Source organism: Pinus tabuliformis, chromosome 7 (assembly GCF_031772625.1).
Source record: "Pinus tabuliformis cultivar Carrire ecotype Pingquan chromosome 7, CPIR1, whole genome shotgun sequence".
NCBI lineage: Eukaryota > Viridiplantae > Streptophyta > Pinopsida > Pinales > Pinaceae > Pinus > Pinus tabuliformis.
The window spans coordinates 1,149,490,921-1,149,635,099 of record NC_142293.1 but is presented as its reverse complement, the minus strand read 5'-3'; the positions used below and the strand labels follow the sequence as shown (position 1 = coordinate 1,149,635,099).

At 36.3% G+C, this 144,179-nt stretch overlaps 1 pseudogene; it reads left to right on the top strand.

Annotated features, from left to right (window-relative positions):
- The first annotated feature begins 29,739 nt into the window (after positions 1-29,739).
- LOC149251559 (villin-4-like) lies at positions 29,740-97,464 on the top strand (annotated as a pseudogene).
- The last annotated feature ends 46,715 nt before the right edge of the window (positions 97,465-144,179 follow it).

The following is a 144,179-nucleotide window of genomic DNA, read 5'->3' as shown; positions in this document are numbered from 1 at the left end:
GTGAGCATTAGTAAGAAATAAATTCGTTTAGGGTGTGTTCTTCCACATCCAAGAACTCTTCAGTGGCATCGCAGGTAAGTCGTTTCTCCCATGTTACATTTTTTTGTTCCACGTCCTACGTTACAAAAGAAAAAATGTTCAGGATTATATTTACGGTGAGCTATCATATCTTAAAATCTATATCAGAAGAAACATTAAAGCTCATTATCAAAATTTTAGTGGGTTTAAGTAGTTGCAAGGTGTCTGCATCGTAGCTTATAGATTTGCTTAACTAAAAAAAAATTGTGCACTCACCAATGGTAATCATTCTGCACACAGGGTTTTATTATTATACAGAATGGGAGCATTGTCAGCATTAGCTATCATGTTTAGCCAATTTGATCCTCTTCAGGTCACTTGTGTCTATGGTTACTATGTTTCTTTGTTTCTTATTATGTTCCAACATATTCTGTCATGTACGATAGATTTAATTTTAGAGCAGCAAACAAGCCCTCTCTTCCTTGCAAAAGCATAAAAATCATTAAAGAACAAATCCATGTGTTAAAAGAGTCTTCTTAAAGGAGAAACAAACCCCAAGGAGGTATTTTATTTTCTTTTAATTTTATTTATCTTCTTTCTTTTGGACTTTTCATTTTCATTCAACAAGGCATGGTTAGTCTCTAGAGTATTGTAAAAATTTCCCTTGTTGTTGGCTCTAATCCATCTGTTGCCAAATCACACATCATTTTTTCATAGTGCATAGATCCATCTCATAGAAAACTATGTAGAAATAAGTCCATATATTTCTTTGTCCCTTAACATTCAAATTTCTCAACTTCCATTAGGCTTCAATTAGAACCCAACACCCAATCCTATAATTATGTCACAATTATTATACTAAGCCTTTAAAATTAATTCATGCCAATAACATTCTAAGTGGTCATGAAAATTCCTTAATCATCATTCTAGTAACAATTTAGCTTTAAAATGTTTCCTTTCACCTCTTCTTTTGTCCAAATCAATGAACACTTAAATTTATATGATTAGGATATGAAGAGATAGGAGCCCTCCAAACGCCAGAGTGTAGGAAATTGGAGGAGTGGAGATGGTAAACATTTGTGGTGAACATTGGTAAGGAAGAAAGTTGTTTAGGGTGTGTTCTTCCACGTTCAAGTACTCTTCAACACCATCGAAGGTAAGTCATTTCTCCCATGTTACATTGCGTTGTTCCATGTCCCACGTTACAAAAGAAAATTGTTCGGGCTTATATTTACTATGAGTTAGCATTTCTTAAAAACTATATGAGAAGAAACGTTATATCTCATTATCAAAATTTTAGTGGGTTTAAGTAGTTGCAAGGTTTCTGCATTGTGGCTTATAGATTTGCTTAACTTAAAAAAAATTGTACACTCACGAATGGTAATAATTCTGCACACAGGGTTTTATCATTATACTGAATGGGAGCATCGTCGGCATTAGTTGTCATGCTCAACCGATTTAATCCAGTTCAGGTCAGTTGTGTTTGTGGTTACTCTGTTTCTTTGTTTCTTATTATGTTGCAACATATTCTACCATGTACAATAGATTTAATTTTAGAGTAGAAAACAAGCCCTCTCTTCTTTGGAAAAGCGTCAAAATCGTTTGGATAACAAATCCATGTGTTAAAGAGTCTTCTTAAAAAATAAACAAGCCCCAAGGAGGTGTTTTATTGTCTTTTAATTTTATTTATCTTCTTTCTTTTCGACTTTTCTTTTTCATTCAACAAGGCACGGTTATTCCCTAGAATATTGTAAAAAATTCCCTTGTTGTTGGCTCTAATATGCATGTTTCCAAATAACACATCATTTTTTGATAGTGCATAGATTCATCTCATAGAAAACTATGTAGAAACAATTCCATATATTTCGTTATCCCATAACATTCAAATTTCTCAAATTCCATTAGGCTTCAATTAGAACCCAACACCCAATCCTATAATTGTGTCACAATTATTATATTAAGCCCTTAAAATTAACTTATGACAATAACATTATAAGTGGTCATGACAATGCCTTAATCATCATTCTAGTAACAAAATAGCTTCAAAATTATGCATGTCATCTTTTCTTTTGTCCAAATCAGTGAACACTTAAATTTATATTATTAGGAGATGAAGAGACACGATCCCTCCAAATGTCGGAGCGTAGGAAATTGGAGGAGTGGACATGGTGAACATTTGTGGTTAACATTGGTAAGGAAGAAATTTGTTTAGGGTGTGTTCTTTCACGTCCAAGTACTCTTCAGTAGCATCACAGGTAATTCGTTTCTCCCACGTTACATTGTGTTGTTCCACGTCCTACGTTACAAAAGAAAAATATTCCAGATTATATTTATTGTGAGTTATCATTTCTTAAAAACTATATGAGAAGAAACTTTATAGATCATTATCAAAATTTTAGTGGGTTTATGTAGTTGCAAGGTGTCTGCATTGTCGCTTATAGATTTTCTTAACTTGAAAAAAATTGTGCACTCACGAATGGTAATCATTCTGCACATAGGGTTTTATCATTATATAGAATGGGAGCATCGTCAGCATTAGCTATCATGTTCAAGCAATTTAATCTTGTTCAGGTCAATTGTGTTTTTGGTTACTCTGTTTCATTGTTTCTTATTTTTTTGCAACATATTTTGTCATTTAGGATAGATTTAATTTTAGAGTGGAAAATAAGCCCTTTCTTCTTTTCAAAATTATCAAAATCGTTTGGATAACAAATCCATGTGTTAAAAGAGTCTTCTTAAAGGAGCAACAAGCTGCAAGGAGGTATTTTATTGTCTTTTAATTGTATTTATCTTATTTCTTTTGTACTTTTCATTTTCATTCAACAAGGCATGGTTAGTCTCTAGAGTATTATAAAAATTTCCCTTGTTGTTGGTTCTAATCCATATGTTGCCAAATCACACATCATTTTTTGGTAATGCATAGATCCATCTCATAGATAACTATGTAGAAACAAGTCCATATATTTCTTTGTCCTTTAACATTCAAATTTCTCAACTTCCATTAGGCTTCAATTAGAACCTAACACCCAATCCTATAATTTTGTCACAATTATTATACTAAGCCTTTAAAATTAATTTATGACAATAACATTCTAAGTTGTCATGACAATGCCTTAATCATCATTCCAGTAACAATTTAGCTTCAAAATGATGATTGACAACTTTTATTTTGTCCAAATCAGTGAACACTTAAATTTAGTTAATGATCATAAAATCCAAAGCAAGAATGGAAATGCCTCAATCATCATTCTAGTAAGAATCTAGCTTCTAAATGATGGATGCCAACTTTATTTGGTCCATTTTTTTGGAAACCTTTTTATGTGATTTTCATGACCATATAAATGAAATAATTTATGGTTTAGATATCCCTTTTATCCTCCAAAATCACATATCCCATGGTTTTAATTTTTTCACACTAATGAGAACTTGGAAGCAAGTATACTGATAGCTATGAACAGATACGAGGGTTTGATCGACTTTCTTCTAGTTTCTTTTTCTTCATATTTTCTTTCATTTCTTGGCACAATGTCATAAATATAATGGTACAATTAGGCACAGTTGAGTTTGCATATCCTCCTTATTTGATATGTTTGAATAGGAAAGCCTATTGTTATAAAATGCAAGAAGATGATAATGTTGAAACGGGTGCACCTACAGTGGGCAGTTGGATTATACTTCTGCCTCCTGAATTGACATATTGACATATTAGTAGACATATTACCATTATACAATGTTAAGTGGCATGTTTTACACCATGCATGCCATGTTATGGAGAAGGAGATGAGGCACGTGGTACTCATGGGAGGGCCCACATGGTCCATGGAGTTCTTTTTATTTTTATTTTTCTGAAGCACTTTAATGACTTTGTGGACCTTAACTTTTAGCTAATTCTTATTGCTGCAGAGTTGGATGGGTATCGCTCATGATCTAGAACATATTTATATCGATCTCCAAGGGCTTCGTGAAAGGAAGGAAATAAAGCCTGGTGTAGGTACAAAGTCAGCAGGTGCTCATGAAAGGAGAAAGGAAATCTTTTTATGGTATTGATTATGCTTTTTTATCCTGCCTTTGCGACTATTACTTATATACCTAAAGACGTGCTTGCTTTAATTGCTTATAACTAGTGATTACATAGAGAAAATACCATAAGTATCATTGATGTATGATGTTATAACTAGTAGATAAGGGTTACATCAGTTGTGAACAAGTAAGGATCATTGATCATATTGGATGTGTGCAGTGTGATTTTATTAATCCAGCCCTGGTGGAACCCTTTGGTTTGACTCCCATTCAGGTAGCTTGACCAGCTTTTTTTTTTATTATGATCTTTAAGATAAAGCTTTTTCAAGACTGCAACACTATTTAGATGCAAATATACCATTCATAGAAGAAGTCTTTCAAATATAACGCACTTAAATGAAAAAGAAATGATATTCTTTTAAATCCAGAGGATACATATGTATCAAGTTTTAATATTATGACCATTTTGTTTAGTTCTAGAGTATTTTAAGTAGAAGCGTTCAATATACATATTAGATCTCAATATATATATTATCTCTCAAGATACGTTACATAGTTTACATCCATAGGTGCCACTATTAACCAACCCTTGCCACTATAATGTAACTTTCAATTGTAAATAACAGTAATGGTAGAGTAAATCAACCACTGATCTAAAACTAAATTTGATTTTGTAGTAGGATACGAGTCTTGTATGGTGTATAGGTTGGTAGAAAAGTGGACAGCAAGCAATGGATAGCTCAAAAATGACAATATTTGGAGGTTAAATGGCATGCCCCTTTCTCCCCTTCCTCTAATTTGTTTCCTCGTTGCACTAGAAGGATTCCATGTTGAATTTCTCTTTTATTCCAATGCTCTTTATTTCGTAGATTTGGTTGTGTCATTTCTAGTGGATGTAATGTTATAACTTATAATCTAACCCCATCTTTATTTCCTTTTTTTTTTGAACAAGTGTTGTAATGGACAACCTTCTTTGATTCTATAAATTGACTCATTCGTTGTTTTTAGAGAATCCTTATTATGCTCCAGTCATCTGCTTTGAGATATATGTGATAATTTAGTACAGTTAGATTTATTTATTGTGCAAGAAGTTTTAGCGGAGTGATAACTGCTTTTCATGCTTTCTTGAAACGGATATATAATGACCTTTTCCCATTTTTTTCTATTCATTGGAAGTTCACTTAATTTGACCTTCATAATCTCTCTTGTAGAATCGCAGTTAGGATGTCACATCAAAAAATTGAATGTTTTAATTTGATAAAATGTAATTAGACAATCAACATATGTTTATCTAGTAAAAAGTCTGAAACTATGTTTCTTTTTTGGTTATTATTTTATTTTCAATGTTTTTGTTTTTGGTATAGAATAATTATATTATTGTAAATAATGTAAACTTTGAAATGGGAACTATAAACTCAAAATGGGAACTCTGGCCAAAAAATGCGAAAAAAACATCAAAAACAGTGCTAAAAATGAAAATTGTGTATGCTAGAACGATGGTTTTTTTTTAGGGACAATTTTGAACATATTTTTAAAATGGCAGTGAAAACGAAATTTTCGTGCAAAATACAGCTTGAAAGCGAAAAAGTGATGATACTAGAACGATAATTTTTTTTTAGGGTCAATCTTCAAAATTAAAAAAAAAATGCTAGTAAAACCAAATTTTTAGTGTGGATAACAAAGTTGTTTATGAGGAAAAAAACACACTAATGTTTTTGGTAGAATAACATTTTTCTTTCCTAAGAAAAAATTCAACATGTTCTCAACCATAACATGCTAGATACCAAAGAAATTGAAATGTTTTCAACCAAATAAAAAAGCCATGACATTATGAACAAATTACATCACTAAATGAATTCAAAAGTCATTATTTGTATATTGAATGAAACATACATTATATCTCTAATTTAATGTTTCATTCTAGATATTCTATACAATAAAAATTATCATAATTAAGACATATAATCCAACGACATAAAAATGACTCATAACTTCTCATTTAACACCATATGGAAATCAAAAAATGTATTTCAAGATACGATGCATATATCAGTTAGATAAACTATCTTAAACGATTATTCAAAATCACTCATATTTTCTTGCACACAATCAGAATTCACATCTTCAGATGATTGACTAGATGTTGACGAAGATGTTCCACATTCTTCTCTTTCATCAACTAGTGCCCCACTAAGTCCACATACATGCCCATCATTTCAGGTTTCAAAATTCTTCTAGATCTACGACTAGTTTCAGCAGACTCCCATCTCAAAACTGTTCCTTCTGGTAACAACCTTTTCAGAATCTCTATCATCTTGAAGCGAAGAGTTCCTGTCTTTGTTAAATTGAAGGCATAAACAAGTATGTCAACATCCTCCAATTTTAATATGTCTGTGCGGCGACGATTTATATTCGTACCCTTTCTTTTTCTCTTTCCGCCATTTTTTTGTCAACTACCATCTCTGGCTTATACACAACATTGAATGGGTGTGTATTTGTGGCATACCAATGTACTTCAACACTTGTAACATCCTCATTTTCTGTAAAGACCTTTATAACTTTAGCAACCCAGAATGGATAGCCATTGGGATCTCCATCTGCTAGCACTGCGATCATGCAACCCCCCTTAATATCCTGTACTGAACCTCTGTAAAGGTCTTCCATGGCTTCACGTTGTGCACGAGATCTTCTGGAACCAATATACATCTCTCTTTCCTCTACCTATGAAGAATTAATAATACCTTGAGATTGTTTCTATTCAACAATGTTTATTTCCTCATGTGCATTCGACACATTTTGTGGCCAAATAAATGGATTTTTCAAAGGTATATCTTCATTTGTTGTTGTTGAAATGATATCACTTTGATTATTGAAAAATGACTCCCACCAAACTGAACCAGCAATGTCAAAGTACTCATATGTATATCTAATACATTTTTTAATTTCTTCTAGGCAATCAGAATAATTTATATCTCTATTTTGTCTGTGTGCATTATGAACTTCACCAACTGATTGTAATAACAATATTTTTGATGTAAATATTGGATGATCTGGAATGGACTTCAAAAATTGCAAACCTGATGATGGTGCCAATTCTACAATAGTTGAATACTTCTTGCCCCATATTAGTGTTTTCCCATCAAATTTTTTTGATACGAAATTGGTGTTGGAAGCTAATGTCATTAACTTGTTCAATGCATTTCCCCTCACCATATGATCCCATAGTTAAACTTCGCATGTCAACAGTTTCTTCCGACACATCAAAAGTAGGCTCTGGCATGTGTGATTTCTTAATACATTCAATTAATGATGGAAAGCTCCCAACTTCCTTCCTCCTCAATTTGACTGAAAAACGACTGAACATTTGAGCAATATGGTCATGAGTGTGCCCAACAAGAATGAAACCAACCTTTACCTTTTGAAAAATTCTCAATTCAATGAGCATGTTTAGATATCCAAAAACAACTTGATTTTTGTTTTCACGGCAAGTGTTGTCCAATTGTAGATACAAAACTTCAAGAAGATTACCAAACCAATGAGAAATGACATCATGAATTATCGTTATGGTCAGATTTGCATCATTATGAATATTTGGAGTTGTGAAGTACACCCTTGGAAACATTTTCCCATTGAATACCATACAACCGACCAGGTGATACTGAATAAAATTTTCCTCCTGTAAATTTTTGGGTGTGCGAACAAAATGTGGTAAAAGTGTTTTCTTCTAGTCCATACCATCAATTATCAAACCCAAATATTTATTCGGATTATCATAACACTTCTTTCGATGCTTGTACAACTTTTTCGTTTCATTTGTTTATTGTTCGCGATGCTCCTGAAGTTCTTTGACAATTGAATCTACACAACATAAAAGAAAGCCATTAAGAAATATGTTTTCATACTTGATGAATATACAATTTTGAAAGTTAAAGTTATGAATGCTTACCTCTTTCTGACCCTTCACATATGTCCCATTTTTATTTAAGAGAAGCACATGTACTGCAAATCCTCATCCTTGTCTTCTTAGGAATACAGACATTCTTGAATTCTTTCTTCCATACCTTCACAAAATATTGATATGTAATAAACCGGCCATGTCCCTCAGCACCTTCTGCATATTCTTTGTATAAGTTGTAGATTTCTCGTCTTGAAAAAATATTTGGAATATGTTTTGTCTCTCTATTTGGAATACACTCTCAATGCTTTGAAAATAAATCTTTCATCCATGACATTGCAGTATTTGATAATGGCCCAAACTGTCTTTTATGAAGTACTTCTGAATAAAATGTGGGATCCTTTTCCAAATTTTCTTGAATTCTCGAGAGACGAAAATTCCCAATCGAATGAAACATTTTGAAAGTTTTTCTACAGATAAATAAAGTCCTAATATGATAATCATAACCTGACAATGTAGATTGCATGCACCCAACTAAATATGAATTTTGCATGCTTTTATTCATTGACAAATATCTCTTCCTGCTCTCTAATGCAAATTTGAAATCCATATGTTTCAAGCAATCTTTTTGGAAACATTCACTTGAAATGAATGCGCTGATAGAACTTCGTCTTGTCAAATATTCTGCTCTACCCCTTGTATAACTAGAAAATCTTGCATTGATACGAAAAGGTCTGCTCCTACTCCTCGATACAATATTTCTTGGCAACATCTCCATCATTGGATCATCATTTGTATAAGGATTTTCATCATCATTAAGAGGAATGTTATCCACACTATGATAAGTGGTGCTTTTCAAATACTAACTTGGAGGATATTCTTCATCTTCCCCTTCTTCAATGCTACTGTCATAGTCCTTAGAATTGGAAAATTTGATTCGATGTTTATTGGATATTCTTCCTCATGTGCATTTTCAGTGCTGCTCTCACAATCCATAGAATTAGGACTAAGTGCATCATCTTGTCCTTCATCATTGCTACCTTTATACTCATTAGAATTAGGACTAAGTGCATCATCTTGTCCTTCATCACAGTTGCTCTCATAGTCCTTAGAATTAGGACTAAAAGGACATTGTGACACTCCATTTTTTTGAAATTCATCATCACACTCTTCATCACTGTTTCTCTCATAGTGCTTAGAATTAGGACTAAGTGGACACTGTGACACTCCATTCTTTTGAAATGCATCATCCTGCTCCTCATCACTGTTGTTGTCATAGTCCTTAGAATTAGGACTAACTAGACATCATGACACTCCATATTTTTGAAAATCATCATCCCGCTCTTCATCACTGCTACTCTCATAGTCCTTAGAATTAGGACTAACTGGACACCATGACACTCTGTACTTTTGAAATTCATCATCATGCTCTTCATCACTGCTGCTCTCATAGTCCTTAGAATTAGGACTAAGTGGACACTTTGACACTCCATTCTTTTGAAATTTGTTATCATGCTCTTTATCATTGCTGCTCTCATAGTCCTTAGAATTAGGACTAAGTGGACACCGTGACACTCCATTCTTTTGAAATTCGCCATCATGCTCTTCAACACTGTTGATCTCCTAGTCCTTAGAATTAGGACTAAGTGGACACCGTGACACTCCATTCTTTTGAACTTCACCATCATGCTCTTCATCACTGTTGCTCTCATAGTCCTTATAATTAGGACTAAGTTGACACCGTGACACTCCATTCTTCTGAAATTTTTCATCACGCTCATCATCACTATTGCTTTCATAGTCCTTCGAATTTGGACTAAGTGGAATCTATGACTCTTTATTTATTTGAAATCCTCCATCCCCTCTTTCAATAATGCTACTCTCATAGTCCTTAGGATCAGGACTAAGTGGAAGAATTGACTTTCTATTCATAGTGGAATAATTCCTGTTATATTCATCCATATGAATAGAGTTGTTACGCAATGAAGATGTTGATGCTGTATAAATCGAAACTTCACTATCACAACAATCCATCCCTTTCAAATAGAAGATTTTGAATGATACAAATGGAGAGTCTCCTAAAGATATTATATAGCTTAGAGAATGAAATTTTCCCTCCAAAAATCCCCCCCCCCCAAAAAAAAAGTTTCGCAAAAATATTTCCCTCCTAAAAGTTTGTGAGATTTATTTCTCTTTATTATTTTATTCTACAATTTAATGAAAAATGTAAACTAATTTTTTTTTTATGAAATAAATCATTAAAGTTAAAATTGTAAACTACAACTTCTACCTAAATTATTTTAATAGTCAAAGTATATAATATTTACTAAACAACTGAATGTTTTTTTTAATTTTATAATAAATTTTGAAACAAATTAATCCCACATTCACCCCGCTATAAAAAAATTCCATAATATTCGCTTTATCATATTTTCCTTCATTGCCATAAAAAGGTTAACATGTTAAAATTTTTTAAAACTAATTAATTCCGCATTCACCGTATGATAAAACATCTCCGTAATTTCACCTATATACTAAATTCCATTATCATTATTACTCATATTACATCAAGGTTTTTTGACGTTCATTGAAAGACTTGGAGCGAATTTGTGGAGCAGCTACATTGCTATCAACAACATATTCAATGAAGAATTCTCGCAATTGAAAGGTCAGTTAAATTTTTTCCTTGAAAATTTTCATATTAAATTAGTTTAATAAAGTAGATTTTTTTTTTAAATTAATACTTTTTGTTAGCCAAATTAACCAATACTTCTGTCATGAGCATGATGGGCCCAATAAAGCTGGTCACCCCCACCCTACGCCATCCAGGCGGCTCAACTGCTTGCCCACCCCACCCCACCGCCTCACTCCCCACCCTCTCACCCCACCCGACCTCTCCCCCACTCCACGCGCTCCCTCCCCCAAACCCTCCACCCCACTGCCTCACTTCTCGCCCACTCACGACCTACCCTCCACCCCTCCCTCCATCGCATCCACCCCCCCTGCCCACCTGCCCCTTCACCCTACCCCGCACCCCACCCCCCCACACCCCTACCACTTGCCCCTTCCCCACCCCCTTACCCTACCCGCCCCCTCACCCGACCCGACCTCTCCCCCACCCCATGCACCCCCTCTCCCACGCCCTCCACCCAACTACCTCACTCCTCACCCCCTCACGCCCGACTGCCCACCCCTCCCCCCACCCACACCGCCTCACTCCCCGCTCCCTCACACCCGACTGCCCACCGCCCCCCCCCACCCCAACCACCTCACTCCCCGCTCCCTCACACCCGACTTCCCACCCCTCCCCCACCCCAACCGCCTCATCACCCTCCCCCCACACTCCCCTCCCCACCCCCTCATGCCCCTCCCGCCTGCCTGGCGACCCCACCCGGCGCCCCACCACCCCATCTCGCCCCGCCACCCCACCCGTCCCACCCGGCCACCCCCCACCCTACCCCACCCACCCGCCGGGCTACCCCACCCCACCTGGAAGCCTACCCACCCTCCCCGAATTGGCTAGCCACCTCGGGTAGGTGAGCAGGCCGCCGGGTTGGCACGGGGTGGGCGTCGGTGCCCCACCCCACGCCACCGCTGCCTCCATGCACCCCGACAGCCCACCTACCCGTCCGGGGTGGTCGTCCGACTCCCGAAATCGACTGACCACCACGGGCGGGTGGGCAGGCCGCTGAGGTGGCGGGGGATGGGGCGCCGCCACCCACCCTAGCGGCTCGCCCGCCCGCCTGCCCGGGGTGGCCAACCGATTCCGGGAATCGGTCGGCCACCTCGAGCGAGTAGGCGGGCCACCAGGGTGGCGTGGGGTGGGGCACCACCGCCCACCCGACACCACCCTGGGGTGGCAGGCTTACTCCCAAAATCGGCCGGCCACCCTGGGCGAGCAGGCGGGCCACTGAGGTAGCGCGGGGAGGGTGGGTTGGGCGTCGGGTGGGGTGGGGTGGGGTGGCCGGGCGAGTGGGAGGGCAATGAGGGGGTGGGGATGTGGGTGGGACGGGCGTGATGGGGTGGGGATGCGGGTGGGGAGGGCCGTGAGGGGGTGGGGAGGGGAGTGTGTGGGGAGGGGGCTAGGGTAGGGGAGTGTGGGGAGGGAGTGGGTGGTGTGGGAAGCGAGTGGGTGGGGTGGGGGCTGTGGGGAGGGAGGGACGGGCGTGAGGGGCAGGAGGGGGTGAGGGTAGGGGGCGCGTGGGGTGAGCGGCTGGGGGGAAGGGTTTAGGGGAAGGGGTGCGTTGGGTGAGGGGCGAGAGGGGAAGGGGAGTGAGGGAGGGGGCGTGTGGGGGCGAGTGAGTGCGGAAGGGTGGGGTGAAGGCGCTGTGTGAGGGTGGGGGGGCAACTAGGTGGGGAGGGATGGGGTGAAGGCGCTGTGTGAGGGTGGGGGGGCAACTAGGTGGGGAGGGATGGTGTGAAGGCGCTGTGTGAGGGTGGGGGCGCGGGTAGGCAGGGAGGGGTGGGGTGAGGGCGCTGTGTGAGGGTGGGGGGCTACGTAGGCCGGGAGTGGGTGTGGGGGCAGAAGGGGCGAACGAGTCGCTTGGGTGGTGCAGTGAGGAGATGTCGCAACCCCATCCTGCGCCACCATGGTGGCCCGTCCGCCCGTAGTGGTTGCGCGATTCTCCGAATCGCCCGCCACTCTATGGATGGATGGGGTGGTGATGGTGGGCTTCTACCATTTCTTAGTGTTAATATTTTTTAATTTCAATTATCTGATTATACAAATTAAAAATTTATGATATATTTTCGTTATGGATTTAAGTTAATATGTTTTCGTTATTTACTGATTTATGTATTTCTATTTTTAAGGAAAATGGCATCAAAGAAGATTTTGTGAATCTTTCTGGACGAAAGACTTTTAAAGGTGCATCTTCAAAAAAATTGGTGAATGAACTCCACCTAAGCTCATGGCTACAAATCTTTCAAGTGTCTCAAATGATAAGAAGATGATTTCATACTGGAAGAATTCAAAAGAGGTGAAATTTTCATCAGGAATCTGGTATGTGAAAGAAAGAGAAAGCCAAAATGTGAATATATATCTATATATTGATATACTGAATGGTAATGGAATTTATGAGGTGATGGTAAGAGTCATAGATATGTGTTCGGTACCGGACACTGAAGTTGTTTACATACTTACAAAAGCTCCAAATTCACATGAAAGGATTAAATATCGACTATCATATTCATTGTATGACACGAGAGAGGTATCTACAAAATTGTGTAAACAAATCATAAATGAGATGAAGCAAAAATCGTAAGTATTGTTATTTATATTTGTATTTTGCATTCTTGAAAGTGTCTCGCTATATTTTTTTAACTTTGTTTTTATTGACATATGATATTTTGTTTGGCATAATTTTGTTGAAAGTTGTTCAATTAGGTTGGGAGGCATTCATTTCATAGAGCATGATATCATGAAAGTTGTCAACAATTTTTACTCAGTGTTAGAAGAGGATATGGAAAACAAGCAAAATGTAGTAATTGATGATGCTACAAAACTACATCCAAAGGATCAGAAAAAAAGGCCTCTAGTGGATAAATCTAGCAAGGGTAGACAAGTTACTTTTGAGGACAATGAAGTTGAAACTTACAGTGAAGCATATGTTGTCATTACTGAAGAGGACATTGGAACTAAGAAGAGCCATAAAAGACCAAAAGTAACGATTCCCAGGAATAAACCTGTTGAGAATGTTATGATGAAGAATAGTAAAGTTGAAGATTTTGAAGTAGTCATTACCAGCAGTCAAGAACCTAGTGAAATTTCAAAATAAAGCAGAGAAATCGTTACACCAAGAGTTAATTTAGAGGATGGCATTATCAAAACAAAACAAAATGCCATTTGATAGAAGTTGACAAAGAGAAAATTAATTGATGGTGGTCGTACATTTCAGCTTAATGTCAGACAAACCTATAAGGCAAGTGAAGGACAATATCAATATCAAGTCAGAAAGCCACACCATCTGCATGTTCACAACTTGAAGACATTGATGAGGTACCATCCATATGCTCATGTGGTTAATTATGTGCTTCTTGTTGATCCAGTTCAAGTTCCCAACAAAGAAGCATTTGATAAGTCAAAATGTTTTGAATTCAATTATTATGTGCTTATGGGGAACCATTCTGTAGAAGCTCAAAGACAATTAATGGAGGAATATCCCAATAACCCACATTTTGAAATAATGAAATGTATCATTTATGTTGGTTTATTAGATACAGAAGCAAAGTTAGTGGCATGGGATCATAATTCAGATAATGAATATAGCATTTCTATTACTTTCATCCAAAGGATTAGATATATTCGTAGTTAATTTCAAGAAAAATGTGGTGGGGATAGGATAAATGTTATTGTAGATTTTCGAAGGGAATGTTGTATGGAAATAGGCTATCAAATTCAAGAGAAAAGCAATTCAAAAGGTGTAAAAAGCAAAATTGTTAGTGATTTATTCAGAGGTGTTGATAACATTTTCCGAGTAGCATTTAGAACTGAAGTGTTTGGAAGTTGATTGATGAGATTTTTGGCATATGGGAAAACATTGGCATTAAAAACCAGAAGGTCAAAAAGTTTAAGCCATTGATATGTAACAACAGTAAATCAGCTCCTAAAATGAAGCAGCTTCCAGAAGATATGACTATCACACCTTGGAGAGAAATGCAAGGAGTGAAAGATGAAAAAAATGTCAAAACAATATTATCTCGTGTGAGGTCAGGGGAATTATCATTGGAGGAAATGTCTGACGAATTTCAAAGTAAATTTGTTGAATTATTTTTATTTATTTCTAAATTATAATTTTCTTTTAAATAAAACATGTTGTTTTTGGTAGTATTTGTTAGACATATCATTATATTAACCTTTTGTTACTTTATCTATGTAGTCACAAAATTTACATGAAAATTCAAGAACAAATGGTTAAATTGTTGAATGAAGATAGTTGGGATAATGTTGTACGCAACTATCCAGATTCAAGTTCTACATCAACAATAAAAGATTTTTATCTTGCATTTAAAAAGGTATCTTGATTTACACATTCATTTTTATTCATCTGTGTACTATTTTTAATTTATAAGTTACACATATATTTTTTTATTTCATAAAAGATTAAGAAGGATGATAATGGAGCGCCAGATAGCTTTAGAACCTTTATTGAAAAAATAAAGATCGAAAGACTGAGGAAGCAACGTATTAGGAATGTTGAACTTGATCCAACTCTTACTCATTTCATTTGGAATGGGCTAGACACTATTCAATATCAAGTAATACAAGGCGACTGTGAAGACATTGCTAAACTCATACCTAAAAGGGATTATGCCCTATTTATTGCAGATATTCCCCATGGTTTCAATATTCCAAACATTGACTATGATAGTGACCCTTATACTTATCAAGCTCTTAGTAAAGTGATTGCGGGATTTGCAGAAGTCACGTCATCACCATTAGGGATATTTGTGACATTTCATTCAAAAACAAAATTGGCAATGATATTGTCAAGCTTCAAGGGGAAAACAAATTCAAGGATGCAACTTATATGGTAAGATGTTTAACTGTATATTTGATTAATGTTGAAAAATTCATTTATGTACAAGTTGATTGAACTTTTACTATTTCATGTTATAGGCAAAAGTCAAATCTTCTTAACCGTGAAGATCAAAAGTCAAAAGGAAAAATATAATAGCTATATGTTTATGATTTTTAATCGGGTAGATAGAAAGAGTCATAGCCAAATACTCACTTATGATGTTGTTGTGAGAAAACTAACATATGAAGACAAAGAAGCAAAATGAGAGATAGTTAACATTTATCAAAAACCACACTTATTGATTAACTATCTTATAAACATATGTTCAAATGAAGGAGATTGGGTTCTGGATTTATTTTCTGGCTCAGGTAAGTTTAATTATATGGAATTGAATATCAATATGTTATTTTTTAATTAATATGTCATTGTACTAATTTAATTCATTATTTATTTTGTGCTTCATAATTAGGTACAACACTAGCATGATGCCTTCAAAAAGGAAGAAATTGCATTGCAATTGAAAAAGATCCATTACAGTGAAATTTCATTCAGCAAAGAATTAATGCTCATCAATTTCTTTCAGATGCAATGCAAGAAATTGGGTTGAAGAAAGGGGACTTTAGTGAATCACGTGTGGCAAAAAAGGCAAAGGAACCCCAACCACCATTATATGGGATGTTTGGAAAGACATACATTGGGAGATTTGCAGACATCAAGATCCATTAGAAGACGAAAATGAGCAAAAGGAAGCAAAAAATATTGTGGAAGAACACAATGATGAAACTCTAGAGGACGAAGAGTTTGGATTACGTGATATTGTTGATTAAATTTAAGTTATGCTTGGAAATCAAGCTCATTTTTTGTAACTATTAAGTAGTTATACTTGTAATGTTTTGACTTTGACATTTTATGGGAAGAATATACACTCAATTAAGGTTGTTATGCATTCAATATTTGTAATACGTTATTTTCGCATTAATTTTTAAGTTAATCATTATTTTTTGAAAAAAAGTGATTATTATTAATTTTGACATGAAATTCATTAAAAAAAAACTATTATTTAACTATTTTTAGTTAAAATTTTCGTATAAAAATTGTGATTTTCGCCTGTCAATTGTAGCGAAAAATTATCAAAACGTGTAGTTTTTAGTTATATTTATGTTAAAAATGGCTATTTTTATGTGCATTGTTATAAAATATTGTTTTTTAGAAACAATTATTTCTTGTGGATTGAAAAATTAATTAACGATGTATAAATATGTAGAATATCGAAAATTCAAAATATCGACCTTCTTCTTTAAATATGCAAAACAATAAAAACCTCAGTACAAAAAAAATAAAATTAAAATAAAAACAACAAAATATGAAGAAAAAAACCACATCAAAAATTATTAAATTTACAAAATAATTATTTACATTTCATACATTAAAAAAAAAGCCTTTTAAAAGAAGGGCCTGGTGTAGAATTACCACGTTTTTAAATCAGCATAAAAAACACTACCATTCTAAAACGCAATGTACATAAAAAAAAAATGTGCCAAAAACTATGCTCTAAAAAACACGTGTGTTCTGCATCACCCCTTTTCAGAATCGGGTCACTTTTTTGAGATCACTACAAAACGGGTAACAGTATGAGTTCTCGTTTCAAATTTTACATTGTTTGTAACCTGTATAGCTAAAAATATTTACATTACACAGGTTCTGAGGCTTTAGAGGGTCACCTCATTCTTATATTTCAACATCCTTATTTCTAAAGGTTTGACTTTGAAGCCCATAATATCTGGAGTACTTTTGATATGCCAAAGGTTTGAATGTTCAAAACAAAATGCTATTGTTGTAGGGCTACAACTTTGAAAACCATGTCTGACCTCTCGACTAATTTAACATTAAGCCCAAGTGAAAATAAATCATTTGACTTTTAGGCTGAAATGAGTGACTCTGACTTTGACATGGTTGATCTCCAAAATTAACACTCCTCTCAACTTCCTAGGCTAGGCCCAATTTAAAATACACACACTCACACACTTTGTTTGTAGTCTTACCTTTACATTGTTGGCACCACTTTTTCCATGGCTAACCAAACACCCAAGAATAATATGGAATCAAGCACTCATGGGGTTAGAATGAGAAATATTTGGGTTCTGTTTCAGGTGGTGGATTGGGACCCTGCCATTAAGGATAATTCATTTGTGGTTGCAGGCACTATTGAATCCCTAGGAACAAGCTCCAACTCGATCTTTGTATGAGATCTCCAGCCAAGTTGGGCTAGCCAAACCACCTCCTAGTTAACTTTGCTGGCTTCAGTTGCTTTCTTCTTTTACTTGTTAGTATTGTTGTTTCTAAAATATAGGGATGCTTTGCAAAAGGTCTTAGGTTATACTAGATACACTTGGACTTTCCCAGACCTCATAGTGATGATCTTTAAAAAATTGTCTCAGGCCTGGTTTCCACTTTGACAAGCCCCTGACAGCCATGAATGTAACCATTTTTCTAAGATATTAATATAGGTGTATACTAGATTACAAAAGAAACCCTATAAAACTGGAACCCTCATCTCAACTCTGTTAGATACATTTTTGAGATTTGGGTTTAGAAAGAATCTCTAGCAGGCACTTGATCCATTAATAGTGTAGCCAAAAGTGGGACATTTGTTGTGTAGTAATGATAAGGAATGATTGCCACACAAGGCTTCATCAAAACAATTTAGAACTTGAACATTTAGTTTTGAAGCATGCAGAGATCAGAGATTATATAGTTTTGTTAATGATATGGGGATGATAGAGTCTATTTTTATGTGATAGATTTGTTCTTCCTCCATAGGTTAGGTTCTTCAGGGAAACTACTTCTCAGGAGAAGAAAGCATCTATTTGTGATTGCAGTGGATGCCCTTGTTAGTAGAAAAGCTATTATCATGCAAGAGATTATGAATGCAGTTTGTTCTGCTGGCAACTTTTCATCTCCTAGATTCATTTTATCTACTGCATTAACACTTCCAGAAACAATTTCTATGCTTCAGTCTAGTGGAATCAAAATGTCTTAGGGTTTACTATGTACAGACTAGTGCTTGTCTCTTAAGGCTATTTTCCGAAGAGCCCTTCCTCTCCGCAGTGGAAGTAGGGAAAATTGATTATCGTTGGGTGCAGAAGGTCTCAGAAAAAGCATGAAAAAATTGAGAGGTCCAGAGAAATCTCAGTTCCTAGTGGAAGATGCTAAAGCATCTAACTTCTAATGGTTGCCATATCAAGTCAAGAACATGTCCACTGTAAGTGTCAACTCTAAATATCATTTTCAGTGACTGATATATGTTCTATGAGTGGGATTCAGCATCTTGAAAATCTAGAAAAACATTGGTTTTTTATTTAGGAACTTATTTACTAGTTCCAATTGCATGACATTAAGATCCCATTACAAATAATTAGAATGGAGTACAAGAACCAACGTTATTTATGCTAGCTATTAGTGAGCCATGACAACTCTTAGTAGGATAAAAACATCGTTCAGGACTATCACTGAATGTTAGCTACTCTTGTTAGTTTTTTAACATTTTACCTGGGCACTATTTTGCCAGAATCCCAAAGGAGATGAGTTTATGAAATGTATCCGTAAAAACTGCAACATATAATGTTAAAAAATATAGTCTGTTAGCATTTTAACATTTTGCTTGGGTATTGTTTTTTCAGGCTCACAAAGCAGATGAGTTTATGAAATGTATCCATAAAAGCTGCAACATATAATGTTCAAAAATCTAAGATAGATTTGATTTTTTTTTTAACATTTTTAAATTGGGGACATGTGCATCTCATTATTTTACATGTTTTTTATTTTTATTTTTTATTTTAATGAGGTCAAGGAGGCATTATAAAAATTGAATGCAGTACCAAACGAATCATTGAAAACATGGTTGTTCACATATTGTTGTCCATTTTGTCCTGCATGTGGAATGTTTTGTTCATTTTGAACTTCGCGATATTTTTGGCAATTAGGTGTCCAAATATTTAGTTCGATACAAAGAGGGTTACGAAAATCCCTTTCATGACATCTACCATATGGGTCTCCATTACTCCCCATTTTCCAAATATCTCCATTACACGCCCCTGTAGACCCAATCCATTCCTCTGCCCTATTTCAACAGAGTGGCTACACTTTCAAGCTCGATGGACCAAGAAAAAAGAAAACACCTGCTAAGTGCTTAGAGTAAGCCTAGGTAAGACATGAATTTATTTAATCTAAAACCAGTGAAAAGACATGAATTTCTTTAATCTAAAACCAATGAAAAGACATGGATTTATTTAATCTAACACCATCGAAATCCTTGTGAGGACATTATTAGCCTAAGTCTTGGTGGATTTCATCCAAGTTTATTGATCACTTCAAAACAAATTTTGGTTTGCATAATAATTGTCTCAATATATTGATATACACACAATTATGAAATTAGAACTATAGTGGAAGAAATATTGTTTTTAATTCTTACCAACTACGGACTAAGCTTCGTCTCTTTAGGTACACAAAAGTATGAATTTCTGCCATTGGATGTGGCCTTTTTGATTGACAGAAACTCACTGCATTGAAATTGTAAGAAACTAACTATAATTGCATCTTTAGGAACACAAAAGTATGAATTTATAGATTTCTACCATTGGATGTAGCCTCTTTGATTGACAGAAACAAAAATTAACTACATTGAAATTGTAAGAAACTAACTGCATTGAAACTGGAAGAAGCTAACTACATTGAAACTGTAAAAAACTAACTATAAATGTAACTTACCAACCCAGACAACCAGCCTCGCTCCCCACTTAAGGCAGGGACTAGCTATTATGCAGTGCATCATGTTATATTAGTTTTTAGCGTAAAATGATTATGTATTAAAAAATAGTGAAAAGTTCTCTTCCTCTGGTTCTCTTCTTAATATTCACATAAATACACAGCTAATTGTTTATTTATCAGATTCATATCTACCTAGAATTTGCTATGTTGGTATGCTAATTTCAATTTTTGAACATGGATTGTATATAAGATTAAATAGGATTTATTTTGAATAGATATCACACTTACCCAACATATATCTAAAATCTAATATTGCCATGGTAGCCTGGAAATGACTCTACTCTTGCATTTGCAGGTGTTCCGGGGAATCAGGCAAGGCAAGGCAAGTAATAATGAAGAAATACTAAAAGTGCACACATTTCTATTTCAGGTATGCACTACATTTATTTAAGTAGCTCTCTTGGAAATGGTTGAGCAATGGTATAAAACTTTCCTTACAGGGATTTATTATTTTATTCTTAATAGGAAGAAGGATGGGTGGTTTGTGTGCCTCCAAGAAACGATTAACTGCCAAGAGAAAATCTAGTGATAGGGACTCCAATGCAACTTCAACTTGCTTGAAGTTGATGAGAATAGTTCAATACCTGAATTAGATTCATTGGATATGAAGCTTCCTTAGGAACTATATCACCACCAATTTGGATATCAATTGCAGCAATTCTCGAGCTACAAATAGGAGATGGAGCCAACTCGAATTGTGAAATCTAGTAGTGGAGAAGATAACTTTGTAGGTCACCAATAGATTGAAAATTGGCCTATATCATGTTGCCAAGAGCTGTGTCAATTTTCCATCTTTTGTAAAACCTTCATGAAGACTGGATTGCCAATAAATTGTAGATTCAAATTCATATACATTATTACAATTCTTTGTTATCAAGGAAGCCAATTCCAATTATACAAGGGTCTTCAAATTGTCGATTTAACCACTGGATATGAATATAATTTCCACCATTTAATGTGATGAAGATTTAGAAGAGAGTAAAACCTCTTGTAGGATGGAGAAATATAGAACATTTTTCTTTTGCCTTATAATATGTCTTAAAATGAAGTTCCAATTGGGATTCCTTCATGTTCAAATGACCTGAATGTATTTTTAGCGAATGTAAGTGTGTTGCCTTATTATTTTCAAGGTTGCTTTCCAGAATTGTTTTTTCATTTAGATTTAAAATGACTTTGTCCCTAGCTTTAAAAATAATGGAATTCTTTTTTTTTTTTTTTTTGTATCCATAAACAACAGAGATTTAAGGTAATTAAAATCACTATTTGGGAACTTTGAATGTTCAAAAACACCTTCAAAGAACATTTAAAATGTTTTTATTTTTTTATTTTTTTGTAAATATTTTTTTATAGTCTCTATAGACTAGAGACAATAGTTTGAATTATAGACATATAGACTCTATAGGGACAATATGTTTTTAATCTCAGTTATTGTCTCTGAAAAGGCAAAAATGTAATTGTCACTGAAGAGACAAAAATGAAAGTGTCTCTACAAAGACAAATGAAATTGCCTCTAGAGAGACAAATGAAATTCTCTCTTAAGGGATAATAATTCATGTCTTTATAGAGACAATAATAATATGTGTTCTATATTGTCTTTATAGAGACAAATTTTTAAGAAATTAATTTTGAGACACCCACTTAAAGACAATATACAAGTTTCTTTTTGTCTTAGGTTAAGACAATTGACTCAAATATTGTCTTAAAACCCCCTACATATAGTAGTGTGTTACTTATGTATTACCATGTGTACTGTGTGATAAAGTAGAGACCTCAAATGAATGTAAGTCGTGTGTATCGTACTCATGCCATGACTAAACTCATACCATGACTAAACTCATACCATGACTAATTCTTACAGTTAATTTGGATGAAAACAAATAAAACGAAGTTTGGTTTTGGTGGAGCATATATTATAAAAAGCTAGAGCTAGTTGAAAGTTGGATTGTACTTCAATTTTTGGAATTGAATAAGAAATAGATGCATGCTTAAGTATCTAGTTAGATTGTACTTCAGTTATTGAAATTGAATAACAAATAGATGGCTTATTAAGATTCATATATATATATATATATATATATATATATATATATATATATATATATATATATATATATATATATATATATAAGGTTATTAAATAGTTAGAAATGTGTGTTTTTATTAAAATGATAGTTGAATTACATTACTAAACAAGTGTTGCAATGTAGCTTAGTTTTTATTATTCAAGTTAGAAATTATTTTAGAGAAATTTGAGAAAACTTACATAAAAAATTATAATCTATATTGTTCAATGCTAAATTATCTGCATCTTATTCTTATCCATTTTTTATGCAAAAATTTACTTAAAATATGATGTAATCCTAACTATTAATAAATATATTACATTTATCTTATTCATAGATTATAGTATAAATATGTGAAGTACTTATATGGCATTGTGAGTGAGCATCATCTGTTGCAACACTTAAATAGTCAATATTCAAGAACACCATTTGTTGCAACACTTAAATAGTCAATATTGAAGAACAGACAAAAAAAGGAAAAGGTAAAAAGATAAAAAAAAAAAAACAACATAAGCATTAACCAGTTTTAATAACCAGTCCCGTTTCAACCTTTTTCCTTGCAACTGTGATGGGTCCAGCCCCCTCTTTACCCTTAACAAATTATACAAAATGGATAGTGATTAATGTGATGATTTCGATGGTGATTAATTGTGTGATTAGTTTAATCGACTAGCAATTATAATGGTTCGCATAGATATTTTGGTTCTCGTCTTTATTGTTTGTTCCTACACCGTTGGATAGTGGAAATGTGTTCCTGCCTTGTAAAACACCCTCCCGCCTTGGTTAATGCTCTCAAACCCTATTCACCTGGTCATTTGCTCGTCGCTTTGTGGTGGCTTAAGGGTTTCTACTGTTTGTTCTCTGGTGTTGGTTTCTCTGTATGAATGTGTTGTTGTCGATGTTATGGTTCAGCCTTGGTCTAGTTACATTCTCTGTTCTGCTGGTCGGTAAGTATGCTCATCGTTCTGTGTTTATTTTGTTCCTCTGTCTCCGCACTTGATGAGTTTGTCACTCTGTGGAAAGTGTGCTTGTCATGGAGGCTTTCAGCTCCTCTGTATACATTCTCTGCTGGTTGTTCTTTCTAATTGCTAATGATTTCCTTTTCCTCGGTTTCTTCCACTTAGTTGCTCTCAAAATTCATCAGTTTATGTTGCTTTGTTGCGTTTGTAGGTTGTGGTCTCAGGGGTTTGTGGCTTTAGCTTTGTCCACAGCAACAAGGTAAGTCGTTGCTCCAAGCTATCATTAAATTCTACTTTTCCCTTCGTTAACTGACACGACTGCTCCTTGTGAGCAGAGAATCCTCTGGTGGCCACGACCTTGAAGCTCTATCTTCTCTCTGGTAAGTTTCGAACGTGGAACTATTCTGCCTTTTCGTTCCTACAGCTTGCTTTACAGTGATCCTCACTCCCTGTCTTTGGTGAATGTTTGTAGGTGGTAACAGTTTTGGCGACCCTGGCTTCCAGCCTTATGTGCGTTGGTAAGACCTGGTAGGGTCGCTCCTTGATACTCTTTCTATTTGATTGTTTCTATGGTCGTTCACTTAAGTGATGGCCCGGTTAGGTTTTAGGCATAGGGTTCTCTGCCTTTACTTCTGTATAGTCTTGATGTAAACCTCGGGTTGTGTTCTGTCTTAGTTTATGTTTGCAATTGTGGGGTTTACATGTTAGGATTTTTCAACCCGTTTTCCCATTGCGAACTTGTTGAACTTGGACAACATTAAAATTAAGTATGGAATGTAATTTATATTGACAGAGATTGTATTGTTTCTTTTTGTGAATGAAAGAAAAGATTTCGTTGCTCAGGAAATAAATGTGTTGTTCATTCTATACCGTTTCCTAGAACTGTATAATATTAAGGCTTCCTTTCACTCATTTTGCTTTAATTTGTCTAGGACTCCAATATCCGTCCGGGCTTCTGTAGGTTCTCCAGCTTTGACATTTAAGAAGTCTAGCTGTCTATAGGCCTGTTAAATTTATGCAAATAGAAAAGCATACGTTCTCTGTAAAATAAAAGACTCTCTTTCACTGTATTAAGTAATTCATATTGAAGGACTGTAAATGGACTGCTATGGGATGTCAAATGTAAACTTCTATGTATTCGGAGATTTCTATTACTGTTCTTCTTCTCCAATCGAACCCGTTACAATACATGCTATTGTCTTTTGAATGATTTTGAAAAACAGATTTCTCTTAACTGTTTTTAGTTACATTTGATGGTTTTCTCAGTTTCTAAAATTATTTGTTTTTCCTATGTTGTCATTTGTAAAAGATAACATAATAATAAAAAAAAACAATTAACTACTACAGTTCTTTTAACTCGTCCTTTACCTTCCTAAATGCTATATCACTAAGAAATAAAAATAAAAATGAAATTGAAATGTTCACTTGAAATTTTCTCCTCGGTCCTCACAGAGACCAAATGACCCTCTGTCATGATGATCCCATTTAGCTAGATGCTCTTGCATTAGGCTCCCAGGGTAATAGTAAGTCATGGCTCTGTTCCATGAGCTCCTCCACAGAATAACCTTCTTCCTGTATCTGTGCCGTGTCGAGCCACAAACTATCATCAATGGGATGGTTCTTCCAATTGACAAGGTACCGTAGATACTCCTTTCTACGAGTTCGCTTGGCCACCTATGTGTTGAGAATCTTCTTGATATGATGGGGTTGAGCCGAAGGAATTTGCCTCATCCAAGAACTGCCTTTAACCTGGGTGTCCCATTCTGGCCGTACCACACTGTCATCTTCAGGGTTGGCAGTATATGGGAACAAATCTGCCACGTTGAAAATAGGCGATATGCCTATATCTGGTGGTAGCTATATTTCATAAGCATTGGCTGAGAATTTACGTAGAATTTTATAGGGGCCAATCTTCTTAAATTTCAGCTTATTATATGCGCCCTTAGGAAACTATTCTTTGCGTAAGTGTGCAAGGACTTCATCCCCCACATTAAACTGTACTTCCCGCCACTTTAAATCTTCCTACTGTTTATATCTCTGACTGTTGTCCTGCAACTTTGATTTTACCTGCTCATGTAAATCATTCATTGCTTTGGCAAAATCTTCCCCATCAGCACTTCTTTTTTCCAATTTTCTTAGATCCCGCAATTCATGTATTCGGCGAGGGTGCATGCCATACAAGATCTGAAATGGACTATGCCCTGTGCTGTGGTTCGATGAATCATTATAAGTGAATTCCACCTAAGCAAGCACACGATCCCACAACTGTGAATTTTCTCCAGTCAGGCTTCGTAGCAGGTTCCCCAAACCCCTGTTCATCACTTTCGTTTTCCCGTCAGTCTATGGGTGATATGCGGAGCTGAAATTCAACTATGTATCCAACTTTTTCTATAGGGTGCGCCAAAAGTGTCCTATAAATTTCACGTCCATGTCAGAAACAACAGATCTGGGTAGGCCATGCAAAGTGACAATCTCAGTGAAAAACAAGTGAGCTACGTGAGTGTCATCACTGGGATTCCTACAAGGGATGAAATGTGCCATTTTCGAAAACTGGTCTACCACCACCATCACTGAGTCGAAACCTCGTTGCGTTCTTGGCAGACCCAAGACAAAGTCAATGCTGACTGAGTCCCATGGTATACTTGGAACAAGCAGTGGTGTGTAAAGTCCTGTGTTTTGATTGTGTCCTTTCGCCAATTGGTAGACTTTACACCTATTCACATACCGCTGCACATCCCTTCACATTCTTAGCCAGTAATAAAAGTGTCCAAGTTGATCTAAAGTTTTGTCTATGCCAAAATGTCTGGCTAGACATCCACTGTGCTTCTCCCGAATGATATTCTCTCTCATCAAACAATCGGGAATGCATAACTGTCCCTCTTTAAACAATAGCTTCTCCTGTAAATTATAGTCCAACCATGGACTATTGTTTCTCAGCAAGGGATTTTGATAGGCTTCATAAGCCTCTTTGAAATCCTTGTGAGTTTGATACAAGTCTTCCGAATGCTCAAAGCCCAATACTTGTATCGTACTTTCTTGCAAGAGCAAGGCTCTTCTGCTCAATCCATCTGCCACCTTGTTGGCCTGCCCGCTAATGTGTTTCAACACAAAGGTGAAACTCTGTGAATATTTGACCCACTTAGCATGCTCGTGATTCAGCTTATGCTATTGCATTACATATTGCAACACAAAATTATTAGAATATAAAACAAACTCACTCCCTAGCAGATAGTGTCTCCAATGCTTCAGTGCTTGGACGACAACATAGAATTCTTTGTCATAAGATGAATACTTTTGTCTTCTCTCATTCAACTTCTCGCTGAAAAATGCAACAGGTTTGTCTTCTTGGCTATGTACAGCTCCAATGGTTGTATCGCTTGCATCACAGTGAACCTAGAAAAGCTTATTAAAATCTGGCAATCTTAGAATTGGTTTTTCTGTAATCTTCTTCTTTAGTAGCTGAAAGCTTTTCTTTGCTGCCTCGGTCCAACGAAAAGGCTGACTTGCCTTTTGATAGTGTCCAACATAGGTGCACAAATTTCACTAAAATTTCTTATAAATTTGCGATAAAAACTTGCCAGCCCATGTAAACTACATACCTCAAACAGGCTTTTCGGGGATGGCTAGTTAATGATCGTTGCAATCTTCTCTGGGTCCATATTCAACTTGTTCTCTACAATCACAAAGCCCAGATAAACCAGTTCTCTTTGAAGAAAAGTACATATTTTCAAATTTATCAGCAGCTTATTCTGCTGCAATTTTTCTAGCACACTTTGAACATGTCGAAAGTGTTCCTCCTTAGTCTTGCTGAAAATTAATATGTCATCAAGATACACTATTACAAACTTTCCGATGAACTCTTTCAGCATTTTGTTCATCAGTCGCATAAAGGTACTAGGGGAATTACTTAAACCGAATGGCATTATTAGCCACTCGTACAACCCTTCGTTGGTCTTGAAGGTTGTCTTCCACTCATCTCCTTTCCTGATCCGAATCTAATGATAGTCACTCTTTAGATCAATCTTCGAGAAGTATGCTACCCCACTCAGGCAGTCCATCATATCGTCCATTCGTGGAAATGGAAATCTGTACCTGATGGTGATCTTATTTATGGCCCTCGAATCCGTGCACATTCGCCATTCTCCTCCTTTCATGGGAGCGAGAACTGTTGGTACTGCATAGGGGCTCAAACTCTCCCTTATCAGCCCTTTATCAAGCAATTCCTGCACCTATTTTTTGATTTCCTCATTATCTTTGGGGCTCATCCGTTATTCTGCCTTGCTCGGTAAACTTGCTTTAGGTATAAAGTCTATATGATGACTGATACTTCTCTTAGGGGGCAACTTGTCTAGTAAATTGTCCACTACAATATCGTTGAATTCCTGTAGCATTTTCTAAATTTCAGCAGGTAAATTAGAGATTTTTGTGTGCAACAGCACTGTCTTTGCCCTCCTCACAACAACATAGTTCACTTCACTATCTTCAATCTGCTTCAAAAAATATTTTCCTCCCATTAGTAACACTTTCGTCCCGCTTGTTTCTGTTGTCTCCTCCTCCTTGATGGGCACAAGTGTGTGCTTGATCCCATATTTGACAAACGTGTAAAAGTTTGTCTTCCCATCATGCACTATGTTCCCATCATACTGCCATGGCCTTCCTAGTAGTATATGACATACGTCCATTGGCATACTATCACAAATAACCTTGTCTTTGTACCAGCCAATGTGGAACTCAACTTCACACTATTCGTCAACCAACAGCTGATGGCCTTTTCTGCAGCAACAACACCTTGTAAGGAGTGGGATTCTTCATCCGCTTCAAACCCAACTTCTCTACCATCTCGGTGGCAACCAGATTATCCGTGCTCCCACTATCGATAATCAACTTACAAATTTTTTCCGTGTGACTTACAAACTGTCCAGAATAATGCTTTCCTTTGAGTTTGTTCAGTTGTTTCTTTAGTTGGTTTTAACAGCACTTTATTCAGAACTAAGGTTTCCCCTGTTTCTGACACATTTTCTCCTTCTTGGGGCGGTGCCTTTGCCTCCTCTGGCTGTGCAACAAACATTCTTCTCTGGCCAGCTTATTCCGCTGCAGGACATTCAAAAGATTTGTGCCCCCATTTGTGGCACCTATAGCACTGATAGTTAGCTCCTCTGCCTCGGCCATTCCCTCTTCCTCACTGATATGGCTTGCCACCTGTAGTGTTGTCTCCTTTTTCTATTGTTCCTGAAGTCTTGGAACTGCTGCCCTCTTTACTATTACTGGAAGTTCATCCTCTACCATAAGACTGTCCTCTTCCTCTGCCAGTTCTCCATCCTCTCCTAACATTTTGTTTTCTGGTGATCTTCTCCTCTGCCTTCACGGCACTCCGGGAGGCTTCCTCTATGTTTTTCGGGGAAAGAACGCTGATTTCATCTGATATTTCCAATCTCAAACCATTTACATACCTTGTTGTTTTTTTTGGGGTGTCCACTGTGTAACCAACTCTTAAATCTACCCAGTAGAATTCTTCAGTATACTCTCTCACTGTCATCCTTTTTTGCCTCAGATTTTGCACTTGCCTATGCAGTGCAATCTAGTAATCTTTGGGAAAAAATATGCCCTTCATCTTGGCCACCATTCTTGGCCATTTCTTTATTGACAACTTGTTCATCCTTCTTCTTTCCGCTTGGACACTGTCCCACCACAGGGCTGTGTGTCCTTTCGGCTTTGTTGCAGCGAACTTAACTTTTTGATCCTCACTGACCTCTTCACATTCGAAATATTTGTCCAATTCGTTGATCCAGTCCAATAGAACTTCTATGGAGAAGTTGCCATTATAATTTGGAATCTCTGGCTTAGGCTTTTTGCAAGCCAATAGGACTAACCTCAACAATCTCATCTCCAACCCTTCTTCATCCAATCCATCTGTTGTAACTACGGCTTCTTCGCTGTCATCTCCTACCTCTGGATCCCTTCTCCTTCCCACTTCAACTGCGTCCAAACGGGCAATAAGGATCCTTATTTCCTCTCTCAGCCCTTCATTTGTTGCTCTACGCACACCTCTCCCACAACCTTGTCTTCCAAATTCCATGTCTATCCTGGAAATTTTAATTTCCTCTTCTGATACCACTTCATGGGTCCAGCCCCCTCTTTACCCTTAACAAACTATACAAAATGGATAGTGATTAATGTAATGATTTCGACGGTGATTAATTGTGTGATTAGTTTAATCAATTGGCAATTATAATGTTTCGCATAGATATTTTGGTTCTGGTCTTTATTGTTTGTACCTACGCCGTTGGATAGTGGACATGTGTCCCTGCCTCATAAAATACCCTCCCGCCTTGGTTAATGCTCTCAAACCCTATTCACCTGGTCATTTGTTCGTCGCTTTGTGATGGCTCGAGAGTTTCTACTCTTGGTTCCCTGGTTCTGGTTTCCCTGTATGAATGTGCTGCTGCCGATGTTATGGTTCAACCTTGGTCTGGTTACGTTCTCTGTTCTTCCAGTTGGTAAGTATGCTCACCATTCTGTGTTTATTTTGTTCCCCTGTCTCCGCACTTGATGAGTTATATCACTATGTGGAAAGTGTGCTTGTTGTGGAGGCTTTCAGTGCCTCTGTATACATTCTCTGTTGGTTGTTCTTTCTAATTGCTAATGGTTGCTTTTTCCTCAGTTTCTTCCACTTAGTTGCTCTCGAAATTCATCAGTTTATGTTGCTCTATTGCATTTGCAAGTTGTGGTCTCGGGGGTTTGTGGCTTTGGCTCTATCCATAGCAACAAGGTAAGTCGTTGCTACAAGCTATCATTAACTTCTGCTTTTCCCTCCGTTAATTGACACCACTGCTCCTTGTGAGCAGAGAATTCTATGGTGGCCATGACCTCGAAGCTCTGTCTTCTCTTTGGTAAGTTTCAAACCTAGAACTATTCTATCTTTTCATTTCTACAGCTTGCTTTACAGTGATCCTCACTCCCGGTCTTTGATGAATGTTTGCAGGTGATAACAGTTTTGGAGACCCTGGCTTCCAACCTTATGCGCACTCGCAAGACCTGGTAGGGTCACTCCTTGATACTCTATCTATTTGATTATTTATATGGTCTTTGGCTTAAGTGATGACCCAGTTAGGTTTTAGGCGTAGGGTTCTCTGCCTTTACTTCTGTATAGTCTTGTTGTAAACCTCTCGTTGCACTTTGTCTTAGTTTATGTTTGCAATTGTGGGGTTTACATGTTAGGGATTTTCAACCCATTTTCCCATTGCAAACTTGTTGAATTTGGACAACATTAAAATTATGTATGGACTGTAATTTATATCGATAGAGATTGTATTGTTTCCTTTTGTGAATGAAATAAAAGATTTCGTTGCTCAGGAACTACCTGTGTTGTTCATTCTATATCGTTGCCTGGAACCATATAATATTAAGGCTTCCTTTCGCTCGTTTTGCTTTAATTTGTCTCGGACTCCAATATTCATCCGGGCTTCTATAAGTTCTCGAGCTTTGACATTTAAGAAGTCTAGCAGTCTATAGGCCTGTTAAATTTACGCAGATAGAAAAACATACATGCTCTGTAAAATAAAAGACTCTCTTTCAATGTATTAAGTAATTTAGATTGAAGGACTGTAAATGCACTGCTATGGGATGTCAAATTTAAACTTCTCTGTATTCCGAGATTTCTATCATTGTTCTTTTTCTCCGATTGAGCCCGTTACAATACACGTTGTTGTCTTTTGAATGGTTTTGAAAACAGTTTTCTCTTAACTGTTGTTAGTTACATTTGATGGTTTTCTCAGTTTCTAAAACTGTTTGTTTTTCCTACGCTGTAATTTGTAAAAGATAACATAATAATAAAAAACAGTTAACTACTACAGTTCTTTTAACTTGTCCTTTACCTTCCTAAATGCTACATCACTAAGAAATTAAAATAAAAATGAAATTAAAATGAGCATTTGAAATTTTCTCCTTAATCCTTACAGATACCAAATGACCCTGTGTCATGATGATCCTCTTCAGCTAGATACTCTTGACAGTAACTGCTGCCCCGCAACCGTGGCAGATAAGCCGCAAGGGTTTTCTTGAGGTGCAAATTATTATTTTGCAGATTGTATGACTATTGCATCGACGCCCCTGATATTTCAGCAAATAATTCACGGGTAATGAACTCGTTTTCTTTTTTTCTACCATTTATCTCGATCCTTCCTCTTAACTTTCATAATCGTTGTCTCGTGCTGGTTGTCATAAACTCATCGGATTGAAAAAACAAATTGCTTTTCGAACATCGCTACTCAATTCATAAACAAATTTATCATTCAACTCATGTATTTTTTTTAATGCAGATTTCCGGAATATTTCAAATAGATTTGGATAACAAATTTCATGTAAATTTTGAAATAAAGTTAAAATATATTTCTAAGGACATAGAAAGCAAACTTAAGGGGGACATTTCAAATATGATTCAAATTTTTTATCTCATTTCAGATTAAAAAATAAAAAATAAAAAAATTATGAGAAATGTCTTCATCCAAAAACCAGCAAGCAGAGAGCGTAACTGATAATATGGAGGTTTCTCTCACTGAATCTTTGACATATCAGAGAGCATAATTGATAACACTGATATCCAGAAAAACAAAATCCGAAATCAAAATGCTATGATTACAAGATTGGTTTTGGACGCATGCTATCGACTATCTCAGGCATGCAACCCACTTTTTGATTGTTTTTCTTGTAGTCCAATGGAATTAATTCCTAAAAATGAATTCTCAATGGCGGTGTTATCCATTTTCAATTTATAAATAAATGTTGGCTATTAAGATAAGAAAATTGGTAATGAAACAAGAAACCGTTACGATAACAAAGCTTCTTTACCCTGGGAAAATGTAGTTGCACATTAACGATGCTCCTTTGGGAAAATGGAGTTATCACAATCTTTGGTGGTGGTATAGAATCTTGCTTTAAAAACAATTAAGTCATTCTATTCCATCCCCACATCATAAAGATAGAATAAGACTTTCAAAATATGAATGAATGAAATTATTATAAATATATATTTTTAATAATATTATAAAATATATATTTTTTATAAAGTTAAAGATTAGAGAATACATTGGTCAAGCTCTACTAATCCATAGTCAAAATCAAAATCATTGCTATAGTGATTATAGTATTGCATTGACAGATTGTCAAAATCAAATTTATTATTATAAAGACAAAGTTTTTATTCACTTAAAACAATAATTTTCTCATATATACTTTCCAAATAAGATACGCATGTTAATTTCTATATTTCTTCTTGCTCCAATAAAAAATAATAGTAAAACATAAACCATTATATGAAAAACATGTAATTATCACATAATACCCAAAAATGTCAGGCCAAAAGCTACGCATACTCTAATTATTTAACTTAATCAAAAGAATATTTACAATGATTTCTCCACTTAAAAATACAATCAAGAGAAGTTTCCTAATATTCAATATATCAATAACATAAGTAACATTGTTATATGAGAAAATTCTACCATGTTTTCAAATATATACTATTAAATTTTTTTGGGTTTACCGTGTAATTTTGTGTTTATCTTAGTGTGAATTATATATATATATATGAGTGCATCAAAACCAAATGTAACTGGTTAGTGTTAATACCCACCTTTTACATTTTTTTGGATTTTTGACAACTACAGAAAATGAAAAATAAATATATTTCATTTTTTACGGAGTGTTTCACACTAGTTAATTTATACTAAATCATTTTTTTCCCTATTGAAATGAATTTGGTATTGGCATTATGAGACAAGTGTTGTCCTTGATAGCAAATCACACAGATGACAGATCATAGTGCAGCAGGTCAGCAGAAAGGATTTGATGATCAGACTACAAGAATGAAGAGAAAATATATATACACAGGTTCATTGTGACCGAGCCGCGTATACACGCGGGTTAGTCATTGAAAAGACGCGTATGTGTATACACGCACTTTCATGCAGGAGAAGGCACGTACATTGAGTTTTGGTCCATGGTAGTTAGTCCTTGGTATTTGAACGTATGGTTTTGGACCATAGTATCTCGTCAGATGTGTCGATCCCAAGTATTGGGACCATGGTATTGGTTTGTTATGGTTTTGGACCATGGTATTGAGCAGGGTCTAAGACTTTAAAAGGAGAAGAAGATCATTAGGCAAGTGTATTGAAAGAGTCTTGAATATCTGATGAATGATGAGATCCAGTATGCAGGTTATGGGTTGATGATGCATTGCTTGATTTGAGCTAAGGAGGGATCTCACCGGTTGATGGAGAACAAGATCTAAGGATAGATCGGGATCAAATGGTTTGAAATGAACTATCTCTATATGATTGATTATGTTTATTCTAGATCTGTATACTGACGCATGTAATGATCTGAACTAGGTATAACTTACGTTTGAAATCACTACAAGTCATGATTGAATATTTATAGATCTGTACGCGGGTTCGCTTTGGTGTAAGCGCACATGTACGCAGGTTTGGTTCATTGTAGTACCGTATACCATTTGAACTATGATGTCTGAAGTTACAAGTGGTTCTGGTTGTTGATGAGTTATGATGACAGTTTAATGGTGTCAGTATTCTGCATATCCTATTTGATTGATGTGTTTAGCTTCAGTATTGATGGATGAGAACTAATATTGGATCAGGATCATAATGACTCATATTTTTGCGATCTGATGGACTAGATATGGGTGCTAACACACATATTATCCTTGTATATGTAATATGTCTGAAGTCAGGAAGTGCATCAAGTTATACGTAAGAAATTGATGACATATACGCTGGTTCACCTTGGTGAAGTTGTGTATACATGCTGGTTCAGCACTTCCAAGTAGCGTATGCACTCTGATGCATAATTTTGATGATACAGTTGGTTATGAATATTATTGCAGGGTTCAGTGTTATGCTCTGTGTTCTAGTGACTGTGTTGTTGACAGGGTTTCAGTGTTTAAGTGATTCAGAAATTGATGATGCTAGTATTGACTGTTTTGTGCTTCAATGATATTTATCGATCCAGTATGAAAATTTGATGAAACGTGGCCTTCAGATTATAGTGTTGTGCTTCAGGAGTATCCAGTCTGAAAATGTATGAAAAATGTGGTCCCTGGAGGATGAAAGGAGATTGTAGGCTGGTGCCTACGTACTAGTACATCAGCTAGTACAAGAGCAAAGGGGGTGGTAGCTCCCTTCTAGTAGCAGCTAGAGAACAAGTGAAGATCGAAGCATTTAGTAGGCAGGCACCTATGTACTAGTAAATGGATCAGCTAGTACAGGAGCCAAGGGGGTTGTAGCTCCCATCCAGGAGAGTCTGCAGGTAGAAGCCTGTGTACTGGTATAAGACTGCACTAGTACAAAAATATTGTAAAATGAATTTTCTTATTAAAGGAAGATAGAGATGACTTGCAGCAGGTGGTTTTCACCCACATTGGGTTTCCACCTTATATCATGGTGTTCATGTGTGTGATGATCTGTTTTGTTTTACTGCACCTGCTTACTATTTATGTGATTAATGAAGTTCTGATGCACTAACTAAAGATTAACATTTAATGGCTTAACTGAATCATAAGTATTCTAGACATAAGCTAGTTGCATTGGACACAATTGCGTCTACACGCGGGTTCCATTAACTGAAGTAGCGTATATGTATTTAAGTATGGAAATGAAAAAGTTTTATTGATTTGATAATACTGATTCACCCCCCCCCCCCCCTCTCAGTATTATTTCCAACAATTGGTACCAGAGCAGGTCTTTTGCTAGAAGCTTGATCGCTTGAAGGAGATTCGTGGAACTATGGGAAAGAAACTTAAGAAGAAAGCACCTAAGAAGAAGAAGACATCTCAGAAGATCTATGACAGTGGGTGTATTGATTGGGGAATATGTGGAAGGAGCACATAAGATTTAGAATCACTTCAGAATGAAGATGAACAAGATCTATCAGGTATGAATTTGTTATCCTCTGGTGATACATCTATTTATCCTCTTAAAGATGATGAATGTGATAGCGAAAAAACTGAATTTGCACTTATGGGTGAGCAAGAAAGATATCAAATAGAGGCAGAATTTAAAAGGCTTACAGAAAAAATCAGAGATCAACAAGATCTATTGAACACAAAGGAATGTGCTTTCAAAGAAGAAGCTACCAAACTAGAAGCTAAACTAGAGGAAGGAAACAAGATAAAGAAGTTATTCAAGAACAAGGAAGATCAATGTCAAAAGTTGTAGGATGAAGTGACATCATTAAGAAATGAAGTCAATGAAATGAGCACAATCATCAAGAAACTCAGAGATAGATCCAGCTATTATGGAAGACTTGAAGCTACGATCCGCTCGCTAAAGGAAGATCTTGAAGAATCAAAGAAGCAGAATAAAGATTTACTCCAAGCTCTTGAAAAACAAGAAAATGAAGTTCTTGAATTAAGGCATCAGTTGGAAGAAGGAAGGAAAGATGAAGAAGACATGAAGAAGCACTATCGCGAAAAGGAAGAGCATCTTCAGGTTGAGGTAAATATTCTAAATGATAAATTAGAAGAGAAGGATAAGCTCTTACCATTTCAAGATAGTACTAAGATCTTGGATGATATTCTTAGTAGTCAAAGGTCTCCTGCTATCAAAATTGGTCTTGGTTTTTATGAATCCACTGAAAGTGAATCTAGCTCACAAGGAGAGGCAAGAAAATCTAATGATAAATCTAAAATGCACAACGAACAGATGAGAAGAAAACCCCATCAACAACCAAGGAAAGAAATTATTCAAAGGAAATCTTTTACTCCTCCAATGCATAATGTTGAATGTTATGTATGTCATAATCTTGGACATGTTGCAGCTAGATGTAGAAGAAGAATGGTTCAATATCATCACACAGAAATATCATCACATTCCAGGTACTTTTAGGGATATTTTTTTTCTTGCAATATGTTTGGTCACAAAGTTGTTGATTGCTACAGGAGGAATATGAAACATATGAGATGTTATGCATGTAACAAGCTTGGACATATAGCAAAGGAATGCAGGAAGAAGGTTCGGGCACCACACCAAAAGGAGAAAACATCATCACACTTGAAGATATGGAAGAAGAAGGAGGTACAGTCAGAAAGATGTGGCACAACACAATATACTCAAACACAACACAACACATACATAACAGACTCAGGGGGAGCTGAAAGTGTAAAACTTCAGTGTCCTAAATCTCATACGCAAGTTTCATAAAGTGAAGTCGCGTATATACGCGAGTTAGACACTGCAAAGTCGCGTATATGTCAGTCTGAGGAAAAGCAGTGGGGACAGGCTCAGAAAAAGGGTTTGATATGACTCAGTCCATTATATGCTCTATTGGTTAAATAGTTACAGTCTGCTGAGGATGTGTGGAAATGTCTTGATACTTGTAAGATGTCTAGAAGTGTTTTGATCCTAACTTGATGATGATGATGTCTTGATACTTATTGCTGAACAGATCTAACAATAAGCAGATGGCACAGGTTGAGGGGGAGCATATGCATTTAATAATGCATTGTTGGCATTATGGTTAATAGTCCTTCGTGAGAATGCTTATATGTCTAAATCTTGCTATGATGTGGTTATGAGTTGTCCATGATAAAATCTCATATGATTCTTGGGGTTACATAGTTGATGTTCAGATCATATTTGTGGATTGATTCTCAGATGGTGCATATATGATGCTTACATGGTGATCTTCATAAGGATAAGGAGAAGTACAAAGCTTGAATACACAACTTCATTACTTGATGATGAGTCTCTCATATGCTGTTGTCGTCATGTGCATAAAGATCATCTAATACAGTTATGATGCAGGATTCCTATAGTTCTTGGTGCTCATGTGGATGAGGATTGTTGATGTTGATGATATTGACAAAAGATCTTGAGCTCAAGATACATAGTGCTGGATACATGAATGATTACTCTAAGTTGCATTGTTGGAGACATGATGATGATGAGTTCTTACCTACATGTTGATAGGTTGATACTTACATATGTTGATTGATGCAGATATTCCCAAGTGATGATACATGGATGATCTTGTTGATAAGATGGCTATGGTGTTTTACGCATATGATATAATGTGAATGATTTTATGATGATGAGTTGATATCTATATGCAGACATACCTTGTCATTTGCTGATTTGGAAATGGTTGTACGCAAGTTTAATAAGGAGTATCCACGTATATACGCTTGTTTCTGTGGATACAGTCACGTATAATTTAATTTGAATGAAATCAGTGGGCCAAACTCAGAATGAGAAGAGTCTGATATGGGCCTGATAGAAACCATCTGGCATAGGTATAGAGGGAGAACATGATTGTTGGTCCAGATGCTGTTGACAGATGCTTATGGAGCAGATCATACATTGTGTTTGATAGTTGCTAATGACTATCATAGTCTTATCTAGATGTTTGGTCTCATATAAAGGTCATATCAAGACTCATGATGTAATAATGTGTCTCTCTCTATTGTAGTCACTTGATGAAATCTCTTCTGGTCACATAATGTAATGATGAAATATTTCAGTCATGTATTTCTTTTATTATCAAGGTGATGTAACGACCTATGTTGGTTTCCCCACTATGCCTGGGATAGATGATGTGTAAACTTTTGATGTATCCCACTTGGTTAGGTGGATGAATTAATATTGGTATATCCCCACTAGGATGGGAGATGGATGTATGTGTGAGTCTTTGGTGATAGGAAGGTCATTTATGATAGAATCATGTTCTTTCCTGTAGAACATCTTTTTGCAGACCTTGCTTACTGTCAAGGGGAGCATGAACATCGCATTTCAGCAGAGCAGAGACTTCAGCATGTACTCAAAGGGAGCATGGATAGATTAGTACACCTTGGCATATACAAAGGGGGAGCTCATTCAGAAATTTCAGCAGGTACTCAGGGGGAGTATGGTCAGCGGCATGTTTATCAAAGAAAGTGAATATCTTGGTCCGCCCTTTTCCCTTGATGTCAAAGGGGGAGAGTGATTTGGGGTTGCCATCAGGTCCAAAGGGGGAGATTTTTGGCATTATGATGCATGTTTTGTACTTGATGGCAACCCACTCATAGAAGAACATCTCACTTAGTTATAACTAGATGAATCTTTAGAAGAGATATCAAGATGTGACTGAATGCATGGGATGTAGGACAACTCAAAGGAATCAGATGATAGTTCTAAGTGCGACAAGTTAGCTTTTCCATCAAGTCCGAAGGGGGAGATTGTTGGCATTATGAGACAAGTGTTGTCCTTGATGGCAAATCACATAGATGACAGAACATAGTGGAGCAGGTCACCAGCAAGGATTTGATGATCAGACTACAAGAATGAAGAGAAAATATATATACGCAGGTTCATCGTGACCGAGCCGCGTATACACGTGGGTTAGTCATTGAAAAGACGCGTATGTATACATGCACTTTCATGTAGGAGAAGGCGCGTACATTGAGTTTTGGTCCATGGTAGTTAGTCCTTGGTATTTGAACCTATGGTTTTGGACCATAGTATCTCGTCAGATGTGTTGATCTCAAGTATTGGGTCCATGGTATTGGTTTGTTATGGTTTTGGAACATGGTATTGAGCAAGGCATAAGACTATAAAAGGAGAAGAAGATCATTAGGCAAGTGTATTTAAAAAGTCTTGAATATCTGATGAATGATGAGATCCAGTATGCAGGTTATGGGTTGATGATGCATTGCTTGATCTGAGCTAAGGAGGGATCTCACCGGTTGATGGAGAACAAGATCTAAGGATAGATCGGGATCAAATGGTTTGAAATGAACTATCTCTATATGATTGATTATGTTTATTCTAGATCTGTATATTGACGCATGTAATGATCTGAACTGGGTATAACTTAAGTTTGAAATCGCTGCAAGTCATGATTGAATATTTATAGATCTGTACGCAGGTTGGCTTTGGTGTAAGCGCGTATGTACGCAGGTTTGGTTCATTGTAGTAGTGTATACCATTTGAGATATGATGTCTGAAGTTACAGGTGGTTCTGGTTGTTGACGAGTTCTGATGACAGTTTAATGGTGTCAGTATTCTGCATATCCTGTTTGATTGACTGTGTTTAGCTTCAGTATTGATGGATGAGAACTAATATTGGATCAGGATCATAATGACTCATATTTATGTGATCTGATGGACTAGATCTGGGTGCTAACACACATATTATCCTTGTATATGTAATATGTCTGAAGTCGGGAAGTGCATCAAGTTATACGTAAGAAATCGATGACATATATGCTGGTTCACGTTGGTGAAGTTGCGTATACACGCTGGTTCAGCACTTCCAAGTAGCGTATGCACTCTGATGCATGATTTTGATGATATAGTTGGTTCTGAATATTCTTGCAGGGTTTAGTGTTCTGCTCCGTGTTTTGGTGACTGTGTTGTTGACAGGGTTTCAGTGTTTAAGTGATTCAGAAATTGATGATGCTAGTATTGACTGTTTTGTGATTCAATGATATTTATGGGTCTAGTCTAAAAATGTATGAAATGTGGTCCCTGGAGGATGAAAGGAGATTGTAGGCTGGCGCCTACGTACTAGTACATCAGCTAGTACAAGAGCAAAGGGGGTGGTAGCTCCCTTCTAGTAGTAGCTAGAGAACAAGTGAAGATTGGAGCATTCAGTAGGCAGGCACCTACGTACTAGTAAATGGATCATCTAGTACAAGAGCCAAGGGGTTTGTAGCTCCCATCCAGGAGAGTCTGGAGAATGAGAGAAGGTTGTAGCCTTCTGCAGGTAGAAGCTTGTGTACTGGTATAAGACTGCACCAGTACAAAAATATTGTAAAATGAAGTTTCTTATTAAAGGAAGATAGAGATGGCTTGCAGTAGGTAGTTTTCACCCACATTGGGTTTCCACCTTATATCATGGTGTTCATGTGTGTGATGATCTGTTCTGTTTTACTGCACCTGCTTATTGTTCATGTGATTAATGAAGTTCTGATGCACTAACTAAAGATCAACATTTAATGGATTAACTGAATCATAAGTATTCTGGATATACGCCAGTTGCATGGGACACAGTTTCGTATACACGCGGGTTCCATTAACTGAAGTAGCGTATATGTATTCTAAGTATGGAAATGAAAAAGTTTTATTGATTTGATAATATTGATTCACCCCCCCACCCCCCCTCTCAGTATTATTTCCAACATTTGGATGGGGTATTAATATTGAGACAAGGGTAAAAAGTAGTCTCATTTCGCATCCATTGCTTTTTTTCTTTGTTGGTAAGTAAAAATTACTTCACCAAGACATACCTTTAGATGTTTTCCTCACTACCCTTATGGAAATAACACCCTCCTTTTACCCTAGGTACTTCCTATTGATATATATCATGTTGATAGTTTCCAATAACTATACATGTTTTATAGTTATTACATTTGACCTTGGGACTTTGGAATTTCTCATCCATAAGCTAATTAGGTTAACTACCTTGGGACTTTCAAATTTCTGATCCATAAGCTAATTAGGTTAACTCTTTTGAGAAAAAAAGAAAAAAACCAATTAGGTTAACATTTATTTGTCTTGCTATAAATGAGGGTGTATGCCTCTCTTCTTTTCAGCCCATCCCATTCCTCATGCTTAGTCTATCCTACCATTCATTGAAACCTTATTTACCATCCTTGAATTGCAACTTTTTTAACAATCATCCACCCTATTGCATCTAGATACATTTTTCTTTGACATGACATTATAAGGTTTTATAAGAAGCTATTATAATCCTTCGAACGAGCAAAGGAAATCCATTACAAAGCTCAAACAACACTATTCTTGGAGTTTCAATGCCAACAATTTAATATAAATAGCAATGCAAGCTACAACTATTGAGAAATAATTTTCATAAAGAAAAATTTAGCCCCAATATTCATTACATGCAAATGATTAAAACACTGCATGGATATTCTAGAAAACATTTGCAGTTTCTAAAAAATTTTATGCATCCATTATAGAAACTTACCTTTCCCCTAAAGAAGGTTGATAAGAATTAAATGCATAGGAATATATGAACTCATTTTGTATGTGAAAAATAAAATCATCTCGAACTTTATCAAATTTCGACCCTATGGAATGAAAATCGACACGACCTGAAATAATATCTAGAGAACTACAATCATCAAATAAGTCCAGATACAATGAAAAGTAAATGTGATATGAAATAAAATTGAAAACAATCTAGTGTAAGATCATCCTTTATTTCCAATTTCAATTCTTCTTCTTCCCTGATAGTTAACTAATCATCATCCTTGGTATTCTCTTCTTCAATATAGGAACATGAAATGTCATCAAGTTCATAGTGCATAGAGACATATGAAAACAAACTATAAGGATATTCAAAAATAAAAGACTTGAGACTTGTTTATGAAGGATAATTAATAAGATAGTTTTGAATCTCATTAGCACGCATATGAGAAGATTGTTTACAAATTTCATAATCTGTTTCTCCCATTAGTGATATCATAATTTCTAAAAAAAGGAAACTTAGTTTCTCTTTATTCTAAATTCCTTTATTGTTTTTTTCATGGTTGAGTGGGATCCCATTGTTTATGCAAGGGGTTTATTCATTAAGTGATGAAGATGTAGGTAAATGAGTAATATCAGAAGTCACGTGTTCTTCATGATTCTCATCCATGAGAGGGACAAAAGCTGACATAACATGTTGTTCTAGGTAAACTTCAAAATTATTATATAAATTTATAACATTATGTGCATTAGAATTAATATATGATTTAAATTTCATATAAATTAATTTATCTTGACTATCAGCGAGAGCAATATCATGTTCAAAACATTCACTAATAGAAGACATGTCCTCAAAAGGAAATCTATAAAAAAGATTCATTAATCTTCTGGAAAAAAATTCTAATGACTTGTCTAATTTTATCCTTAGATTTCTAATTTCTTCACATAATCTATCATAATCATAACACTCAAAAGAAAACACAAAAAACATTTATAATTTGGTCCAAAGAATGAACAGACGTGGTCTGCAATGTTTCACGACATTTCCTCACATAGCCTTTCAAGGTAAGTGTAAAAATCCTACACAATACCCTTGTGAAGAATATTATGGGAAACATAAATTTGAATAAATTGATCAGTATGTTCATATCTAATAATCTTACTGTCACCATCAAATTTATTTTTCGACAAGAGATTTACTATCGTACATGGAGTGTTGTAAGATACTTGTCTGGAAATACAACTATAAACAAGGATATGGGAAGGAGCCATTGAAAATAAAAAGCTAAAAGTAAAAATCTCTAAAGAGATAGATTGTTAGTCTTCCCTTCTTATAGTGCCAAAAATGATTATGGCAAAAATGACTATGTTAATATTCAAGAAATCACCTGGCCAAGGTCCCAATTAAACCATTTTCCATTTGGGATGGTGATTTTCACTGGTATATGGGTTTGGTTGTGATAATGAATTGTTGCTTAAAAGGGGACTTTCTAATGCAAATTCCTAAATCTAAATGCAATTTGATCTAATATGCAAACATTAGAAGGAAATATCTAACACATCTACGTCTAACTCTCCCAATATATCTTGATTTAGGAAACGAATATTCCCAGCCTCAATCAAGAGTGGATTTGTAGTGGACCAAGTTTGAATCCAAGATCTACATGAACCAACAACTCACTAAAATAGTTCATATGACTTGTAGAAATTCAAACACACATGTACATAAATTTGTCTACTAAATAGTTACCATCTCCTTATATGCATATATTGAGATTTAGATAATCGTGATTGCATTTACGACATAAAATTTATCGTCATATTGTAGAAATAATTGATATAGTATAACAGTAATGAAAATGAAGACAAGCATGAACTTAGACTGTTAAATAGTTATAAGTTAACACATACAAGTCTACTTGAATTCAATATTCAACTCTGATTTACAACTAACCAACTATGTAAAGGCAACTTTACATTAGTTTTAAATAAGCATAAATTGATATATAATTAACAACAATGCTATATCAAACAATAAGCACTTATCTGACACAGAATATAAATCAAAACTGAATGGCATCTCTATTCATAGTCGAATATGAACAATAATGCTCCTATTGATTACAAAATGAAGATTTATCTAACTTGGTCCAACAAGTAGCCAATTTTGTCAAAGAAAAGTCTCTTACAATAGTGAAAAGTATTTCTTTTGTAGAAATTGGAACCTTTCTCCCTTCTACCAACATTATTTATAATTATAAAATTCCATTTTAAAAATAGAAGTTCGTTTAACAACATCTTCTTGAAAATTCTTTTCTAACTTTGGGAGTTGAATAATCTCCTTTTCCCAACTCTATAATTCTGAATAATCAATCTTGAGACTCCATATATTAATTTCCCTACAAAATATCCCCAAAATTACCATTAAAAACATATTAAAATTGAGAGAAAGACTCATATCTAAACATTATTAAAACTAGGCATTCGAAGAAAATGAAATTGAAAATTAAAAATAGATCCCTAAACATGAGTCTAAATCATATGTTTTTATTGCATTATTGACAAATATATAATATTATGATCAAACTCTAATAGAAAAATATTCTGGAATTCTGTCTTTTTCTAAAAATTGACACTAGAAACACAATTTGTTATAGTTCCGTAGCTCATTTTTTGTAAAAAAATTGGAAGGCTTAGATTGTGTATTTTGCAAAATTAATTATCTTTGATTGTTCTCCTTGATCTCAAATTTTCAACGAGGTATCATGGGCTTGATTTTGTGCCTCATAGCTTGAAATATGGCCTCTAGAAGACAAGGTCTTGAAACAATTCATGAACATTTTGTAGAACAATTTGTGCATTTTGTCGAGTTGTTAAAATTGAAAAAACCTTATCCCACGTGCATGGGAAAAATGTAATATGCAATGGGAAATGTTTATATTATTTAATTCTCATACCATGGTTTGTGAGTGGTGTAAGGAAGTTGGGGATGGAAGACGGGGGATTCACTCATTGAACCTCTGACATATCACGTGCATTCATGGCATATTAAACAATACCCTTAATTTGACTACATATTGGAAAATCCCTCTAAAAATCACATTATTTAACTCCATATCAATATAAAACCAATACAACTTCCCAATTTAGAAAACCCCTACTTTCACTAGATATTGTAGGTATTTATTTTTTCATTAACATTTTTTATACCCATTTATATTTTTTCATTAACTTTAAGCTCCAATTTTTATATTTGTCAATATAAAAACCCTTTACCCCCTATATATCCCCCATATATTATGTCATTTTTTCCTCAATAAATATCCCCCAATATGAACACACGAGGTATGATATTGCTCCCTCAGTGAAGCCACCGTGGGATGGAGGAGCCTATGGTAAAATTTTGACCCAACCAGAGGTAATAAAATATAATAAAGTTGTGAACTTCAAACCTAAAGTAACTCAAAGATGATATAATGCAATGAAATTTTCAATAAGTCGTGCTCTACATGGAAGTGGAGAAGTGAGTGGGTTTTGCATAGAATTTAAATAATAATAAAACCTTCCATAAACTTTCATATGAAACCTTTGCGTGGTGAGTTCAAAAATTAAGTAGGTTAATGATCCTCTCTGTGCCACCACATGCTCCTAGACCATTGGAAATTTCATAAGGGAATCATAACGAGAGCTTGATGGTGGGATGTGACATTTTTCATCGGAGTTAGAAGATTTCCCATCTCTTGGGATAGAAACGTTGCAGTCCCCTAGGCTAGTCAAGTAATTGATCCCAGTACAAAAAAATCATCGTCGTCGTATGGTACTATTAAAAACCCAATTGTTATTAAAAATAATTTTTGTCCAGTGACATTAAAATTTATGTCTCGTGGACCCATTAAGTGATGAATTTTCCCTGACACTATGGCAAAAAGGAAAAAAAATGACCGAAGCATGAAGTTGATGGAAATATAACATGAAATATGAGGATATGGGATGCTTTCCAACATAACAACCTATGGAGGTCCCATGTGGTGATGATGTGGCATATTACACTTATGACAGCCTTGGTTAATTCCCTCTTATTGTAAATATTATCTATAATTTTGTAAAAATTTATATAACTAAGAAATAGCGACACAGATTCTAGATTTTGGGGAAGGAGACTTGAGGAGACTAGGTTAGTATTAATGTTCGATTTCATGCTTTAGCAAACTGGGTTAATAAATTCAACTAGAAAAATGAATATTCGGGAACCATACCAACTCCCTTGAAAAATTTTCAACAGAGAGAGAGAGTGGTAATTAAATGGAAATATGGTTGCACTGGTAGACTAATAGGGGCATCGAAGAGATTATAACTAGGTAACCGGAGATGGGTGTGATAGCCTTAACAAGAGAATTTAATGAAAAAGAGAATTACATGTGCGCATAGTGGAAGAGGCAAGCACCTTTCTGCATGATAGAAGAGGCTAGCACCTTTATGCACCAAGAAAAGGTAAAAATCAAAATTGGAGGAAAAGAAGATAATTATTTAAGATATTAGTGATGGGAGTAGGGGGTTTTTGGTATTTTGGTGTTGTGCTACATGATCCAGTTTTGTCATGATTTGTTTTTCCTAGACTTGGAAAAAATCTCATTCTGGTAGAGGGAGTTCACTATGTGGCAGCATACATGACGAAATATTATGTGTGGCTTGCTAGCTAATAATTTACAGAGAAATGGCTTGAATTAGATTAATGAAACCATTGTAAGTGGCTTACCAAGGTCTGAAGAACTAGCTAGGAAGTTTTCATATTGATGAACTTACTATCTAGGTGGTGGAGACACCCAGGCACTTGTGAGTCTAATGAACCACCAGGCATTGCCTTAGGGTTGTAGCACTAGTGCTTTCCTCCACTGAAGGACCACCTAGAAGAGTGATTTCCATACTCCCATGGTATCCTGTTTTGTGATGAACCTTCCCAAAATTTGAAATAAATCTCCTCTTGGTATTGAACTGTAAGTATTTATGCTAGGAAGAACCTCATAGTTAAAGTTGACTAAGCTATAAATATTTGTTAGAAAGGAGTTGATAAAACCTGATGGAAGTGAATTCCTGCTCGTTATGTTAACTTCTTACTCGCTGATGGCTAAAGGTGGATTACCATTGGAGGCCTTGCTTTAGTTAAAAGTACTAGTTTTTATGATTTAATCACTCCACCTCAAGCTCTGGAATCTGGCTTGGGGTGACTACTAAAAGAAAATCTTGGTCGTAGTGTGTCTAAGGTTGGGTGGAGAGTTGAAGTCCCAATCTCAATTGCAAGGATTTGGATATAAGATAAGTGTTTATTTCATTTATATGTGCAAGTGAATTCCCCATGAATACTTGTTGTGTTGATTTTAAATGTTACTTGAATGTATGAAACTTGGTTTGATGAAAGATTTGGACTATTGATATCTTGAGTATTGATTATGTTGAGTAAATTTCCGGAATGATAATCGTATCTACGAGATTTGGTTCTTGTAGATGATTCCATGGTCAATATTATGAGTACATATGTATTAAGTGGATGGAAAAGTGTTGAAGAATGGTATAATTATGATTTTTTTGTGTAGTAGTGCTTAATATGATTCATTTGCTAGTGATTTTACATTCATGTTGGTTATGAGGCTTAATTATCATGGTAGATGTGAGGGATATCTATCTCTTGTATGAAAAGGAAATTGATTCCTATAACTGCTACAAGAATGTTGGATTCCTGTATAATTTATTGAAGAATGGTTGAATTTTTGTATGTGTTGTTTAAACATGAATATATGTATTATCTTCATTAAATTTATGAGTATGATTTGTTGGACTATTTTCTATTCATATGTTATTTATAGTTTCATTGTTATAAGTTAAAAACAATTGCACACATCTATATGTTGTTGCTGGGAGGTGGGATTGAATTTCATATAATTCTAAAGACATGCACTTGAATGCACATTCATAGAGTGTATCCTCTTGTACATGTAATTCCCCATGTTCTTTGTGGAACTCCTGCGTATTTTCAGTGAGTTAGTCGTTGGTCCTAGCACCTATGTAAAATAAGAAGAAAACTTAAAAAATATTCTAAGTTTATCAAGATCACAATACCAGCGTAAAGTCTCCGCTAAGACCCACCAAGTCAAAGGTCGGGAGGTCAGCTGGAAAGGCTAGACCTCAAGTGGAATCATGTTTGAATTAAGGTGCATATGTTGATCCATTGATGGGATGCATCAGTCAAGGGTCGGCGGTCAAGACGAATGGCCAAGTTGAGGTTTTGTTAGTCAAGTCCCAAAGCGTAGATGTCGTGAAGGGAGGTCAGGGGTTGGAGGTCAGGCCCTTTGTTAAGTTTTACTGTGTCATGTAGTCATGGATCAGGGTTACCTCTAATTATTTAGGGGAGTGTGTCTATCCATGTGGATTTGTCCAGAATGGCGAGGATGGAACATAAGGTGCCATGTGGGTTAGGAGTTGATTGCCACGTGGAATCATTGATGATGTGGCAAGGGTGAATTGGACTATATTTGAAGGGGCATATCTTTGAATGTGAGTTAGATCAAAATTTATATCATTGGAAAGGTCTCGATGAGACAAACACAACAATGTCACCCATTCTAAGTTTTGAGAAAGTGGAAATGGCCATAAATTTTAGACCCTGTTTCCTTAATAGAAGTTTCGAGATTGGGTTTGCAATAACTTCCTCCGTAGAACCTTGGTTGGGTTAGGCATTAGGAGGTAGTGTGTTACAACATTGATGTGTCTTCCACATGCAAGTGCCATGTGAAATATCAAAAGGCGTGCCTAGATGCTGATGCGGCCAACTTACAGTGACACATAGCGATGATTTGGAAGCACCACAAATAATTTTATACCAAGTTAGCACTCCCATGTCAGTATTTTCATGCTATCATGCCATGAAATATGTTACATGTCATGCCACCTCATCAAACCAATGAAAAAACACAAAACTTCAAACAACCATATCTTTTGATCTAAGAGTTGAAATTAGGAAAATTTTATACTTTCAGAAAGTCTCGAAGAGACAAATATGATGGTATTTTCAATGGAAAACTAAGAAACTGACAAAACACTAAACATAGGACATAAAAATAGGGAGATATTTCCAAAATTTTATATGGGGCCCCATTATTTTGGGGAAAATTGAAAGGGAGCTATTATGGCCTCAACTAGCCCTCTTGTAGGTTTGTTCATATATAAATTGACATAATCAGAAGTTGGAGCTCATATTTTGATCCAAATTTAAATAGGAACGCAAAAAATTACAGATATAACCATAAATATAGAGATGCAGTAGAAATAATACTTCATTTCATTAATGTAAAATACTGAAATATGCTTAGTAATAGAAATGGAAATAAACCAGCTCGGGCGATGGTAGCTTACCCCTGAGAAGAGATGTGGCGGCTACATACCTCTGAACTACCTTACAATGAGGCTTAAGGGCCTTTTTATTATTGAACAATAAGAGCAAACCCGAAACAACCAACACCCTAACCCGAGGAGATGTAACACCAAGAGTTTATGGGCCCTGTTGGGGTTAGTTGGACAACCAACTTCCCGGTGTCGTGACTTGGTCATATTAACTCTATTTGATGCGCATGATACCCCCTTGGAAAGATATCTCCGAGGACTACGATGGAAAAGATGATCTTATTACAATATTAATGGCAATATATTGCCAAAAAAACATCCTTTAGGGCCTCAAAATGGCTCTAGAAGTTTAGGACCCTAAAACTGCTAAAAATAGTAAACTGTGCTACAATTAAGGAAAGTGAAAAAGTGAAAGAAACACTGGTGGGGGTCCAAGTGGAACTGGCGGGTGGCCACTAATATCCACCTGGATCATTTCTCCCCTCTTAGGAAGCAATGGTCCCCATTGCTTTGAGTTCCTCCATGAGATGAGGAAATTTTTGTTCAACTTGGTGTCTGGTGAGCCACTTGCCCTAGTGAAGGAGTTGGCCTGCTTTGAAAACTTGATACAGTTGGATCTTCTGTTGTCAAGTGTGATTGATTTGCGTGTCCATGATCTGATCAGTTGTAGCTTGTTCCATGAAATCTTGATTTAACTCTATTGGTGTGAGTTCTTCTACAATGTCAAGTGTGTCTAGTAATGGTGAAAAGTATGGACAAAGGTGGTGCACATTGAACATTAGGTGCATGCCAAGGAATGGGGTAATGCTAAGATCAAATGCATTGTCTCCCAGAGCCTTGGTAATGGTGTAAGGACCATATCAGAGTGGTCTGAGTTTCTAATAGGCTTCGGTAAGGCGTTCCTTTTACAAATGCAACCAGACTTTGTCGCCCACCTGAAACTTGTGTGGCACTTGATGTTGATCATGTCGCTACTTGTACTTGGATTTGATTTCTCCAGAATTTCATGGACCTGCTAGAGGATATGTTGGATGTTCTCAATGAAGTTGTTTTCCTTATCTGTTTCGGACTGGACATGAGTCAAATCTGCCTGAGTAGCTACAAATGGCATGGCCACATCAATGGGACATAGTGGCTAGAATCCTAAGCCCACCTGAAAAGGGTTGTGGCCAGTCAAGTTGTGGAGAGCTCGGTTATAGCCATGTTGAACATAGGGGAGGCTCTCATCCCATGTGCATGGATTCTTTGAGTTGTACATGTGTAGAATGTGTACGATCATCCTATTGACAACCTTTATCTGGCCATCAGTTTGGGGATGGAAGGTTGTGGACTTAGTGAGTTTGGTGCCTAGCTTCGACCAGAGCTTGGACCAAAATGTACTGAGGAACCTGCTGTCCCAATTTGATATGATAGACTGTGGGATCCCAAAGTGTACCCACACTCATTCAAAGAAGAGTTTAGCAATGGATTCTGCTCTAATATTCTTCTTGCATGCTGCCATAATGGCCATCTTCGAGAACCTGTCGGCGACCAGAAAAACACAGTCGTTTCCATGATTAGTAGAAGGAAGGCCCAACATGTAATCCATGGAGATGGATTCCCAAGGTCAAATAGGGGTAGGCAGCGGAGTATAGAGGTCTTCCTTCTTGATGGTCAATTTGGCAATGGCGCAGCCAGTGCAGGATCTAATGTATTTCCTGACATCCTGTCAAAGATTCATCCAATAGAAATACTTCTATAGTATTACCACCATTTTCTTGACCCCAAAATGCCCAATAGCCCGACTGTAGTGTGCTTCCCAAATCATCTTGGCACGCTCGCTTGAAGAAACACAAAGGTGACCTAGGTGGCATAACAAGGCATCCTAGAGGTGAAAATTTGGAACATGCTGACCCTCTAAGAGTGTATGGTATGTCTAGCCAAATTCTGGGTTGCTTTTGTAGAGAAGTGGCCAATCAGAAGTCTCGTCCCCATAAGAGTTGAGCATGGTGGTTAACTCCATGATCGATGGTTGACTAAGGCAATCTGCAAAATTATTGGTGATGCCCTTCTTATACTTGATATTCAAATGGAACTGTTGCAAGCATGTGGACCACTTCTGATGGCGATCATTCTGCAACTTCCCTTACATATGTATGAACTGTAGGGACCACTGGTCTATGTGGATGATCGTTTCCTTCCCCAAAATGTAGTGCTTCCATTGTCGGAAGGCCTACACAATGGAATACATCTCTTTGTCATAAGTGGGATACTTCTAGACTGTGTCTGAAAGTGTCTCACTGTGATACACCATTGGATGCCCATGTTGAATAAGGATTTCCCCAATAGCATATTCAGAGCCATCAATCTCGATCTCAAATGGTTGTTGCAAGTCTAGTAATGCGAGTACTGCTGCCGAGCAAAGGCAATGTTTCAAATCTATGAATGACTTCTGTTGATATTCAGACCATAAGAATTTTGCTTTCACTCCTCCCTTGGTGACTTGACTCAAAGGCCAAGTGATATGCGAAAATCCCAACATGAACTGTGGTAGAAATTGGCAAGACCCAGAAAGCTACAAAGCTCTGTCATAGTGGTTGGAGATGGCCAATCTCGAATGACTTGGATCTTGGATGGATACACATGCACCCCACATTCATCAATAATGTATCCTAGATACTGAGCTTGGGTCATGCCAAAGGTGAACTTCTCCAAATTGGCATATAGTTTGTGTTGTCGCAGTGTTTGGAGAACATGTCGGATGTCGTGGAGGTGCTCTTCCCAACTCTCACTGAAGATCAGGATGTCATCCAAGTATAACACTACAAATGAGTTGGTGAATGGCCACAAGATGTCATCCATCAACCTCATGAAGGTTGCAGGAGCATTCGTCAACCCGAAAGGCATAACCAACCATTCGAAAAGGCCCTCCTTGGCTTTGAAGGCAGTCTTCCACACATCATACGGATCAATTAGTACCTGGTGATATCCTGACTTTGAGTCGATCTTCCTGAAATATTTTCCCCCCTTCAGTTGGTCGAGAAGGTCATTAGTCTGTGGGATCGGGTACCTATTCCAGACAATGATCTTGTTCAGCACTCAATAGTCAATACAAAGTCTCCAAGTCCCATCCTTCTTTTGTACCAACACAATCAAGCTCCCACAGGGTGATGAACTTGGTCGGATGTGACCTTTCTGTAGTAGCTCCTGAATCTACCTCTTGATTTCGTCGTTCTCCAAAATGGAGCACCGATAGATTGGTCCATTGGCCAGTGGTGCACCTGCGGTCAAATCGATGGAGTGCTTGATCTGGTAGTGCAGAGGAACCCCTGTGGGGGAGGTGAAGATGTCCTCGTACTCCTGCATTACCTTGTCCATCTGTAGTTGTCGTGTGGAGGGGCCGTGTCTGGAGGTCGTGGCCACTGTCTTCTTCTTTCCCTTAGGGCGTATCATCAAGAAAATAAATTTCCCAGTTTTGGAAATGGACTTACTGCATTTTTTCGCAGTAACCAAGGAGATGGCGGTAGGCGGTGCTACCTTCGGTATCTTGTAAAACGTATTTCCCAAAGTAACAATAACAACACAAGGCCTTGATTCGTACACAACATGTCTCTTCCACAAGTATGGTTGGCCTAATAATACGTCACAAACATCAAGGGGAGCAATGTCACATTATACCTCATTTGTGAAGGGCTTGATATTGTATGGAAGGCGACAGTGTTGGCTTAGGCGAATATCCCGTCCTTGGCAAAGCCACTCGATGGTGTATGGTTGGGGGTGTGTTGTGGTTGGTAAGCCTAGCTGCTTCACAACCTCTACTAAAATGAGGTCCTTTTGGCTCCCATTGTTGACAATGAACTGTAGCAAGGAACCCTTTACCCACATCTTGGAGTGGAAGAGGCACTCCTCCTCCTTTGGGTCTTCGGGTTCCTCCTTCTAGATCTTCATGGTGGCATTGGGCTCCGCATTGATAATCTGCTTCCCTTTGTCATTCCCCTTGTCAGGTTCTGACTTGGAGTCGAACATGCATCTGACTCCAAAGCCTTTAGCTCATCCACCAGAGACTTCTTAGCTCGACACTCACTTGTATTGTGAGTGGAGCTCTTATGGAACTCACACCACTTTCCGGTGTCCTTCATTGGCTTCGCGGTGTTGTTCTTTTCTTGAGGCATTGGCGGGTTGTCCTGGGCCATCCCGCCTTGGCTTTGTCATTTGTTATGCGGTTTGGGTGCACCTTTCCCTTGCTTTGGATTCATAGGTCCAAAGTCTCGCTTATTCTATTTAAACTCCTGCTTGATCTTGACAGCGTATCGGTATGCCGTGTAGAGCAAGGAGATGTCCCGAAACTCCATCTCGTCCTGGATGTACCTGTGTAGGCAATTGCGGTATTTGAGTACCAAATTCTACTCAGTATTATTGATACCCAACTTTGTGCGAAGGGTATGAAAAATATTGGTAAACTCTCGCACATCTTGGTCACTTCCCTACCGCAGCATGGTACACTTTATGTATTTATCCTCATAGCTTCCGACAGGGTAGTACTGCTCCTTGAGGCATCCCAGAATGAATTCCATGTGGGTGCAGCTGAAAACAGTGAGTCTATACTTTCATCCTTCTACTCGTAGTATGTTTCCCACTAGTCCTTGACATGGGGGGCAACTTTGAGAAGACCAAAAGTAATATTTTCTCGCCCGGAAAAATAATGAATAGCAAAATACACTTCTAGCAGATTTAACCATTTATCTACACCGTTTGCATCTATCTGACCCTCAAATGTGGGAATGTCAAAGTTAACCTGTACCTTAAAGGGTGCGGCACTTCCAGAGTAGATGCTAGAAGTAGACGTGTCACACCTGGGTAGCCTCTGAAGATTCTGGGCAAAGTTGTCCATCATCGCATTCCTTTGTCGCTTGAGGGGCTCTTCAAGCAAGATTTTGATAGGATCTCCTCCCCCCTTGTATTTCTTTTCATCTGCCATGGGAGGTCGTCAGGATTTGCGAGGCTAGTCTTGCAAAGGTTCAACCAGTTCATGCCCTAACTCCTTATATCTCGACCTCGTTGGGGACATGCAAAGAAAATAGAGAAAGAGTAGACACTCTGATAACACTGATCTGGATTTAAATAAGAACGCAAAAAATTATAGATATAACCATAAATACAGAGATTCAGTAGAAATAATACTTCATATCATTAATGTAAAATACTGAAATATGCCTAATAACAGAAATGGAAATAAACTAGCTCGGGCGATGGTAGCTTATCCCTGAGAAGAGATGTGGTGGCTACATGCCTCTGAAATACCTTAAAATGAGGCTCAAGGGCCTTTTTATTATTGAACAATAAGAGAAAACCCTAAACAACCAAAACCCTAACCTGAGGAGATGTAGCACCAAGAGTTTATGGGCCCCGTTGGGGTTAGTTGGACAACCAATTTCCCAGGGTCGTGACTTGGTCATATTATCGTTGTTTGACACGCATGATACCCCATTGGAAATATATCTCTGAGGACTACGATGGAAAAGATGATTTAATCAAAAAATTCTTGGTGATAGATTGCCAAAAAAGCGTCATTGAGGTCCTCAAAATGGATACAAAAGTTTAGGACCTGCAAAACTGCTAAAAATAGTAAATTGTGCTACAATCAAGGAAACTCAAAAATTGAAAGAAACAATGGTGGGGGTCCAAGTGGAATTGGCAGGTGGCCACCAATATCCACCTAGATCATATTTGCATCATAATAAAAAGAATTTACGATTTTGTCTCGTATAGGCTTCCACGTAAATCCCTATGTTCAACATTTTATGTGAATGGTGCATTGTTGTTCATTTGGTTGAATTTGATTGATTAAATAAGTGTAAAAATTGTATGTTACTATTCAACCCCAACCCACCTTAGTATTCATTTATCCCAAACATCTCTCTCATTCTCACCCCTTCTCCATCCTCCTTCCTCTATTTCTACATCACTCTCTACCTTCCCCAGTCCCTCTTTCACAACAACCCCCTTTCTCTTTCTACCCTCTAGTTCAGCCTCTATCATCCTCCCTCTACCCTTCTCTCTCCCCCTCACTCCTTCCCCCTCTCTTTTTCTCTTCCCCCTCAGCATCCCTATATATCTCATTCTTCCTCTCTCTTCCCCGTCCTCTTTTTCACTCTCTCTTTGTTTCTCTCCTTCGCAGCAAACTCACTGATGCTCTCTCTCTCTACTCCTTCTCCCTTTATATCTCTCTCTCCCATACATCTCTCTCTCTATCCCTCCTTCCCTATCTCAATCCCTCCTTCACAACAAGCCCCCTCCAACTCTATCTCTCTCTTCCTTCGTGTATCTTCAAAAAATCTCTCTCTCCCTCCGTCGCTCCTCCTACTCCACCTCTCTCTCCATTCTCCAACCCTTTCCATATCCCTCTAACTTTCTTACTTAGTCTCTCATAGTCTCTCCCCCTAATTTCCCCATACTCACCCACCCATTCTTCCCCATCTCTCTCTCTCTCTCTCTCTCTATGCCCCTTTGTCTCTCCCTCTCTTCCCCTTCCCCTTTCATCGAACCTCACCTCAACCATTTCCCATGTGTTAAAATTCTTAGCTACAAGAACATGTGCATGCTCTTAGAGCTAGGAACACACTCTCTCTTTATCCCCATCTACAACTCTAATTTAATTACCCAATTACACACTCTTTCTCCCATCCCTCTCCAATTAGGAGAATATTGATGTCTAAAATTTTCCTTTTAATGAAAATAATAAAATAAGAGATATATGTTTTAAAGAAAAAAAGGAAAACTAGTTTTGTATTGTATTTTCAACTTATGTCATTGTAGTTTTACTCATTTTTCAAGATTGGGATATATATATATATATATATATATATATATATATATAATTCAACATTCAAAAAGTACCCACTCTGCATACTTTTGAGTAGATCCATAATGAGAAAATTTGAAAATACATGAATGTAGTGTTCTAGCTAGGGCACTAGACTGGACTATATTAATTATCGACCAGGATGCGTAAGCTTAGAGGCATGCGTCTAAAGTATATAGACATAAAGGATTGTTGACTAAGCGGTTATGATGTAGGTCACAAGGCTTCTTTACGGAAGACTAGGATATGTCACCTATCATCCAAACACTCAGGTCACCCTGCTAATATAACTGATTACAATGCTGTCGTTAAATGCATTTACCAAATTACACACTGAAACTAAACACTGTGTATCACTGCAACAATGATCTCAATCTTCTTACAAAGACATTACACATAAAACCCTTGACTCAGTAAACACCCAGCATTCGCTAACATTTATACAATATCAAGATATACAGAGATCATAAATGAATTTTGAAATGAAAACAAAGTTTATGATGGTGCTTTTAAGAAACAACACAGGGATCAAATCCCTTATAGGACGCACTTCCAGATCTCAGTGATGACTGTTCAGCATTACCATAAACGCAAACCAACCATAAGCGCAAACCATATACATTCAATGGAAGTCAAAAGCTATGGAAATCGAAACCCAAGTAATTGTAACTATTGTGCAAACCATTTAAGACCTATTGAAATCGAAATCAAACCATACGATAACCTAAGTGCAAATAAAATAGAAAAGAACAGTATACCGGTTGAACGCAGGGCTCGTCCGCGTTCCAGAGGTACACTGGACTATATTCGACCAGCTATCAAATCAATATACGAGACACAAATCGGAACTGTAACTGGTTCTTAGTATTAAGTTTCAAAACAGAGTTTTTGGAACGATACAATGATTAACCTTCTATCCATTACTCGGACTGTATTTACATAACCATGTCATTAATGAATGTACATTCGGAACATGGCTGTTGCCGCTTTTATTACATCGAGCTTTTCAAAATGTTTCTATCCTAACTGACCAAAAAGAACAAAAACTAAATCAAGATAGAATGAGCTGTTGTTTCTGCCTTTGTCGCCAGTGTGCCATGCTTTGACCTGGGTTGACCGCGCATGTAGGAGAGTCGATCTAGCTGTAAGATAGGTGTTTGTCCATGCTTGGACATTCTACTTTTCATCCATGCCTTTCGTTCTCGCCCAGTTGTTGTGCCACATGTCAAACAATGATCTCATTACAGGATGTTGGAACTTCCTGTAACCATTTCACCAAAAACTTCTAATTCTTCAACATAAAATCCCTAAATCAATTCCAATGCGTTTTAATAACTATAAGACTATTAATAATTAATTTTCAAGGATTCTAAGGAATATATGATGAAAAGGAATGGGTAAATGATGTGTTTTTAGGAGGAAAAAGGGTCTTGGGATGATACCAACATCTCTCCCCGACTTAAGGAATTAGCATGTCCTCATGCTATCCCCGAAGTGCTTCCCTTGAACTCTGTCCCTGCCTGGATCTCTGCTGCCTTGAGCAAGGTGTCCACATTCTTTTTCACCTGGTTATCTTTTTGACCCTTGAGCTCCTGTTTTAACTTTTTGTATTTTTCTTTGAGGGTCTTCTTCTGATTGTACCACTTAGTGGCCCAGTTAGAGATCTCAGTTTTCTCAGCCTCCAGTTCACTGATTCTTTCCTTTAACTTTTCATTCTTCTTCTGAGTTTCTTTACTTTGCACCTGGAGCATTTCATTTTCTCTCTTGATAACCTTTTCTAGCATATTAGCCTCCATGAGCTCTTCCTTTAATTCTTCAATTTGTTTTTCCAGTTTCTTCTGTCTCTTGATGGGAGGTGGTGAACATTTCTCCTGCTTGTTATTTCTCTCTACCTCTATGTCAACTTTTGGTCCTGGTAGTGAGTGGTCACCACTCTCAACATCCATTTGTGCAGGTGCATTGGATTCAAGCTGGTCCTCTTGTAACTGGGCTTTTGGTGTCCTCCTTGTTCTTCGTGAGTAAGTAGTGAAAATTTTATCTTTTTCGGCCCTCTTAGCATCTTCCTTTCTCATGTTCCTAGTCTTTATGCTGCCCATAGGTAGAGGTGCCTTGCTGGTTTTGGATACTGGGATTTCTTCATCAATGTCCTTCATGAACCCTAAGTCCTCTTACACTTCTTCTTTATCTTCCTCATCTCTAATTTGATTAACAGCTAGAAATTCTTTCCATGTCTTCCCTCTTCTCTGCAATTCATGCTCAATAAGGATTTTGATTAAGCCAAAGTGATACAGGCTTTTGTCTTCATTCCCCTTCTGCTTCTGGATAGTCTTGGACATCTTGGTTAAACTTTGTAACAGAAAATATGGTACACTGATAACACATTGTTTCTTCAAATGGAGGAGTAGTTTAATGTGGTATAGATAGACAATACTGTAGCGGCCTTCACAGGTTATGAATTTTTGAAGGATGTAGACCATCTCATCCCAGGGATGCATCAACCAACTTCTTGGAACACCCTTCTTCCAGTTCACTGATGAGACTCTAGATCTAGACATAAACTGTGTCCACGATTTCTCTTTGAATTGCTTGGTTTTAAAATACTTCTCCCCTTCTAGACTAATCCCTATTTCCTGAGCTATAGTATCCTCTGAAACCCTGAATGAGAAGTTACCTATAAGGGCTTTTTCTCCATTGAAGGTAAAGGCAAATTGCTTGGTAACCTCCTCATTGCTTCCATGAAATTTCTCTAGAAATGGTAACCACTGTATTTCTCTAAGAATTTCAATGCAATCCTCATGGTATTGTGAACTGTCGAACACACTCGGTTCGACCCTATTAGTCATAGTGACAGAGGGTCGTGCTTCTAACCCTTCTCTGTTTATATTCTTACAATTTTAACAAAGAAATTTCAAACTGGTTACCTGGTGTATCGCTTTCCTTAGTCTTCAAGATGATGCTCGGCCGGTCGATTGTCTTATGACTGTGGTGGGAATCGAAACAGAGTGGTGATACTTCCCTCTTTTGGCGCTCACTGCCTCCAATCCTCACTGTATAAATCGACCCAAATGATAATACTTCTTTCGGCGCTCACTGCTTCTGATTTTACTTTGAAAGTTATGGGAATCGAATGCGGAAATGATGGTGGGATACCCGGCTCACTTCACAACGTATTCATTCATTTTAAAACAGAGGAGTGTTGTACGCTTAGATGTCACCACAAGCTGTACGCTTACATAGATGTCACCACAAGAGCGCTGGGAGCATGTATATATAATGCTGGGTATGGTTTTGGGAAGTCCCTTGAATCATTGGGTACGTCGGGTGGTGGAGTTATGATTTGGCTGTGTGGAATGAAATAGATAGGCCGCTTTACATTTGTCTCTTTCCCTTATATTTAAAAACACAATCCACCACGTGTCCCATTTCAGTTGGTATTCGGTCAGATGGAGGATGTTGGTATGATTGTAGGATGTATGAATAGGTTGATGTATGAGAATGATGAGAATCGGTGGAATAAGGGATGATAGGAAATGTAGATATCCTTGAAATCAATCATAACAGTTCACAGTCATCAAAATTACATTAAAAATCAATCTAAGTAATTAAATGTTTAAGAACAAGAAACATATTACTCTTTTGTTGGTCATTGTTGTATTGACATGCTGAGTAGCTAGTCCCTTTTTGACTGTTCTTTTGCTTGTTGTAACAGGTCCTCTAAGGAAGATTGAATGCACAGGTCCTTTGAGAAAAATTTGAAGATATAACAGGTCCCTTGAGAAAGATTGAAAATGTTCATGCAGCTCCTTATATTGATACAGGTTCACTGAGCTTAGGCATTTGATGGAGTCTTGGTGCCCAAATCCTTGTAGAAGCTTGATGAAACTTTGTTGAAGTAGCCCTTGGTATCAATTTCTTTAACAGGTCCCTTCTGAATGTCTTAAACAGGTCCCTTACTGCTGGTGCTGGTAGCATAGTTGTCTGGACAAAACAGGTCCCCCTGCATAATGTTTATAACCAGGTCCCTCTGAGATAAAACAATGACAAAACAGATTATTTATTGAAGTCTGGAATGCTGGAACAAGCTGCTTTGGAAATTTACAGTGAAGATATAGAATAAGAAATCTTTAAGAATTTACAATGGAGAGATAAAAGAATAAAGTGCTGATGCCTCTCTCCCCGACTAAAATTTTGACTTGTCCTCAAGTCATGATTCAGCTGATAAATCAAACAGTAAACAAAAGAAAGAGAATTCATACCCGCCAGAGACTGGTTTTCAAGTAGGAATTCGAGGTTAGAGTGTGCCAGAGACTGGTTTTCACAGCTAACCCATTGTTTTTTTTTTTTTTTTTTTTTTTTAGTTTTTGTTTTATATAATTTTTTTTTTTTTTTTTTGACTCTGAAATTGAAAGAAAATGAAACTAAGGCAGTGGTACTACAGCTGAGGGCTGCAATACCTCAACCTCTCTTTGTTGAGATAGTGTATGGAGAAAATCTTGCTTGCTGATGGGCTTGGTATAGAGTTTCAGGCGATGACCATTGACTGTGAAAGAGTGACCTTCTTCATCAATAGTTTTGAGCTTGACTGAACCATTGTCATAAGCCTGAACAATTTCATAGGGGCCCATCCAATGGGTGGTGAACTTGGCTTTATGATCTCTAAATTTTGAGTCGAAAAGTAAAGCCCAGTCACCTTCCTTAAACTGCTTCTTCTTAATATATGCATCATGCCACTGCTTCCTTTGTTTTTGCATGAGGATTGTGGTTTCCTCTGCTTGCTGCCTCATCTCATCCAGCTGGTTCAACTGCTGAATTCTTTCTTTTTGTGCTTGGTCCAAATCAATTTGTAAAACTGCAGCCAGTTTAAAAGTATGTATTTGGAACTCAATAGGAGGCATTACCTCTTTGCCGTACACCAATTGATATGGTGTAAATCCTGTAGTATCTTTCCAGGTAATCCTGTAAGCCCAGAGTGCATCTTTGAGCTTCTCTTCCCAGTTTTTCCTGTTCAGTGCAACAGTTTTAGTAATGATCCCCTCCAAGGTTTTGTTTGTGGATTCCACCTGCCCATTGACCTGTGGATGGTAAGGGGTACTTTTCCTATGCTTGATTTGGTATTTGTCTGTGATGTCCTTCACTAGCTTTGAGGTGAATTGGGTACCTTGATCAGTCACAATTTCCCTTGGTACCCAATACCTCACAAAAATCTCCTCAAAAAGGAAATTGACTACTGTGTGTTCGGTTGCTCTAGCCAGTGCTTTTGCTTCAGCCCACTTTATGACGTAATCAGTACATACTAAGATGTACTTCTTACCATTGGAGGTTGGGTTAATGGGTCCTATAAAGTCTAGAGCCCACTTATCAAATGGCTCTAAGTGAACTTGGGGCTGAAGGGGCATCTCATCGGTGGCTGTGGGCCTGCCCATTCTTTGGCAGTTGTCATAACTCTTTACATACTTCTTGGCATCCTTGAAAATGGATGGCCAGTAGTATCCAAGAGTAAGAACTTTGAATGTTGTCCGCTTCGCTGCAAAATGCCCACCACACGGTTCATCATGGAAAGATTTTAAAATATCAATTACCTCATCATTTCTTACACATCTCCTAATAATCATATCATAACCAGTGTAAAATAAATCGCCATTAAGCCATGAATATCTAGCACTTTGTTTGACTAGTCTCTCCCTTTCCTTTGCGGTAAAGTGTGGAGGTGTCCTTCCTGTAGACAAATAATTGGCCAAATCAGCATACCAAGGAGTTACTATGGAAATTGCAAATAAGTTTTCATCTGGAAAAGAATCTTCAACTGGAACAACCTCACCTGGATTTTGCAGTCTAGAGAGAAAATCTGCCACCTGGTTCTCTTTGCCTGGTCTATCTAACACTGTGATGTTAAATTCCTGTAACAATAGTAACCATCTGGTAACTCTGCCACTAGTTATTGGTTTATTCATTAAATGTCTAATGGCCGAATGATCAGTATGTACAAAGACCTCATAACCAGTTATGTAATGTCGGAATTTATTCACAGCATAAATGATGGCAAGTGTTTCCTTTTCTGTAACTGTGTAATTTAACTCTGCAGGTGTTAGATTTTTACTAATGAAATAAATGGCATAAGTACAAGATTCCTCTTTTTGGCCTAAGGATGCACCTACTGCAGTGTCGGATGCATCTGTAAAGATATGAAATGGTAGGCTCCAATTAGGCCCTCTCAAGACTGGTGCGGTAGATAGTTTCTTTTTGAGTTGTTCGAATGCTTGTTGGCAGTTCTCATTCCAGTTGAAAAGTACATCTTTGGTTAGAAGTTTAAACAAAGGTAAAGCTATCTTACTAAAATTTTCAATAAATATGTGGTAATAGCTTGCATACCCAAGGAAACTTCTTACCTCTCTTTGATTCTGTGGAATTGGCAAATTAGCTATGATCTGGATCTTGGCTGGGTCAACCTGGATGCCTTGAAAAGAAATATAGTGGCCTAGCACTATCCCTTCGTTTAACATCATAAAGCACTTTTCATTGCTGAGGGACAGGTTAGCTTCAATACATCCTTTCAAAACTCTCTCAAGATTTTCTAATGCATGTTCGAATGAATTGCCATATACTGAAAAATCATCCATGTAGACTTCAACACAATCATGAATTAAATCAGCGAAAATAGCTAACACAGCTCTCTGAAATGTAGCTGGTGCGTTACAAAGTCCAAATGGCAAAACATTGTAGGCATAGGTCCCCCAAGGACAGGTGAATGTGGTTTTTTCCTGGTCTTAAGAGGCTATCCTGATCTGGTTGTAGCCACTGAAACCATCAAGAAAAGAAAATGATGATTTGCCAGCTAGGGTGTCTAACACTTGATCAATAAATGGCAGTGGGAAGTAGTCTTTGAGCGTTGCTTTGTTCAGCTGTCTATAATCAACACAAATGCGCCACTTACCATTTTTCTTGGGCACTATAACCAATGGGGAGACCCACTGACTGTCAGAAATAGGATATATAAAATTAACTCTCAAAAGTTTTTGCAATTCCTCTCTGACAATATCTTGGAGCATGGGGTTCATTCTTCTCTGTGGTTGCCTCACTGGTTTAATGGTGCTATCTATATAGATGTGGTGAGTGCATGTGTCGGGGTGAATCCCATGCATGTCGGTATAGTCCCAAGCAAAGGCTTTTTGGTATTTTCTCAAGAGTTTAATCAATTTCGCTTGTTGAGATGAGTCTAGGTGATTGCCTATGTTCAGAGTTTTCCCTGGACTAATCTCTATGATCTGACTCTGTGTATTGGTGATGGATTGAACTAGAAAAATGTCATGAAATGTAGTTTGCAAAGATTGGATGGTGCATGTTTCTTGAAAGCTTTGGGCCAGAAGTATATCTGCAGCATGATATTGTTCACTTCTCAAATTTTCAGACATATCAGGTTGAGAAAGGAATATTTCTACCAAATCATTATTGTCTTCCTAGAAATCATAGATTTGGTCAATGCTAAAAACAGATTGTACTTCTTCTTTATCATTAAATTTATCATCAAGCCACAAATTATGTGTTACTGCTGGTGATTGTGCCGATGGATAAAGGGTGAGTTGTTTTCTTTCGGTCCCCCTTGAAATGATCATGTTGCCTGATCGACATCCTATAAATGCATCAGCAGTCGCTAACCATGGTCTACCTAGAATGATAGGGTGTCCTCCTAAATTGGATTTGGGTTGAAGGACTAGGAAATCCACTGGATACTCCCAAGAGTCCAGTGAGACAATGATGTCTTCCAAAATCCCTTCAGGAATGACTTTGGACCTATCAGCTAGTTCAAGAACAATCGTGGTATGTTGCAAATTCATGAGCTAGAGTGTTCTCATGGTTTCAAGAGTCATGACATTGATTGCGGCTCCAAGATCTATCAAAGTGTTTGGAATCCGTATGTTGTTAATGATGGTGGTCACTTTGGGAATGCTAGGATCAACATACTTCTCCATGGAGATGGTATTGGTCATAAGGCCTGCTAAATTTCCTAAAACATGAATGGTTTGAGGATCAATCCTTTTTCTAGCAGGCTTCTTGAGGCACATGTCTTTAATGGCTTTGGTATAGATAGGAATGTCTTTGATAGCTTGCAGCAGTGGGATTTTTATGTAGACATTTTTAAGCTCATATAAGACATCAAATTGTGGTATAGACAGTGGTGGTTTTACTTGGACCAATCGGTCTGGAAAAGGTGGATGCAGTGGTTGCATCTGTTTCTCTTTGGTATCATTGATTGGTTTCGTTGGATTTGTCATTTCATTTTCCTTTTCTGAGTTTTCTTCTTGATTATCTGTTATTGGAGAATCTTTGTTGAGCACCCTACCAGACCTGAAATTAATGTTTTGCAAAGGCAGTGTGGAATATGAGGTTCCTTCTTCTACATTGTAGGCTGGCCTCTCTGCTCTATTATTCGGATTTGGGACAGTTTGAGCAGGAATTTGAGTGGGTCTGGGAGGTTGTGAGTTAGCTGGAAATTGCAGCTGTGGTGCATTTATTGGTGGAGGAGCAGGCAGAGCTTGTTGAGGAGGTTGGGGATGATAGACAACTTGCTGAGGATACTGCTGATATGGTTGAGAATGTGATGGATACGGCTGTTGGTATTGTTGATATGGTTGTGAGTAAGGTGGGTATGATTGAGGATATGTATGATACGATTGGGAGTACTGTTGAGACGGTCTCCATTGGTGTTGTGGTTGGTTTTGTGGTTGCTGCCATGGCATGGGTACATTCCATGAGTTTTGTGCATACATTTGATCATTTATAGGAAACTGCAGATTTTGATTTGGAAACATACCTTGGGTTGCTGGCCTTGGCTGCCATGGTCGCTTTGTGCCCATGTAATACACGTTTTCCATCTCTGCATTGGCTGCCATATTACAATTCTGCAAAACTTTAACTTTAGGACAGTTAAACATATCATGATGTTCAGTACAGAAAGCACAAACTTGGATATTCTCTAGAGGGCAATCTTTTAATGCATGTTTCTTTCGACACTTTGGGCAGAAGATAGCCATGATATGATCTTCATCTTCTTGTTTCTTTTTGGCTTTTAAAGTGTCAATTTGGTTGCCTAGAGTGCTTAACAAATCTGTTTTAAACTCTTCTAAAAGATTCCCTATTTCGGCCCTTGTAACACTTGCAGAGGCAGATTTTGTGACCCTTGATGACAGGCTTCTCTTTCCCATTTTAGCTTTACTCCTTGAATACTTTTCGCACAACTCAGCGATTTCTTCAAAGGGTAAGGCAGAAATGTCACCTTTTCCCATCAGGTTGAGATCATCCATGTATTCCTCTCGGATACCTTTCAAGAATATTGTGCGGACCAGATCAGGAGGCATAGTTCGGTGTTTAGATTTTTGTAAGTTATAGACAAACCGTTCTAAATATTCCTCTAAGGTTTCATCCTCTTGCTGACTCATTCTAAAGATATCATCTTTAGAGTCTTTGGATCTGCAATAAGGCTGATATTTCCTATGAAATATTCTCCTCATACCATCCCAATCAACTATACCATGCTCACCAAGCCCCATGAACCATTTCAAGGCTGATGCCTTTAGTGTGGCTGGGAACAATCTAAGCCTATGGGCATCATCTGTATAGCCATAAGTTTGAAATACAATGTCAAACTCGAACAAGAAAGAGTCTGGATCCTCTGAAGCCATACCATAGAAATTTGGTAGCACGGATGGGGGTATGTTTTTCATTTTGATCTCCTCATCCTCCTGTGGTTCATGTATAGGGAACTTAAAAGTTGACTCCTCTTCATCTTCTTGGCGTGGTACTGAGCCAGATCCTTCCTCAGCCATTCTAATTGGTCTCTCTGTGTCAGTGTCACTTGGTGGAAAAAGGAGGAAGGAATATTGTTCAGTAACTGTACTACTTTCTCCTTGTGTAGAAGGTTTAGGAAAGTGCTTCTTCTGCGATTTATGTGTGAATAAAGTTTCCCTCTCAATAAGAGTAAGTTCCTGTCCTGAATAAAATTTTTCTGCCAATGTTTGGATAACTTCCTCAGCTGGTGTTGTATTCCCTAGAGAGTCTGCTCCTGATGATGATGGGTTAGTTTTTAGATGGTGGGGGGTTTTTACAAATCTCCCTTGACTGTCTCTAAATCTAGGCATAAATGAACATGATTTATAACTGTGTTTTTGTTTATTTTTTGTGTATTGAATTTTTTTTCTTTTTGTCTGAATCCTTTAAGTACGCCTCCCCGGCAACGGCACCAAAATGTAGTGTTCTAGCTAGGGTACTAGACTAGACTATATTAATTATCGACCAGGATGCGTAAGCTTAGAGGCATGCGTCTAAAGTATATAGACATAAAGGATTGTTGACTAAGCGGTTATGATGTAGGTCACAAGGCTTCTTTACGGAAGACTGGGATATGTCACCTATCATCCAAACACTCAGGTCACCCTGCTAATATAACTGATTACAATGCTGTCGTTAAATGCATTTACCAAATTACACACTGAAACTAAACACTGTGTATCACTGCAACAATGATCTCAATCTCCTTACAAAGACATTACACATAAAACCCTTGACTCAGTAAACACCCAGCATTCGCTAACATTTATACAATATCAAGATATACAGAGATCATAAATGAATTGTGAAATGAAAACAAAGTTTATGATGGTGCTTTTAAGAAACAACACAGGGATCGAATCCCTTACAGGACGCACTTCCAGATCTCAGTGATGACTGTTCAGCATTACCATAAACGCAAACCAACCATAAGTGCAAACCATATACATTCAATGGATGTCAAAAGCTATGGAAATCGAAACCCAAGTAATTGTAACTGTTGTGCAAACCATATAAGACCTATTGAAATCGAAATCAAACCATACGATAACCTAAGTGCAAATAAAATAGAAAAGAACAGTATACCGGTTGAACGCAGGGCCCGTCCGCGTTCCAGAGGTACACTGGACTATATTCGACCGGCTATCAAATCAATATACGAGACACAAATCAGAACTGTAACTGGTTCTTAGTATTAAGTTTCAAAACTGAGTTTTTGGAACGATACAACGATTAACCTTCTATCCATTACTCGGACTGTATTTACATAACCATGTCATTAATGAATGTACATTCGGAATTTGGTTGTTGTCGCTTTTATTACATCGAGATTTTCAAAATGTTTCTATCCTAACTGATCAAAAAGAACAAAAATTAAATCAAGATAGAATGAGCTGCTGTTTCTGCCTTTGTCGCCAGTGTGCCATGCTTTGACTGGGGTTGACCGCGCATGTAGGAGAGTCGATCCGGCTGTAAGATAGGTGTTTGTCCATGCTTGGACATTCTACTTTTCATCCATGCCTTTCGTTCTCGCCCAGTTGTTGTGCCACATGTCAAACAATGAGCTCATTACAGGATGTTGGAACTTCCTGTAACCATTTCACCAAAAACTTCTAATTCTTCAACATAAAATCCCTAAATCAATTCCAATGCATTTTAATAACTATAAGACTATCAATAATTAATTTTCAAGGATTCTAAGGAATATATGATGAAAAGGAATGGGTAAATGATGTGTTTTTAGGAGGAAAAAGGGTCTTGGGATGATACCAACAATGAAAAACATGTTTCTTAATTTTTTTCATACATTTTTTTTTTTTTTTAGTGTGGATATAATCAAAAGTATGTAGAGTGGCTACTCACTTGAATTAGAATCTAATTTCACATCCAATGAATGCCTACACTTAAAATTTGTGTAAGCCCATAATATGATAAGTCAAAAATACAATTAAAAAAAGGTAATTTTCTTCTTTTACCTTAAAAAATATCTACCCCTATGGATGACATTATTGTATTGAATTCTATTGGTTCTTTTCATGTTGATTTTATTAGTACATTATTCATTTTGAAGCCTTTTTTTTTCCACCGGGAATGTGCTTGCATGAGGAACGTGCATTTTCCTACCTGAAATATTACATGCAGGATGAGTTGGTTTCTTTGGAAATACATTTGGGATCACAAACCTAGTGGTTTGGGGTGCAACTATATGAAAACATCCATAATATATATATATATATATATATATATATATATATATACTATATATATATATATATATATATATATATATATATGCAAATGATATATATTATTTACTATTTTTAATATATATTCAATCTCTTGATTTATGTCAAAATCTTAAAATGCATCCATCTTTTATCTCTACTGTATCTTTTTTGGGCCTTAACCGTTTGAAAAAAAAAGTGCACTAGAAGATAGTAATCCCTGCAATAAGAAAAATAAAATTGTTTGATATTGTTAATATCTTTTAGGTTACACTAATGAATTCCTTGTAATTTCAAAAATATAATTATTTCAATAATTAAAAAAAAAAGTATACAAACTAAGATTAAAAATGTTGAAAAAATAGATGGGCATATAACAATCCACTCTTTATAACTCTACAACTTTTTTGTAACAAATTCCATCATTTAGGTACTCAAATGTTGCACTAATGGAAACATATGCATTATCTTTTGCATGAAAAATAATATATCATTGTTTGGAAAACTCAAAATTGGCATAGCTAGACTTAATGAAAAATTAGATATTGGGAAATCTAATTAATTTTCCTACATTTCATCTGTTTACATCTTCAAATTCGCTATGTAGGTACCTCTAATCATTTCTCCCAGATAACATATTTTTGTTTTATGAAGTTTTCATTGTCACTAACATGTCATGAGAAACCATTATTAATTTATACCCACCCTTGGGCTTTTCCTTAAAACATTAAGGAATATTAAATAAGATAGAAAATTCAACCATATTAAACTCATAACATGTTATGAATTAAACTTAAAAATAAGTTAACTAAATTATCTATTTTAAAAATAAATGATTAAAATACAACATAAATAATTAATCTACCTAGTAAATATTTTTTAGCATTTTATATTATATAAAAATATACTTATATTTATAAATTTAAATAAAATTGTTATATATATATGAAATTTTATATTAGAAAGTCGAACCTATATTCTAAGTTAATGCATTTACATTTTCAGACATCTCTGTAATTTCTCTAAACATTTCTCTCCAAAATAGAGCTTTCCTACACCTAGTAGACGTTTTGATTACGTGTTGACACAGATATGTAGCGTAGATTCTAAAAAAGACACCCAATAGCAAAACATACTCGCAATACATTAACTAATTCTAAATAATATATTTGAAGCAAATGGCCCAGCTATTGGATCAACTTTGTTCAAATTTGTGGCTTGTTCAGGTACCTCCAGGGCTCGAATGGTGACGCCTCATATCATTTTTCTAGACTAAGAAACATATGTCTCCATATCTACTTGATTGAGCTTCACTCATTGATTCAACACAACATACAATCTACTAATTCCAATCTTTATGACATTTGACTCCACCTCCATGAAGGCTTGGAGCTTTTCGAATTTCTTCTTGAGAAATTCAATTTTATTTTCCAAAAGCACTAATTGTAGTGCACTTTCATTATCCTCTAAGTCACTTCATTCGAAAGGATGAAATTGATTCCAACAACTTATCAGTTAACTAGGTTATCATATCCTCACCTTGTTGGATGGTATGTGGATCTGAAGCTGCCATTGAGCCCAGCCTACATGAACGCACCTTAGAATACTACAAGAAGCAGGTCTTCTTCAGAATTGTATGATGGGAGTATTAGGCATACAACTTCAAGAGTTGAATATATGAACAACATCGCCAATTGTGATTATTCAATTCTTTGACAACCCATTCCATGTCGTTGTGATGGAAATCCATTCCAGCTTCATCCATTAATACACATTCATTGCATAATGTAATCATAATTAATTTGGAATTTCTATGGCATATGTACCTTCTCGAGGCTCTAGACTTACTTATTTCGGATTGTTCCTCTTGCTATTTGTTATGCCTAATTGACTACCAGATGCCTCTTCTCTTGACGACGTGTACGAATCTCAGGAAATTGTCATAAAGGGATGAGTACTCTAAACCTAATTTGTAAATTAACCCCTTTCTCTGATCCAAACTACCTTAAAATTGGTGCAGGGTCGTCTTTAGGAAGAATAAATGAGGTTTATAATTGGAACTCTCACTAATCTTCTACTGGCTTGGATTAATTGTTTCTCGTCTAATACACCTTTTGCATTTCCTCTCTATTTTGACTACAAATCATGGCAATGGAACATAATATATTTGGTTACTATCTAGCTCCATCACTTTATCCATCCTTGCTCCTTGATAAATATTTAGTCTCTTTATTCAAATGACAAAGAATAAGAAAAAATGAACTTCCTTGATGAGTCTCAATTGCATAGAGATCCTTAATATAATTTGTGATTAGCTTTACTTCGAGTTTCCCTAAGATTGAAAACAAGTTTAATTACTATCATTGAATATCCAAATATGAATAATCTTCATATACCTCTTCTTATGGAAATTTCTTGCCTTTTCCAAAGAGCTAGGTATTCATCTTGAGTTTCTGTCATTTTGTGCAGACCCTAGGTGTATTATATCTCTCTTTTTCATTAGGGTGAAGGATAACACCTCTCGCTCCTTCCAACTCGGGGTTACCTTTCAAAGATCCATAGAAAAAGAAATGATAAATGATCTTTCTTTCCTATCCACCTCTGAAATTTGGGGAGTTCCATTCTTATACTTGGAGATCCTTTTAGGACAAGGAAAATATTTTTATTGTTTGTATGAGGAGGGGGCTGACCAACTTCAATCCAATTATTTCACTTGAATTTAATTCCTCTACATATGATAATTTGAATCCCTTGGATGTGATAGCTACAAACATTAGTTTCAGATATTTTATTGTTGCCATGGATGGGGAGGGATGATCTCCTTTAAAAATGATGTTGCTTTTCGCTAACCATATGGCCTAGCAAAGATATTTGGGTAGGAACACCTAGAAACACATAGGCAATGACAAAGGTTTCCTTTGCCAAGGAAACATATTTTTCCAATAAGTAAACATATCCATCCAAATTTCCAAGATTGAGTATACATGGTTTATTTTCTCAAAGGAATTCTGCCAAACAACAAGAGAGAAAGAACACATTCAAAAAAGATAAGGAATTTTCTCCTCTGCTTCACTGGATAAAGCACAACTAGATGAGCCTTGGATATTTCATTTCTTTAAATTATCTGATGTTAATATTTTCCCATGAACTAAAGTCCAACATACTATATTGACCTTGGGATCCCATCCATGTGCCATATTTTCTTCTAGAGCTTTGACAAAGTTGGATGGGGAAGGTTACAGGCAAGGAGATGATATCCATCTTTAACCAAGTATCTCTGATGTGGTAAAATCCTCCACGAGAATTGGTCAGTTGATGAAGTTTCAATGGGGGCATATCCTTTCAAAGAGTTAATCAACATTCCCCATTAGTACTGAAAAATATAGGAGGTCTCGAGTAAACCCAATTATTCCACACACCATGTTCATTCCAATAAGAAATGACTTTGATTCTAATATATCCTTCTCTATTCATCCAGTCAACTAGCTCTCTCATTTCTAACAATTCGCCCAGGGAACCAGTTGAGGGGATGCTAGCTATACATAAATTTATTCTAAATCCATTTATAGTTTTCCAACCCAGAGGATCTAAAATAATCAGATTAGTTGTCTTGCATAGCTTCTAGTTCTTTGAACTAGTACTTCCCATTTTGTCTTTTCAGCCTTGAGAAATCTATTCTTATGGAAATATTACCTCAATAAGGCTTTCTTTCACCAATCCCTTGACTCACAAAGAATTATCCAAATGACTTCTGCTCCCAAGGAAAGATTCATGAATTGGGGATCTTTTATTTCAAGTCCTCCATAAATTTCAGTGAGGTGAACAATGTTCCAATTCACCAAGTTAAATTTCTTTTCATTAATTTTGCCTCCTTCCTGGAGGAATTTTTGAATTAATCCACCCATTTGATTAATCACACTCTTTGGTGCTAGCAGACCTAAGAACTTGTAAATTAGAAGGGAAGACAAAAAAAATTGAGAATAACAACCTTCCCGGCCACAGCTAGCCAATGTGCTCCCCATCCTTATATATAATTTTTTATCTTTTATACAGTTCCCCCCAATCCTCCAGTCTTGAAGTGCCTAATGAAATTGGGACTCCAAAATATTTGAATGACTTCCACCCCAATTATCACTCTGAACACATGAACATAAGAGATCTCTCTAAGAAGAACATATGAGAAATTATAACCATAAAATTAACTTTTCCTTTTATTAACCATCACTCCCAAGAGATTGAGATAATCATCAAGGGGAATCTTGAAGCGATATAGAATTATTTTGGATGCCCCTCCCAACAGGAGAGTATCATCTATAAATTGATAATGGTTCACATCTTTTACATTTAGAGCTTTACTTATTCCCATTAATCAACCCTAAACTATGGCTTTCTCAAGATTCCTTCTCAAGATTTATGCTACTATTATATAAAGTAGACGAGAAAATGAAAAACCTCGATGAATTCCCTTAGAGGCCATGAAGAAAGAGGAGGGCCAACCATTAACAAGAGGCACTATCCAAGGAGACCTTATACAAGACCTTATCCAAAGAATAAATTCCAAACTAACACACAAAATTTTAAGAATTAGAAATAAAAATGAGTGTCTTACTCGATCAAATGCATTTTACATGTCCATATTTATAACAATTTTGGATTCCCCTCTCTCTTTACTTGAGTGTATTTCTTTCTGCACCAGTATTATGTTGTCTAGTATATGTCGATCTTGCACGAAGCCCCCTTGATTTTGAGTGATGATCCCTAGGAGAACCATCTTGAGTTTGTTCGCCATATTTTCTGTACAAATTTTATAGGTTAATGTAAAATGTTTGAAATGAGAGAAATTTACCTAATTTGACTCCTTTGTGATCAAGGAAAGAAAAAGGGAATTGGTGCCCTATCCTACCTTCGATTTCTTTCTAGTCTAGTTTAGCATCACTACCAAATATTTTTCAATCAAAAGCCAAAAGGCTCGATAGGAACTTATACAAAACTTGTTGGGACTAGGAACTTTTATTGGGTCCATTTCCCATATGACATTAATCACTTAATCTTCTTCGATCTCCTTGACCAATTGTTGGTTATCAAATCCATTAGAGTTGGTATAATACATTAAAGAAAACTCCCAAGATTTTTGCATATCAAGATCTTTATCTTCAAAATATAGAGATTGAAAATGGGGAAAGTCTTCATGTTTAATGCGAGAGAAAGTCATTAGTTTAAGTTTACCTTCTCACACAATTTCTCTTACATTGTTTTGAATTTCTCTTGATTTAGTTTTCTTGTGGAAAAAAGAAGTGTTTTGATCTCTCACTTTTAGCCATATTATTTTTAATTTTAATCTCCAGTAATCCTCCTCTAGCCTACTCAGGTTGTATATTTTCCTAGTTAGTTCTCTTTCTTTGTTTAAATGGAATTCCTGCACGATGCTATTATTCATCGATAGTTGATGTATTTCCAACTCCTTGACCAGCTCCATTTTTTTCTAACTTGGAGGTATAAAATTTTCTCAAGCTTAGACTCTTTGTGTCTTTTAACCTTTTTCAGTGTAATCTCCCATAGAAGTTTCGGAGATTCTGAAATTGAGGTCTTCCATGCCCTTTTGATTATTTTAGGAACCTCTTATTCCGCTATCCATCTAGGATTAAAATGAAAGGGGATTGCCCGCAAATATTCCATTAGATCAATTTTCGACAAGATATGATGATGATTTGATTTTCCTTGAGCTAAAATTTAATAAGCATAATACATTCCCTGAATCATCTAGTTACAATGAAGCATGAAGTGATCAAGTTGTGTTTCAATGTTCCAATCTTTGCAACCTCTCTTCCTCCATGTATATTTACCTTTATTTCGAATAATTTTTAGAACATCCCATTCATTTATTAGGTCTTCATATTCTCCTTGAATGGATCATGGAAAATAATACCTCCTCTTTTTTCAAAAGAATAAAAAATTGTGTTGAAGTCACCTCCAACTATGTTATTTTGGTGTCATTTTTCCTCCTTTAATGAAATCAAAGAGTCCCATTCTAGTGCATAAATGTTTACTCTTGAAATTCTCTCTTTCAAATCCATTCTTTCTAACATTATTGCTATCAATGCCCATTTTTATATTGTCTTTCACGGTAAAGGCTAATGTAACCAAAATATGCCCACACCCCCTAAAAATCTATGCAAACTTTTCAGTATTCCTATGCCATATTTCAAGAAATATTTGGTTGAGTTCAGTAATTCTATTTTCTCAATTTGTGTTTCCTAAAGGAGTAAGATTAGAGGCTTCTCCTTTTTACTAGGTATTTTACATATTGTAATTTTCATTACATTCTTAGAGGATTATGGTACTTACCTTCTCCATCTATAACACCTTTATGATCCTTTAGCACATCGATTTGATAATTTTATTGATTTGGGGTTGACTTCCCAATTTCTTGTTTTTCTTTACTTCATTTTCTCTCGCAACTTATTTTCATTGAGTTCCCTCCTTTTTTATTACTTTCTATCTCCTGGTTCATTACCTCATCATCCTAATCGATTTTCTAGCACATATTCCTGGTAAGAATCTTGCTTTAATCCCTAATTGGATCCTTCAATTTCTTTGGTGTGGTATCATTTTGTTTAGAGGTTTTCGTTAGAGGGATATCCATTACTTCCTATTCAAACGGGATTTTTCATTTTCCATTTGCTGAAGGGGGGTCTTGTTTGATCTATTCATGCTCTTCTTCTTCTTCTCTTGATCGTTATAGGATTTCCCCATCCTCCTGCTCTAAATTTACCATTTATTCCTCTAAGACTTATTTATGATTATTGTTATTTGGGTTATCTTTTTCGAGTTCCTCTTGCGATTGGAACACTTCAAAATGGGTTTATTGAAGTTGAAGATGCATTTATATCTCGAATTATGTTGATTCTATTTGCCGCTACTCTTCCCTTGTTTCCTCTGTTTCACTGAATTTTCCATTGCTCCTCTTCCTTCCCTCCTATTTATTCTCCCTTATTTTGGGTGGGCCTTCTTGAAATCTCTTGAAAAGTGTCCATAATCATAGCGTATCCAATACTTAAAATGAAGTTTCTCATAGTCTATCACTTGACAATGACTCAATTTCCCTAGGTTGAGGTTGATCTCCAAAGGTAAACCCTTTTTCAAGGTCAACTTTCACACATATTTTTGCACAGGAAAACTAAGAACCCTTAGGTTTGACTCAATTAGGTATTTCCCTAGCCCATTTTCCATCACCCTCATTCATTAATCACTCTAGCATGAGAGAGGAAGCATAGGAAGTTTAACCCATATAGGAACTACATTTGGAATATCTTCATATGGGTCGAAGTCCAAAGTCCATTTGTTCAAGTACATTCCTCTAACATTAAAGAAGTATATGCCACTCCTTAATATTACAAATTTGTCTTTTTTGTATTCAAACAGGAAGAGAAAAAATCATTTCCAAAAGCATATAATCCTATATTCCCTTTCATCTTAGGTTTCCAAGTTTTCTCTAGCCATTTCTCCATAGACCTAGGTGACAGCCACATACTTGGGAATTTCCCAACTAACGCATGGTCAAAAAATGGCAAGGAAGTTCTATGAAATCCTGGTGGTAGCACAACGGGGGGAATAGGGTCGAGCTTCTTTACAAATTTTGACTATGTCTCCTGCAACCTTGATTTCTTAGGAAGAGACGTTATGAGAACCAGAAAAACCTCTCCCTTCTGACAGATAGGGAAGGACCCCCTTGAAACTTTCCATTTCATACTTCCAACTAAGGTTTCACCAAGAGTTCAAAAATTACTTTAATATTATATTATTATATTATATTTCATATAATTTAAAATTTTAACATAATAATATTTTACTATTTTTCATATAATATTTTTTTTTTAAATAACAACTCTTAATATATGCATAACTCATATATTCTCATTTCTCTTTCAATTTTATTGAATACGATATAACCAATATATAAGATATCCTCGTATTAATTGGAAATCATTTTAATCCTTATGAATTTGTTTTCTTATTACAGAGGATATACTGAATCATAGATTATTTCCTTCTCTTATTAAATACGAAGTATTATGATTTATTTTTCTTATTAAGTAAGAATTATTGATCATTTAAATAAAATTATGTAGTATTCTATTTAACATAATTTAAGAAAGAATGGCAGGAGGGAAAGGGATGACTTATGGCCCGTGAAGCTAAAGTTGCAAGGTATTCATGAGGCTTAAGATACATAAAAAACAACTAAGTTGAATCTTATAACCTTTACCATGAGGATTCGATAAGCCAAATAAAATCAAGTCACTTCTCTCAATCTTTTAGGGGACCTGCTCCTTCTTGTTCACAATTTGGTGAAGGGCTCCTCTCCCTAGGACACAACATTAAAAAGTCTTATGAAAAGAATTAGGAAAGAAGTTAAAGGGCTCTTTTCAATATCATATTATCATGTTCTTTCTGATCTTAATGAAGATGGAGACTTATGTGTTAATGAAGGGTGTAAATTAAGACTAAAATATTTAAAAATTAACGGACAAACCCTGTCCTCTACTATCCCTTAAAGCTAAATGGATTGAGATTTCACAGTTATGACGGTTTTGAAAAATTGCATTATCAATCAATTATAGTATGATATGTAATTTTGTTTTTTTGTGAGTAAATTTTGTAAAGTATATACCTACAAAAACATATTTTCTTGTTGTCAAGTTTGGAATCCCTATTAAAATATTTATAATTTTGTTAAATAAGAAAGTTCATAATTTTGTTTTTCAATATAGTTATATACTACATAATATAATTCTGATTTATATAATCTTGAAAAAACATATATATATATATATATATATATATATATATATATATATATATATATATATATAAAAGGTTTATTATTTTTTCCTCCTGGAAAAATTGTAATTTACATTAATAAATTTTGTAAAGTATATACCTACAAAAACATATTTTCTTGTTGTCAAGTTTGGAATCCCTATTAAAAGATTTATAATTTTGTTAGATAAGAAAGTTCATAATTTTGTTTTTCAATATAGTTATATACTACATAATATAAATATGATTTATATAATCTTGAAAAAACAAATATATATATATATATATATATATATATATATATATATATATATATATATATATATATAGAGAGAGAGAGAGAGAGAGAGAGAGAGAGAGAGAGAGAGATATATATATATCTAAAAGGTTTATTATTTTTTCCTCCAGGAAAAATTGTAATTTACATTAATAAATTGATGAAAATTACATGTTGTGTGGTTCAATATAGATATCAAAATCAAAATACATTGTTGTGATAGTGTCATTTACTGCAATCAAATATGTATACATGTACATACAAAACTATTATAATTATTAAAGTCATCCAAAAAGTTGCTAGAGATGTGTGGACGAATAATCCTCTAGTGTCCCTGATGAGCCAAACAACCATAGGTATCAGAAGTCATCATTTTCTGTGTACTAGCATATGTTGTTCATCAATGAAGGGTCTATGATAATATTCATAGTGCTTGAAGTCATTCACCTTTGATACTTGCCAAGTTCCAAACGCCTGCTGCGCACATTCTTTGGATAACTAATTAGCCATGTGGTTCTACTCCCTGTAAATGTGGAGACAAGATATAGCATCAAAATTTGATTTGAGCAATAACACCTCATGCAACAAACTTCTAAGAGTGTGTGTGTGGCATGTTGATTTTAGAGTGAACCAATAGACCACCACTTTGGAGTCATCAAAGACTTGAAGATGATTGCCATTTTTCTCGAGAGTGAATAATAATAGTAGATTTAGGCTATGTAACTCTGCAAAGTTATTTTCTCGTGAACCAGTCCAACTTTTATTTTGAAGTGATTAGTTTGTGAGAGATAAAGGAACATGCCTCCACCAAAGAGACCTTATCGTGAGGATCCATCAAAATATTCCCATGGTGTGGAATAGTCAATTTCTTTCATGGCAATAGAATGAGGAGCAAGTGAATATGGTTCTTGATGTAGGAGGAAGTAGATTGTAGTGATCTGTGAAGCTATTCAAATTGGGGAGAAAGGAATGTCTTAAAAAATACGACGGTTTCTACCGATCCATACTCCCTAGCATGCAAGAAATGGGATGTTTCATCGTTTTTGATAGGTGGACTCATTCCACCAGGATTCCCAAGCTAGAGAGATATTTTCTCCATGCTAATTTATAAATATGTTTATTCCCTGTTTTATGGAAGTCCAAACTTGCTTTGTGACCTGGTAGTGGAGAAAAAGGTGTTCTATAGATTCTTTTGATTTTCTACATAAGGCACACCAAGTGGGTCCATGATAGGATTGGTGTTTCAAATTTTCATCGGTGGGAAGTTTATTTTCCAGTATGCACTAAAACAACAATATGGATTTTACTGGCCCTTTTAATTTCCAAAGGTGTTTCCACCACCAACAGATATCATGCAATTCCTTTGATGCAATTTTATCAAGACGTCTAGCTTTTGGGGTATACAGTCTTGATTTTGAAGGGGCCTATACTAATTCGTCCTCATAGTCTATTAATCAAATAGTGGTACCAAGTATTGTGCCAATGTAGTGGGAGTTTCAGCGCCGCAATAGTGAGCCAATGCTGTCACCAAATGTTGGATTGCTCTGGATCCCAATCTGATGTAAGTATTTAATCCTGAGAGACCTGAGATGGGAGACCAACTCTAGTGGAATAATGTGATTGTATCCACATCCAGACTAAGGGATAACGCCAATCCCGACTTGATGCCCAAATCCAATGCACAAGGCACACCAGATGCGATGATCGGGAAGGACTTTAAGATGACTTTCCAGATGGTAGATATATTTGAACGTTGTTTCTTTGGTAGTCGAAACCAGTCTAAAATTCTTATAGGGTATATATATTTCATTTGAATCTCATTGGTCCACAAACTATGAGTAGTGGGTAGTTGCCATCCAATTTTGGCTTCCAGAGCTTGGGAGAAAGAGTAGAGATCTTTTAAGCCCTAACTACCCCAAGATTTAGGGAGGGAAATTTTGTCCCATCTGACCCATGCAAAGGTATGCCCTTCATGTTTCCCATGCTAGAGGTATCTGCAACAAGACTTCTGTCTAATATTGAGTATTCCTTTGGGGATCCATGAGAGTGCCATCCAGAAGACAAGAGTGGCTTCAATGACAAATTTTATTAGTACAAGCTTGCCATCTCTAGACAACCAGTTATGACACCAAGATTTGATTTTATTTTCAATTTTTGCTACCAACCACATCTATTCTTCCTTCAAGTATTCATTTGATTTCAGCTGAAAACCCAAATATCTTATCCACTCCTCCAAGGGCACAACTTGGAAACGAAAGAAATGACGAGCATGTGTAATTTCAAATTCTGAATAGTTACAACATGTAACAGTATATTTATGTTGATTTGGGGACATACCTATAGCCTTGCGGAATATTTGTAGGATTTATTGGAGTTAGTTGATTTTGCTACGTGTTCCATCCAAGAATATCAGGACATCATCAACGGACAGAATTTGTGATAGGATTGTAGTGTTTACTATGTGAATGCCTTTGAGAGTGCCATGAGAGATTGATATGTGGATTAGTCTGCTTAGTCCTTCAACAATTAACAAGAATAGTAGGGGAGATAGTGGACAACCCTGTTTGAGTTCTCTTTTAGTGTGGAAATAAGGTGATGCAACACCATTGATTAATACTACAAAAAAGGCGGATGTCATACAACACATGATCCACTTGATAAAGGATTTGTGAAAACCCAGATGGGTGAGAATCAATTTGACATAGAGCCAATTGACTTTGTCAAATATGTGGAGAGATCAATCTTGAGGATCATGCCATTTAATCTCATGGTTTTGATGTTGTGAAGCCCTTCTTGTGTGATGCCAATGGATTCATGGATTTGCCGATCTTCAAGAAAATCAAATTTCTTCAGGTATATATGATAGGGGAAAATAGGATGGAGTCGGTTAGCGATTATTTTGGTAATGATCTTATGGATGACTTTGCAAAGGGAGATCAGATGATAGTCATTGAGAGAGGATGGGGAATCAAATTTTGGTATCAACGCTATGAAGGTAGTGTTCAAAGCATGGTACACCTACCCTAAAGTGTGGCATTCCTCAACAACATTTAGAAGATCATGTTCTATAAGTTCATAAAAATTAAGGAACAATTCAATATTCCATTGATTAGGTGTCAGACTCTTATGCTTTTTAAACCAGTGTAAAACTCATTCCAATTCCACAGATGTTACAAGAAGTCGTAGTTTTGCATTGTATTCTTCTGAGGTATGACTTCGAAAGGTCTGTGTTATCTGCATGATTTCCCTGAGAGGGGCGTGATGAAGAGAAGAAAACAAGCACTTGAAGTGTTGTACACCCAGCCTTGCTAAGTCCTTAAATTAGAAGCAAAATTACTAGCATCATCTTTGAGAGATCATATAGTATTTTAAGCACGCCTAGTTTTTGTGTATTGGTGAAAACGTTTTGTGTTATCATCCCTAGCCTATAACTAGATAGCTCTTCTTTTTAATCTCTGTGTTTCTTCCACGGCTTCCAAAAATCATCTCTTCTCTTTTTCCCTTAGGTTGTTCTAACTTTTCAAGTGTAGATTCAATCAATTTTAGGGGTTCCTCGTCTCTCTATCATTTCTCTTTGAGCCATGCAAGGGTTTTCCTTTTCATATTGCATAGGTTCTCATTGAATTGTGAGGCCACTGATCTTTGTTCTGTAAGATCACACTTCCTCCAGTTGTCATTCATTATACTTCGAAATTCCTCCTCCTTGAGCCATGTTGTATTGAATTTGAACAGGGCTCTAGGCTTGTCGAATTGTCCAGCCAACTGGAGGTATATGTGATGGTGATGTGATTTTCCTCCCAAGTCAACCAATTGCTTGAATCATGCGAGGTGTTCTAGAAGGGATTCCTTGATCAAAAAACGATATATTCTTCGAGAAATGATGTCGTCTCCAACGTGTTGCTTTCTCCAAGTTTGAAGTAGCTTTGCCATGTCAATTTCGATGAGATTATGTGAGTCAATAAGTCGTAGGAAAAAATTTGATAGGGAGTCCTCCTGTGCACAATGGCCCAAACATTCCACCCTGCCCATGGAGAAGTTCAAATCAACTCCAATGACAAGGTCATCTGAGGACATGAAGGGTTGATTCATTAGTTTATTCCTAATGATAGCATGAATGTGACATGGCCCATATATGTGAATAATTGTGAGTGGTACCCCGATTTTGTCAGAGAAAATATCAGCCGCAAGGTAGTTGGGATGACCTCATATATTGGATAATTTCACATTGCTCGTGTTAAATCCAAGAATGATACCTCTAGTCCAGCCCTACACACTAGTGGCATGAAAAATCCAACCCTTAAATAATGCAAAAAATAGGTGTTCTACCTCCAGGTAGGATCCCAATGTCTCTTGAAGAAGAATGAGTTCAATATAGTCTAATAAAATTAGTTATTTTAGAGCTAGCTTATTAGACGGGCTTGCTAACCCTCGACAATTGAAAGATAGACACTTCATTGGGGAACTGTAGATGGGGCATAGGATGATTTAAGGACCCCTTTGAGAGATAACTGATGGCTAGTGGTGATGCCCAACCTATCTTAGTTCATAGCCTTTGAGATATGATACTTTCGTCCACAGGTGATTTAGGGCCATTTATATGGGGATAGAGGGCCCAATCCAATGCCATGGTTGGAGAGGGAAAATGGCCCAGTGGATGAACGAATCGAGGATCAGAGAAAGTAACGATGTCCCATACTATAAGCGGAGGAGGAATCACCCTGTCATAGAAGGATATGGGGGAGAATCAGGTAGCACATGGAGGGATATTGTTGAACATGTTAAAGTCCTCAAATGTATTGTCGGTGAGAGAGTGCACAAACAAGAGACAGAGGATACAATAGGAATAGTGTAATTTGAAATAAAGCAAGGAGTATGAGGAGGGGGAAGGGATGAAATACCCGAAGGAGCTAAAGAAGAAAATTGATGAGGCCTCGATGCCTCCCCTGATATTTTCCTCCCATCCATGGTAGAGTGAGTGGCCTCCCTAGTTGTTGAGCCTACATGTGTAGCAAGGGTCTGATGAGCCAGTATGTGAGGTTCCGATGCGGGGGCTGATGAAGGAGGTGGATCACTTGCTTCCTGTTGCCTCTGAAGAAGTGGACAATATTTGTATACGTGTCCAACTTGATGACACTGGCGACATCGAAAGGGAACTCCCTCATAATCCAGAATTTGATTTCTGAAAAAGCCCCTGTAGTGTAGAATCAGGGTCTCCACCAGCCCCTCCCTAGTGTCCATGAAAACTAAAATTCATGCATATGTCATCAAACCAGATTCTAGGTAAGTTCTGTCGTGTTCGAAATATTGTCTGAGATCATTCCCAATCAATCAGAATACATCCTCCGTCCATAGTTACAGTGGAAACCCCGGCAAATGGACCCATATGGCGCAAGCACCCAATTGTTCATGTACCAGATTGAACAATGGAGATCAACACTTTAGTAATACAACAACCATTTCAATATTCCAAAAGTAAGTAAGGTCCTAGTTGGCATCTTCGTCTCATGTGAAACGGCGTGCGAACCAACCCTTCTGCGTAGTGCTTACTGAGGGAAGGGCATCAAATGCGCGACCTTAGATTTATTGAGCCTATTTGCGAAGCCCCGCGGCTGAGTAGTTTTGACCTCAGACCCTACCTTCCATACACATGATATCATCCAATCTGATGTCGTCACCAATAACCGGTGCCCGATTTTTGTCCTTTACTTTTGAGAATTTGGTCTTTTTGGGTCCTCTTTTATGGTTGCCATCTTGATCAAGCAAAGTGACCTCCTGAGGCTGAGAGGAGTTGTCAACCTAAGTCAACACCTCCAGCTCCTTTGTGAGAGGGGAGAAAGATCCAAATCCAGATCCAGGTTCATGGTCGAGTGGGGGATGTGCGGATGGAGAAACCTTAACTGCAATAGGGTTAGATGGAGCCTCTGAAAGAGCTGTTGAGGCGGGAGGGTGTATAGGGGCATCAATATGAGATAAAGCTTGAGGTAGAGAGGCCAGTTGTGAGTCAAATTGAACAGTTCGGTATGCCTCCACTAAAAGGATATCTATAGGTAGAGAGGGTTTGCAGACATTTAAGCAGGATACAGAAAAATGAAGAGAATTAGGGGAGGAGCATATCAAGGGGTCAGGAGGGGAAAGTGGGTCAGGCCAGCCAAAGGATGAAAAATCGGAAAAAGAGTCAAATAAAGGCAGAGAAATGAGAAGAGGGGAACAAACCAAAGAAGAAGAGGGGTGGACAGAGGAGGCAGCAGAGCGAATATTCTGGACATATGTTCACCAAGTGTCGAATCCATCTCCATCCCAAGAAACTGATGTGGCGGGCTTGCCCAGATAGATATTTCTGGGGAGGAATCAGCTGAGAATTCCACCAATTCTTCATCCATGGTGATTTTCCACCCTGGCAAACCGATATAAAACTGAAAAAACTGGATAATGGAGGCAACAGACATGTGACTACCTTCTGTTGGTGAAAGGGAGAAACGTACAACTGCAGGTTGTGCTGAGCAAGAGAGACAAGCAGGTAATAACCCTCCTGCATAATGTGAAGCCGTCGAAAAAGATTTGTGAGGTAGGTATAGAGGGAGGAAATGACGGACAAAGAAAAGTGCTAAAGACCGAAACCATCGTAGCAGAAAGCATAAAGAGAGGGACAGGCCAAAAAACCCTAACCTTTGTCCTCAAGAAGTCGCAATCTTGCGTCGAAAAGTATCAAAACCATTTTTCACCATTTTAATCATTAAATAGAGCACGACTTATATGCTCTAATTTTTCTTTTACCAAGATATATCCAACCTATATGATCTCTTGTTTCTTTTTAAATAAACTAATTATTTTTTTGTAAATGTAGATTTGTACCATTCAAAATTCTAAAATAATAGTGATGTCATATTTAAAAATGGTTCAAACAAATTTGTAATTCTAATTCAAAATTGTGAAATAACAATGATGTCATATAAAAGGGGTTTAAATTGATTTTTAATTCTAATTCAAAATTGTAAAATAAGAGTGATGTCATATAAAAAGGTTCAAAGAGATTTTTAATTCTAATTCAAAATTGTAAAATAACAGTGATGTCATTTAAAATGTTTCAAACAGATTTTTATCTGTTTTGGTAGGTAAGCACCCAGGGGGATTTGAACTAGTGACCTATCACAAGGAGTGCCTTAACAGTGCACCAATTCACCGTCAATCGAACCAGTGACCTATCACAAAGAGTGCCTTAACAGTGCACCAATTCACTGTCAATCGAAAGCCCTGTGGGTTGTTTCAAACAGATTTTTAATTAGAATATAATAATGAAACCAAATAATTTTTAAATTTAGTTTAATTAAATTTAATAATTTATTAAATAGAATTTTAAATTAAATTTCATGATTTAAAATTTCAATTATCATAGTTTAATTATTTTAAAGTTTTTTATCTTAAATTTTGAATTAATTTTGGTGGTAGTGGCTATTTTGAAAGTTTGATTTATATAATTTGCACTATCCAAATTAAAATGTTTAATTTATTTATATATTTAAAAATGTATTTTGAAACCACAAAAATTAACAATCTTACAAAAATTCCATTACTAAATTTCTTTCAAATTAATAAACATTAAATAATTAAAATGTTTTTTATTGATAGTTTCACAATATGGTTGATTTAAAATTTTATCACTATGCATTTTAAGATTTAAGGAATCAATGAGTTGTTCTGTGTTTTCGTTAAAATTACAATATTGTTGTTACACACCTTTGTTAAGAGCGGGTTTAATGGTTAACAGCGTGTGTTTCCTCCTAATAAGTTGCAGATTTAAAACCTATGTATGTGGGTAGAGTATGTATGCCTGGAAGTGGATCCCTTGTGACACAAACAAAAACGTTCATACACCAATATAATGTCTGACATGAAAATAACCCTAAAATTAGATAATAATAATAATAAACTTATGATATTATTGATTTTAAATTTATGAATATATATTTTAAAATGTATGAAATCAATGAGTTGCTGCGTACCCTTTGTTAAAATTAAACAAAACTTTCTTTACTAACGATATTGTTGATTTACTCCATAAACATGTATTTTAAAATTTACGGGATCGATGAGTTGGGAAAATAGTAAGAGCATTCATGCTGGTTTGTACAAATTACAAATTACTACAGGTATACGTAATACTGATAAATGCTCCCATGAGTTCCATCCCTCCTTACTTTGAAAACAACAATAAGCGACAGCTGTGATCATATGTGATCGTTCGTCCACGCAGAAAAGAAATATATTTGTGCAGCCATCGATGCACAAGGAAAGGCTAAAGAATCGGATCCCATGAGCACGAGGAATTGTTAAAGATTTCTAGGTATATAAAACTAAAATTGAGCTATCTGTCAGCTGACGAATAAATGTGTGGAAACAGAAATGATGGTAGGACACGAATAACATGGATGGATTTTGTCTTATTATTTTGATGGTATAATAAATATGTAATTGTTTTTAAATCTAATTTCTTTTCGAGTTTTTTTGGTGAATTTTTGGTAGGAAATTTTGTGGTGAAATATTAATTTGTATTATTTAAATTGTTTTTTATTGTGCATCTAAAAACTCTAAACTATTTAAATGGTACAAAATTTAATAATTACATTTGTGATTTCAATAAATCTCTATTAAATTAAAAAATAAATAAATTAATTAATTAATTAAAAAAAATTTCAACAAAACTCACTTCTAAACAACTTTAATAAATATTGCATTTCAATTACTATTGAATCGATGAACAAGTTGATGGTTGTCACAGCATAATATAAATGTATTAGATTGTGGTTTTGCACAAATCCACATAACATGTATTTGAATCATATGGCTTATTGAATTCATACCTGGTAAACAAACAACGATTAATCCAACGCCACCCATTCCTCTTCCCACTCTTATTATCTGACGAGCTTAATCCATGTGGAAAAGTGTGACAACTGCGTGTAGTCCTGCGTAGCCCCTTTACTGGTGTGCGATAACGTGGTATTCCTGGTTATGGGATGGTGGGTAGTGTGGTATTCAATCGGCATCAGTAAAACATTTTAAAATTTGATTTTCAGAAGAGGTTAATTGTTTGATTTTTTTATCATTAAATTGAGTATTTAGAATCGCTATCAATCGAGAGAAAAAATAAAGATAAAAGATAAAAAAGAAAAAAGGTATATTAGTAATAATTAGTAGTGATGGATGGCTCTTTCAACCTCCTTTTCGTACAACTCAACCAAATTGTCATCCTAGTTGGCACAAAAAGGATTGCTAATGTGCCTTAGGATCCATCCTATACATTGTTAATGATGGGTAGTGTGTTTCGTAGTATGTTCTCGTCCCCTTTTGGATACACAAGGATACTATCCATCACCCAATTAACTAAGAAGGTGAAGAGGGTATACTACCAATAATTGATAATGCGTCAAGTAGACCAAAAATCCTAACAAAATCAATAATCTATAATATACTCCTCAAAATCTACATAGGAATTTAAATGACCATATTATTCTATGTTTTGATTTGGATTGGGATGGTCCATGATTTTGTTCGCTTGTCAACCTAGATAAACCATATGCACCCTGCACTAATATACTCAATGCTACATAAGTTTAATATACTTTGTTAACCATTTAAATCAAATTATGTATATACCGACTTACCCAACATGTAGTGTACTCATGCCAGATGCATATTGTTTATAGTGATTAGGGCCAACCCCTGGACTACAATCTGCATCACGTAGTGTACTCATGCCAGATGCATATTGTTTATAGTGATTATGGCCAAGCCATGGACTACAATCTGCATCTTCATTTATAGTGATTATGGCCAAGCCATGGACTACAATCTGCATCTTCAAACGAGATGTCCAGTGCAACAAAATTTTAGAATATTTTAAAATTTTAATTTACACGAACAAATCAACTGTTTTAGATATTTCCATATATAAATATTTCAAAATTGAAAATAAAACTGAGACCTCATTCCAGAAAAAGTAGAAGTTTTACCAAATACCAGCAATCTAAATCATCATCATAACTTGTACCGAATGAAAGTCAAAATTCAGGTTACCTAAATATAAAAGGTAGATCATAATTATTTATATGATTAATCATAATTATTTATATGATTAAATTTATCTATATTCTAGATATAATATAAGTTTGAGAGTGATCAAATTTTTTTTATAGTGTAAAATACAATGTGTAAATAAATTTATATCCACATAAATTAGTTAACATAGATATTCAAATTAGTTAAAAAAATCAAGTGTTGAAATATTTAAAAAAAATATAAGGTTTAAACATTTTACTCAAATATTTTTTTCTACTTCTCATTTCTTTAGATGATATTATATTATGTCATATTGACAAATAACGTTTGTTGTTGTTGTTGTTGTTGTTATTATTATTATTCACGTCATTTTTCTAATTAAAAAATAGTTTATTTGTTGTTTATAAATGTTAGAAAATAAATAAATAAACAGACTCACACATCCCATCATAGATTGTAGAATAAAATATAAATAATTTAACTGTATTGCAAATTGTCATCTTATTAACTGATATTTTTGACGAAATGAAAATCAAGATTAACCCGGACAACAACAGTTCAAAAAATTCCCAGGTAACAAGAATACTGTAATATCATAATTTAAAAAGCTCAGGAATATACCCGTAGACAGATGCATTAAGGCCTGAAATATACCTATATTTGTGTACCCATCGTTATCGTATAGTAATGAATGCAATGGAATAGTGGATAAGAATTTTCACGATTAATATAATTCGAGGCCTGGAGAAACGTTTGGCTGTAGTTTCAAGAATAAAAATGTGCAATTTACAAAAAATTAAAATTAAGAGGTGTAGTTTTAAATATAGTTGTCTATAATCCAACTTTTTGAAAGCTTTTTCGGCGAGTTTTTCCTGTCGAAATTCGGCAGGAATTTATTGGAATCGCAAGTTTGATAGCTAGTTTCTGCACAATGAAAGCGTCCCAGGGGTTTTTCAGGGTGCTGAATCCAAATATGCAGTTAAAAAACCATTTTAACTGCAACAAATCAAGATTTAACCTCAATTTATTCCGCAGGATTCCGTCACCGAAATCTCCAAAAAATCGCATTATAGACAACTCCGTTTTAAATTGTTAAGTTTATATATATATATAAATAACAGTACACTTCATTAAAAAGTTATCTTATATTATTGAATTCAGACCAAAAACCAAAAATTCACTTTCATAAATTTGTAAACCAAATGGATAATTACAAGAACAATATTTCAATTCAAATCAAGGAAAACAGCAAAACACTTACCGCAGAATCCATGCATGGCCCACTATAAAACTAAGTTGAGAAGTAAGTTGATATTGTGTTGGGAAGATATGAAAATAATCTTTTAAAAACGAAGGAGATTAGATATCTAAGCACTTTATGAGAACAAGGTTTTCTGAAATTAAAACGTTTTCCGAATTCTTTGAAGATAGACTTATTGTTAGAACACTTAATCACCAAATAACTAAAATGGTGAGTCCCCTCCAAGAATAAGCAAAGAAAGCATTTATAGATGCTTGCATATAATTTAATTAAAAAAAAATTATACAACCCAAAAAAAACCAAAAATAAGACATATAAAATACTAATGTTGCTCAAAATGAGTATAGCATGAATACCCAAAAGTGTTACCTTTTTCTGGCCCGTGGATCATTCATGAAGTAATAACAAGGAATAACAACTCCTTAGCTAAGCCTAAATCATAATCTATTATTTTATAAGACTTTTTGAAAGCAAGCAAATTTTTTCCTTGTTGATTAATTTTTTTTTTTTAAATATGGTGTTTTTTTAATTATATAATATATGGTTTTGTTATATATAATATTTGAAATGCACAAATTTAAGATAAAAATAAAAAATAATAATAATCCTGTAACAATGTAAATCTAAACTATTAGACACTAAATCTTCAAAGTTTTCTTGTATATGGTAAAAGCTAAAAATATTAAAATGGAATCATGATATAAGCTTGGGATTATATATAGTTGAATTTCTCAATGAAAATACATAAAGAATTGAGCTTCTAAATGGTCTCTACACTCAAGAGTCCAAAAACATCCTACTATTAACCAAATGAGTACATAACTCATTAACATGACTCAATGGAACCCACGAATTTGAATTTTACTTTCTCTTGGTGAATCGCTGCAAAAACTACTACAATTCAATTTTTAAAAGCAGCTGGCAGGGGCAACATTGGGCAACAAATAATTTTCAATTAATTGGCATCATTAACTACCCTATTCCCGTTCTATGTTTCCATCTTCAATTCACCTAATCCCTATCTCATGGTGGGCAGGAGGAAGGGTTACAAGATCTTGCTTTGGATATAATACTGGAAAAATTGTTACATGCGCGAGAACTTGGAAAATTCTCTAGCAATATCCTCAAGAGTAAGAACTATATGGCCAATTCCTTATCGTCAATTTCTTTTTGTGTCAACAACACCGAGTGATTCAAAATATTTTGAAAGAAGGTAAAAAAAGGTTCGGTCCATACCAGGTATTGGGATATTTGGAATGCTACTCACAAAATCAAAATTCAATAAAGCATCTCTAAGAGATGTTAACTGAACATAAAATTTAGGATCAAGCACAGCCTTGGAGCTAATCCCATCTTGATCCATCATTTCAACATGTAATGATGTCCTACCTCTGAATTTGTAGCCTCCACTGATATTCAGCTTGTAGCATGTTGAATTTCTGAAGCATCGTCAACAACATGTTTGAAAATCCTCAACACTTCCTCCATAGGTCCCAAGTTAAGATTTTTTTGTGATGAACTAACCACATGAAAAGCTTGATCTTCATCAACCCTTGGTGGCTCCAAAGTCGTTGCCAGGAATTCGTTGAATCACTGGAATCTAGGTTCATGATAATTCTCTTTGTTTCCTTAAGATTAAAGGAGCCTTCTTTATTGAGGCCCCATATTAACTGATCCTACCCCTCAGTTACCAGGATTTTCCTTTGTTTTAGCATGCTCATGATTGCCTCTGCTTTTATTTTTATGGGGCTATCATCTCTACAGTCTATGCTTCTCCAATTTCTCCACTTTCCGGAGTTGTGAGGAAGATTCTAGAAATATTTAACTTTGGTTAATCCCTGGGAATCTGTTTCCTACTTGAGGCTCATAAAGTCCTCTTTTAACAGCATTAGTTCTTGTTGCTATTTGTCCTACCAAAAAAGAGCAAGATCTCCTGTTCTGATTTCCCAGAAACTGTTGTCTTGTACTAGGCTTTTGTTTTCCAAGGCTTTATTCCAGATGTAAGAGCCCTTTATGTTTCCATACATTCTAATAAGATAATTTGTTTGCCACGAACTTGCATATTTTTCTTTCCAGGTTTTAGCCCATTGAGCTTCTGGTTCTTTAACCCATCTCCACCAGGGCTTGCCTCCTAAAACTTTACTCAGAATTTCCTAATCATCTAAGTATAGACCCCTCTGACTCTTGGGTTTGTAGATTTTATCCCATGAAACAAGGGCCAATTTCTTCCTTGCCCCAAAGGAAGTCTCTTTGGATATTCCTGAATTGTTGTAAGACACCTTTGGTAGCTGGGAGGGTTGATAAAAAGAAAAGCGAGATTGACTATCGAATGACTTTTGTCAGTATCAACCTACTAGCTAGGTTCAATGATCTGATAGTCCATTTTTTAACTTTGTTTTGCATCTTGTTGAGCACAGGTTCCCAAATACTTTTGTGTAGGGGTCTGGCTATAAGGGGAATTCCCAAATACTTTGAAGGGAGGGAATCCCTTTGAAAGCCCAGAATTCTGGAGATATTTCTCTGAATTGCAATGTTAGTATTTAAGAAAAAAAATTGATTTGGAGATATTTACTTCCATACCTGTAGCCAAAGCAAAGTCATTCAGGATTTGTTTGTATGTTGAAGATTCTTTGACTATAGGAATTCCATGCAACATTGTATCATCCACAAATTGTTGGTGAGTCATTGTCTGACCGTTCTCTGTTAATTGAAGGCCCTTAATCTTTCCCAAGGCTTTAGCCTGATTAATGGCCCTGCCCAGTCCTTCCATCATGAGGATAAAAAGAAAGGGAGAGAGCGGGTCACCCTACCTGAGGCCTCTAGAAGGAGTGAAGATTTCAGAGGGTGAGCCATTCACCAAAATAGAAAAGCTGGAAGAGGTTACTAGAGCCATAACCCATCCCACCTAGTTGTGATCGAACCCAAAAGCAGAAAGGACCTTCTTGATATAGATCCAGTTCACCTTGTCATAGGCTTTGGCAATATCTAATTGCATGATCATACTAGCCTGTCTCTTGTTGGTTAGAATGTGCACTACCTCGTGGGCTAGAATAATATTATTAAGGATTTGTCTACCTTCCACATAACCAGATTGTTCCCTTGAGATTAAAGAAGGAAGAAGAGGTTTAAGTCTGCAAGCCCAAACCTTGGATATAATCTTGTATACCACATTGCATAAAGCAATGGGTCTATACTTATTAGCAGTTAGGGCTGAATCATGTTTGGGGATTAGGGAGATGAAGGAGGTGTTGAGGGCTTTTAGAATAGTCCTGCTTCTTCTGGAATCCTCTACAACATTCAGAATGTCCTGCTTGACAATGTTCCAGCAGGCCTTAAAAAAGTCTACATTGAAACCATCTGGACCTGGAGCTTTGCCATTCTGCATGTCTTTAATAACCTCACTGACATCCTCTTCGGTTACTGGTTTATAATTGTCCTCTCTTAACACAGCTTAGGGATATTTTCTGTAATTTCTTTGATGCATTTCTCTCTGTTTGGATTGTTTTCCTTAGTGATGCCTCTGAAATGTTGTACCAACACATCTTAATATTCTTATGAGAGGTCTGGAGCTCCCCATTGTCATTCAATATCAAAGAGATTCTATTGTGAGCTCTATTGACCATGGTGGATCTATGAAAAATTTAATATTACGTTCACCTTCTTTGAGCCATTGAATTCGAGACTTTTGTCTCCAAAAGATTTCCTCTTGTTTGCATAATTTCTCCCATTCTTGATGGTATTTATCAGCTCGCTGACTTTTGATTTTATCAAAACCATCTGTGATCAATGCTTGATTGAGTTCCTGTAGTTTGGTTTCCACTAACTTTTTGTCCACAAAAATGTTACCAAAATCCTTCTTGTTCCATTCTTTGAGTCTGGATTTCATGTGCTGAAGTCTTTTGTGCAAGATGAACATATTAGTGCCCTGAATCTGCAAATCTTCGGTCCACCATTTTTCAATGTTGCTGATGAAATTTGGGTGGGAGAGCCAGATATTCTCAAACCTGAAGGGTCTATTCCTAAGAGAATCAAACCCCTTGATTTCTAATTGAATCGGCCAGTGATCAGAGCCTCCAAAGGGGAGAACTCTAGCTGTTATTTCTCTATTTGCTAGCATAAGTTCCTCTGAGATAAAAAAATATGTCTAACTTGGAGGCGACCTGAGCCTCACCTCCTCTTTTGTTGTTCCAAGTAAAAAGGCCATTGTGCGTTGCTGAGTCGGCTAGATTCATATCATCTGTGAAGGTTTGGAACAATTCAGAGTCTTTACTTAGCAATCCGGTGCCTCTTTTCTTTTCCGAAATGGATTTAATCATGTTAAAATCTCCTCCCAAGACCCAAGGTATTTCTTCATGTCTGCTTCTGAGCTCTGCCAAGGAGTTTAAGAGTCTGAGTTTCTCATATATTCTTTGAGGACCATAAACATTTGTGACCAGGAAAGTATCCATGACTCCCACTAGTTGAATAATTACAGATAAATAATTTCTTGATGCCTCCACATCTAATATGCTAATTTTTTGGGGGTTCCATAGAGTGAGGATGCCTCCCGCTATGTTCTTTGCTTTCACTTTGAGAAACTCAAATTTATCAAGCCATTTGCTATGGATTTTCTTTAATTTTGAATGGAGCATTTTGTTTCCTGAATAAAGATTATATCCAATGTTGCTAGTTTCATTTTGTTACTTAGCATTCTTTGTTTTCTTTTACTACCTAGACCTTTGATATTCCACGATATGAACTTCATAATTAAAGGTTTGTGAATGAGTAACTCGTTAGGTCTTTCATTTACCTGAATCTATCATTAGCTTTCCACACTCCATCAAGAGCTAATTTTTCTTTTTCCTACCCCTTATTCTTTCCTAGATTTCTAGTTGCTAATCCTAGAGTTGATTTCATAGTTTTCACACCTTTGTGTTCCTTCTTGTGAATATTTTTACCATTATCCAATCCTCTTTCCTGGGTTTTACACAAAAATAATTGTTGTATTCTAGTGCATTCTTCTTGAGGTAGTGAATCTATTCCTCCCTTGGTTCCCTGCCTCAAGAATCCTTCCAGATCCAAGTTTTCCTTGTCTAGAATTTCCTGTAATTCATGATCTTCCAGATCTATTTCACTTTGGGTCATTTCCTGATCCATCTCCATTTTTGTTTCACTCATAACAGTCTCATTTTGATAACCTATATCGTGAGATTATTTATTGTTTTCTTCCTTTTCTTTTTCATTAGGATCTTCCTCATGAGATTGATTTTCATTCGTGTTTTCTTCATTCTCTTCCAGCACTTGAAACTTGTTCTGACTGACCTTCTACCCCTCGTTTTGTTGTTGCTTTATCCCCTTTTGCCCCCTTTTCCTCTACTTTCCACTTTCTGAAAGGTCTTTGTATCCTTCATTGTATTGAGTTTCACTTTGTTGTCTGCTTTACTGAGAGGGGAATCTCCAAACAGATGTCCATCTTCATGGCATTTATGGCATCTTAATTGGATATGCTCGTAGTCCACTGTTTGCACCCACTCCTCATCAAAAACATCCAAAATAACTTCATTTGGAAGAGCTTTTAATAGATCCATTTCCACACATATTCTTGCAAAGGAGGTATATTTCCCTCTTCTTGTGGCTTCAGAAACTTTGGCAAAACGCCCTAGTTTATTGCCAGTGGCTACTAGCAATCTAGTTTGCCAATAATCAAGAGGTAGAGAATAGAGCCTTACCCATACTGGAACTAAGGTGAAGGTCTCCCGCTCTGTGATGAAGTTCATCATCCAAGGCCTCATATAGAGACCAACTACTACATAAAAGTAGAGTGTTCCTTCGAATATTATGTCTTTATCTTTGATGTTTGAGAACACCACTATGAAGAATCCCTTTGACCCAAGATGTAGGTCAATGCTTCCTTTGGGTTTCCAGTGATACTTGATCCATGTTTGTAAAGCTTTTTTAGTGGGCCATAGTCCCATGAATTTACAGATAATGACGTAGTTCCCCATGTGTTCCCTATGCGCCTGCAGAGCATGATCATTTAATATTACTCTGGGAGTGATTTCTGCTTTAGGCCTGCAAGGTCCTTTTTGCTTTTGGTCTCTTGAACCCTGATTTTTGTCTTCTTCCTCCTTGTCCTTTGTGCTACTGTTTACCTCGATCTTGGTCCCATCTGTCCCCTTTTCATTGTCCCTGTTTCTCTCCTCAGCCAAGCCTTTGCTATTTATCACCGGTGTTTTACCTCTGTTGGATACCGTGTCCTTGTAGGAGGGAGTCGAGCTCCCTCCTCTGCCGCCCTCCATTAGAAACAGTCTCTGCAATTCTTTGAACCCTCGCTGCTTGCTCCTGTCGTTTTTCCTTGTCCTTCAATTTCTCCACCCGTCGTACTAAACAATCTCCTCACCATCATGCATTTATGAATATGAAATACTTTTTTATTTAATATACATAGATAACAGAATTGGCCATTCGAAGTGCATTCACATTAGAAACAAATACTATAGGTTTATAAACATCAAAGAGATTTTAGATTCAATGCGATAAATGGGATTCTAAGTGTCCTGTTTAACCATGATGCATTTGATAGAAAACTTTCTACACAAGAATGACTGAAACTTCAGCTTTTTATGGAAAAAATTAAATTTATTATAATAAAGTTCTTAGAAATAATTAACATAGTTTAATACGATATGACTGGCTTAAAATATTAGCATAGTTTAATAGGATACAACTAATTTAAAATAGTTAAAGAATCTCTATCATAAAGTATAAAAATGGTTGATCGAAGTAGGAAATACCTTGCTTGAATAATTTAAGAAGTATGACTCAAAGGAGATCAACAGAAACAATTATGCATAATGTTGATTATCATCTTAGAAGTTTGCTTGATAGAATCCATGAATGTTATTTAAGGGCTAGCCTTTTTATGCTATTGTTGAAAGTAAAGTATACTCTGTGCTCTTTTAAAATGCTACTCATCCTTCACAATGTGAGCAATCCTTGCATCAAGAGATATTGAACATTAGACCAAACCAAAATCAACAGAAATAACATGTATGGTGAAAATAATGCATTTGAAGAAGAGGCATTAACATTGGCTCAGCTATATGAAAAAGAAAAAAGATAGCTTGCAGGGCCACACCGTAAAGCTTGAACCCATTAAAAAAATTACTAGTATTTTGGGAAATAAGTAGATCCCACATAACCCCTTGCCATGGCCTTTTTGACATTTCTTCCGAACACTTTTGGGTTATCTCTCATCACAACAACAACTTCCTGGTTAAGGGGATCCTTGTGATTTGGTTGCTGCAATCAATATCACACTAACCATGGCAAGTATTATATTTGAAGTTTGAACATAAATACAATTTTTTAATAGAATTGAAAACAATAACTCAAAAAAAATTCCCTATACCAGAGATATCATAATAGAAGGTAGCCCCACAATCTTCAAAAGCTAAGTGCAAATGCTTTGTAACCAGACATATTAGAATCAATAATATCTTCAACACCAAGCCCCAAAACATATTTTATTTATTCAAAGAAGTTTAATTTACAAAATACAGGAAAAGAAGCAAAGGCAAATCAAAATGACCGTCAAATTCTCTAGACACCGATGTCATGAACAATGTGAGGATGATTTGCAGGAACCATGGCCTCTTCTACTTGAGGTATTTGCCAATCGCAATGCTTTTCATGACTCGTTCTCAAATACCTTTCAAAGGGATGGGTCGTCTTATCAGTCCCTTGAATATGATTGGCTTGAAACTAAGAAGAAAGTTATTATAATTCACCAATTGCACCAGACGTTGGAACATTTTAGGTTGCCTTGTCAGGTTGAAGATGTAGAGGGGTCACTACGACAAAAGTTATCAATGGTATTGAAATGTAAAATGAATGTCATACCTTCAAGGTGCTATTTATGATTGGATCAAAGCAACAGGTAGTATTAGCCTTGATCCTCATAATGAGGCCAAGAGAATATCAGACAGTTCCAAAAAATAAACTAGAGCATAGGTTCCATTGCAGAACAGGTGTCTAGAGCTGCGAAAGGCAACAACTTTAAAAAGAGGTGTGGTTCGCTATGATATCCATTATTGGATTGACAAAGATACAAGTAAGGATGAAGCTAGTGAAATAGCCATCAAGACTATTGAATTGGATGCAACTCTTGAAGAACATGCAGTTTAGCATAGAGAGAGTCAATGACATGAAACATATAAGTTTCTATCATATTTTAAGCCTTGCATAATACCGAAAGAAGGTGGTGTTACTTCAGGATTCAAACATGTTGAGAAGAAAACATATTCAGTTTACTTATTTGCATGCAAGGTAACACATGGTGTACATGTGATAGAGGTTCCTTATTCACGGTCATCCTTAAATCACGATGAATGAGAAGAAAAAATATTTTGTTTACTTATTTTCATGAAAGGGAACACATGTTGTGCATGTGACAGATGTGCCTTATTCTTGGTCATCTTTAAATCATGATGATATTTTTATTCTTGATATAAAATCCAAAGGATTTTAGTTTAATGGATCAAACTCATCCTCTCAAGAGAAGTCTAAAGTCTTACAGGTTGTTCAATATATCATAAATAATTATCATGATGGGAAGTCTGAAGTGGCTATAATTGAGGATGGAAAATTTTTAGCTAATCCCGAGACAGGGGAGTTTTGGAGTTGTTTTGGAGGCTTTTGTCCTCTTGCCAAGAGGTCCAACAATGACAACAAATCATAACTTGAAGCTCTTCCAGCAAAGCTATTATGCATACAAAAAGTTCATGCAAAATCCATTGAAGGAAATTCATTGAAAAGAGAAAATTTGAACACAAAAAAGAGCTTCATGTTAGATTGTGGAATTGAGATATTTATTTGGATGGGTAGGAACACATGGATGGGTAGGAACACATCACTTGAGGATAGAAAAGTAGCAAGCTAAGTTGCATAAGAGTTGATTTCCAGTAAAGGAAAATTGAAGCAAGCTCATGTAACTCGTATTATGGAAGGATTTGAAACTATCATGTTTAAATCAAATTTTGATGCATGGCCTCAAAGTACATATATAACTATATCTGAAAATGGAAGAGGCAAAGTAGCAACCTTGCTGAAATGACAAGGATTTAATGTTAAGAGCCTTCTCAAAGAAACTCCAATTAAAGCAGAAAATCACCATTTTTTTACTGTACTGGTAATCTTCAGGTTTGATGCGCAAATGGTAAAAACAAATTGCCTATGCCATCGAGTGAACAAAGCAAATTTTATAGTGGTGATTGCTATATTATGCAATACACTTATCCGGGAAAGGAAAAGGAAGAATGCCTTCTTTGAACTTGGATTGAAAAAGGGAGTGTTTTAGAAGAAAGAACTACTAGACTATCCATAATCAGTAAAATAGTCGAGTCATTGAAAGGAAAATTAGTTTAGGCTTAATATTTTTGAGGGAAATGAGCCCATCCAATTTCTTGCTATTTTGCAAAGCTTCATTATCCTTAAGGGTTGACTTAGCTTTGGATTTTTCTTTCATAGAATGTTGAAGCATAATTACAAAGTGTTTAGAAAATTGAAAAAAGTACAGCTCATGGATGAATGAAGCTGAGAGATCCCAAAGGATACCTGAACGATTCGTTACAGTGAACAAGTACATCTCATGGTTGAATGAATCTGAGTGATCCCAAAGAATACCTAAACGATTCGTTAGAGTGAAAAAAGTACAGTCAATCACTAAATGAAGATGAGAGATCCCGGTAAATGAAAATATGGTCTTTGGAAAAGTTGTCTAAAGATTTTATTTCATTATCCTTGCCCTAATAGAACACCTATATTTCATTATTCTAAGAAAACTTGCCTTAATAGAGCACGTATATTTCATTATTCTAAGAAAACTTGCCCTAATAGAATACTTAGAAGAATGGATGAGGGTCCTGCGTTTCCTAGAAATTTTTGGACTTTTCTTCACAGGAATGGACAAGGGTGCTTCCCTAATTGGAAATTTTTGGAATTTTCTTCACAAGAGTGGACGAGGGTCCTACCCTACTGGAAATGTCGTAGGTATAGCTGGAAAACCTTGTTATGGTGAATCATGAATTTAGTTTTAGGTATACCCATCCCTGTGGATGTTAGTATTCAATAAGTCACCTACCTCTGGAGCCCAAATGTCATCATATTTGCAAGCTAACAACATTTATGTGATACCCACTAACTTTACATGTGCTCCAAAGTACCCAGCATAAAATCAGAAACATAATGATGTATTTCTATCACATTTCCCTAGATCGAACTAAAAGTTAAAAAAAAATTACCCTTAGCTTGGCAAACATGATCATTTTGGGGTTGTTGGAATTCGGATGTCCGGTTTACTTCAACAGGTTTTGAATGCAGCAAAAGCAGGGTTTCCCTAGTCTCATCAATAACCCTTAGCCTGGAAAACATGATCATTTTTGGGTTGTTGGAATTAGATAGCCCGGTTTTCTTCAACAAATCTTGAATGCAGCAAAAGCAGGGTTACCCTGGTCTCGTTGATAACCCTTAGCTTGGCAAACATGATCATTTTGGGGTTGTTGGAATTCGGTAGTCTAGTTTGCTTCAATAGATCTTGAATGTAGCAAAAGCAGGGTTACCCTGGTCTCATCGATACCAGAGATTCTCCCAAAACTTGTCTTGCCCTATGAGACTGATTACAAAATGCAAATAATGAGGTTATTTAATGAGCTTTCACTCAAAATAATCACACATATAATGTAAAACAGACTACATCTAGGTCTTTAGCAACCCAAAAGGCTAACCTTTTAATAACAATATCTATGACTCATTTCCATTTTATAGAAAGCCAACTAAATATCATTAGAAATAGAGAAATCTACCATATCCATGGCAGAGCAGAAGAAAACCCTGGGGCAAATGAAAAACCTAATAACCATTGAAGGTCAATTTCCATAATTGCTTCAAATGCAACTTTGTTTGCAGTATCCCATGGATTTCAAGTTGGAGGACCTCCTTTCTCTGAACCCTTGCTAAATCCATGGTTTCTATCTAAACAAATTCGTGAGCTGAGCAAGTAATTCACAATGAACTTTCCATCTACACCTACTTCTTAGACGCTGCATGAGTAGTAGAATTTCATAGCATAAGAACACAGGATAAAGTCAGAGGGGCTGCATTGGGTCTTTTTATTCCATTATTCCATTCGAATTGTAACTTAAATATCGGTCTTCAATCTTATGGATGAAGGTATTTTAATCGTCTAACATCAAAATCAATGGCTCAAAATCGCCTAGGTGGCAGGGGAGGAGAGTTATTTTCAGAGGGAATGCCTTACAGCGTAATAATACACAGATTTATCAACTCATTTCTCATTCATATGGTATTCAAATATATTATAGTTTTAATTATGAAAGGGGTTCTTCACTTTTGTTTGTTCCCCGAGTTTCAACATTACATCCCATTATTGGATAATGGGTTAAATATTGTAATGGCTGCGTTTCCTTTACCCTATCTCCATGGGGATGTTTGGCATACGCCTCTTCCGAACTCTCTAGATGATACAGTTGCTCCAAATCCATTGAACTTCGAGATATGGTTCTATTAGGATTCAACCCATCCTTCATATATATGGTTCTTAAAATCTATGGTTCTAAGTTGTTAGGGTTAGAATCGATGGCGATGTTGGAGTTTGGTGGTTATTGGAATAACAACCTGCTCCCTAGAGAGGAAATCCTGCTCATTTGGCTCATGCAAGTTTCATAGTGTGGCTCTGCAACTGAACATTCATTCAACTCAAGGTTGGAATTTGGATTTCTTTTACCTATCATAAAAAAAACATTAAGGTTTTGGGCTTTTATGCTTCTCATCACAGAAAGTTATGTTTAAAATTTTTCCATTCAAAAGTGTATATGTCCTCGGCCATAGTAGCCCTCTGCTAACTGGAATGTTTAGCATGTGTCCTCCCCCTAGCATAGGGCACAACCACCCCCTTGAGGTTTGATCCCAAGTTGCCTTGCTAGGGAGGCTCATCCTAAACCTGTTGTGCTAGTGAGACTCGAAATTAAATCTTAAATCTTGGTTTGACTTATTAATAATAATTTATTATTTAAAATCAAAAATTTATTATACACTTAATAATATTATATTTTATAAATATATAATTGTAATTGAGAATTTCCAATTTTCTACTTGGGAACATGGATATTTGATTTATATTAAAAATATTTATATAAAAATGATATTCATTTAACATGGAAGTGATTAATTTTAATTTGAAAAAATAAAAGATATTTTTTAATTAATAATTAAAAGAAATCAATTTTCTAATAATAATAAATTTTCATCAATGTTATAGTGAAAGTGGGTATTGGAAAAGTCTCAAAATATTTTGAAATAAAATAATATGATATTTTTGTGACTCTAAAAAGATTGAAGATACAAACACTCTCTTAAAATATTTAGCATATATTCATACTACATTTCATTTTTCAAAAAGTCTACTAATTTTGACCATCTTCTCAATAATTTGTTGAATATAAATATAAAATCCTAAAATATCAAAGTATTTTTTTTTAAATCTCATAACCAAATTCATAATCATCATTCTCATATACTTTTCTCTACTTAAATTATATAATTTTAACCCAATAAATATAAATATATATTATTATAATTTAGTATTAATAAAAAATAAACCAACACAATGTTTAAATATTAATATTAAATATACTTATATTAATTTCATATTTCTATTTATTAAAATATAATGTTTATATATATTTCTTTTAATTAATTTTTTATTTTGAAAATTATTTTTGACTTTTTTAAATTTATTTAAATTTTAAAAAATATTATTTTTTAAAATATATTTTTAAAAATATTAAAATAATAGTTGGGAGATTATATAATCTTATTCAAAACTTATATTATTTATTTTTCAAATAAATCTGATTAACAATTGGTTTTTAACATTTTATTATATTTTGGGAGACCTTGAAGTAATTGTTACAAAATTATATGAATGCTTGTGATTAGTATACAAATAAGAAAATCAATTGTTTTTTCTTTTTTTTTTTTCCAAATGTTATGAACATGATTAGATTTTAACCTAAGTTTGAATCTCAAGATGGGGGCACCTATATTTTGGTGTGGCAACAATGTAGAACAGTCTGCTAAGCCTATGAAATCAATAGATAATCTACCAACCATTCACATGGTGAAGTTGACAACAATTTTCATAAATTTTGAGAGAGCTTCCTTCGGGTATGTGCAAGTGAATAGTTTATGAAGCATTGATTGTATAGATGAATAATTGAGATTGTATGAAGTAACCTGGTGGACATGAAAGCATACGGGGAAAATGCCCATTAAATTCCATCTCTAAATGTCATTGAAGAGGTATACTTTTTATGGTGGGGTGAGATAAAAGGGACATTTTTATAGATAGATAAACCATACTTTTTACATTTTTACGAGAGAAGCCCATATTATTACTTAAGCATGAGCACAATCTGTGATGCTAGTTTACGCTTGCCGTTAAATAATAATAATAGGCTCATCTCCATTTTCTAAAATCTCGCACTATGAAACAAGATTTAAAAATAATCTTTAATTGAATCAACTTCAAAATACTCCCCGGTAAATAATAATAATAGGCTCATCTCCATTTTCTAAAATCTCGCACTATGAAACAAGATTTAAAAATAATCTTTAATTGAATCAACTTCAAAATACTCCCCATTCTCACATATGATAACCCATTGCAACTTTCTCATTTGTTATAAGGTACTTATTTTTGAAGGGTTATTATGATGGGAGATAAACCCACTTTCTTCTTTAGCCATGATTAATACGATCATTATTGACCATTTCCGCTACTTGCCAATATGTTATTGATATAGGGTTACCATTTCTATGTGATGACTTAGTGATGTGGTCTGTTGTGCTCGCAAAATACACCTCTCCGTAGATGCGGCAGTGATTAGAAAGACAAGGTGTTTGGTTTAGGTAGGTGTAACAAGTAGTTTCCCTATGATTTCATTTTTGGAGCCCCATATTATTATTTTAGGGGACTGCTTTTTAGTTGATTTATGTCTAAACAAGGCCTATGCAAAGGGAAGCATGTTTTTCTAGGACTTGTAAAAAAAATGAGAGATTTTATGCCTAAACGCGGAGTAGAGTGTAGCAGGGATAAAAGGAGGTTGTTTAATCCACCCATGAATGAGCCCACCCAATGCAATCAAAATGCACGTTGGGTTTTCATATTATTATAATCACAGTGAAATTCATTTGGATAATAAAAACTTTGTTTTATTGAGAAGCTTTGAGGCCCCCTTATTATTAAACGTTTGACCCCGATTATCATTAAAACGGGTTGGTACTCTTTTATTACCTCAATTTACTATTGTTCCAATGACCCAACCCTAACAAGGTATCAACAATTTTGTTCTGCAAGTGAAGATGAATGGGCGTTAGGAAGCCCATGGCCCGCTCTACTTTCTCTGTAACTATATATATGCTTCTACTTCCTTGGCTTTCCCATAGGGTATTAATGACGTTTTCACAAGAAAATAAACTGTCCAAGATAAGTTTTACCGGATTTGAAGCACATCGCTAGAGATGGGAAATAAAAAAAATTTAAACTTCAAATACGGTCAAGAAGCCCCATGACATGAAAAATGGCCATCAAATTCCATCCTTGATTCCACTAGTTGTAAGCCCTTAATCAACTTATTGACTCGTCGTGAAATGGTTTCCACAGTTTGTCAATCTTATTATATTGTTAAGTATGAGTATTATGATTTTTGGTTTTTAGTTCAGCGGAGGTTTTTCTCACACTCGGCATTACTCCAGGGTTTCTTTCATTATACGAGTTCTCTAAGATTCTTTGTCAGCGAGAGTAATGGTAACCACCGTAAGCCTTTTGTGCAAGATTACTTAGTTTCAAACTTAATTCTCTTTGGTTACTTCTTGATTATTTCCTAGAGGCTCTAACACTTAATTCGTCTTTGTAAGTAGGTATTATTTCCACCATCTACGGTCAAGGGTATCTCATCGAATTATTTACCGATTTCGTAGTTCGAACTTCGAACCCTTCATTTGTGGTTTGACATGTTACCCGGTATGAAAAAAGGCAACGAATGTCAAGAATTAGAGATTTTTCTAAATTTTAATACTACTGATAAGGAACTTAATCCATTTAGAACTTTATTGAGTAAGATTTTGATTGTCTCTTCATGATATAGGGTTGTTAGCGTGTCGATTAAAATGAAGTTTCTTAGGTAAAACCCTCATTTTCCTCTTCTTCAAATTTTTCTTCCCTTGATTATCTATATGGATTCTTTCTAAATGGATTTTTGGTTCTTCTTACCCCCACAAGTAAGAGCCTCATTCAGCTTCAGGAGGTAACATCAATAGGATTGAACGAATTTACCAGATTCCAATTGGTCTTGAATTTTTCTTTCCAGGTTTCTGCAAAACTGTCATCGGCCTCCAGTCGAGGGTTCTTGAGTTACATGATACAGGCCTTATCTATGATTAGGGTTTATAAATTTTGTAATTAAACTTGTAGCCGCTCATCCTTTCCAAGATCAGGTTATATTATGTTTTAAATTGTAACGAATTTTTCTGCATACGGTAATTTTATCATGGTATATTACTTTAAAGATTTATATCTTGTTCCCAAAGTTTTCGTATGCCGACTCTTATTGAAATGTTTTCGTATGCCGACTCTTATATTATAACTAGGTTTAGTTATAATATATCACTGGTTATATTGTTCTCTTATAATATATGTATCCTCTTTCAAGAAATAAATTCATTTGTTAGAAAAAGCAGTCACTATAAATAGCGACATCTTTTTCTAACAAATGAATTTGTTTCTTGGAAAAGTATATAGTGTTAAATAGTTCAGCTCCATGTTATATTTTGTTTCTCAATTGACAATAATTTTACCAATTCATGTACTTAATTATCTAGAAAAGAGACTCCGGGCAGGCCTTATCTATGACTCTCAATTTCTCTATCGTATTATCTTGAGTTTAGAGCAGTGTCTGGTTGTTGGGTTTTCTGGTTGACCAGAAGATTAAATCTAACTCATAATAAAATACTTTATCAGTTATGTTATCATTGTTTTATTTTCATACTTTAAGTTTATAAACTTATTCATAACATATCATTCATGGAACTTTTACTTTATGAAAAGGTTAACATAACATTTATAAAAATTCACGAGTTCTCAATATTTGGACTCTATAGTTTATTTTTCCTCTTTTAATATATTTTACCCAGACTGAAGTTTTTTGAGTGGAACCTAATCCCTGGGATCTTCCTAATCTCTTTCAGTCCTTTTCCTTGAACTCCTTAACTATTTCGACCAGCCACAAAATCACTAGGAAAGATAGTGCTCCACCCAATAAATTAGTACAATATCCAATAACAAAACTCCTCCTGGGCCGGTTTCCACTTACAAAATTGTTATCCAAACAGTGACCATAAAAGGTATATTCCAAGACTCTTTGTGGTCCCTATCAAGTCTTTGTCTATAAATTCAACTGAGCACTAGGCCACATTTTTGGATTCCACTAACAAACTAGCTCAACAATCCCTTTGTTTGCAACGTCCTGCCTCCCTCAAAATAATCCTATCTGAGGCTCATAAGATTGCAACTTTATTCTCTTCTCTTGGACCTCCTTCATTCAAGTACCAAGTTCACAAGGTTTCCTCAAGTTTTCTTCTCTCTCACCCTCTTGGCTCCCTTTTCCCAACTGAGATGATTTATCTCTAGGGAAAGGAATAACTGTCTACTAACTGTATGGTAAGTGAAACTTTCATTTAGCACATTTTCCCTTAATTTTATGGCTAACCACAGTTAATATTATTGATGAAAATAAAATAATAAATTCATTTTATTAGCCATACATACCAAACCTTCCATATGGCCCAAATTCTTGCAAGTGATTTCAGTAAAAGTAATTAAAATATTTACAATTTACTAAGGGGTGTTACATTCCCCCCCCCTCCCCCCTGAATGAAACATTGTCCCTAGTGTTTACTTCTAGCCCTTAAAAATAGATTAGGATATGGTTCCTGCATGAAATTTTCATCTTCATTGGGTTTTCTCTTCTCACCTAAAGTGCCTCTATTTCACTTTAACCTAGGTGATAACTCACTTTTGTAGCACGATTTCTCTCAAATTGAGAATACATAGAGGTTCGACTAGGAACTCTCTGTCTAGTTCGACCTACATTTACAACCATCAAAAATGTCATTATTTATTAATTAATCATTAATCAATAACCTTAAATATGAAATCATTCCAATTTTGTTATTAACTTACATATAATGCCAATTAATGATATGTTTAGGATCATATAGATATATCCTTCATAAGGAAACATTGAATACTTTATGTATTCATATGTGATTAGGTAAAGCCAATTGGTATGCCACTGGTCCTATTCGAGAAAGTATTTGAAAAGGGACACAAAATCGAATAGCCAATTTTGCACAACTTCCCCATATTAAAGTGCTCCTTTTAGGCTTGACTCTCACCTACACATGATATCCCACCTAAAATTCCATGTATGCCCTTCTTTTATCTACATAGGTTTTTTGTCGATCTTAAGAAACTTTCAAGTTCATTCTTACCTTTCTCATTGGGTGTTTCATTTCTTCTAACATATCGGGTCTCAATATTAGTCTATCCTCAAGGCTATTCGAGTTAATAGGTGTTCTACATTTTCGTCCATTTAGTACCTTGAATGGACTCATTCTTAAGGATGAATGGTAACTATTTTTACATGTGAATTAAGTGGAGATAGTATTCCCACTTGGTTATTGCGTCACATACATCCTTAACATATCTTCCAATACTTGGTTCACCCATTCAGTTTTCCCATCTATCTGTGGATGATACGAAGTACTAAATTTCAACCTAATCCTATGAAGAGAGCCTTCCAAAAAGTAGAGTTAAGGTTCGCATTTGTTAGAAATTACTACTTTAGATATACCATGTAAACAAAAAATCCCTCAAGAATATATCAACCATTTGAACAGTTTTAAAAGTTGACTAAACAAGAATAAAATTTGTTGTTTGGTCAACTTATCCACAACAACCATTATAAAATCATTTTTTCTTTTTTACTTAGGCAAACCTATGATAAAATCCAATGTAATGACTTCCCGTTTCCATTCACGAATAGGTAATGGGTGGAGTAAACCTGCTCGGCGTTGATGTTCAACTTTGACCTGCTAACATTCTACAAACTTAGCTAAGTATTCTTCCACATCCTTCCTCATTCTAGGCCAAAAATAGTTATTTTTTATTGCAAAAAAAAAAATTGGTATCGAAGGTGGCCAGCATAATGACTTTTGTAAAATTCATCCAAAATTAACTATTTAATAGCTTGTTGATTAGGGACATAAACTCTGTTTCTATAAGTGAGCAAATTGTCCCCATTAATTCCATAATCATTTTTTTTTCCAAAATTGATCTCTTGTTTAGTTTGTTGTCATAAAAACTCATATTATAGGTCTTTTAAGGCTCCTTCTTTAATCTGATTTGTAAAGTCAAATTTTACTTGATTGTACGTAATTTCATATATACAGTTTATCCTTCTGCTAAGGGAATATGATACTATATTTTCCTTTCCCTTTAAATTTTTTATGTCAAAGTCAAATTCGCTTAGGAAAGTAATCCACCAAGTTTGTCAGACGTTAAGGTTAGGTTGTTTAAAGAAGTTGGTCAAATAGTTGTGATGAGTCATTAAAAAAGCTTCTTCCCTAATAGATAATGTTGCCATACCTTTAATCGTGTACCATAGCTATTAAATCTAAATCATATGTAGAATATTGTTTCTCGTGCTCTTTCAATTTTCGCAACCCATAAGCCACCACACGACCTTCGTACATCAATACGCCCCCTACTCCTTTACATGCGTCTATACGGAAAACAAATTCCTTTTCGATATTTGCTATACTTAAAACATAAGTTGTAGTTAACAAATGTTTAAGTAGATCAAAATTGTTTTGAAACTTGGATGTCCGCTTAAAAGCTTTCCCCTTTTTCTGCAAAAACGTTATGCAGTAGGCTACTTTGGAAGGACATAATATATGCAACATTTCTAAGAAAAGGCCATTCCATGAGTGTCTTAGCATAAGTCTTTCCTATGTAATTATGTGCCCCAAATATTATATTTTGTCTTTATAAAATTTTCATTTGCTATATTTGGCATAAAGATGGGTTTCCCACAAATTTTGCGTCACAATTTGCAAATGCCTTTTATGTTCTTCCATATTCTTTGAATAAATCAATATATCATCAATGAAAATTAATACAAACTTGTCAAGATATTGATGAAATATATTATTCATGGGATACATAAACGTAGATGCGGAATTAGTAATCCCAAAGGGTAGGACTACAAACTCGTAATGTCTATAACAAGTCCAAAATGCAAATTTTCTTATGTCTTCTTCTCTGATTCTTATTTGATAATATCCTTAGTGAGTCAATCTTGGAAAACACCATAACACCCTTAACCTGGTCAAAAAAATTGTCAATCCTAGGTAGTTGGTATTAATTTTTAATAGCTAACTTATTTAAATGTCAGTAATCAATACAAAGTCATAAGGTGCCATCCTTCTTTTTCACAAAAAGTACAGGGGCTCCCGAAGGTGACATACTTGGGCAAATGTATTTCTTCTAAAGCAGTTCCTGCAGTTGCATTTTTAACTATGTTAATTCAGTTATGCTCATATGGTGGGGTACCTTTGACACTGGGGTGGGTCCCAAAATTAACTCAATTGTAAAATCAATATCTCGCTTAAGAGGTAACCCGAGTATTTCTTCAAGGAAGACATGAATTTTTTTTTAACAATAGGTACACTTTCTAAAGTTGTTGTCTTATGTTTTGAGTTAGTATACCCACTTGAACTACATAAATCTGACAACCCTTCCTAATACACTTTCTTAACTCAGTTTCTATAATTGATCTTAATTTCAAGGGTCTCACTATTCCTTGGATTTCTTTCCTAGAGCCTCCTTCATCATGAAAACTAATGGTTTTATCCTTCTAATTTACTAAGGATCGATGTCTCTCCAACTAATCCATACCAATTAGAATGTCATTAGATCGTAAAGGTAACGCATTCAAATTATTTTGATTGGATGGCCAGCTATTTCAATGGGACAAATTTCTACTTTTGTTGTCACTCTCTTTTTTTCCCAAGTGGCTGACTATACCAACCATGGGTTTTTGAACCTACTATCTTGTAGATGACATGACTCTGCCACTTTTGGACTTATATAGCTTAAACTTGCACTAGGGTCTATTAAAATAGATATAACATGACTTAAAACCTTACCTTCAAACTCAATCATTATGGGTTGATATCCATCCTGATGGTCTTCTAGTGAAACATCAATTTCAGGTAGACTTCTTTCCACCTCCACTCTAGTAGGTGCCTCTTGAATATTTGCAACTTGTTTTGTTCATCCATGATGGGGACAATTTTTATGATGGTGGGGTTCTCCACAATCCCAACACTATAATGGTGGTTTATACACTTGACCAAATTCAGGCCTACTTGATGGTTCTGATGGTTTTGATTCATTTTGGAGTCGGTAATTTTATTGATTTTTCCCTAAAATTTTATTTTGTTGATTTTTGTGCACATTCTTGGTATTAATAGCTTTTATATTTTTAGAATTCTAATTATCTTTCTACTTTTTCTTGTCTGTCCAAACTTTATTACCATCCTCTTTTGGTCTCATCTACTAGTAACATATATAGGACTTTCGTATACCTTTGCCCATAGTTTTAGGATTATTGAAGTCCAATCTTTATTTCATAAATGTAGGTAAGTTGCTTACAAAACATTGTACCTTGGCCTTCTCCTCACATATAAGGAAAATATCTTAGTGAGGAAGTAAAATTTACCACATATTCATCCATAGTTAATTGACCCAATCTAAGGTCATGAAATTCCTTAGCTTTTTCATCATAGAAACACTCACTTAAGTATTTATTTTTAAAATATTTCTGGAAATTTTGCCATATTTTTTTTTTTTTACTAATTCCATGTACAACTTTTACTTCCTCCCACCACAAAGTGGTTTTTCCTTGGAGTTGATAAATTGCTAAACATGCTTTCAAATTATCATCATATTAATGGATCTGGAAATATTTGATCATATTTATCAGTCAAGCTTCAACTATCTCCTCCAACTCACCATCAAAGGTTGGAGGCTTAATCTTCCTAAATTCTCCTTGTAATTCTTTCTTTTTCTTTTTTTCTCCTTTCTTCTGAGAAACATTTTCAGATTCCTTCTCATTTGTGTCATTATCCCCTTCTGACTCTTTCATGTGACTTTTCTCATGCATATCATCCTTTATTCATTGATACGACTCTGCACTATTCCCATTAGACCAATTTTTTGTGGTTTTGTCTGTCAATTATAATTTTTATTATTCGTTCTTCTTCATTGGCCCTTACATTGGCCATATTTGTCCTCAATTATTGTACAATTTCTAGTAGCATAACAGTTTTATTCTGGAGTTCCTCCTCTAACTATACCTACATTTTTGGATTTTTCCCCAACAAGGGTACTACCTAGGCCTCGTAGGTGGTCTTACAGGTGGTGTAGACATCAGACTGCTTCCTCTTCTAATATTTCTTCCTATGTGAAATAGAAAAAACATCCTAATACTCTGTTGGTTTGCCCTAAATAGGCCACAACATTGTACCCTGCAGCTCTGATACCACCTATAACATACATCCCTAAAAAAAAGTTTATCTCAATTTATCTTACACCCTTGTTATTTTTTTATTTAATGGTATTACTTACTATTTCAATTACTAGATAATTATATGGTTCCAATTGTTAAACATTCACTTTACTCTATGATTAAGTTGTTCGTGGCATACATTATGTTAATATGTTAACATTACAACCAAACTGTTTGCATTAACTCCTCTCAGTTAGACGTTAATATAATACATGGATTCCTCAACTTGTTTGAATTCTCATTCATGTGGTATTCAAATATCTTATACTGTTAACTATGATAGGTGTTCTTAACATTTGTTTGTTCATGACCGAGTTTTGACATTACATTCCATTGTTGGATAATGAGTTAAATATTGTAATGGTTGGTTTTCCTTCACCCTACCTCCATGGCGATGTTTGACGTATACCTCTTTTGAACTCTCTGAATGATACATCTACTTTGCATCCACTAAACTTCAGGATTTGGTTCTACTGGGATTCGACCCATCCTTCATATCTATGATTTTGAGTTGTTAGTGTTAGAATGGATGGTGACGGATTTTGGTCATTATGAGAATAACCACTTCCTCCCTAGAGTGACAATCCACCTGATTTGGCTCATGCAAGTTTCACATCGTGGCTATGCAACCAAAGTTTCATTACACTAGCTATAAGACTTTAATCAACCCAATGTCTCAGTGTGAAATGGCTTTCGCAGTTTTCCTGTCGTATTATCTTGTTACTTCTAAGTATGCTAATTGTTGGTTTTTTGTTCAGCAAAGGGTTTTCTCCCATTCAATTTCCCTCAAAGGTTTCTTTCATTATACGATCTCTTTAGGATTATCTATTAGGGTTAGTAATGGTAACCATTATAAGAATTTTGTGTAAGATTACTTAGTTGAAACTTAATTCTCTTGGGTTGATTATGGTTTATTTCCTAGATGCTCTAACATTTAATTCATCTCTGCAAGCAAGTATTTTTCCCACCGTTTATTGTCAAGGGTATCTCATCGAATGATTTTATTAATTTTACATTTCGAACTCTAAACTGTTTGGTTATGTTTGACACATTAACATGTATGAATCAACGAAACAAATGTCAAGAATTAGATATTTTTATAAGTTGTAATACCACTGAGAAGGAATTTAATCCATTTAGGACTTTATTGAGTAATATTTTGATTATCTCTTCATGATACAAGGTTGTCAGTGCAACTGTTAAAAAATTAAGTTTATTAGGTAAAGCCCTCATTTTCCTCTTGTTCGAACATTTCTTCACTTGATTATTTATACACATTCTTTCTAAATAGAGTTTTGGTTCTTCTTGCCCCAAAGGTAAGAGCCTCATTCAACTTTAGAAGGAAACATCAATAGGATCAAGTGAATTTACCAAGTTCTAATTAGTCTTAAATTTTTCTTTCCAGGTTTCTACAAGACTGTCATCAGCCTCTAGTCTAAGACTCTTTAGTTACATGATACAGTCCTTAGCTATGATTATGGTTTAGTATTTTGTAATTATACTTGTGGCCAATCCTTTCTAGGCTTTGGTTATATTATGTTATAAATTGTAACAAATTTTTCTGTATACTGTAATTTTATCATGATCTATTACTTTAAATATTTATTTGTGTTGCCACAATATTTGTAACACCCTCATCCCACGTTTGCCCAAGTAACTAGCCAACCGTGGTAAATATGCGATAATATGCCACTATAATGGGATTCAACCTCCTATGTGACCTTAAGGAAGTGGAATTGATAAAAACACACCAAAAAAACCTTCCACATCAGCAACACAACTCCCACGAGCCATCCCAACCACTCAAGTAACCGTCCCCTGAGACCAACTAAAGTTTTAGACTATTAAACCCTTGGACGCTCCGTTCATATGGACAAATTTGTGTCTAGGAGGCTCCAGTGGCTCTCAGAGCAAGGCAGGGGTGCGTCTAGGGACTTTTCTTCCTAGTCCTATGCTGGGACTCTGAAATTTGTGCCACCTTTTCAAACCTAGAGCCAAGGTCACTACCTAGAACTCAATGACAAGCTCAAAAATGAAATTTCACAGCGGAACAAAGATACATTTGAAAAACATCAAAAAGGAGTAGACTGGACCCCTACGAGCCATGACATCCATTTCATCAAACATGTCACAAATATGTAATCTCCAAGTTTAAACAACAGATCTAAGCATTGGGGTCTCATGCTTATTTGAGAATCGCTAAGAAGAATCGATGCCACAACACATTATCTACAATTTCATCTATTAGTCCATAGATACATTATTCATTCATTTACAAATCAAAACATGAGGAGAGCCATACATAATCACTGTCAGAAATACATGCTTATAACCATCATAATAATAACAGAAATATCAAAGATACATCAACCATAGACTCCACATATAAACTAATAAGTTTACACATAAGATACCAATAAGGCAACCTCTTATTAATTAATGCAAAAGTCAACCCGGTATGGGACTACCATGTTCCACCCGACCATAGATTGGTTGAGCCAAACCTCTCTTCATCCAATCACCCCCGTGCCATATTCCAAGCATTAATGTGGGACTCAAAGAAAATAACCAACCAGGGCATCCTGAGGCTAAACCACCTCACTCTTAACAATAGAAACTAGGTTTTACCATTGTTGGGTTGTGTTATATCCTTTCCATGACTAGCCCATGTAGCTAACTGGGGGGTTAGAGGGGGGGCGGAGCCCCCCCTTCATTGTAACGATTATGTAGCGGGGGGGTCATAGGGGGTTTGAAGGGTGCACGTAACCCCCCTCTATGGGGTTTGGGACAGTGCCCCAGAAAATTTTCTTTTTTGAACCCTATATTAGGTTGGGAGGACGTACCTATGAATTTGTGCATCATTTTCACACATGTTTTTTGGACGTGATGGTTTTTGGTCCATGGTTTTGGACGCGATGGTTTTCGATCCATGGTATTAGATGCTTCAGCATGTATAAATATGTATTGTAAAATTGAAAGGAACATAATGAAAAATCAAGCTGGTAGTCCTGGTTTTGGGATCCAGGGGAAAATCTCTGTGTATACGTGTTTTATGTGTTATGCTCTCACATTGTTTATTTTCTATGTTTTTAGAATTCGTATGCAAGTAATTTCTGTAGAGGGTTAAAACCTACATTTGGTATTAGAGCTATTTTTGGCTTCAAGGGGACACCTTTGTTGCTGAGGGGTTTCGCTCGGGCTTGTGGTAGACCCTGTTCAGTGGGAGATCTGTGAGATCAATTCTGGTGGTGGAAGAAGATGGCGAGCAGTGGAAAGATAGTGATCGAGAAATTTATTGGTCAGAGTTTTGAGTTGTGGAAACTCAAGATGGAGGATTTGTTGGTGGATAAAGATCAGTGGATCACGGTATATCCGGGTACTAAACCAACGGGAGTGTCCGATGAAGAATGGAAGAAGTTGGATCGGAACTCAAAGAGCAAAATACAATTGTGTGTCTCAGATTCAGTATTGCTGAATGTATCAGGGTAAGCAACGGCGAAGGCTTTGTGGGACAAGTTAGGGACTTTGTACCAATCTAAGTCTCTGGTGAATAAACTGTTCCTATGGAAAAAGTTGTATAACTTGAGGATGAAATATGGAGACTCGGTGACAGAGCATCTTAACACATTTAATACTGTGGTAAGTCAGTTAGTATCTGTTGATAATAAAATTTCAGATGAATATAAGTGCATCAGTTTGTTGTGTTCTCTACCAGATTCGTGGGATAGTCTGGTTATTGTAATAGGTAGCAATACAACTACCTTGCAGCTTGATGAAATAGTCTCATCCTTGCTGACGGAGGAGATGAGACGAAAAAACATGGAGCGAGAATGGTGATGCCTTGTCTGTACGAGGATGGTTCCAAAATAGAAACAAAAATAAGTCATCGAGTGGGAGATCTAAATCTAGAGGGAGATCTAAATCTCCAGGAAAACTTGTAAAGGTGGTGTGATGGAAATGCATAAAGGAAGGGCACTACAAAAGGGACTGTAAATCTAAAGCTCCTGATAAAGGAAAGGGATCTGATGATGCTTCTTCTGCAGAGGTGAAAACTGCCTCAAATGAAGGTGGGATGTGTACTTGGCTTCTTCAAGTACACATGTAGATGATGAGGCATGGTTGATTGACTCAGGTGCATCCTTTCACTTCACTCCCCATAGAGAGTGGTTCTGTGAGTATGAGAAATATGATGGTGGTGATGTATTCTTGGGGGATGACAAGAAGGCTAGAATCATTAGTCGCGGAAAAGTAAAGTTGAAGTTGCAAGGTGGAAGGGTTAGAAAACTTCCAGGTGTTCTGCATGTTCCTGCATTAGCTAGAAATTTGATTTCTGTAAGAAAGTTGGATGATGCACGTGTAAAAATAGTGTTCGAGAAGGATACTTGCAAGATGCTTCGGGGGGCACTGGTATTGATGCGGGGAGTTCAAATTGGAACTCTGTACAAGCTACAAGGTATCACTGTTATTGATGGGTGCAACAGCTCTGTGGTTCCTGAAAGTGGAGCAGAAAATCTAGTGGTCTTTGGAGAGAAGACCATGATGTGTCATCAAAGGCTTGGACATATTGGAGAGAAGGGCCTTTGAATACTTCATGGTAAAGGTATGGTAGAAGGTATGCGTAATGTCTCTCTAGATTTTGATTTATGTGAAAATTGTGTATATGGGAAGCATAATAGGGTGAGTTCCCCCTCTGGTGGTAAGAGGGTGAAACATATATTAGAACTTGTGCACAGTGATGTGTTTAGACTTGTGAAGGTTCCATCACTGGGTAAGTCTGTGTAATATGTATCATTTATAGATGGATTCTCAAGGAATACATGGATATATTTCCTTAAGAATAAATCTGAAGTCCTTGACAGGTTTAAAAAATTTAAGGCTCTGGTGGAAAACCAGATAGAGAAGAAGATAAAGGTGTTGATGACAGATAATGGTGGAGAGTTTTGCAGCAAGGAATTTGAATAATTTTGTATGAAGTGTGGTATAGCATGGAAAAAGACTACTCCATACACACCTGAGAAAAATGGATTTGCAGAAAGAATGAACATGACCTTGATGGAAAGGGCAAGAAGCATGCTCAGTGGTGCAAGGTTAGGACAGGAATTCTGGGCAGAGGCAGTGGAGACAGCATGTTACCTGGTCAACAAATCACCTTCATCAGTGTTGGAGGATAAGACTCCACAAGAGGTATGGATTGGTAAGAAACCCTCTCTTTCACATCTGAAGGTATTTGGATGTGATGCATATGTACATGTCCCAAAGGACAAACCAAGTTGGATAGTAAATCTGAAAAGTGCATCTTTATTGGGTATAAGGATGGTTTAAAGGGTTATAAGCTTTGGAACTCAATAACAAGGAAGGTTGTGTACAACCGAGATGCGGTGTTCAGAGAGGTAAAAGATGTTATTAAACATGAAGTCCAACCAAAGGAACCTGAGAAGATAGAGTTTGAGATTAAGGAGGAAGAATCAGACTCTACAACAGAGGAGGAATCAGAAGATGAAGAGCCACAAACTCCGGGTGTGAGAAGATCAGTTCGATAAATAAGGCAGCCAGAAAGGTATAGTCCATCTACTTTCTGTTCAAATTTTTCTTTATCTATTACTGATGATGATCCTAGAATTGTGAAGGAAGCATTAGATTCAGAGGATGGCAAACTCTGGAAAGAGGCCATGGTTGATGAAATGGCATCTTTGCACAAAAATCAGGCTTGGGATTTGGTGGAGTTTCCAGCTGGAAGGAAACTCATTGGCAGTAAATGGGTGTTCAAGAAGAAGACAAATGTAGAAGGAAAGGTGGAGAAATACAAAGCTTGGTTGGTAGCAAAAGGTTATTCCTAGGTGTCAGGAATTGATTTTGGTGATATTTTTCTCCTGTTGCCAAGGTAACTTATATTATATTACTTTTATTTGTTGTTGTTGCTTTTGATTTTGAGGTAGAACAAATGGATGTGAAGACAACATTTCTTCATAGGGATCTGGAAGAGGAAATCTACATGAAGCAACCTGAAGGCTTTGCGGTGAAGGGTAAGAAAGAACTGGTATGAAAGTTAAAGAAGTCTCTGTATGGGTTAAAACAGTCACCAAGGATGTGGTATCAGAAATTTGATACATTTATATGGGGAATCGGCTTCACCAGAAGCAAAGAATATCACTGTGTGTATTTTAAATTAATTGGTGACCATGTTATATATCTGGTCTTGTATGTGGATGATATGTTGCTGGTTGGAAATGACAAAGAAATTATCCTGGATTTGAAGACCCAATTGTCCTCCAAATTTGACATGAAAGATCTTGGTGCTGCAAACTATATTTTAGGCATGGAAATTAAAAGAGACTGAGAAAAGAGGAAGCTTTGGTTAAACCACAGGAACTATGTCGAGACAATACTGCAGAGGTTTAATAGCAGGATAGTAAACCGGTGAAGGTTCCTATTACTGTAGGTGTGAGGTTATCTATTAAACAGTGTCCCAAGACACAAGAAGAGGAAGAGGACATGTCCGATGTTCCATATGCAAGTGCAGTTGGTAGCCTGATGTATAGCAATGATATGTACTAGACCAGACATTGCACATGCAGTGGGAGTATTGAGCAGGTTTATGTCAAAACCAGGGAAGGAGCATTAGATAACAGTGAAGCAGGTTTTCAGGTATTTGTGTGGCACTAGTGATTATGGTTTGTGCTACCAAGGAAGACCAGGATTGGATAGAGTGTTGGATATTCATGGCTATGTTGATGCAGACTGGGCTAGAGATTTGGGTCAGAGAAGATCTACAAGTGGGTATGTGTTTAACCTATTTGGAGGTGTAGTCAGTTGGATGAGTAAGAAACAATCTGTAGTGGCACTATCAACTATAGAGCTAGAATACATGGTAGCCACTCATGCAAGGAAGGAAGCAGTTTGGTTGCAGAGATTGTGTTCAAGAATGGGGTTAGTATAGGGAGCTATAAGGATAGACTGTGATAGCCAAAGTGCAATTTTTTTGGCAAAGAACCATGCATATCATTCAAACACAAAGCACATTGATGTTCAGTATCACTTTTTGAGGGATATGATAAAAGGCAAAAAGGTGTTGCTGGTAAAGGTGGACACTGTGAAGAATACTGCAGATGCATTAACAAAATTTGTGAGCTCTGAGAAGTTCGCTTGGTGTAGAGAAACAATGGGAGTTACAGGGCTGGATAAATGACTAAGCTCTCTTGTGGCCCCCTGTGGAAAGAAAACAACAAGTGGGAGAATTTTGGGTTGTGTTATATTCTTTCCATGACTAGCCAACATAGTTAATCAGGGGGTTAGAGGGGGCGCAGAGACCCCCCTTCGTTGCGCCAATTGCATAGTAGGGGGGGTCACAGGGGGTTTGAGGGGTGCAGGTAAATCCCCTCTATGGGGTCCGGGGCAGCACCCCTGAATTTTTTTTTTTTTAGACCCTATATTAGGTTGGGTGGACCTACCTATGAATTTGTGCATGATTTTCGCACATGTTTTTTGGATGCGATGATTTTCGGTCCATGGTTTTGGACGTGATGGTTTTCGGTCCATGGTATTGGATTCTTCGGCATGTATAAATATGTATTGTAACATTGAAAGGAACATAATGAAAAATCAAGCTGGTAGTCCCGGTTTTGGGATCTAGGGGGAAATCTCTATGTATATGTGTTTTATGTGTTATGCTCTCGCATTGTTTATTTTCTATGTTTTTAGAATTCATATGCAGGTAATTTATGTATGGGGTTAAAACCTACAACCATAATCCACACCATATCATTAGGCCAAAACAATAAACATGTAATAACAAGCTTTACTATGATATCCACCAGATCACTGGGCCAAATCAAGCATGGATGCCACTAGATTTCTCCACCTACATCGTGAGGAATTTTCTTGTCTCCTAGTCTCTTGGCTTTACCGCAGTCCACACCGGATCACTAGGTCCTGACCGAGACTCCACTCTCCAGTCTTTACCGCATATTACATCATGGGATTACTAGGCCTAATGGAGAGCACCCAACTCTAGGATTTACCATATATCCTGCCATTCATTGGTCGAGGATTCATAGGCCCACTGAGGCAACACAAAATCCAGTTTTATCACAACCCATGGTCCATTTTAGGGGTTACTAGGCCATGTGTTCTTTTATTCAGATATCCACCTCAATCAACTTCGAATCCATCTGGAAATCCAGCTCAACCAAAACATGAGAACCACATCACACCATGGTTATCTGGATATGGAAAGGCTAGGCTGAAAAACACTTCACACCTAGAAAACCCATGCCAATGACAGAAAGAGAACCAAGGACAAACATGAAACACCATGCATGCCAAATATAGCAAGGAAACCACACATGAAAATAGATACCTGCAAATAATCCTATTGTAGTTGCTTGATCCTTCTCTTCCTTTCTCAATCGCTGCTTCCTCTTTACCTCCTTTGCCTTTCTTGATCCAATACTTGAATGCTCCAATAAAACTCTAAGTGTCCAAGAGTAAGAGAGGGAGAGAGAGAATAATGAGAGAGCTCCAAAACTGAACTGACAAAAATCTACAACTGACCCTCAGGGGCCTTTTTACCAAATAAGCATCTATTTTCTTCATTTTTCCATTATTTTCCTTCATTTTCCTCCTCACATGCAACCTGTGACATTTCACCTCCCTTTCCTCCTAATTTCCATTATTTTCATAAATAAAATGCCAATTAATGCCACTTTTCCTTTCCATTGCCTTTGCCAATTTCCTTATCCATAATAAACCAATGAGCACCCACACTAGGATGTCTTACCCAACATTCATCTTGAAATAAGTGTCCCATAATCCATGCTTATTATTTTGCCTTTATTAACTTTATTACATGGAATTTTCACCAGGGCTATTACAGAACCCTCCACCTTGGGGGACACCGTTCTTAGTGTTCAACCACACCTATACCTCAACAAAACCACTGAAAAGAAAACATACTGCCATGGAGCTTTATAACATAGCTCGATGAAGTATTTACAATGATCACCATGTTGAGAAACAAACCAATATGACAAGATAACATCATAAGAACATGACACGCATACCGCTTATTGGAGCTTTATAACTTAGCTCATGGTGGTATTTACATCCACATACATATGTACATATATGAAAACATCACACAAACATATGGAAAAACATATACCAAACATCATACCAAAACTCCTTTACCTCAACTGGAAAACAATGAAGGATGCATAGCCTGCATATGATCCACCATCTCCCATGTATCTTCATCTGGCCCAAATTAGTTCCAATGCACTTTAACCAGCTCGATTACTCGGTTTTAGAGCATGAGTACCTTTCTCTACAATATACACTAAGGTTCCAACCAGAATTCTCCATTTGTCTACACCTGCAATACAGACCAGTCAATCACATGATCAAAATCTTTAACATACTTCTTAAGCAATGACATATGGAAAATATCATGGACTTTTACTGTCGGAGGCAGTGCAAGTCAATAGGCTATTGGTCCAATCCTCTCAAGAATCTTGAAAGGTCCACAAAACTGAGGTGACAACTTGGCACATGATCCAATACGCAAGGAGATCTTGTTTGGTTTAATGTGAAAGTACACTTGTTCCCCAACTTGAAACTCCTTAAACAACTTGTTTTGATCTGCATAACTTTTATGCCTATCCTGTGTTGCTTTCAGATTCTTCTTGATTACTTACATTTCATGTTCCATTTCCGCCAACATATCTAGTCTAATCAATGCCCTGTTAACCGGATCACTCTAACTGATGGGAGTATTGCAACTCCACCCTTATAATGTCTCAAACGGACTCATCTTCAAAGATTCTTGATATTCATTGTTGTAAGCTAACTTTACCAGTGGAAGATACTCTTCCCACTTTCGTTATTAATGCATCATGTACATCCTCAACATGTCCTACAATATCTTGTTGACCCTCTAAGTCTATCCATATGTCTGCGAAATATAACATGTACTAAAGGCCAACTCTGTGCCCAAACCAGTAAACAACTCCTTCCAAAACTTGGAAGTGAACTTAGCATCCATGTCTGATCAAATCTTCTTCAAAACTCCATGTAATCTAACCACGTCCCTAATGAATACTTGTGCTACATCACTCGCTGAGAATGTAGACTTCATTGGAATGAAGTGTGCTACCTTTGTCAAACTATCACCAAAACCATGACAAAATCATGTTGTCTTACTGTCCTCAGCAAACCTGTGATAAAGTCCATGGAAATGACATCTCATTTCCATTCTGTAATCATAATCGGTTGTAGGAGTCCACCTAGATGCTCACACTCTTCCTTCACCTGCTAACAATCCAAGCACATAGCCACAAACTCTACTACATCCTTCTTCAGATTCGGCCAATAATAAAACGTCTTCACTATAGTCAATGTCTTCTGATAGCCTGGGTGACCAGAATATGGTTTCACATGAAACTCCCTCAAAATCACCTTCTTGAGCTCACTGTTGTCTGGAAAATATATCTCGTCCCTAACCTAACCAATCCATCTATCATAAGACAATAGTCCACATCTTGTTCACCAATACCTACAGTTGTACAACTATCTATACCTGCACCTATACCTGTACTCTGTTGTAGCCTATGCCTAAGCTTCATATACTTGACATCCTATTGACTTGCCTGCAAGATCCTATCCTTTTGATTAGCTTAAGGGGGCAACAATGTTCTCAACGATTGATTTGAGATCCATATATCATCAGGTATGCATTAAAGAGGAGGATATTTACAAAATAACTTTCCATACCAAGTATGGGCATGATGAGTTTGTTTTAGTTCCATTCGGTTTGACTAATGCACAAACTACCATTATGTGCTTGACCAGCCAAATCTAAATGCTAGGTAAGTTAGATGGTTAGCCATGATCAATGAGTTTTATTTTGAGATTAGATACATCATAGGAAAGGAGAACATGGTTGCAAATGCTCTTAATAGGTGGATACATGTAAATCATATAGAAACTATGAGTTACAGGTAGTTGAATATGGTCACTTTGTTCAATTGCCTGTAGTCAATGCATAGTCTGATGGTACCATCCTTCTCCTTCACAAAAAATATTACTGCACCCCTAGGCAATACACTTGACCTAATGTATCCTTTTTCAGGCATTTCTTTCAGCTACAACTTTAACTCTACCAACTCAGGTCTGCTCATCCTGTAAGGTGCTTTTGATGCTGGAGTTGCCCCTGGCACCAACTCAATAGAAAAGTGTACTTTCCTGTGAGGTGGAAACTATGAAATATCTACAGGAAATACATCCTGAAACTATTGTAGAACTGGGTACTACTCAAAACATCTACATCCTCAACTTCCTTACCTTTCACGCTAGAAATATGCACTATAAATAACACACCCTTTTTTGCAACTACGCTTTCCCTGCATAGTTGTTACCATCCTATGTAATGCTAATTTCCTCTTAACCTATAAGATTCTCATCTCCCCATTGTCATCCAAGCACTCAATGGATTTTTCATAGCAATCCACCTTAGTCCTATGTAGATATAACCAATCCATACCCAATAGCTTATTTTACGATCCCAACGGAAATACATTCAAATGCACTGATGTAGACATGCCATTCAACTCAAATGAACAAGTTCTTACCTAACGATGAAGTCTTTTCTTTCTACCTGTAGCAACTACACTAACTAAGACGTTGCATGAACTTCTTTATTCAAACCACACTTATCCACCAATTCAGGACTAGCATAACTATAATTAGATCCAGTGTCAATTAAAATAGTAACAACATGATCACAAGGCTTAACGTCCATTTCAATGATAGATGCTTGATGGTATGCCTGCATATTATCGGGTGCTACATAGATACGAGGAACATTCTGACCAACATCCTGAATAGTTTTCACCTCTTGTGCACTATAGATCTGAGCCCTACCACCCTGATTTTGTGGACAAAGTCTCTTAAGGTGTTCCTTACCACATGTCTAACACTCCAACCATCCAGTACCAACACCTTCGTGCTGCTACTATGATCCATGTCCCTATCTAGCTACATTAAAATTCTTCTGTGGTGTCACATTCTTTCTCTTCTACATTCTAAGGCCTTGATATTTTTAGTTGCCATTTGCCCTTACCTCTATCATTATTCTTCCCTTTCCATCCTTACTGAGATTCATTCTTATGCTTTGACTGTTCATATCAATGCTTCAATTTTCCAATAACTTCCTCAAGTGATTGAGGCTCATCATACTCAATATGATCTCTAAATGCTAATGGAAACCCATTGACAAATCGTTTAACTTTAGCCTTCTCATCTTTAAGATATGGTACATTACTCAATAGATCCAAGAACTTAGTCGTGTTCTCTTCATCTCTCATTGATCTCATCTTTAGCTCATAGAATTTATCCTTACCATCGTAGTTCCTTTTTTACAAGTACTTCTTCCTAAAAAGCCTCTTGAACTCATTCCAACTCAAGTCCTTTGTCTTGATGTCTATGACTTGCTTCAGATATTCCCATAAGATATTTTATTTACCTCTGAGGCTGAAGATAACTACTCTATACTTCATATTATCTGTGTGTTATGTAACTTAAAGAGATTCTTCATCCCAAGTATCCAAGCATATGCATCTTCCGACTTCTTCAAATCTCCATAAAAAATCGGTGGCTTTGCTTTCTTATATTGATCTAGAAATTATCCCCTATCACTCCTCCTATAAGGATGATAATGATGAAGATCATAATGCCTATCAGAACTAGAACTAGAGTAGTACCTATGTCCATCACCTCTCCTATCTGAAGTATCCAAAAGACTACCATCTCTCACTGATTCATCTCTATTCGACCTGTGACCACCATGAGACCTACTGTGATACGCCCCATTAGTTTTTTCCTTCTGGCCATGGGTCATTCAAAGTGGCCCCTCTCACTGCAAATCTGACAAACTCTAAAGGATTATTGCATTAACCTCTACTTGTTTCTCTTATGCCTATAAGATTTTGTCATTGGCTTCCTTACAACTCCTTATTTCTTCCTTCAAGCTTCTCAAAATATCTACTAGGGTTTGTCAAATAGGGTGAAGAACATTTAGTTTGCAGGTTGAAGAAAGCAATGTATGGACTAAAATAGGCACCCAAGTCATCGTATGACAAAATTGATTCATTTTTCCTGCAACATGGTTATAAAAGGAGCAAAAATGACCCTAATCTTTATACCGTGTTTGATAAAGAGGGAAAGATTGTTTTGATTTCTTGATATGTAGATGATCTAATCATTACATGGAATGTTGATAATCTCATTAAGAAATCAAGGAGATGATTTCACAAGTGTTTGAGATGAAAGACCTTGGAGAGAAACATTATTGTTTGGGTTTAGAAGTCTGGAGGGATTCTAGACAAACTTTTCTATCACAGAGTAAGTATGTCTGGAGCTTACTGGAAAAGTTCAGAATGGATCAGTGCAAAGCTGCGGAAGTACCTTTACAGCAGAATGTAAAACTTTAGAATGATGATGTATCTAAGGAGGCAGATGTGACTTTGTATAGACAACTGGTTGGGAGTCTAATCTACTTGACTACAACTAGGCCAGATTGGCGTATGCAATCAGTGCATTGAGCCAATTTCTGTCAAAGCCCCTTGAGAGCCATTGGGTTGTAGAAAAAGGTGTTTTGAGGTATCTCCAGGGAACCTTAGATTTTGGTATTGTTTATACTAATTCATGTGACGTTAGATTGACAGGTCTTCCAGACTTCGATTGGGCTAGAAATTTAGATGACAGACGATCCATAACAGGCTATGCATTTAGCATTGGATCTGGGGCCATTACATGGAGCAACAAAAAGCAGAACACAATATCCTTATCTTTTGTGGAAGTTGAATATCAAGCTATTTGTGTAGCAACATGTGAAGAAATTTGGTTGATGAGACTTCTCCTTAATGTTGGAGAAGAACAGAAGGTTGGAATAGTGATCAAATGTGACAACCAGAGCTCCATCAAACATGCAAATAATCCAGTATTTCATAAGAACACAAAGCATATTGATACACAGTTTCATTTTGTCAGGGAGAAAGTTCGGTCAAAATAAGTCCATATTGAATATTGTAATAGTTGTGACAAGGCTGCTAATATTTTTACCAACCCTTGTGGTAGAATCAAGTTTGAGTTCTTTAGGGAAGTGTTAGGCATATCTGTGAATCCATTTCTCCATTAAGGGGGAGTGTTGAGATTAATGAAGGAATGTTTTAATGGAGTGACGGTTCAAACCGAACCTCAGATTAGGAGTTTGTTCATGTTTTCTAGGGTGTTGTTTCAACTTCACTAATTGCGTGTGAAGTATATATTCATGATGTAATCACTGTAATTGACAGAGCATGTTCCGGAGAGACGGTCTTACACGTGGTGTTCCACACGTGTGAGCTTCTCATGTTTATTTAATAAATTTGATTCTTCTTATTTTTAACAAATTGTATATTATTTAAGAAAATAAACATAATAATCTTTCACTTCTTTGATATTTTTCCAAAAAAAAAACCATTAAAATATATCTAGCTTTTATAATTTCCTCTTACCTGACCTGTTTTGAAAATATATTCTTCCTTTGAAAATATCTTTCATCCTTTTTAATCCAATATCAATGTAATTTTTAAATAATTTAAATATATATTTTAGAAAAAATCTAATAACCTAAACTTTAATAAATTAACTGGAAATTATGTACAATTTCCTTTTTTCTTTTTATTTCTATAAATATGTATTTTAAAATTTATGATCAGAAAGTAGAATATATTTAAAATTACTATTGTTAAAAAAATTGATGATGATAATGGATTAAAACCAATATAATCTATCAAATCGTTATCATAAAAATTTCATTATACACTAAAATACTAGCGAACGAGCCCGATCACTCTTTTTATATATATATATATATATCATCGGTAACTGATCTCTCTCCTCATTCATGTCATTTTCCGACAATTAGAAGCACTGCCATTGCCATTTAAATCTTAAAGTGATGCCATTTCCATTTAAATGTTAAATGAGTTCAGAGAATATTAAGCACATTCATACTAGTTTTCACAAATTATGCGTAACGTAATATTGATAATGCTCTCATGAGCTTTCATCGTAGGTAGGTCTCTCCAGTGGCATGCTCTCTCTCTTGCCCAGGATTAATCCCTTGCGTACAACGATAGCTACTCCAATGTAACTTTTAAAATTTTATTTAAGGCTCCCTTACTATTTACATGCCTTCACACCATATTCCAATAAAATAAAACCTCTCAAATATTTTTGGTTCTCACACTTACGATCACCGCGGTTGGATTTTTCTTATTATATCGATCTCCTTCTAATTCTTTTATACTATGACCTTCGTCTCCTTTTTCTCTCCTCTTCAAAGTGTAGCTCTCTTCATGACTCACCACAAATCGTTCTTTGATTAAATGCTTAGCTCCATACTTTGTATGACTGCCATAGGGCCCACTTAAAGAGGTCGAGAGGTCGACAAAGCTCAGAGTTGATATTTCTTTTGGGAGCACGCCGACTGGGTGTTACCAGATTGTGTCAACTGTTACTAGTATCTGTTGGAGGTCGATTGACTATCGAATATATATTTTTGTGAAATGACTAGGGAGCCTGACTCGGCGTTGATAGAAACCACAACTAATCACACAACTCTAATATGAGTTCTTTCTCTAACCTGACCTTTATAACTCTGCAAACCGTCCCGACATTTTATAACTCACCTTAAGCCGAATGTGATGCCTTTCCTAGGTCGACTAAACCGAATTGTTTTTGCGTCGGTCTTCTATCATATGCCCATCCAAACTTTTCCCATGGCCTGATTCTGTTTTCTTCATTAACCTTATGCACAATTCTTCCATTAAGCTTCGTTAATCGATCATCTAACTCTCGTCCCTTCTCTAGAATCAACCTACTCATAAAATGATAATCTCTGGAATGTGGTGTGGTCTCATCATTCATGATTTGTGATTATAAATAGAGATATGAACAAGGTTTACTTGTTGCAATCCTTCATTATGTTTCTTGCACCAAGCATATTACTCAGCAAGGTCAAAGGGTTCTCTTATCTAACTATGCAAATTGACAGAATTCATAAGTACGCATATGATAATACATAGAGTAGAAAAGACCATATTCATTTCTTGGAAAAATTATATGCAATATGTCTTATCAAACTCAAGTTCGAATCCCTTCTCGAAAAATACTCTACAGAGCTACCTCCCCTATCCTAGACACCTTACTTTACTCCTCAAAAATATCTCTACAAGCAAAGAGAATTTGGACAACTATCCAAAACTGCAAGATTCCCAATTCTATAGTTGTTACCTTGGCAAAGGCCCACTTGGCCACCACTGAAACCACCTAACAATGCAACCTACTAACTCGCATTATTTCAATGAGCCACATGGCTATGCTAACAACCTAGATTCCCACCACAATTTCCTAATTTCTGACCAATATAAAAATATCCTACATGGCTTCATTTGGGCCTTAAACAAATAATTTACATAGGGTGATGCTCCTACATAAAACTCCCCAAGGGAAAAATTTTAACCTCTTATTCTAAACCTCAAGGATCCCAAACAAGTGTTGTTGTTTCCCACATATTTGATCATGTTGTTCTTGTAGCCCTCACTTCAATCTGTCAAAATCCCATACTTCATTCGTCACTGCACCACTGGCATTGTTGAGGAAATCTTGCACAGTCAGCTCGACGATGGTTGTCCTCTTCTTTCCTCAATGTCAGATCATACTTTGTAGTTAATTCACCTCTACCATGTTGATGTAGATCCCTCTAGTGAACCAAGTGCTAAAACTAATCACTTTTTCCCTACCGTCCTACCATACCTCAAGTACTCCTTTCATCAACATCATTATTTTGTCAACCTCCATGCCCAATCTACCTTCTTATTGACTATTGCTACGAGTGGTCCTCCTAAACATCTCCCAAGAATGTAGGATTCCATTCTCCATCTTATTACATTCTTCACCATAGAACATAGCTCCTACATATTGAATGCACCTATAACAACAAAATTTATTTTCATTACTCCCCTTCAACAAAATACACCATGATAAACTGTTGGATCCTTTCAAAAATAAGAGTTTGCCCCTTATTTCTTGTTTACAAGTGAAATAAATTGGCATGAGACAGATTTGTTTCATGCTCCTTCTTGTTTTCTTCTCTTCACAACATTTGTTGTTCCTCCTCTACATCTTCAATTATGCTTTTAGCAAACTACTTCTTCCTTTTTTGACTCGTTTGCTCATTTTTTACTCCTGGTGAAAAAATTTGTTTGCATACTACAACTTCATATTTTCTCTAGTCCTCCTCTTCCTAAATAATGTTTTGTACAAGAATTACAAGAGTCTTCTTCCCATTTTCTTGCTCATTTTTTACTCCTGGTGACAAAATTTGTTTGCATACTACAACTTCATATTTTCTGCAATCCTCCTCTTCCTAAATAATGTTTTGTACAAGAATTGCAAGAGTCTTCTTCCCATTTTCTTCACTTATCTCCAGTATACATGGTTTCCATGTCAAATATTTTGTTGGTCATCTAAAAGTTTGCCTGCTATTATCCCCAATATTCTGAACTATGGTCACATCTATACATACAATAGACATGTTATGGAAAACATTTTCTCTCCCTTGACTTTCTTCTACAAATGTATTGGTCTTTTTCTTATGGGAAAAGTGAGTTCTTCCTTGAATTCTCTCACTATCTCCTACAAATTCTTGGGTGACATTCTTTTCATTGCTCCATAGGACCATGGATTGCTTTGCATAAACCTTCTTATCCATGTTTGGGTATGCTTCTCCTTGAGTTACTCCTATGTACCCCGCTTCATAATTATTCTCATAATTTGACCTTTCCTCTCCTTGCTTGCATGAGACAACAGTGTCTCCTCCTTATTATCAACAAGCTCTAGGTTATTTTCTTATCCTTGGCTTCTCACCAACTCTCCCACCATCATCTTCATACTAAACAAATCCACAAATATGCAAAACATGTGGTTTCTTCTCTTTTCCCCATTTCCATTGGTCTTCAACTCATGACAAAATATTTTCAAAAATAAACCAATAAACACTTAATAAGAAAATACATAACCAGTCAATTATACCTCCGAGGTTACTTTTCCTCTCATACACTTGAAGATATTTAGCCTAAGATTCTTCACGGTCTTCATCCACACTGTCTTCATGAGATAACTCTATATCTCCTTCCCGTGTGACAGTTCCTTGAGGTTGTCCACCTTCTAAATTAGTTTCCTCTTCTTGCTCCCTATCATCATAACACAACTTTGCTTGAGGTTTTGCTTCCTCCATAATCTCACACACCTATTTAGCTCTAGGGTACTCAATATCTGTAAATTCAAACTCATGCAAACAGTTAGCTAGAAATACATATATTTCTTCCTCTTCCACTAATGTTGCTAACATTCCTTCCTTGTGTTGAACTAAGCACATCATTTGCATCATCTTCTCATAGGACTTATCCTTGCTTTGGTTCACATAAGTGAACTTCCACACCTCCATACTCAAAAAACCTGAGTTATTCTCTCATTAAGGAAGCATTCATGTTGTGCTTCTACCTTATTTGCAATAAAGGCCACTTCAACTTCTTTCACCTTTTCAGTATCCAACCATTTATCTTATTTTCTTTCTTTGGACAATCTATCCATGCCTTCGATCTAAGAGTCTTTAATGGTTGCTCATATTCCTCGCTTACAAAACCCACACTCACACATAATTTTCTAGTTTTAAAAACACAAGGGTCTTTAACCTCTTCTTATCTCAATAATGACTTTCATTGTTTTGGACTCTTTTCATAGCCCATGAGACTTTCCACCAGTCTTCTCTCCTCATCTCCAAGGAGTGGTCTTCCTTCTGACTCTTAGAAATAAATTACTCCTTTTTTAGGCTTGATTGCTTTGATCTCTTCTTCTTCCATCCAAGCCTTTAGCAAAGGCCCCATCCCCTGCTTCCCTAGCTCTCTAGCCTTTGGGGATTTCCTCTTAAAACTCTTTTGTCTAACAGAAAATTTGAACCTCCTCATGAGCTTTCGTCTATGGCCTTCTTCCCTCTTCTGTAGCAATTGCATTAGCACATTAAGTTGTGCCTTTAACTCAGTTATCTCATTTTCAAATTCCTCTTGGCTTAGTTTCCTTGTGCCATTTTTCTTGGCATCCTTCTCCCCTCTATTATGGCTTTTACTAAACCCTTCATTGTGACCATCAATGGTGACTTTCTTCTTTCTCTGCATATGCCCTTCCATGTTCACCATGAGATACAACCTAACCTTGTAACAAGCCCCACTTTGATTGTTATCCAAACAACTCAGCTCCCATTGGTTATTGGTGTTCCTCTTGATTCCCTCCTCTGGAACCTCTTGACCACTTCTTACTCCTCTCCCACTATTTCTCCTTTGCTCACATTCTAAGAACTCTTGTTTTCTTCTCCTTCAGGACTTCCTCTGTCCTCCTCTTCTTCCAACCTTAGCTAGAATGTTTTTCCCTGTGTGTAGCTTCACTATTGCAAGGGTTTCCTCCTACCACAGTCTTTGATAACACATTTGGTTCTCTCCTCAACTTAGATAATCTCATTTTTGTGAACAAAACCTCTTATGCTCACCTTTCTTTGCATAGCATCTCTACTATATATGTTGCTACCTGCATTCACGAATTCCTTAGCCAAACATAAAACATAAAACCATCTATAACTATTTTCTTCTCCTCCTCTAAGATTTCAATATCTCAGTTCTCTTAGTTCTACCTCTGGAATTGGCTGGAATTTCTTTCTCTCCTCTCTACAATCGTCTGTCATATTTTCTCTTACCTCTGATATCTCTTGCCCCTTTTCAAAATATCTTTTTCTCAGGTATCCTCTGCCTCTATGCCTTACTTTGTCTTTTAAAAAATGAACAAAATGAACAAACTAAGAGTTATCATTCAAATAAAGAGAGTAATCATCACCTCTTTGTTCCAGTACCTTATCATCTTCGTTAGATGCAAGATCCACTACTTGTTCTTTTGTTTGCAAAACCTTCATCGAGATCGCGTTGCTACTGCAGTCTTCCTCAATCGGTTGCTCTTCACTATTTTGCTCTTCTCTATTTTGTTGTTCACTTCCCTCTATATATTGCTCTAATTTGCCAAGCTATGCTACCAAAATGATAGCAACCCCCTCCAATGGCTTGTGCGCTATCTTGCCCCGCATTAATCCCTTATGTGCATAATTGGCTACTCCAATGTAACTTTTAAAAATTTATTTAGGGCTCCCTTAATATTTACAAGACTTCACACCATATTCCAATAAAATAAAACCTCTCGAATGATTTTGGTTCTCGCTCTAACGGTTAATGTGGTGGGATTTCTCTTATTGTATCGAGCCCCTTCTAATTTTTTTATACTATGACCCTCATCTGCTTTTCTCTCCTGTTCAAAGCATATCTCTCTTCACGACTCATGAAAAATCATTCTTTGATTAAAGGCTTAGGTCCATACTATGTATGACTGCCATAGGGCCCACTTCTTAAAGAGGGATCCTTGTTCGTTGGAAAATTTTCCAAGCACTCCCGACTCCAATGGTTCACTACGCCAATTCCCCTCCAACCTCAACATCGATTAGTACTAACCTCGACAAGCTCAACAAAGATTGGAGTTGATATTTCTTTTGGGAGCATGCCCACTGGGTGTTACTCGACCGTGTCAAATGTTGTAGTCCCAGTCGAAAGTCAGTTGACTAAGGTGTATATATGTTTTTGAAATGACCATGGATCCCCACTTGGCTTTGATAGAAAGCACAACTAATCGCAAAACTCTAATCCGAGTGCTTTCTCCCACCCAACCTTTATAAATCTACGAAATGTCTCGGCGTTTTATAACTCACCTTAAGCCGACTATGATGCCCCACCTAGGTGTTAGAGTTAACACAGCAGAAATTTAAAACAAATAAGACACACACAGCGTTCAACCATGAAAAACAGAGATTTTAACGTGGTTCACCCAACCAATTTGGGCTACGTCCACCAAACAGAGGCATTGACAATATTATTACTCAACAGGAGATGACAACAATAGATTTGCACATCTGGAATTCTTTTTCCTCACAGCTTCTCATCACACATATCCTCTACGAACTTACATTTTTATAGCTAGGAGTAGAAAACTGAATCATAAATTCACTCACAACAAATATAGGATGCAATAACTCCTCATCAGGAATAAATGGAGTTAATTGAGCAACAAATCCTATTGTTGTCAAATTCATGAGATTTTCTCCAAATTTAATTAACAGAAAATCTCAACAATCTCCACCTTGACAACAATTAGCCTGATACCCTGTTCCATTATTATTTTTATCTTTTCTGCAAGCCAAGAGAAGCCAGACACCATCGTAGCTTCTCTAACAAAACTAGTTTCGTGAACATGTCTGCACAGTTTTCCTTTGTATGCACTTTTTCAAGAGAGACTCCCCTTTCAGTGATAACCTGTCTTACAAAATGGTACTTGATAGGTATATGCTTTGATTTACTATGATAGGCTGGATTTTTAGCCAAGTGAATTGCACTTTGACTATCACAAAATAACTTGATGTTGTCCTGCAACCTACCAAACTCACCAAACAAACCTTTCAACCAAACCGCTTCTTTGCAAGCATGTGAAGCAGCTATGTATTCTACTTCTGTAGTGGATAAAGCAACAATGTTTTGTAGCTTTGACATCCAGCTTATAGCTCCACCTGCAAGAGTAAAGACATATCCTGAAGTTGACCTTCTCTTATCCAAATCACCTGCAAAATCAGAATCAACATATCCGCAAACAAATTCACTACTTATGTTATAAGTGATACAATAATCACTTGTGCCTCTCAAATACCGAAGAACCCATTTCACTGCTGACCAGTGTTCTTTTCCTGGATTTACCATATACTTGCTAACAACACCAACTGCATGTGAAATATCTGGTCGAGTACAAACCATAGCATACATCAAACAACCTACTACATTTGCACATGGAATTCGAGACATATATTCCTTTTCTTCATTAGTGTTAATACATAAACTTGAAGAAAGCTTAAAATGGGAAGCTAAAGTGACTGAAATAGGCTTCACATTGTTCATACCAAACCTCAAAAGTATTTTCTCAATATACTTTTTTTGTGATAGCCACAGCTTACCATTGCTCCTGTCTCTGAAAATCTCCATGCCCAAAATCTGTCTTGCTGCTCCTAGATCTTTCATATCAAACGTCCTAGCCATCTGAGCCTTTAACCTGTTGATCTTTGTTATGCTTTTTCTTGTTAAAAGAATATCGTCAACATACAACACTAAGATAATGAACATGCCATTACTAAATTTCTTAAAGTAAGCACAATGATCGTATTCACTTCTTATATAATTTTGACTCATCATGAAAGAATCAAATTTCTTGTACCATTGTCGAGGCGACTGCTTCAAACCATACAATGATATCTTGAGTTTGTAGACAAATTTCTTGTTGCGATTTTGAACAAACCCTTCTGGTTGTTACATGTAAATCTCCTCATCTAAATCTCCATGTAAAAATGCAGCTTTAACATCTAGTTGTTGTAATTCTAAATCAAGTAAAGAAACTAATGCTAACACAATCTGAATTGAAACAATTTTTACAACTGGTGAAAATATCTCATGAAAGTCAATGCCTGATTTTTGAGAAAAACCTTTTGTGACCAGCCTTGCTTCATACCTGTCCTCTGTATCATCAACGCCCCTTTTCAATTTGTAAACCCATTTACATCCCACAGTTTTCCTGCCTTTAGGAAGTTCTACCAGATCCTATGTGGCATTCTTAACTAATGCCATCATCTCGTCCTTCATAGCTTCTTTCCACTTATCACTTTTAGAACCTTCTACAGCTTCCTGATAGCACAAAGGTTCATCATCATTAGCGGTTAAAGTAACTGAAGTAACATAATCATCATACCTTTTAGGAGGACGTTTGATTCTCGTGGACCTCCTTAAAGATGTTTCTGGTACTTCCACAATTTGTTTACTATTATCTGTAGGAACTTCTTCATGATCTGCATCTGACACATGTTCATGATCTGCATCTGAAACTTGTTCATGACCTGCATCTGAAACTTGTTCATCTGGACTATCATCAGTATTTGAACTGGTTTCAAACTGAATATGTTGAAACTTAGGTACATTATCCTGTTTCAATTTATCATCTACATCTGGATTATTGAGTGAAGATTCATTGAATTTAACATCTCTGTTAATGATGATCTTGTGAGTAGTAGGATCCCACAACCTGTATCCTTTAGTCCCATCACCATATCCAACAAAGATATATCTTTTTGATTTAGGATCTAATTTAGAATGCTGATGTTTCGGAACTAGAGCATATGCATCACAACCAAAAACTTTCAGTTTAGAATAATCACATGGATAACCTTTCCATACCTCTTGAGGAATTTTGCATCCTATCGCAGTTGATGGTGATCGATTTACCAAGTAACAAGCTGTAGAAACCGCTTCTGTCCATAATTCCTTCTGCAAATTGGTGTTACTAAGCATACTTCTTTCTCTCTCTAAAAGAGTCTTGTTCATGCGTTCAACAACTCCATTTTGCTGAGTAGTATATACAATGGTTTTATGTCTTTCGATCCCAGCGTCCTTGCAATAATTATCAAATTCTTTTCAAGTAAACTCACCACCATTGTCAGTTCTTAAACAATTAGTGGTTCTTCTAGTGATGTTTTCAACTAATGTTCTAAACTGTTTGAAAACTGTGAATACATTAGACTTCTTCTTTAACATGCAGACCCACACTTTTAGAGAAATCATCAATAAAAGATACAAAATATGACGATCCTCCATATGAGGTTGTAGGAGAAGGACCCCAAACATCAGAATGGATATAATCAAGGATTTCCTTACTAGTATGTTTCCCAGTTTTAAATTTTTGCTTGCTTTGTTTCCCATATATCCAATGTTTGCAGAAATCTAACTTAAAAGACTTTAAACTAGGAAGTAACTTATAATCAAATAAAAATTTTAATCCTCTTTCGCTCATATGGCCCAACCTTTGATGCCATAGACAAGTAGAATTACTGTCGTTTTTAGATACAATTGAAGCATGATCTGACTCTGTTCTTCTTTCTAACTGAAAAAGATTTCCAACCTTCTTTGCTTTCATTACTAGTAGGATTCCTTTATAGATTTTCATTACTCCACCTTGAATAAAGGTTTTATATCCATTTGTGTCTAGTACTCCTAGGGAAATAAGATTTTTTCTGAGTTCAGCCACGTGTCTTACATCAGTTAGTATTTTATTTGTCCCATCAAACATTTTAATTTGAATGCTTCCAATTCCCATAATATTACATGAGACATCATTTCCCGTGTAAACAACTCCATCATTGATTGATTTATAAGTTTTAAACCATTCTCTATGAATGCACATGTGATTTGACGCACCAGAATCTAACAGCCAATGTTGATCATGATTAGACAAACTAACTGATAACACTTCATCACTCATACCTGAAATGGATGCCGAAACTGTATCTATCGTGTTTGCTTCTTTCTTCTCTGTCGAAGAATCTTCTTTGAATGTTTGTTGTCTCTTCCAATAGTCCTTCTTCAAATGTCCCAATTTGCCACAAAACCAGCACTTTACCTTACTCTTCTTCCCGTTCGATTTTGAACGCTAGTTGTTGTGCTTACTAAAGTGTCTTTCTTTAAAACGACCTCTCACCATCATTGCTTTTGATGTAGAGGTTTCTGAATTTGACCTCTTTCTTGTTTCTTCAGACAATAGAGCTCCAACAACATCATCAAATTCAAGAGTTTCTGATGAACTAAGATTTATAGAAGTAACAAAATGATCCCATGACTCGGGCAACGAGCATAATAAAGTTACAACTTTATCTTCTGATTCAAATTTTACTTCTATGCTTTCTAACTGCACCAAGAGAGCATTAAAGGTATTCAGATGATCAGTGATCATCGTACCTTCCTTCATGCACAAACTGTATAACTGTTGCTTCAGAAGAATCCTATTGGTTAAGGATTTTTTCATGTACAACTTTTCAAGCTTTCTCCACAAACCAGCAGCAGTTTTCTCTGACACGATGTTAAACAAAACATCATCCGCCAAACACAATCGAATGCCGCTCAGTGCTCTTTCATGCAAGTCACTCCATTCATCATCTATCATGGTGTAAGGCTATTTGGCTTTTCCCAACAGCACTTTCGCCATGCCTTATTGCACGAGTAAATCATACATCTTCACTTTCCAGATCTCGAAGTTGTTTTTGCCATTGAACTTCTCGATCTCAAACCAATCACTTTGTGTTTTTGCCATGTTTAGTAGCTCATGTCAAAAAATCTCCAATTTCAAAAGGAATTAGTTTTGATTAAAAAATCCCTTGCCTTATAATATCATGGCATATTACAATTTAATGAAATATGATATAGTTATAATATCATATATAATTCAAATCGACTTTTTATGTAAAAAAGAGACCCATTTGAAATCGTTTTTAAGACCCATTTCAAAAACCGTTTCAAATCAGATATTGTTTTTTCAACGGTTCAATGTAGCATTTTAATAATCGATGTTAAAAAAAACCTTGAAGTCACCGTGCAGCTCACCTTTCACCACTGCAAATCCAACATTCAACGCTGCTTCAGTTCAACACCAGTTAAAAACCTTCTCCAAACTCCTCTTTGCATAGCTCTGGTCTTCGATACGCAGATCTCACTTCGGCCTATGTATGGATCCAAAATCGATGCTGCCTGAGTCGTTCAACTATCCAGTTTATGGTCCATGGCATACGCCCTCCAGCGCATAGTTTACTCTTGGCTTTAGCTTAATGTTTCAAAAAACAACAGCAATCATTGCTTTCATCTATGTGAAACTCGATTGGGCATTCACGCAAGCTGCCTTCCTTCACGCTGCAGATCAAGCAGCTTCCACGTAGATGAGCAGAATTCAACACTGTATCCACAGTGGGCCGCCGATCAGCACCTCAAGGATTGTCACCACGACACCTTTGAAAACGCTGTCAGATTGAATCACTGCAACAGGCAGCTCAACTAGCTCTGATACCAAGTGTTAGAGTTAACACAACAGAAATTTAAAACAAATAAGACACACACAACATTCAACCATGAAAAACAAAGATTTTAACGTGGTTCACCCAACCAATCTGGGCTACGTCCACCAAACAGAGGCATCAGTAATCTTATTACTCAACATGAGATTACAACAACAGATTTGCACATCTGGAATTCTTTTTCTTCACACCTTCTCACCACACATATCCTCTACGGGCTTACATTTTTATGGCTAGGACTAGAACACTGAATCATAAATTCACTCACAACAAATATAGGATGCAATAACTCATCATCAGGAATAAATGGAGTTAATTTAGCAACAAATCCTATTGTTGTCACATTCATGAAATTTTCTCTAAATTTAATTAACAAAAAATCTTAACAGTAGGCCGACTAAACCCAACTTCTGTCATAATCACGTCCAATCTTTTCCCATGGCCTCTAGGCCGACTAAACCCAATTGTTTCAGGGTCGGTCTTCTGTCATAAGCATGTCCAATCTTTTCCCATGGCCTAATTCCTGTTCTTTATTAACCTTGCGCACAATTCTTCCTTTGGACTTCTTTAATCGATGATCTAAATCTCATCCCTTCTCCAGAACCAAACTTATACTCATAAAACGATAATCTCTAGAATTTGGTGCCGACTCAGCTTTCTTAATTGGCGATTATATGCAGAGATGTGAACGAGGTTTAATTATGCAAATCCTTCATTTTGTTTCTTGCACCAAGCATAGTAGTTAGCAAGGTCAAAGGGTTCTTTTATCTAACTATGTGAACTGACAGAATTCAAAAGTACCCAGAGAATAATACACGGAGCAGAAAAGACCACATTCATTTCTTGGCAAAATTATATAGAGTTTGTCTTGTGATCGAATCCCTTCTCGAAAAATACTCTAAGGAACTACCTCCCCTATCCTAGACACCGTATTTTTATGTACACAATTACTGCTCAAAAATATCTCTATAGGCAAAGAGAGTTTGGACAACTGTCCAAAACTGCCAAATTCCCAATTCTACAGCTGTTGCGGCAAAGGTCCAATTGGCCACCACTAAAACCCCCTAATAACTCAGCCTACTGACTAGTATTATTTCAATGTACCACATAGCTATACTAACAACCTAGATTCCTGCCACAATCCTAATTTCTGACAAAAATAAAAATCTCCTACATGGCTCCATTTAAGCCTTAAACATTACATTGGGTGACGCTCCTGCATCAAGCTCCATCCCTCCTTACTTTGAAAACGACAATAAATTACAGCTATGATGATATGTGACAGTTCATGGACAAAAGTAATAGATTTTTCCGGTCACCAATGTATATAGAAAGTCGAAAGAAATACCAGGAGAATCGGGAGTCCCTTGCAGAAATCCCTGAGCACCAGGAATTGAAAAAGAGTATACTATCAATGGATATCGATGTGTTTCATGGATATAATTAACTATTTCCTCACCAAACGAAAATGGCTCATTCTCAGCCCCTTTTGTTTCTCTGGCTTGTCAGTGACAGTGCAGTGCAGCTGATATAGTGGAAATTTTTTGACATTACTATGATTACAAAATATTTCCAAAATCAACTATACAGACAAGTTCAGCTTTAATATTACAATTACTTCTATTACCGAATATTTCCAAAATCAACCAGCCAAACAAATTCAGCCGGCTGACACAAAGGTTATTACAAAGATCAGTGTTATGATTAATATCCACCAACACCCTGTCGATGATTTGTTAGCCTCCTATTCCTCAGTTTATCACAATAACACTATACATCATCCCACTGACAAGGTGAAGAGACCATGTTACCTGACAGTGAGCCAAATAAATATCACTTTACAGGCCAACAAAATCAATCCACTGAGAGGCCAACAGGCCCGCGATACAGGCCTGCATGTAAAAACTAGTGGAGGACATTAGATTACTACAGGCTTCCGTATATTAATCTGTGTTTTGATTTCGATTGGGATTGTCCATGGCTTTGGCTGCAACTGTACGTCATGCAACCGGCCACGTCTTATGCAATCTTCTCACAGGATGTCCAGTGCAACAGCTGACGATTTCGTACCTGCGCTGCATCATCCATGAAAATGCAGTATTTCCTGCAGTAGTCTAATGTCTTTGTTCTTTTGGGCATCTTTTTAGGTCACTTTTGCGAAAAGAAATGACAAATTCATCTCTCCAATGTGCAGAAGTCCAGTACATAAAGATTTTTTTTTTTTTATTTATTTATTTATTTATTATACCACATGGTGAATCGGTAACTGTCTAGGTTAATCTAGGAGAGACCCAGGATCAAACCTGAATGCTGCCACTATAACACCAAGAGCATAACCAATCACCTGCAAATCAGTTATACTAAGTTCCTATGATTTTGGCAAGAGCAGACTCAACGGGAAATGGGAATCCGCCCCTCTAGCCGCCACCACAGCAGGCTGCTAAATGTACTCAATGAGATTTGAACTTCGGCATAGCCCAAGTGACTTACCGTCAAACCACACATCACTGTACCAGTACATAAAGATTTTACAGATAGCTAAATTCATTGCACTGTGGTCTATGTATTTATGTGTTATAGGGTATTTATGCTTATTTTGACTTTTTGGTATATTTTTCAGTCTAATTTACTTGAAATGTAGTAATTTATTTGAAATCTACCAAGAAATAAATAAAATCAGAAATTTGAATGGTGAACTTTCAATAATATTTTTCAAACCCTAATTCATATATGACATCAAAAACTAATTTTAAACTATAAAAATTAAGATTTCTAATAATTACTCATAATTTAAAAACACTTTTTAAATTACTAATAGTTTTCATATAATCATATTCCAGCCCGAAAAAATATAATAAGAATGATTAGAAGCCTACTACAAGGAAAATTAGAAGTTTGACATAATATCACCTGCAACACTACGCAAGCAGCCAAAATAAACCATCTCTACAGCGCCTGAATTATCGTCAAGTTTGAAGTTGTTCCTTTCTTATTAACTTCCTAACAATATACCTTACAAAATGAAAGTCAAGATTCATGTTACATAAAAAATTTAAATATACTTCTCAGATTCAAACCCTAACGGCAGTTTAAAAAATCCCAGATCACCAGAATTCTTAAATAAAAAGTAATTTTAAAAAATTTGGAATATAGCGGAAGACATATGCATATAAAGGTCTCAAATATACCTATAATTGTGTGCGTAATATCTTCTTGGCATAGTAATGAATGTCCATTGAATACGGGAGAAGGGTTTTCAAATTAATATAACTCTGAAACGTAAGGTCATGGTCGGTGCATAGTCCATTATACCGAGTGTTCCATTAGACGCCGATCTATTCACCCCGATTATTTTGTGGATTTTCCTTATATTGAAACTAACACACCTCAAAAATGTAGGAAAAAGGAATAATCAAAACAGAATAATAAAATATATGGTAATAAAGAATTTCAATAAATTTATTACTAAGTTATAGCTTGTTTTATAATAAAGTATCTATAGTGTGTATAGGTTTTATTACATGCACTATTATGGATCCTCAATATCATTGTGTTACAAATCTATTTAGTGTGAATTTAACAATTTAGTCAAATTTACATTGTAATTGTTTTTTTAAATTTTGACTTGAAAATTTTCTTCTGATCCAATTAAGGAAACTTGCATGTCCACTCCTACTCTTCCTCATCACTTTAAGAATGGTATGGATTTTTCATAGGTCTTACATCTTATGCCCATTTATTTCCAAAGTACTTTTTATTTTTTATGGTCCTAACACTTATGTGGTCATCATCTCACCTTCTCACACCCAATGTTCTATTCATACCACTAAAATCCTTGATTGTAGATAACTTTACTTTTCACCTGCCTATGCCTACTTGGAACTTCCTACAAGAGACTCACTTTCTCACACTTTTAAAACTACTCCTTGTGGTCTTTCTTTCAATGAAACTTTAGCTCTGTACTGTAGGAAGGGCACTCCTTCAACATCAACATTAGACCACTCCCCTTGGAGAGTCTAGATTAACCCAAGCTTTGATATCATTAGTAGGATTAAAATATGAGTGAAGATAATAATTAAAGCAACAATAATAAAACACATAGTAGTAAGATAACATGATTATCTTGGAAACCGTAAATGGGGAAAACAAAATTGTAATAGATCTATTACTCAGCTAAAAAGCACCTTAGAGGGGAGGATTCCTAATCTATTTATATGCTTCATTGCATGCAATATCATGGATCACCACTACCACATATCAAAAAATTACATATTGTAGGCCTAATAAATTTGACTCTATGATCGAATCAAATTTACATAATAGTTATGTGCACCATTTTTTATTTGGTTTCTATCAAGTGAAAAAAAGATTGTTGAAAAACAATTAATTATGTATTAACACTTAGAAGCATTGTTGAAAAATCCAAGGTACACAACATAAAATGTCTTTGATGTTTTATTGACTTTTGAATGATATTTGACACTCAACATCCTATTTATAGGCTTCAAAACTTTAATTACAAAGGATATGGTAACTCTTGTGATGACACTCTTTAAAGAATTGGTTAGTCTTCTAAAATCCAATAGAGATGATAATGTCATAGTGTTGTTGAGGCCTATAATATCTTTGGGGTTATAATATTTATTTATATGTTGACAATTTTATTTGGATATGACTTTATTTCAATTATATATTTAACCATCAAACGAACATGCGGAAAAGTTAATAGTTGAGTTTTCTCCATAATTTTTGGACACTTGAAATATGCAATTATGCCCTTTATTTAGCCTCTACATAGATGTGTTGTAACCTTCAATCTCTAGTTTAGAGAGAACATGAGATATTTTTATACTTGTTGATGTAATGATGAATATCATATAGTTTCTTAATAAACAATATTACTCATGGCACATATTGATGTATGACTATAACACCTTGACACTCATGCTTTATCGGGAACTTGGGAAAGTAGCAGCTACAACCACCCTCCAAAAATTTTCCTTAGCTTCATTTTGGAACCTCCCCACCAACCATCCTTAGCAACATGTCTTGTACTATCAAGTACATAAAATTCATTGGTTTTTCGGCAGCTTGCCAATGTGTGCATGATTGTTTGCTTCACTCCCCTCATAGGCTGCCACTCCAGACTTGGGCTAGTTGCTTGCTGAGTAGCTCCCTCAGAAAATTGCACAATTTTAGAGGGGAACCAACCTTCCCTCCAAAAATTTTGTAAATCTGACTAGCAGCCTGCTCGGCCCAGAAATTGCGCAATGCATTCAAACAACATTCCTCGGGAAAATTATGCAATCTGGCCCAACAGTATAGCCAAGCCCAAAAATTGCGCAATTCTAGGTAGCAGTGAGCTGCTCCTCCCAAAAATTATGCAATCCCTCTAGAAAGCGACCCCATCTCCTCCTAGAAATTGTGCAAAAGTCCCTCTCAGTCAAGTAGGCTATTGCGCGTCCCTTCAGGTTCATCGGTTCCCTTTGGGACCGAGTAAAACTAATTTGCATGCATGGGCTGCTTTTCCTGAAATAGAAAAAGGCAGCATGCAAAAGGCATCCCTATATCTATGGATCTATTCCTAGCAGCTAGAGGTTACATGCAAATTTCATTTCAGAAACCTCTCGCCAAGTGTCACTTTGTCCTAGATTTGTGTCATGCGAGTCATAACCTTGATCTTGTCAAAAGTTATGAATTGGATGCCGCAGAGCTCATTCCTCACATCGATCTTGCATCTTTGACACCCCACATTGCATCCAGGAGTCTTTGGCAGTTTCAGCTTAACTGTTTCAGGGTAAGTCTGTTTTTCATGTCTTGTGCTATGTTTCTGTCGCTTTTTGTGTTTCACTTTGTGTGAGTGTTTCCTGCTTGATTTTAATGCGCGCTTGTTGTCGTTTCAATGTATGTTAGCTTGTAGAAGCATCATTTTAGTTTTCGTTCACATCTCACTGTTGTCACATGCATGACATTGTTTTTGCATTAACGGTCGTCGTTGCAGTGACTCACTTCACAAACATGCATTCTTTCCTATTTTTGAATCTTGCACTTACTGTTTGCATACATGATCATTCACTCTTTTTTACACTCATTTTCACCATGCATTCGGACTTCTCATGCTTTCAGTCGCCCGTTGGCGAGTCTGGGTTGCCTTGGCCTAGACCTTGCCTTACCCGGCTAGCATTGCACACTTTTGGAAGTGAAGGCTCTAGCTCCCCTCCAGAAATTCTGCAAGTTTGGCCTAGCATTGACCTCTAGGCTTCCATTGCACAATTTTGGAAGGTAGTGCCTTGTTGGCCCTAGAAACTGCACAACGCAGTTTTCTCGTTTGCGTGTCACTACTGACTGAAATTGTGCATTGAGAAGTTTCAATCCTCAGCAGGCCTAGCTGGGCTATTCATTGCATAGTTCTAGTAATCAGTCAGCCTCCCGACAGCCGGATTGTGCCTTGAGTAGTTTTCGCAGTCAGTCTCCTAGCCTCCCGGTGAAACTTGTGTAATCTTCACAGACAGTCACACAGGTATTGCATGTCAGCCCTTCATTTTGTTTTGGTTTTCAGCTGACAAATCACTTGCTATGAGTGTTTCTATGTCTCTAGTTATCACAAGTGTTCGTCTACCTCTCAGCAACATAGGTACAATGGTTTCTAGGAGAGCAGAGTCAAAGACACCATTAAGAGTGCAACTAGGGATGCATTCGATCGAGTGTCTATGAACTTGCCTATCTATGAATGCATCAAGTTGTTCTTGGAAAAGGATATGAAGATGAAATGGCATTGACATCACAACGAGCAACACCATCAACAGCAATAGAAGGTAGCACACTTGCAAATTCAAGAGGAAGGTTATTGATAGCCCAGAGGTGGAACAAAGTTGCAAGCTCAAGAAGATCTACTTGTGATAGATGCAGATTTAGAGGTTGAGGCTATGAGGCAGTAGCACGATAAGAGGATCGCATGAAGGTGGAGAGAGAAATGGAGAAGGAGTTGCAGGTGCTGAATCAGCAACTCAAGGAAGAACAAGAGGTGCACAAACGAGAGAAGGAGTTGTAGTGGGGACAGGTACAGTAGGAGGCGAAACATGCACACACTGATGAAACTGCGCCCATGTAGGCTATATACCTAGCCTAGCAACTGGCATGGAGCTGACAGGGTGAGCGGTGTTATCGATCGCATGCAAGGTTTTTCAGGAGAATGGAGGTCATTGTGCACATGCATGCAATCCCACCCATTTGACACACTCATCGAGGGGAATACAAGAAGCAAGTCCAACTGGAGATGAACATATATTTCGACAAGTTGATGCACATGATCACCAACACACACTTGAAGATACACATAGACACTATGCATCAGTATGTTGCTGGTCCAGCTGCAGTCAAGATGATGATGCACATGTTATCAGACAAGTTTGATAAAGGAGCCATATCAATGTACCTGGATGCAATGGAGGTAAGAGTTTGCTTTTAGTAGGATTTCACCATTGAGCACACAGACACCATCATGAACGACCAAGCTTGGCATCAGTTTGCCATTGTCGATCATCGTGAGGATGTCAAAGATTTTGCCTTACCACAACTATCTGAGTGTTAGTGATAGCTTGCATGGCTTTCTCAAGCCTATTTTTTCTCACATGGGTAACATCTTGTAAAGTGAAAGTCCAAGTGTCAATAGTTGAATGTAACAGTCATGTAGTAGTTAAAGAGTCATGAGGGTAAGTGAAGAGTCATAAAGGGGAATGTCAAGGATCACTCTACCCTTTGCTATTTATAGAACCTCATAACTCATTGTAGAGGCTTTTGGTCAGCCAAGCTTCTGATAGGAATACCTTAGAGAAAGTTTGGAGAGTATTGTAATGAGCCTTGGCTTCTCCACAGTGCAGAGCTAGTGCAACTCTTTAGAAGAGCAAGTGGCAATGACTGTAACGTTCCGCTATCGAGACTAGTGGTTTGTCATGGTTGTACTATATGATTGGAACTTTCACTTATTAATATAACAAAGCTGACACATTTCATGCATATGTTGTTATTGTATTTTAGTTATCTTATTTACTCTAACGATATATGTATCTATTTTCTTACGCATGCATGTATGGACTCTTTCCATATAAGTATGTATGAATCTGATTGAGATGTGTTGTTGGTTTAACCATCACTTTGGATTGTTAGCTTACCTTCTTTCCAGTTTATGATGCATCTTTTCTCATGTGTTCCCTTCTTAGCCACGTGATTTCAGAGGTTTACAAGGGGCGCACTCACCTCACTTTCCGTGTCTTAGAACCATTCATGCACCTTCCTTGGCTTGTTGCGCGTGTCACACCCTTTCTACCA